General features: G+C 50.7%; 11 protein-coding genes across 12 annotated transcripts; 4 read left to right on the top strand and 7 right to left on the bottom strand.

Annotated features, from left to right (window-relative positions):
* Positions 1-1,389: 1,389 nt before the first annotated feature.
* On the bottom strand, positions 1,390-7,055 carry TEX12 (testis expressed 12). The gene is made up of 7 exons (XM_030964781.1): positions 7,037-7,055; positions 6,801-6,898; positions 6,356-6,555; positions 2,799-2,898; positions 2,200-2,305; positions 2,047-2,098; positions 1,390-1,786 (listed from the first exon to the last, which is right to left on the bottom strand). The coding sequence occupies exons 1-7, from the start codon at positions 7,053-7,055 to the stop codon at positions 1,642-1,644; spliced, it is 720 nt and encodes a 239-aa protein (XP_030820641.1). The 3' UTR covers positions 1,390-1,641.
* IL18 (interleukin 18) lies at positions 6,355-11,034 on the top strand. Its single transcript, XM_030965012.1, has 6 exons — positions 6,355-7,072; positions 7,955-8,028; positions 8,654-8,662; positions 9,172-9,309; positions 10,006-10,151; positions 10,278-11,034. Exons 2-6 carry the CDS (start codon positions 7,962-7,964, stop codon positions 10,521-10,523), a joined length of 606 nt encoding a protein of 201 aa, XP_030820872.1. The 5' UTR covers positions 6,355-7,072; positions 7,955-7,961; the 3' UTR covers positions 10,524-11,034.
* Positions 11,035-11,670: 636 nt separating this feature from the next.
* SDHD (succinate dehydrogenase complex subunit D) lies at positions 11,671-16,101 on the bottom strand. The gene is made up of 4 exons (XM_030965013.1): positions 16,024-16,101; positions 14,729-14,836; positions 13,539-13,683; positions 11,671-12,320 (listed from the first exon to the last, which is right to left on the bottom strand). Exons 1-4 carry the CDS (start codon positions 16,067-16,069, stop codon positions 12,155-12,157), a joined length of 465 nt encoding a protein of 154 aa, XP_030820873.1. The 5' UTR covers positions 16,070-16,101; the 3' UTR covers positions 11,671-12,154.
* Positions 16,102-16,758: 657 nt separating this feature from the next.
* Positions 16,759-20,308, bottom strand: NKAPD1 (NKAP domain containing 1). The gene is made up of 5 exons (XM_030964927.1): positions 20,149-20,308; positions 19,350-19,450; positions 18,902-19,057; positions 18,373-18,426; positions 16,759-17,968 (listed from the first exon to the last, which is right to left on the bottom strand). Exons 1-5 carry the CDS (start codon positions 20,215-20,217, stop codon positions 17,443-17,445), a joined length of 906 nt encoding a protein of 301 aa, XP_030820787.1. The 5' UTR covers positions 20,218-20,308; the 3' UTR covers positions 16,759-17,442.
* A 1,982-nt stretch (positions 20,309-22,290) lies between these two features.
* DLAT (dihydrolipoamide S-acetyltransferase) lies at positions 22,291-31,121 on the bottom strand. The gene is made up of 14 exons (XM_030965047.1): positions 31,041-31,121; positions 29,986-30,087; positions 29,530-29,654; positions 29,259-29,415; positions 28,160-28,286; positions 27,685-27,872; positions 27,115-27,280; positions 26,837-26,904; positions 26,096-26,179; positions 25,905-26,012; positions 25,348-25,463; positions 24,928-25,090; positions 24,319-24,455; positions 22,291-23,876 (listed from the first exon to the last, which is right to left on the bottom strand). Exons 2-14 carry the CDS (start codon positions 30,058-30,060, stop codon positions 23,747-23,749), a joined length of 1,644 nt encoding a protein of 547 aa, XP_030820907.1. The 5' UTR covers positions 30,061-30,087; positions 31,041-31,121; the 3' UTR covers positions 22,291-23,746.
* A 1,526-nt stretch (positions 31,122-32,647) lies between these two features.
* On the bottom strand, positions 32,648-60,640 carry DIXDC1 (DIX domain containing 1). 2 transcript variants are annotated; one of them, XM_030965030.1, is made up of 20 exons: positions 60,436-60,640; positions 50,285-50,414; positions 49,330-49,455; positions 48,088-48,328; positions 46,256-46,363; positions 41,228-41,340; positions 40,756-40,904; positions 39,734-39,823; positions 39,583-39,636; positions 39,115-39,165; positions 38,088-38,192; positions 37,602-37,655; positions 37,002-37,094; positions 36,854-36,925; positions 36,286-36,372; positions 36,001-36,162; positions 35,838-35,904; positions 35,043-35,151; positions 34,760-34,868; positions 32,648-33,959 (listed from the first exon to the last, which is right to left on the bottom strand). In XM_030965030.1, the coding sequence occupies exons 1-20, from the start codon at positions 60,493-60,495 to the stop codon at positions 33,879-33,881; spliced, it is 2,061 nt and encodes a 686-aa protein (XP_030820890.1). In that variant the 5' UTR covers positions 60,496-60,640; the 3' UTR covers positions 32,648-33,878. The 2 variants fall into 2 exon arrangements, with proteins under 2 accessions (XP_030820890.1, XP_030820891.1); XM_030965031.1 differs by lacking the exons at positions 46,256-46,363; positions 48,088-48,328; positions 49,330-49,455; positions 50,285-50,414; positions 60,436-60,640 and adding an exon at positions 43,379-44,718.
* Positions 60,641-66,037: 5,397 nt separating this feature from the next.
* Positions 66,038-71,997, bottom strand: C24H11orf52 (chromosome 24 C11orf52 homolog). The gene is made up of 4 exons (XM_030965018.1): positions 71,912-71,997; positions 68,359-68,399; positions 67,674-67,723; positions 66,038-66,569 (listed from the first exon to the last, which is right to left on the bottom strand). The coding sequence occupies exons 1-4, from the start codon at positions 71,941-71,943 to the stop codon at positions 66,321-66,323; spliced, it is 372 nt and encodes a 123-aa protein (XP_030820878.1). The 5' UTR covers positions 71,944-71,997; the 3' UTR covers positions 66,038-66,320.
* A 2,094-nt stretch (positions 71,998-74,091) lies between these two features.
* On the bottom strand, positions 74,092-77,353 carry HSPB2 (heat shock protein family B (small) member 2). Its single transcript, XM_030964899.1, has 2 exons — positions 77,160-77,353; positions 74,092-76,059 (listed from the first exon to the last, which is right to left on the bottom strand). The coding sequence occupies exons 1-2, from the start codon at positions 77,251-77,253 to the stop codon at positions 75,608-75,610; spliced, it is 546 nt and encodes a 181-aa protein (XP_030820759.1). The 5' UTR covers positions 77,254-77,353; the 3' UTR covers positions 74,092-75,607.
* Positions 77,354-79,542: 2,189 nt separating this feature from the next.
* Positions 79,543-82,611, top strand: CRYAB (crystallin alpha B). The gene is made up of 3 exons (XM_030964900.1): positions 79,543-79,838; positions 80,754-80,876; positions 82,266-82,611. Exons 1-3 carry the CDS (start codon positions 79,641-79,643, stop codon positions 82,467-82,469), a joined length of 525 nt encoding a protein of 174 aa, XP_030820760.1. The 5' UTR covers positions 79,543-79,640; the 3' UTR covers positions 82,470-82,611.
* A 3,496-nt stretch (positions 82,612-86,107) lies between these two features.
* FDXACB1 (ferredoxin-fold anticodon binding domain containing 1) lies at positions 86,108-90,135 on the top strand. The gene is made up of 5 exons (XM_030964928.1): positions 86,108-86,518; positions 87,318-87,474; positions 87,627-87,830; positions 88,306-88,464; positions 88,770-90,135. Exons 1-5 carry the CDS (start codon positions 86,347-86,349, stop codon positions 89,926-89,928), a joined length of 1,851 nt encoding a protein of 616 aa, XP_030820788.1. The 5' UTR covers positions 86,108-86,346; the 3' UTR covers positions 89,929-90,135.
* Positions 90,136-90,788: 653 nt separating this feature from the next.
* On the top strand, positions 90,789-110,661 carry ALG9 (ALG9 alpha-1,2-mannosyltransferase). The gene is made up of 15 exons (XM_030964782.1): positions 90,789-90,970; positions 91,501-91,639; positions 91,892-92,026; positions 92,287-92,357; positions 93,219-93,307; positions 93,675-93,810; positions 94,094-94,181; positions 94,679-94,784; positions 98,359-98,481; positions 99,945-100,099; positions 101,732-101,861; positions 102,684-102,831; positions 103,302-103,431; positions 105,952-106,082; positions 110,015-110,661. Exons 1-15 carry the CDS (start codon positions 90,789-90,791, stop codon positions 110,133-110,135), a joined length of 1,884 nt encoding a protein of 627 aa, XP_030820642.1. The 3' UTR covers positions 110,136-110,661.
* The last annotated feature ends 9,404 nt before the right edge of the window (positions 110,662-120,065 follow it).

The following is a 120,065-nucleotide window of genomic DNA, read 5'->3' on the forward strand; positions in this document are numbered from 1 at the left end:
ATTTTTGTTGGATTTTGTGAAGTTTTTAAATAGAGCAAATTGCTGCAACAGGAGCAGTTGATTCCCCATGGGGAAAATCTTATAAAATTATTGTATCCTAAAATTAAGTTCTGACACTGATAGTTGGATATATTGACCACATAAACTAAATGGAGATAATCCAAACCCAGATGCTCTAAAGAGGTTGCACAATTTCCCCAAGCACAAACAGCTCAAATGCATTAACAGGCAGATGCTCCTCAGTAATTAGATTTGTGTAACTTTTCTTTATAATTCATAAATAACTGTGGGTCAATGTCTGAGTTCAGGCCTTTGGCAGGCATCATTGTGAAACTCTGGGTTGTGTCATCACTGCAGATGAGGCAGGATTTTAGAAACACCCAGCACAATATTTTAAGAAATATCACTTCCTAAATCTTCTCTGTATAAACAGAGAAGCCTGAGAGTATCAGGGAAAAAATAGGAGACTGCTAAATATGATGGCAGAGCAGTGGTGAGACTTTGGAAAGCCTTCAGATGCTAAAGATGCAGATAGGCACCTTATGGGATTTTCCAAAATTCCTAAGCGGGTAAGGCGCTTACACCATGCTTAGGCACTTTGAAAATCCTGCTAAGGACATATCTGCATCTTTAGGGATCTAAATCTCACCCTACATGTCCAGTTCCTTTTCATTCTTTGCTGTAAATCGTGTCACTGTGACACGTAGCACGTTTGGCTGTGAGCTCAGGAAAGGGGGAAAGGAGGGTGGATTAGGTCTGAGAGGATTTAGAGAGGAAATCACTGCACACTACTGGGGGAGAGATGGAAATATATCTTGTTCCAGCACTTCTCTTTATTACAAAAGCCCCACACTTTGTACAAGTGATCCTTTGTACATTCCATGTTTCATCTTTTTTATTTTTTTAACACAGTAAAATGACAAGAAAGAAAAAGAGCTCAGTGTTCTCAGAAAAACTGAATATCAACAAACAACACTCATGAAGCCAAATAAAATAACACTGTAATTCCAGATCATGTTAACATTATCTATTTACTTATTGACATCAACAACAAAGCTTTGATTATGTTTTATAACTACATGGCCTTGAAATATAACACATATTACCAGTATTATAATGCATTTGAAATTAAGACTTTATACTTTCTCAAAGTTCTTTACAGAACTCTCTTATTTCTAAGCTGATCTTTTCAGCCTGTTTACATTCCGGCCAAATGGAAATAACATTGCAAGTATATTCTACTAAGATTTTAGCAAAAAAAAAACCCAATTTTTTAAAGTAGAAAGGAAAAAAAAACAACTCATAACCAGAAAATGGTTAACATGAAATAATCTGAGGTCATTTTCCACTTACATCATAAATTTCTATATTTCATAGAAATAGGTTTTTGCTATGTTTAATGGGTTAACATTGCTTAATGTCTTGACGATCCCTTGAATGACAGTATTTAAAAGAGGTATTCAGAATGGCTTTTATTAACTACCACTACACTATTTAAACACTAAGTAGCTGCTTAACTTGTCGGAAGTTTCCTGAACTGACAGAAACATTTATACAAGAAACAGACATCACAACACTCATCACAGTTTATTTTCATACACAAACACAACTTTGGCTCTGCATTTTTATAACAAACTCCATTTAGCTTTGCAGACTATTGGCAATGACAGTGAATCTCTGTTTCAGCTTCTCCCTTTTCTGCTTTAAGTGCTTTTCTATGGTCCTGGCTTCTTTTAGGATTTCATCAAGTTCCTGGACATAAGAAGAATCTAACGCTATTCTTGCACTGAAGTGAAGAAATCTGTGGTTAAAATCAATGCTAATGCCATTAACTTTCTCACTACTTTTATGTTTTTCTTAAAAATGGGTCATGTATCAATATCCAGTTTCTGACCAAATTAATCCTCTGTTGTAATAAAACCCACCATTTTTCTTTCAAGATCTGCTTGACAGTTTTCAGTGTTAATTTCCCTAAACTGCAGCCACCCATCCATCTTATCTAGAGAATTTTAAAATTGCTGTGCAAATAGCACAAAGTTAACTTGCCTTATAGTGTCAGCGTATTTTGATAGCAAGTTATTAATTTCTTTGCTGATCTCTGTTAAGAGAGAAAAAGATAATTTTATTTAAACATTTGGATGACTCTCAAGATGAAATTAGGTCATTCCATACTTACTTCCAGTATATTTACTACATCACCATTTAAAATCTTTTCCAATGGTTCAGTCTTGAAAAGGGACTGCGAATCCTCAGAAGGAGCCAAATCTGTTTTGTCAGGCAACGGAGGATTTTCTGAAGCTTCATTCTAACAACAGAGCACATTAAGAAAAATACAGTTCTGGGATTTAAAACAAGCTTTGCACGGAGTTTAGCTGAGAGAAAGAAGAGGTTTAAAAAGACCTTGAGGATGTTTTTGGAGAAAATGCAAGTGGGTTCACAGTATCATGAGCATCTTGGGGAGTGGGTGGAAGTACCAGATTGAGATCTCTCTATATACACACATTTACATATATATATATACACACATATTTATATCTATATACTGATATATGTTGTATATATAGCACAGTAAAAGCTGGTGCACTTCAGAATCTCGCTCTCAAGAAGTTCTACATAAATATATCCCAGTGCTTACCCAATTTTGTTGGGCTTGAAGCCCTCATAGAAACTGCAGTTTCCTCACACTGAAAAAGTAATTTCTGCTGCCCTAAACGTCCCTAAAGTGCCGTGGATGTCTGTTCCTTCAGTCCAGAGGAGGACAGGGGATGGGGGGTCCTCCCTCACACAGCACCACTCACCTCCATCTTTTTGCTTTTATTTCTATTTTTATCTGCTTTTTGCGAGTTGCTCGCCATGGCTGCCTCACGAAAAGCACGAGGTGTTTGCTGAGAGGTCACGCTGGGAAGAATGTTTAAATAAAAACCTGTAAAACGTGCAGCTGGTTCTTCTTCAAAGGGCGCTCCTCCCACGGGGGAGGCAGCGCCTCAAAGGCTGGAGACGGCGGGGGAATGGCGGGGAGTCCCGGGCCGGCCTAAATTCGATATCCTAGGGGATTTAATTCGATATCCGAGGTAATTAAATTCGATATCCGAGGGGATTTAAACCTTTCTGATGCCCCCAGAGCCTGAGGGCACCGAGGCGCCCAGGACGCCCCGGCCCCGCCGCTTCCCCTTCAGGCGGGCGGGCAATGGCCGTGAGGGGCCGCGACTGTGGCGACAAGGGAAAGGGGACAAAGGACGAGAAACAAGAGATCCAAGGGGCAAGAAAGGGCACAAGGGACAGGAAAAAAGGGACACAAGGGACACTCGTTCCCCTCAGGGCTGGCAGCACCCCGGTGCCACCCTCGGCAGCGGCAGGAGCGGCCCGAGGCGCGCCCTGAGGGCCCAGGGAGCGGCTCCGGCCCGAGCCGTTCGATTAATTAAAACTTTGAGAGGTTCGTCAAATTTCCCGTCAAATTTCACCTTCTAAACGAAATCCTTGGAATGCGTCTCACGCGCGATGGATCTGCCTCAAAGAAACAAGCCAGAAATGAGCGCAATTGGAGCGACCAGGCACTAAAAATGAGTAAAAACGCTAAAATGAGTAAACAGCACTAAAATGAGTAAAAGCTAAAAACGCATAAAAACACTAAAATGAGTAACACTAAAATGAGTAACACCAAAATGAGCAACACCACCACAACACAGGGCTACCAAGACCATATTTTCTCTCTCTAGCTCCTGAGTGGAGAATAAAATTGTAGATTTCCTGAGGCTGTGTTTCACTGCTGTATGTGAACCTTTGTTCACAGGAGTTAAATAAATCATTGCAAGATGGGAACTTATGTTATGCTATATTATGTGAGTATGATATATTAAAGTTATGGCATGTAAAGTTATGTAAAGTTTGCCTCTGACTTGTTTTTTTTTTTTTTTTTTTTTTCTTTTCTTTCTTTTTCTATTTTCTCTTTTGAAGACAGGAAAGGACCTGAATCTTACATACATCATCCACAGAAGAAATTAAAATATCAGCATGAGAAATCAAACTCCTGAAGGAACAAGAACTAAATACTTCCTCAAAATAGAAACAACTTTTAATAAGCAGCCATAGCCCACTTCATATAATTATCAGATATCTCATATATAATTATGTTATTAGCATTACTATCAAAACATTAATAAACAGATATGACAGAACATGTTAGGAAAATATTCTTAAGATGTTCACTTCATTTGTCATGGTAATAGCTTTTACTACCAGACCACCTGGAGTAAAACAAATTAAACATCTGAATTTTCATTTCCATTTTCTTATGGATATGATAGTCTACAAATAAAACTAGGACTAAAAGTAACATTAAAACATTTAAAAGTAAATTATCTAAGAGGAGAGAGTTCACTCTTACTGGAGTTTCAGTTCCTTTAAAACTTGAGCAAAATGATCGAAACCATTACTCTAAAAGTAGTTGCAGTTCCTCTAAGATTGGAGATATTAAATTCCAGGAGAAATGAAAAGTCTAAACTGTACCACAAAAGCCATTGTGTGAGTTAGATCTGGTCCTGAAAAATGCAAATATGTGCACAAAGGATAAGGAAATACCTTTTATTCAATGTGTTCAGTGAACTAATTTAATTTTAAGGTTCTCAAAGGCTGACATGAAAGACCAAGTCCTTCTTCCTGATAGCTTTGTATGGAATATCAATTGGCCAAAAATATCAGTGCCAACAGCTAATACAAAATAAATAATTATCTGAATGTATATTTAAACTTAAATGATAAATTAGTAGTACAGCATTAATTTTTGAAAAATGTTTTTGGCTAAACCAGCCAAAATCCAGGGTTATTAGTAAGAGAGGCAGTTTTTAACCTCAAAACCACCTCCTCATGTTTATCATACAGATATTAACGCATCCCTGTGATCTTTGTTGTTTTTTGGTTTGTTGTTTTGTTTTGGTTTTTTTTGCCTCCAGGAGCAGTAAAAGGCATGTGAGCAGCTGAGAGAATGTCCTGGGAACTTGGGTTTGGGTTTGATGTGGGCATTTTGTGAGGGTGTTTTTACAACCCTCACAAGTTGGGGCTCTTCAATTTCCCCCCAAGCTGCAGGGATGAGTGCCCTAAATTGTGACCAGCCACAGAAACAGCAAATCCAGGCATGGAGATGTAACAAACTGGGGGGACTTTGTGGTGCTCGTATCCCCAGTTCTCTGTTTAGCCCAGAAATAAGTTTTGCACCTTTAAGGCTGGTTTTGAGAGCAGAGAGGGGAGACAAGAAGCGCAGAGTTTATTTTCAGAAATTGCACTCGTCCACATTCCAGCTCCTGGACTGTGCTGTCTGCAGCATGGACAGACAGCAGGACAGAGCTCTCCTTTGTTTTTAGTTAGTTTTTTAGCCAGCTGAGGAAGAGGATTTCCATGGAATGTGGTTTTTCTTTTTCTTTAGACATATTTAAACCTGCTCTGGATTGAACATCCAGAAGAGCACCTATAGCCCACCAGGCTGGGCCTGGGCCGCAGCATTTCCAGCACCAGGGGGACTGATAAGAGACTGATAAGAGACTGAGTGAGCCAAGCTACAGCCCACGGAGGGGACTTTTATGAGTTTGTCATCTCTTTTGGAGCAGCAAGTTTTATTGTTTAATATTGCTCATTTTATGTGCTAGTGAACGCTTTGCCTGTGAAATAAACAGGTTTTTTCCACTTTTCTTCAAAGAAATCTTTTATTCCAAACCTAGTAGAAGAAAGGCCACTTAAATTTGCTTTATAGAGAAAACCCCTTTAGAGGTTTTGTGCCAAATTTGCCCTAAACCAAGACATTGGGCAATAATTCGTTCCCAAGCTGGCTGCCCGGGTTTTTAGGGCCTGTCCCATCGCTGCAGCTCCAGCGTTCCTCCCCAAAGGCTGCGGGAAATTTGCCGTAAACCAAGACATTGGGCAATAATTCGTTCCCAAGCTGGCTGCCCGGGTTTTTAGGGCCCGTCCCATCGCTGCAGCTCCAGCGTTCCTTCCCATAGGCAGCGGGATGCGAGCGGGGCGTTCTCCCCGTCCATGAACTCCTCCCATGCAGCCGCTCCTGCACTCGGGAGATTTCCGCGCCCAGGCCGGCATTCCTGGGCACTGCTGCCACCAGCAGTGGAGGACCAGCAGCGCCGGGATTCCATCCCAAAGCGGCTTTTCCGACAGACAGGGAGCCGGCGAGGCAAGCCGGGCTGCCGCGGGCACGCAGGACGCTGGAGCAACAGGACGAGCCCGCTGACATCAGCGCGACACCGAGCGAGCCCCACAAAGCCACCCTCGGAACCCCAGATTTGCATAAGGCGCTGGCTCCTGCAGCGAGGAGGGGAAATGTCGTGCGAGAAATGCGGACGTAGGCACAGACCTTGGGAAAACGTCCCGATTTCGGCCGCCCCAGCCGCTATAAAACCCCTCCCGGCAGCGCTCCGGCAGCGCCGGCTTCCCTCCGGCTGGGGCATCCCCGGCGGCGGCGGGCACTGACCCGGGGTGGCCTTGGCACCGCTCCGATCCTGACCCGGCAGCTCCGCAGCTGCGCTTCTCCCGGCTCCCATCGCCCGGCTGCAGCTGCCCAGGAGACAGAAAGGGCCACCGAGAGCCAGAACGGGCCACCGAGAGCCACCTCTGCTCCCTCCCTCCACCCTGCGCTTCTCCTGACTCTCATCGCCCGGCTGCAGCTCCCCGGAGACAGAAAGGACCCCCGAGGAGCCAGAACGGGCGACCCAGCGCCAGAAAGGGCCACCGAGAGCCAGAAAGGGCCACCAAGAACCAGAAAGGATCCCCAGGGGCCACCTCTGCTCCCACCCCCTCACCCTGCGCTCTGCTGCAGGTCCCGAAGAACCAGAAAGAACCGCCGAGAGCCGCCGCCCGTGCACCCTGCCCTCCTCCCGGCTCCCGTCGCTCTGCTGCACTTCCCGAAGAGACAAAAAGGACCCCCGGGAGCCAGAAAGGACCCCCGGGAGCCAGAAAGGACCACCCGGAGCCAGAAAGGACCCCCGAAGAGCCAGAAAGGACCCCCGAAGAGCCAGAAAGGACCACCGAGAGCCACCTCTGCTCCCGCCCCGCATCCCTGCGGCTTCCCGGGGTGAGTCATTCCACGACCGAGTCAGGAACTCCTTCCAGCTCCTGCCGTTCCTTTCAAAGGGTAAAAGGTCTGAAAACAGTCCTCGGCAAAAGGTCTAAGTAATCATCTTTTGTTACTCAGGGTTGGGTTTTATGATCCTGGAGGTCTTTTCCAACGTTTTTGATTCTATGATCAAGGGAAGAAGCACAGTCGTTTTATTTTACCCATTAAACCAAGGGCCACTTTTTCCTTTATTCCTCTGCCTCTGCTTGCCTCTGGGTTTTAGAATAACAGAAGGTTTTGAGGTTAATGTGCTAAGAATGAGACGTGCAAGGTTGGATGTTGTGGTATCTCGTTTCCAAGGTGTGAATGTGCATGTTTGCAAACAAAAAGATTCTGCTGGGAGCCTGCTGTCTTTTCTGCACAGCTACAATTACATAAAACCCATGTGAAATACAAAGAGAAAAAAAATCACTCTCAAATACATTAATTAAAGTGCTTTGCTACAGGAACAAAGAAAACTGCAGTGATTCCCACCCTAATCCCTCTGGGTGTGCGTGTTTACTTATCTTTATATTGCTCACTTTTTGTATAAAAGGTCATTTTCATCTGGTGAAAAAGCTTTGGAGTCAGCTGGGTATTTTGATTGCACAATCAAATCCCCGTGCAAGAGCCAGATCTCCCCATTGTTCACCTGGTTTTAAGACATTTATTATCTTTACTGCAAGAGATGTCCTTTCTAGGGGCAGTCAGAAATGGGTTCTAACTTTGGGGTATTTTGGAAGCTCATGCTTTTCTTGGGGGAACCTGGTGAGATCAGCGTGTGCAGACTGAGCTTTTATCCCTTTATGGGGTAAGAGGCATCAAGCTTAACTCTGATTCCTCTCCCTGTGCTGTGGGCAGGGTGAAGATGAGTGCTGAAGAGATTCTGGTGCATGCAGTAGAACTTGGAAAAAATTTCTGCCTCTATTTTGAAGGTAATTAGAGCATTTAATAACCTTTTCTGTTTGAATACTGATTTAACACAATTCCTTTGTCAGTCTGATTTCACTTAATTTCCCCCATAAGCTTCAGTTTTAAGTGTTGCTAGCCAAGTAGCTGAGTCAGGGGAATACTTGGTGCTTCTACAAAAAGCTCTGGGAAAGGACATTCAGAACTGTTGGAATACTGGGGTGTGGACCTGGAGTGAGTGAGTAATTTCCGATCTTGTGTAAAAGTCAGCTAGAAAACAGTTTCTTCTTTAAAAGCAATTTGGAACGAGTTCTTCTAGTCTTTTTGTTCACTTGAAGGCACTGATAAAACCAAAAATTTGCATGCAATTATTCCTCAGTTTTAGGCTTAGAGTGACCTCCTCACCCTTAAATAACCCTAAAAAAGCATTTTGCATACCTCTGGTTTGGTGGTGACTCAGTTCTCAAATGACTGGGTTTTCATTTGTTTTGCTGACAGATAAATCCTGTCTGTTGTGAGCAGCTCAGCCTTGGTGGCACTGGGCTGTGGGAATGTGTAGGTGGCTGCCTGGGCACAAAGTGACTTCTTTTGTGGGGGCAGAGCTTAATGTTGTTTTTCTTTCCTTTTTTTCACTGCTCACTTGGAACCAAGACGACGATGGTAAGCTGAGAACTCATCTTTTATGACTTTGTTACTCATTTCATACCTACTAATCCAGAGAGGACAAGTTTCACACTGAGAGTGGCTGCAAAAATAAAAAAAACAGAGCTACAGCTCATCACTTGTGATGCTGATGTTGCTTTAATTCCTCTTAAGACAAAGGGTGGTGGCTTCCCTGACAGCACCTTTCAATGCACTTTTAATTGTTGGGCAAAAGAGAACTGATGCTTCTGAATTCTCATTAACAAACACAGCAGCTTTCCTTATAAATAAAATATCTGTAAATAAATAATTCTATATAAATGAATTTCTGTTATAAATAAATCTCTGCTTATATAGCTAAACTTTGGATTCTGGAAATCTGCTTCAAGCAGAGGTGTAAAAGATGATGAGTTTGATGTCATTCCCAGAACTCCTTTCACGTGACATCCATAATGCCAGGATTAACTGTCAAGATGTGAGGAGACAACAGCTGAAATATGCAGAATTTTGCTTGATTATTCCTGCAGAGCTGGAGTGTGATGCCCTGTGCAAGGAAAAGACTTTGCACCGAGTGCTGAGGAACGTGAACAGCCAGCTGCTGGTGGTGCGCCCCGACCTGAACGTGGCAGCCTTTGAGGACGTGACAGACCAGGAGATGCAATCTGGTAATTTCCAAACAAGCAGAAACCATCCCCACTGCCTTGCTGCTTTGTCCTGCAGGTGGTTTTGTTCTTTGTGATCATCCACTCAGTGATGGGACTGAGAGTAATGACTTAAAACTTCATTTGCAAGAAGAAAACTAAGCTGAGAGTGAAATTTTGTGTCTTGGGCATTGGTGATGGATGAGGTTTCTGGGTTAGACCAAAGCCTGCAGGATATCACATGCAGAAAAAGGGCTGTTAAGATTTTTGCTTGGCTCTGATCACAAAATTCTTAATTCCCCCTTTTTCTTATGCTGGATTACAAAAAATCACTTTAAAATTCAGACAATGTATTAGCACTAAAAGGTCTTTCTTCTAATAATACTAGCTATAAACTTACAGTTTTGGCTTTGACTTCTTGGGGTTCTTCAGCAATTTATTTACAACTCTATTTATTGCCCATATTTATTTCTGTATCACGTGTATCCAGCCATGCTCTGATTTACAGATAGCCACTTCCACATGCCAGTCTCAGTTCCTGCCTGGTGACCTTGGTGCACCCTGGTTATTGCCTGATTGCATAAAGCATAACCAGAAGCCATAAAAATTCAAGTTTTTCAGGAAAAGCCAGAGCTGCCAGGGGAATGGTAAAGCACAAGTGGATGCAGTTGTTGCAGCTCCCTTGGAGCAGGTTATCAACAAGAACCCATTTATTTCCAGGCAAAGGGATGCATTTCAGCATTCACTGCTACAAAACCACCACGCCCTTAGCTGGGCTGCCCGTGGCCTTCAGTGTCCAAGTGGAAAACAAGAGTTATTACATGTGCTGTGAGAGGGAATGTGGAAAAGTGATCGTCAGGTTCAAGGTAAGGATCTGCTTCCCTCTCCTCATCTGTACAAATCCAACAGGCAGAATTAATTTTATTCAGAGCTGGAATAAAATTGGTCATGGCTTGTGCTGGGATTAACCTGCTCCATTTTTCCTTCCTCAGGAAGGAGAAGTTCCCAAAGAACTTCCTGGTGAAAGCAACATCATCTTTTTCAAAAAGACATTTACATCTTGCTGCTCCCAAGCATTTAAGTTTGAATACTCCATGGAACGAGGAATGTTCTTGGCCTTTGAGGAAGAAGGGTACTTGAGAAAATTAATCCTTAAGAAACTGTCAGAAGATGAAGTGGATGAAACCATGAAGATGAGTTTATGTAAGTTCAGTCAGAATGAAAATCACAGCCTATGATGGAACACTTCAACAGTTTTAAAATAGTTTGTTTTTTTATAGAAAAAAAACCTTAGTCTTTCTTTATCGTAAACAAGTCAGTTTTATGTTTTAACTACTGTCAGTAGTCGTTAAAAAAAATAAATGCAAGTTTTTGGCAAAAGGCCAGGCATGTTTTCCAGTCAGACAGAAGATAACTACACACTGAAGAAACAATAATGTCAGTGCAGACCTGCAGAATTTGATCCCTAAAATCTTTAATGCCTAAATCCCTAAAATCTTTAATGTCAACCCAACAGCTTTTGCATTAGGTTTGGACTTCTACATTGCCAAACCTCTCAGACAATTAATTCCTCACCCAAGCAGCTTAAACAGCACATCCAGCTGCATCCTGTGTGAGGAAACCTCAGACGCTTCCATGAGAGACCCTCAGCTTGCCCACAGGGACTTCCCCATGACTCACCATCTGCCTGCTCCTCCTCCTGGCACTAAAGTAACACATGCTGGCATTTAAACCAGACCACAGCTCCATTCTGACCACAACACCATCAAAAAATTGGCCAGCTACCTGCTTTTGCTAATAAATAAAATTTCCAACCCACATTAAAAAGAAAAAAAGCCTCAAAGTCTTGTAGAATCCAAACAGTGACGTGGTCGTTCTGTTCATTGCAGAGGCACAGATGGTAACACAAATTCTCTTCCTCTCACTATTAATAGTGCCACAAAAGTACCATAAGTGTGGAAAGAGTCTTCCACTCCTCAGCACTGTGAAAGTCAGACAGGATAAAGCAGAAAGTTCAAACCCTCAGTTCCCCCCTAAAAAATCCCTTAAAGAACAGAACATTCCCTCAGCCTCCTCTTCATTTTCTGTCACACAGGACAATACAGACCGGAGTATTTAGAAAATATACCTCAAAAAAGTGTTGCAGATGAATATAAAAACCTTGAAAGTCAAATGTTCCTAAAATCAATCTGCATAAATATTTTTATTCTTGCTGTGTTTTCTAAGGGACATTAATTATCCTTGTGTTAATTCAAGTCTAAGTCACCTCTAAGTATTAATTCATACAAACATTCTTCATTTTATGAAGTAAGGCAGAGCAGACCTATCAACAGAGAAAACATTTTAGGCAACCCAAAAGCAGTAAAAATGGTTCAGAAGCACACACAAAATTTCTGTAAATTCTTTACTGCATGGATTAAGAAAAAAAGTATTCCCTTTTCTACATCAGCTTCCAGGGTCCAAAGAGTTACAGGGTCTGCCTTACACATTGATGTCAGAAGAAGCAGTTCAGTTTTCCACAAGCCAAGCTTGTTTTACAGAACACAGAAACCAACCAACAGTTAGAAAAACACTCATTAAAGCTGGTATTACAAGGGGACTTCCCTTCAGCTATGCAAATCTGCCACTGACGTAATTCATTCATCCATCCCAATTTACAGCGCAGCTTGAATCCACTCATCTCACTGGACATCTTCCAGATCAATCTGTATTTAAACCTGTTTTTCCTCTATATATTCTAAACTAGCTCTGAGCCCCCTGCAGGCTCACTGGGGACCCTTGGCTGTTCCTTTGTGGTGCAGGATGTTGCTCACAAGCTGATGAAGCAGAGGCAGCAGAGGACAATCGTGTGTGGCGGGGCTGGGGCTCCTCAGAGGCTCCAGAGCATGGCCACAGCCTTGCAGATGCCCACGTCGTGGTAGTTGAAGTGGCAGAGGCCAGCGAAGGTCAGGGCAGACAGGATGTACAGCCCCGTGTTGGCCACTTTAATGGGGACATCTCCGTGCACATAATCAGTAATTACCTGGCCCAGACCCCTAAACAAGAGAAAAAAGCTCAAATCAGCAAAGTTCACTCACTGAAATCCATCCTCTTTGTGTCCCCCGTTCTGCCAACTGGCTTTTTTCCCCTGCCGCCATCAGCCTTTCCTGAAGAATGCTCAGCTCCCACACAGAAAGAGGAAAAATCTATTTCAAAAACAAAACAAAACATTCCAGATTCTATTGAAAATACACAGATTGGCTCAGAGTTTTCTTGAGGAAAACAAGTGCTGACCACAGCTCTCCAAACAGAATCCTTGGAATCTGCCTTCTTATCTGACTTCCAAGGACTGGAAAAGAGGAAAAGCAAGGAAATATCTGGGACCAGTCATTGCCACAAAGACACAGAACACTCCTGGGTACTCATTTAGATTAGAAGAGTGGCAACCAAAGAAATTAGCACATTTTCAGTTTTTTCTACATCTGGAAGTGAACTCCTGTCCAGATTTGAACTATCCAGCAACACGAGACACGGGATGCTTGTTTTGGGAAAAAGCTCCCAGTCAGAGCAAGGAAAGTGCAAGAATCCCTGGCACAAATTCCTAAGGGCAAAACTGATGTTTAAGAAAACCTGGCACGCCCAAAGTACCACAAAAATCTGTTTTATCCTTGTGGTAAGGAACTCCCAAACCAGGATCACATGAGGAAGGTGGGTGCTGCCAGCCTGGCCAAACACGTAGCTCGATCCACTCCTAATTAGCCCTGTCCCTGCTCTCATTAAGGATCACAGCAGAACTACACTGAGCAAACATCCATCCAGGAATAAAGGAAATAATCATCCAGGTCTCCTTAGTGGAATATCTGCTGTGAGCTCTTTATTATGCAGAACCCCTGAGATGGATGAGATGACCACTGAGATGTACAAAGCCAGTGCACAGAGCATTAGAGGCAGAATATTTTTATATTATTTTTATACAAATCTGTCCTCTTTCTGTTCCCTCTGTTCACACAACACTGGTTCTTCCATGGGCTAAAAACATCCAGGATTCTACACTTCCAGGGGCAAGGAAGTGCTCTTAAGGTTGAGATACTACAGAGCTTTTATGGATTCTCTTTCTGACTGAGAGAACAGTGACAGAAAGGAAGACCAAAGTACGACCATTCCTGCCACCGAACGTGGAGACCAAGGACTTTTCCCTTGCTTTACACTAGCCCAGGATGAGGTTTGGAGGCACCAAAGCTGCTGTGCTGGGAGCTGAGCCCTGCTGTGCTTACCAGTGGCCGTGCAGGGTGAGGGCTGCAGCCAGGGAATAGTCCACAGCTGGTCCAGGGCACAGGTAGGCTGCGGGGAGCAGCCCCAGCAGCAGCACACTGACAGCTCGCTCCCCTGTCCAGTGCAGAGATGCAGCCTTGGAACCGCCTGCAAGGAGAGACATCCTCAGGAAAAAGCCCCTCTGCCAAGGGCTCTGCAGCCCTTGGATGGCTGGCTTGGATGGCTTTGACATCTGGAGAGTTTGCAAACCAAAACCCTGCTTGAGCAATGCTTGGGAACACAACGGGAGCACCAGCCCAGGCTGAGACCATCAAGAACTGACTCTGTGAAATTATCAATGCAACAGCCCCAAAGTGCTCAACTAACACACAGATATCCATGCACCTAAACCAAAATGTAAATGGTTTCCTTTGTTTTGGCATGGAGAAAAGAAATTTAGAAAGTGACAAGACAAGGAAAGCAAAGGATCTGAAGTTTGGACTTGGGCAAAGTGCAAACTGAAGTGCTATTAACTGGTAACAGTGCTGCTGAAGGGGAGGGTACCCACACTCCTCACAGCCTGAGGCACCACAACTGCACCATTATTTATCACAAATAACATCTCTGCACAGTTACTGCCCTATCTAACAACGCTCAGCATTTCACAATTTTTCCCTTAAATCAGTGGGCATTTAGGATTATTTTTTCCTTCGCTGGTAACACCCATAATGGTACATCACCCAACAGGACAGCAAGAAAACCACTACACCATGTGTAAATCTCTTCTGTTCTTGGTTACAGCTGCCACTTAAAACCTCCTAGAGTGGCTCAAAAAATTATAGACTCAGCCTGGTTTGGGATGGGAGGGACCTTAAAGTTCATCTTGTTTTTAAGTCCCTGTATGGCCATCAGGTACTACCTCTGTCACCTCTGCTCCCTGCACTGCTGATGGTGCCTTGAAGGACCCAAAGTAGCCAAAATCTGGTCCTTTACAGCCCTTTCTTGACAAAATCACAGAGTATTCAGAAGTTGGAATAGACCTTAAGGATCATCTAACCCCAATGCCTGCCATGGGCAGGATGCCTTGAGCTAGACCCGAGCGCTCAGATTCAGCAGCTCCAGGGATGGGAAAAGGGGTCCTGATCCCGGGAAAACGAGACCCCCGCACACCAGCACGGACAGACAGACAGACAACACACAGACAGGGCCGTACCGTGTCCCTGGCGGGGCGGGCCGTGGCTGTCGCGGGCCGGAGCGCAGCGGGCGGCGGCGGCACCGGAAGCGCCGGGCGGGCGGCGGAGCAGGGCCGAGCCCAGCAGAGCTGCGGGGACAACGGTGGCAAGGCGTGAGAACCCCGCACCCTCCGGGGACCCGCTCCCTCCGGGATCCCGCACCCTCCGCACCCTCCGGCGCCGCCCCCCGGTCCCCACCCTCGCCCGGCCCCCCGCCGCTCGAGCCGCTCCCTCCGACCCCGCTCCCCCGGGGTCCCGCACCCTCCGGAGCCCGCTCCCTCCGGAGCCCCCCCCCGGGGTCCCGCTCCCTCCGGGATCCCGCTCCCCGGGCCCCGCTCCCCCCCCCTCCGGAGCCCCGCTCCCGGGCCCGCCCTCCGGGGTCCCGCTCCCCCTCCGGAGCCCCGCACCCCCGGGTCCGCACCCTCCGGAGCCCCGCTCCCCCGTCCCACCCTCCGGGGCCCCGCTCCCTCCGGAGCCCCGCTCCCTCCGGAGCCCCGCTCCCCCGGGGTCCCGCACCCTCCGGATTCCCGCACCCTCCGGGGTCCCGCACCCTCCGGAGCCCCGCTCCCCGCGGGGTCCCGCACCCTCCGGAGCCCCGCTCCCTCCGGAGCCCCGCTCCCCCCGGGGTCCCGCTCCCTCCGGGATCCCGCACCCTCCGGAGCCCCGCTCCCCCGGGGTCCCGCTCCCTCCGGAGCCCCGCTTTCCCCGGATTCCCGCTCCCTCCGGAGCCCCGCTCCCTCCGGAGTCTCCGCTCCCTCCGGACTCCCGCTCCCTCCGGAGCCCCGCTCCCCCCGGATTCCCGCTCCCTCCGGAGCCCCGCTCCCTCCGGAGCCCCGCTTTCCCCGGATTCCCGCTCCCTCCGGAGCCCCGCTCCCTCCGGAGCCCCGCTTTCCCCGGATTCCCGCTCCCTCCGGAGCCCCGCTCCCTCCGGAGTCTCCGCTCCCTCCGGAGCCCCGCTCCCTCCGGAGCCCCGCTCCCCCCGGAGCCCCGCTCCCTCCGGAGCCCCGCTCCCCCCGGATTCCCGCTCCCTCCGGAGCCCCGCTCCCTCCGGAGCCCCGCTCCCCCCGGACTCCCGCTCCCTCCGGAGCCCCGCTCCCTCCGGGGTCCCGCACCCTCCGGGGCCCCGCTCCCTCCGGGGCCCCGCTCCCTCCGGATTCCCGCTCCCTCCGGGATCCCGCACCCTCCGGAGCCCCGCACCCTCCGGAGCCCCGCTCCCCCCGGACTCCCGCTCCCTCCGGAGCCCCGCTCCCCGCCTCGCTGTCCCGGCCTCACTGACCCAGGGCGGCCCCGCGGGGCCGCGGCCGCAGCAGCGCCAGCGCCATGTCCGCTCCAAGGGCACCGCGCCCGGACACGGAACCGCGCCCGAGCTTCCGCAGCCGCTTCCGCCTCCGGGGCACCCGCACGGCCCGGAGCGGCCGCCGCGGAGCTCCGCGGGCAGGATGCGAACGCCAGAGGCGGCGGTGGTGGGATTTTGGGGAGGAACCCTCCGCTGTGAGGGCGGGCAGGCCCTGGCACAGCTGCCCAGAGGAGCTGTGGCTGCCCCATCCCTGGAAGCGCCCAAGGACAGGCTGGAGCATCCTGGTGGAAGGTGTGGTGCTCAGGGAACTGGAGTATCTCTAAATTCCCTTCCACCATTCTGTAATTCTATAATTCTGTCTTAAACCCCGCAACACCCGCAGCAGACCCAGGTGTGTTCACTACTGCAAAACCTTGGTACACACCAGAAAGACCTCCGTGAATATCCCGTTTTTCTTTCCACTTGAAGGGAAAAAAGGAACAGCAATCGGGGCTTGGAATGAGGATTTAGGGCTGCTGGCACTATTTTGTGCTTGTCCAGGACACAACAATCACCCCACACATCCCCCAAGTGCCCTGATTTCATCTCCTGCAAGTGTGGTGAAGCAGAAACAAACAGCACAGGGAGAACACAGGCACCACCCAGACTCGCAGGCCTGTGCTCTGTCCCCGGGCTTTGCTCCAGAACAATGACTAAAGCATCAAACACATCTGGATTTATTTATTTTATTAAAAGGCTTGGCTGTTCGCTGCAGGGAGAACGGCCTGGTACCAGTTTCTCCAGTAACACACTGGGCAGAGCAGAGACAGGACACAACACCCACCAAGGCCTCTGTGTCAGCACAAATGCTTTCAGCATCCCCACAGAGGAGGAAGGGAGGTGGACACAGTGGCCAGCCCATGGCAGGCTCTGGACAGGAGTCTAAACCAAACAAACTGCTGGCTTTTTTCACCATTAGAGAAGAAGTCACTGCCCTCCAGCTGGAATGGGAATATTCCCTCAGCTCCCCTCCGTGTCCAGCTGACCCTGTGCATGCCCCCACAGCTCTGCTTTTGGTGGAGGATGGGAAGACAAAACTACCATGGGGGTTACAGTGACATTTCCTGTTACCAACTTGATTTACCAGCCTGTCCTCTCTCCTGCTGGCCATTGTTTTGGTGAGCCAAAGAGCAATCTGTTCAAACATAATTTAAGAAACAAAACAACCTGATCACAGCCAAGCTGGCAGGATGAGCCCACCTGTGGGCCAGGTAGGTGCTGTCCTGCAGTGCTGCCTGGCGAGCCCGAGGCTGCTCCCTGTGGGCTGGCAGCGTGTGTGTAAACCAGTGTTGGAGCAGTGCTGAGCGACACAGAGCTGCCTCTGCCCTCCCCTCCTGCTCTGAGCTGCACCCAGACCCCTCAGTCCTCATCAGAGCTGTCCTCAGATTTCTCATCCCCCGCCACCTTCCAGTTCTTCCTCTTGCTCCTCTTCTCGGGCACCTCGCTCGGCCTCTCGGGCACGGAGCTGTGCCGCTTCTTCCTCTTCCGTGGGGGCCGCTTCTCCTTCTTCCCCTCGGATTCAGTGTCCTCAGAGCTGCTGGTGCTGGAGCTGCTTGCATGGCAAAAGTCACTCTCCTGCCCAGAAGAAGAGGTAGGTTCCTTGGCAGGCACTTTCCTGGGCTTTTTCTTGCGCTTGTGTTTTCCTTTCCGGGCACTCGGAGTCTCCTCTGCTGAGCCCTCGCTCTCCCCCCGGGAGGAATCTGTGGAACTTCTCTCCTGCTCCTTTTTCTTTTTCTTCCTCTTTTTGTGTGAGCGTTTTTTTTGCTTCTTCTTGTGGGATTTCTTGGTTTTTTTCCTTTTGTGGGACTCACGGGCTGTTTGTTTCCCCAGGTGGGATCTCTTCTTCCCATTGACAGCATTTTGCTCATCTCCTTCCTGCTGATCACTGGAAAAAGAACAGGAGGAGGTGAACTGGAAGCCACTGAGTGATGAAACTCATTTATATCCAATCTGTAAGCCTGAAAAATATTGATGATTCTGCTAGGTGTAGGTTAAAAAATAATTAATTCTGTCTTAAAATCTTGCTTTTCCACTCTCCAGGATACTACAAGAATTTATTTACCTCCCAGACTCATCGATTTTGGTAACTCCAGCTAAACCTGAATATCTTAATTACTACAAAAGATTCTCTGAAGACTCACACCACGTTAATGGATTTGAGTTTTTTAACAGTAAGGCTTCGCATTCAGGATGATCTCTATTCAAAATTCAAAACTCAGTTTGTAAAATTCCCTGCAGAACTTGTCAGAAGGCAGATTCTGGATCCATCAGTAAGGGTGTCTGCCTTACCTGTCTGTGTCAAATTCTTCAGGGTACAACTCTTTGTATCCACTGTGCCCCCATCTGTAAGAAAGCAGAACCATCCATTAAAAACAGACAACGTGTTTGAGAATAAAAATGCAATTCTGAAAAGGCAGAGCCACAGAATGAATCTAAGTTTGGACAGGAAGGAAACAGGACTGATTTGGTTGGTGCTATTGAAATACACCTTATGTTCTCAAACCACAACTCTGATTTCTTTAAATCCAACCCTGGACTTGTGTTTCTTGAGATTTTTTTAAGCTTCTTGGGTAGAGTAATAAATATTAAGTTTAGGGCTGGGCTTTTGGTGCTTAGTGTGTCTTAGAAACTCCACAGATGAGCTCAAATTGGTTATTCTGTGACATGGCAGAAGTCTGTACACGTTATTCATTCTCAAAATGAGCTGAAGCTCTATTTCATCACAGCACACACCAAACAGAAACGTGTCATTTTTTGGTACAGGGCTCCAAAAACATGTTTTAATTACAACCCCAGAACACAGAATTCCCCCACAGACCTGTCTGGCATGTTGGCTTCACATTCATACAGCTTTTTATTCCAGGATCTGGCCCTGAGGAGATCATCTTCCACCAGGTCAAGGAGCTGTGGGTTCCTGGGTTTCCAGTCTGCCCTGTGCCCCTCCTCGTCGAAGCCATCGCTGCGCATGCGGCTGCTGCGGAGAGGGAACGGCTCCTTCAGGTGGGGAACACCTCCCAGAGCCCCAGAAACCCCTCACTCAGGTGGGGAACACCTCCCAGAGCCCCAGAAACCCCTCACTCAGGTGGGGAACACCTCCCAGAGCCCCAGAAACCCCTCACTCACCCCCTCACTCACCCCCTCATTCACCCAGCACCTCCAACGTGTCACATCTCAACCAACACACTGAGATCAGGCTTAAGCTGAGGCTTGACCTCTTTCCATGGAGTCGTTAAGGAGAAAATCAGTATTTCTGTGGTGTATCTCACCTGGAGGTGTCTGACAGCATTCTGCTCTGCCTTTTCCAGTAAGTCTCTTCTGTCTGCTTCTCCCACTCCCTTATTTTCCACATTTCTGTCTCTTCCTGAAGCTGAAAGTCACAGGAAGAGAAATGAGTTGAACATCAGAGGAAATTCAGTCATGCAGCACCCACCTCAACACTCCTGGTAAGGAAACTCACAGCCTTTCCTACCATCCCCAAACAAAGGATTATTTACACATATCTGTATCCCAAAGAGAAATTCCTGGTGCTGGTTAGACCTGCTGAATTATGATTCATGAAACAGTCTGCTAAACTTAATGGAGTTGCTTAACCTTGCACTAAAATCCTGCCTGTGCACACAAAGCTCAAATTGTTTCATGCAATTAAAAGCACATACAGAGGGCAACAAATAAAACACAACAAAACCCATTAGCGATTTGTTACTTTTAAAGTAAATACAGACATTCGGGTGAAACAGAAACTCGGGGAAAACCGGAACGGCGTTAAACCAAAAGTGACCCTGAGGATGTGGCGGATTTACCAAACTCCTTTGCTTTCTGCCCAACGCTGCCGCTCTGCGGGGCACAAAGGGTTCCCTGCACACCGGGGTGTTCCCGCATCACCGGCTGGCACCGCCGGGCTGTCCCCGCAGCCCGGGATGTCCCGTACACAGCCATGTCCCCGCACACTGGGGCTGTACCCGCACTCCGGCGCTGTCCCTGCAGCCCGGGATGTCCCTCACGGTGTCCCCCGCGCAGCCCGGCGGCCCCGCAGGCCCCGCTGGGCGCGGGCGGCCCGGGCCTCACCTTGTTGTGCGCTCCGGTGTGGCGGATGACGTTGCGCAGCAGCACCTTCCCCACGGGCACGCGGGACATGCTGCGGGCGCTGCCGCGGCCCGGGCTCGGTGCCGGTGCCGGTGCTGGCGCTGTTTGTGGCGGCGGGGCCGGGCCGGGCCGGGCCGGGCCGGGCGGGGGGACGCGGAAACGCGCGGGGCCGCGCGCGCGCCGCTTCCGGCGCCGTCTCCGGGGCAACGGCGCCGCCATGGCCGTGAGGGCCCTGAGGGCCGCGGGCTCCGGGCGGCCCGAACGGACCCGGTACCGCCCCGAACGGACCCGGTACCGCCCCGAACGGACCCGGTACCACCCCGAACGGACCCGGTACCAGCCCCGAACGGACCCGGACCGCCCCGAACGGACCCGGACCGACCCGAACGGACCCGGTACCGCCCCGAACGGACCCGGACCGACCCGAACGGACCCGGTACCGCCCCGAACGGACCCGGTACCACCCCGCTACCACCCCGGCCCGGCACCGGATCCAGCCCCGCGCTGCCCCCCGTGGCTCGGACCGCCTGGGCCCCGGACAGCAGGTGGCTGCTCGAAAGAAATGCTCTTTTTGGATAAAAAATTACCCCAAACTAACGCAGAAATTGCCAGAAAGACTGTGGCTGGGTAATGCTGGAAACGATAGAACTCGTTAGTAGTTTGAATCAATTACTTAACTAATAAAATTTAAGTAATGGTTTAAATTCAATTTTAAGTAATCATTCAAATTCAAGGAATGGCTTAAATTCAATTTTAAGTAATGGTTTAAATTTAAGTAATATTTTTAATAACATTTTAAATAGTTTTAATCAATTTTGAGTATTATTTATAATTTATTTTTTAAATTGCCTTTTAATTAATTGTTTTCCGTAATCCTGGATATTCTTAGGCAGCATTTAGCAAAGCTGTTGTAAGACACTTCTGCACAAACACAGCTTGGGAAAACGACTGAGATTTCTTGAAGTTTTGGCAGATTATACAACAAAATCCCAGAGTGAAAATCTTTGGTAGGAGTGGGGTTAAGGGCATTTTTAATTCACTTTTTACTCATGAGGGGTGAATATCTCAAATGCCTTTAGAGATGCAAGCAGAAAAGGAAGGCTGGAGGAATAGCACAAAAAATGAGTCAAGACTGTAAATTTTCAAAGAATAGCTGAATATTTAGTTACAGAATTCGTGATGTGCTGTAGTAAAGAACCACCAAGGCCCACACGCTTTACTGCAGGGACAGTAGTGATGGTTTTTTGGTAAATAAATAAACGGACAGGATGCCATGGTTAGAGCAGCTCTCTTTAAGTATTTAATGCTGAACAACCTGTCACACACAGCCCCACGGGTGAGCAGAGCAGAGAGGAAGCTGCAGACAGCAAAAAGCGAAAGATCTGTGTGAAAAATGCACGTATTTTATGATTGGCTTTTCGCACATATTAAAATGAATATTATATGTGTTGTGTTAAAAAGTCATGCTGTATTAATTCTTTTAAGTGCTGTGTTAAATACAGTTTTAGGTTATAAGAATTGTTAAAATAGAAACTATGCTATGTAAGATGCTTTGTTTAAAAGAAAGGACTTGCAGCGAGACAGCAGCCACAGGACACCCGAATCTTTCAGAGAAAAAGAATTTATTGCCTTTTTATCAGAAGAAACAAACTTCTTCCCACCTTGAAGGCGCTGTTAAGATTTAGAAGAAGAAGCTGACACTGCCCAGACAGAATCCTGTATTTGAATGGAATTTTATGCCTCAAGTATGAAGTATATGAATATGCAACAGGCTGTTGCTTTTAAGAGTTAATCCTCTGTTAATGTGGGTCCTTTTTCAGGCTTGTGATGCCCAGAAAAAGGTACCCGGCCATCCGTAACTCTTTGTTTTTATTGTCTCATATTGTCCTAATTCAATTTGTCCAAATTGTTATTACTCTAGTCGTGTTGCTATTTTTTTAACCATTTTATTACTATTAAACTTTTAAAAATTTTAAAAACAAGTGATTGGCCTTTTTCACGATCTGTGATTACATCTCAGGTTAATAGGGTGAGTCGCACTGTGAGACTGAAAGGCTGCAGAGCACTGAGCCACAGCAGGAAAGCCACACACAGCTGAAGAGAAAAGCACTGGGACATGGTTTAGTAGTTGTCAATTCCCAACATTTAATGGAACATGGGTTCACTAGAGCCAGTCTGGAATCAGGGTATTTCAGGTCATTCAAGAAAATCCAAAATCTTAATGCACTTTTTTTTTTTTGCGCGCTTAAGCAAGGCATCACAGCAACCACACACTAAATAGTTCCCACAAAAATATTTAATTTCCACAGTATTTTCTTTCAGTATCTTTAGTGAATTATGTAGAATTTTACAGGAGACAGTACTTAATACAATATACAGAATAACAGGATCAGCCTGAACAATTTCTTCCTTTTTTTTTCAACTCTGCCCCCCTATTTAATTCTCCTGGTCACTCTGTCATTACTGCACATTTGTCCTTTTTTTTTACATGAACATTTCCATGTGGAAAGTGGAATTTCAGAATGTTCAGCACTGCAGCCCTTGCAGGCTACAATGCCTGGGGTAACTGGACACGAGTCCAACAGACTAGAGAAGCACCTTACATACAATATGTACATGGAGAGCACATTCTGCAGCTTCACTGGGGTTGGACAACATGGACAATCCAGGGAAGGTCTGCAATTCCAGTGGCTAAAGTCAGAGCTTCCTATGTTAGAATGCCTGAAATGAAAAATCCCAAACATCCCAGTCCTCACATGATTCCCATCCCCTGCTGGGGTTATCAGCATGTGTGATTTGCCTACACTGCCTTCCACCACACATTGAACATTCTGCAAAACAGTGACTTCCATGGCACCAGAGCCCGGGGTTAACTCAGCCACAGGAACAGCAGCTGCACAGGTTCCACAGCAGAAGCAGATGGCAGTGAGAGTCCATGAGAGACAGCACAGCACGTTGTGTGGTGCCCCAGAGCTGGGACCCCACGGCCCGCAGAGCTCCTTCACCTTAAAGTGCTCAGGGAGCTGAGAAGGTCCCGGCCAGAGCCAAATTCCAAACAGGAATTTTGGAACAGCAGCGCTGGCCTTTGGGACTCTGTCCCCAGCCCTGCTGTGCCACCTCCCAGCCCAGAACAGCAATGGGGCACTTCCCCTCCTCTTGTCCCTCCTGTGGCCACCTCACCTGCGCTCCTGGCAAGAGATGTTTGAAATTCCAGGCTCTGACAACACCAAGGTCATGAAACTGTTGGTGTGCAGCCCCTGCGCACCCGAGTTTAGAAGCAGGTGGCACAATGCCAGGATAATTTTGTTTTATTTAAAATCTGGGACGCTCAACTCTGTTTTGGAAGAGTTTGCAAGTTAACTAACTGTATAAAAATACAGTGTAGCTGTAATATTGCTCTGAAAAGCACTTTTGCAAACTTTTTTTTTTCTGTACAGACTGGTAAATAACATTACCAGATAATATAATACATTTTTTAAATAAAAAAAGGAACTCTCTCAAAGTCTGAACACTAAAGTCTAAATAGCTTGTTTAAAACACAACAGTGTGACCCATGAAAATTCTGCTTTGCATGGTTAAATTATAGCAGCATGGTTACTGGCTTTTCAAGGAAGTTCTTGAACTCAGCAAGCCACTGTGCTCCAACTGCTCCATCCACAACACGGTGATCACAGCTCAGGGTGACAGACATCACGCTGGCCACGTCAAAGCTGGGAGAAAAACAACAAAAAAAGGGTTAAAAACACACCTCTCTGCAAGGCAGTGCCACTTACAGAGCAGAAAAGCTACTTGGAGAGCCAGGAATAGCAGCTGGTGCCTGGTGACAGATGTTTCCCCCAGTTGCACTGGGGAGCAGATCATGTTCATTCCTTCTCTAGGAAAACCAAGGATGGAACTTCCCAGAGGCACTAAAAACACCTCTGTGTGCTCCCCTGAGGGCAGGGAGCTCAGCTCTCCTTGCCCCAATCAAATTTTAGCTCCAAGCAAGGGGATATTAATACAGGATCCATCCTTTAAATACAAATTGAAGAAAGTACTGAAAGCACTGTGTCAACAATACATTTTAAGGTTTTTAAAATTATTATCTAATGTAGGTGTTAGGAACTTAGGCATGATTTCAGAGTTTGAGTTCAGGATCAGAAGGAAACTCACCCTTTCTCATTATCAGCTGGTACTAGTATTTCTTTTGAGGAACCCACTGCCAGGATGCAGGCTTGAGGTGGATTGATTATGGCAGAGAAATTCTTAATCCCATACATTCCTAAATTGGAAATTGTGAAAGTACCACCCTAAAAGAAAACAAACACATTCAGGGGCAAACTCACAAAAACTGTTTTATGTGGGAATATGAGGAGAGGGGGGGACCTCATTCCAGTCTGCAGCTTCCTGAGGAGGGGAGGCTCTTTGGTGAGGAGGGACAGGATCCAGGGAGAGCTGGAGCTGTGCCAGGGGAATTTGGGCTGGAGATCAGGAAAGGTTCTTCCCCAGAGGGTGCTGGCACTGCCCAGGCTCCCCAGGGAATGGGCACAGCCCCAAGGCTGCCAGAGCTCCAGGAGGGTTGGACAGTGCTCCAGGGATGCCCAGGGTGGGATTTGGGGTGTCAGTGCAGGGCCAGGGGCTGCATTCAATGACCCCTGTGGGTCCCTTCCCACTCAGCACATTCTGTGATTACTGAACGAGGCTCAAACATCACAAAACAGCCTTTGCTCCTTTCAAACAAGTCAAGAGCAGCAGAGTTTAACAGCACCTCGGGTGTCTGACCTGGAATTCGTGAGGCTGGAGCTTGCCCTCCCGGGCTCGGGCTGCCAGGGAAGCCACGTCCTTGCTGATGGCAGCCAGGCCCTTGATGTGGGCGTTGAACACGATGGGGGTGATGAGCCCTGCCGGGGTGCTCACAGCCACACTCACGTCCACCACATGATTCCTGCAACACACACAGCAGCTGAAACCACTCCAGCAAGGGAGCAAACAGGAAAAACAAAAACAGTCCAGACAACCCAAAATTAACATGAATTTGCGACAATTATTTCACCTTTCCCACCAGCCTTAGACTCAAAGATGTTATCACTTTAACAGAACCTCTCAGCTTCACATCATATTTTTCCCCTCCCTCAAATCCCAGAAGTTCTGTTTTGCCATGAACAAAGGAAGTTTCTGGCTCTGACCATGCCATAAACTTACTGCCTAATAACTGTGTCCATCCATGAAGAATTTGCCTCAGGCACTTTCAAGCATGCCAGTGCAGAAGCTTTAATTATGAAATCATTGACAGAAAGCTTAATGTTCTCTGAGACCTCCTGCAAATGAAGAGATTCCAGGTGTCAGTTTGTCCCCTACACATCACCCCAATTAACAACAGCAGTCACTGCAGTTCACAGGAAACATTAGAAAACAATCACACCACTTGCAAGCATTAAAATTCAAGGATAATTTAGAAGGTGAAAGTATCTCCTTTATAATTTAAGAACACAGGTTTTGTTAATGTTTTGTTTTCCTCAAACTTGGCTTGGAATTTTTTTGCCTAATTTTTTTACCTTTCTTCTTATTAAACATCTTTCTATCCTTTTATTTTCCACCTGAAATAATGAATCACCACCAAGCAGAGCTCAGAACAGCCCCTTAGGGAAGTCAGGAAGGAGTAGATATGAGGAAAATCTCATTCTGACACAATCTAGAACTGACCCACAAAAGGCACTCAAAAGAATGGTTTTTTCCCAAGGCAAGATGCCAGAACTCACCTGATTGAGCTCCTTCCTTAGCACCAGGACTTTCCCCATGTTGACATCGATGGACAGGTAGTAGTGAGGTATTGTTTGTTTGGACTGCATCAGCCTCTGAGCAATGACCTGGGGTGTGCAGAGCATGGACACAAATCAGCCTGGAACCCTCCCAGCCAGAACAGCGGCCTTGGCACAGACTGAGCCCTTACCCTGCGGATGTTGCTGATGGGGATGTCTGTGAAGGTCCCCTCGGGTGCTGCTGCCACCCCAGGAACTGCCTCCGGAGCTGCAGCCTGCAGGGAACACCAGCGTCACCCCAGAAGCACCCAAAGGCAACTGCAGCTCAGTGCTGAGGCTGAGCTGCCCCTGGGAAAGAGCAGCAGTCATTTCCACCTCCCCAGTGCCCACCAAGCTCCTTCTGACCCCTCTGTTTGGTTACTAAATGCAGCATGGAGTGATTTAGCAGCTCAGCACTGAGATGTGCTGCTGTGAAGCTCCCAGCCCAGCCAGTCCTGCTCTGGTTGTTGCACAGACAGCAGAGCTGTGCTGGGGGGCTCTCCCAAACTGCAGCACACAGAAAACACCTCCATCAGCTCAGGGACAACACAAACCACAGCATCAGAGCACTTCTGGGGCAGCAGTGACAGGCTGGGCTTTGCTAGGTCTGGCTTTCCTTCTGACCCCCTCTCTTCAGCAATCTGGACCAGCTGGGACTGGGCGACCTCAGCCCATGAAGATTTAACAGCGCACTATTTTTGTTCTCAGTGGAATATCAAAGGGACAAACAAAGGGAGAAGCCTTCACCAGTGTCTCTGGCAGGTTAAATTTCCCAACCTTACAGTCACCACCACCCACACAATCCAGCAATGCCAGTTCCATGCAGGAACTGCCCTTCCACAGAGCTTTCCATGCCTGTAAAATCCCTTCCCACAGATTTCCAGCCTACTCACTGGAGCAGCCTTTGATGGCACAAATGACTCCACATCTTTTTTGGTGATTCTGCCATCTGGTCCAGTGCCTGAAAGGGACAAAGGAAAACAGGAGAGGATTTTGATTATTTCCAACACGGCTTTGCTTCTAAAGCAAAGTTTCATTCAGTTTTATTCAACAGAGAGAATCACTGGACACAACCCCTGGTTCACAGCTGCAGTCAGGAAGAACAGGACAATATGGATCTACAGGGACAGAAAACTGACAGTGAGAGCAAAGAAGGGGAAAGGAAAGGTACCTTTCACTTGGGTAAGGTCGATTCCTTTCTCTGCTGCCAACTTCTTTGCCAGGGGACTGATCACGACCCTTCCTCCTTTGCGGGGTGGCCCTGCTGAGGGGGCTGCTGGAGCAGGAGCAGCAGCAGGCTGGGCAGGAGGAGGAGCAGCTGCAGGAGTTGCCATCACCTTAACAAAGAATCAAAGCCATCAGTGGAAACCACAGCAAGAGAACTGGCCCATCTAATTATCAATCAAGAGATAATGACTCGTGTGCACAAAGCTTCCCAGAAATTAAATCAGAAACTCACTGGGAAGGAGGTGAGCTGAATAAAAAACCAAATAAAATAAAGAACTTGAGCTCCCCATTTTCAAGGATGAGGAATCAGAACTGGCACAAGCAACAAGCTGGGAAAAAGATCAGAATGAAAGAAACCTGCTGTAGGTCTTGGAGGGCAAATTAGTGATCACTTCTCAGCACATGGATCAGCCTTGCACTCACAAATCAGAACACTCCTGTTGAAGCCTGGGCTTCACACTGTCAACAACAGCTCAGCTCAGGCCTCTCAGTGGTGCCCATGAGTTCTCCTTACCTGTGGAGGAGGAGGAGGAGGAGCTGGTGCCTTCATGTCAGTGACTGCAGCAGCCTGGTAGTCAGCAAAGGCTGGGATGTCAGCCTCCTTCTCCACAATGATGCACAGGGGAGTTCCTAAGGGCACATCTCTTGTTCCTTCAGGCACCAAGATCTTTGCCAGGTAGCCTTCCTCCTGCACTTCAAAGCCTGCAGGGGAGAGAAACAAACAACACTGAGGAGCTCAAGGGCTGCTCCAAGTGCTGCTGCTGCTGGAGACTGGCAGCTGAAGCAGGAGAACCCTTCCCAGCAGGGAACTTAGCACTTGCTAAGAAGGATTGATGAGGAAATAGAAGTGCTTTTAGGAGCTCTCCAGTGGGATGAGATGTTAACAAAACCTGTCCCACAGCACCACCCCTCTGAGCAGCCAGAGGAGCTGGCAGAGGCTGCTCAGGGCCCTTCCAAGGGCACCTCACCCACCTTGGCCGGGGACTCACCGATTGTGGCTTTATCTGTCTCAATCTCAGCCAGCAAGTCTCCCTCATTCAGCTTCTCCCCAACCTTCTTCTCCCACCTCTGCACTGTGCCCATCGTCATGGTGGGTGACAGAGCAGGGAGGGTGATCTGGGAAGGCACAGAACACAGCACAGTCAGAGCCTGCTCATCCCCAGGCCTCAGCAACACAGGCTGGACTCCTGAGAAATGATGCCAACCTAAAGAAGCAGCTTTAATGCACTCCTAGTCTGGCTCCATGACAGCCAAGCAGGGCTGTCCCTCTGTGCTGCTTTGGCTTCTGTTAGCAAGGCCTGAGCAGGAGACCAAGCAAGAGCAGAGGGCAAGAAATGAATAAATCAAAATTATCATCACTGCCATCACCCTGCAAGGCTAAGGAAGGCTGCAGCAAGTCACTTTGTCACTGTGACGCACACATGGGGAGCAAAACTGGGCAGAGGGGGCAAGCAGAGGGAAGAAAGCAACTTTAGTAGCCAAAACACACATTTAGAAGCCATTCATTAATTATTTTATGCCTGACTTTGAGTAACATCTCACATAAATCAGTTCCCACATGTGGGATGGGGTTCAATATTCCAGATTTTCTTTTCAAAGGGGTGTCAAAGCAACCCCCTGCACAAAGTGCTCAAATCCATCCGTGGATACACTTCAAAAGCCAAGCAAAGCAAAAAGGTTATACCCAAACACAATTCATTATTAGTCACCCACAGACACATCTGGTGTGGTCACCAGAGCACCACAGGCTGGAGTTCTGCTCTGAGATATGAGCAGAGCCTACTCACACTAAGCACAAGGTCTTTTTACACCACAACTGTCCAAAAAATGCAGATTTAACTCATTTTTCAAAGCAACAACCCTGGAGGTACAAGCCTCTCCTCCACCAGCAGCCGGGATGCTGAAATTAATTTATTAAAAAAGGTTTCTGAGGTGTCCCCCAACACCTGCTCTAAGCACACCACAACTGAAGTGGCACAGTTAATAAATTATCCAGACAGTTTTTATGACAAAATCCCCCACAGGCAGCAATGCCAGGGGCAGAAAAAGAGTGCAAGAAGCCTTAAAGCAGGAGCAGCGCTCTCTTACCTGCATGTGAGGAGGGTAAGAGCTGCCAGGGGCCTGAGGAGAAGGCTGAGGTGGTGGGGAGGGGGCTGCAGCTGGAGGGGGAGGCACTGAGGCTGCAGGGGCAGCAGCTGCTGCAGAATCCAGGGTGTAGTTTTTGAAGGCATCAATATGTTCAGGCCTAGAAGAACACACAGAGCCCCAAAGCCCATCAGGTGACGGTCTGTCTTTCACTCAAGACACCCCAGAAGCCCCAAGAGGGGGAATTCACATCAAGGGTTAGGAAAATACATACTTTTCTACTGTGATACATATTATGGCCCCAATAGGAACATCCCTTGTTCCTTCAGGCACCAGGATCTTGGCCAGGTAACATTCCTCCAGGCTCTCAAAGCCAACTGTAGCTTTGTCTGTCTCCACCTTTGAGAGAGAACAGCAAATGGTGAGCCCAGAGCCCCCAGGGTCACAGTTCTGGAAAAATCACCCTGAGGCAGCAGCTCTAGGGAAGTTTGCCCTCAAACCAGCTCTGAGAGGCTGACAGTCACTCCTTCCCACCAGCATCCATTGGGATATGGGATCTAAAATCTGCCTTCAGGCAGGGACAGCCCCCAGGCCAGACATGCAGTTCAAGAGAGACAGCCCAGCCTGGTCCCCAGGATATTTCTGCTATGAGATCCCCTCCAGCCCAGCTTCATCCCCAGGATATTTCTACTAAGAGATCCCCTTCAGCCCAGCTTTGTCCCCAGGATACCTCTGCTATGAGATCCCCTTCGTTGATCTTGTCCCCCTCCTTCTTCTCCCAGCGTGCGATGGTGCCCATCTGCATCGTTGGGGACAGCGCTGGCAGTGCCACCTGTGGAGGGACAGGGCAGTGTCACAGCCAGGCAGATCCAGCAGCAGGCAGCACACACGGGACAGAAACAAATCCTCAGCTCATGCGGGGCACAGATCTGCTGCAAATCCCCAGCACTGCCCCGAGCTGCTGGTGAAGGACCCTGGCAAAGCCGCACTGGGTGCTGAGGGCAGAGGCTGTGCTTGCCCCATCCCAAGAAGTGTTCAAGGTCAGCCTGGGTGGGGCTTGGAGCAACCTGGGACACTGGAAGGTGTCCCTGCGCATGGCTTTAGGGTCCATTCCAACCCCATAAGACTCTATGATTCTGCCAAGAAAGGGTTACAGAGAGCCAGGGCTTGGCCTGGGTCTGCCAAGGACCAACAGGGTGCTGGGATAAAGGACAGAGGTGATGGAGGGAGCACCCAACAGCCACCCAGGGACTTTAGACTACGTGGTGCCAAAGACACAAAAAAATATCGATTTTCTCCCAGTTTGGGTGGCCAGGCGTTGGAACAGGATTACCCACGGAGGCGGCAGAGTTCCCATCCCCGGGGGGCGTCTAAGAGCCATGTGCGTGGGGGGCTCCAGCGCAGCGCTGGCTCGCTGATCCTAAAGGACTCTTCCAGCCTTCATGATCCCATAACTCAATCCCCGAGGCAAAGTGAGCCACATGGGGAGGGGACGGAAAACGGAGAGGGGAAAACGAAGGGGCAGAGGGGGAATGCGAGGGGGAAAGAGAAGGGGAAAGCGAAGGGGAAAGCGAGGGAGAAAGCCAAGGAGGAGGGAGGGGGAGAGGGAAGGGGCAGGGACGGGGAAAGAGAAGGGGCAGGGACAGGGAAAGTGAGGGGAAAAGCGAGGGGGAAAGCGAGAGGGAAAACGAGAGGGAAAGCGAGGGGAAAAACGAGGGGGGAAAGCGAGGGGAAAGCGAGGGCACACGAGGGACAGGCGGGGCAGGCTCCGGGGGTGACTCTCACCTTCTGGTGTGCCGGGAGGCTGCAGCAGCGGCGCGGGACGAGCCGGGGCCAGGCGGGCGGCGGCAGCAGCGGGCGAGGCGCGGGGCCGCCCCAGACCGGGCCGCGCCGGGCCGGGCCAGCCCCGGCCCCGACCCCGGCCCCGAGCGCTCGGCGGGGCCGCACCAGGCCGGGCGGCCCGGCCGCGCCCCGGGACACGCGTCGCGCCAACACCCGCCACATGCTCGGGCTGGGCTGCAGCCGGGCTGGGCTGGGCCGGGCGCACCGGGGCCGGCGGCGCTCGGTGACCTCCGTGCGGGCGGCGCGGCGCGACACTGGGGCGGCCGTAAAGCGGCGGCGGGCGGGAACCGGCCCGCCTCAGGCACCGCCTCGGCACCGCCTCAGCAAAGGCTCAGACACCGCCTCAGCAAAGCCTCGGCACCGCCTCGGGACCGCCTCAGACACCGCCTCGGCACTGGCCTGGCCGGAGCTCCGGGTGTACAGGGCTCAGCCTGCCGAAAACGGTGATATCGGGCACCGTGTGGCTCTGCACAGGGCTCAGCCTGCAGAAAACGGGATATGGGGCTCGTTCTGGCTCTGCACAGGGCTCAGCCTGCAGAAAATTTTTTTTTTTTTTTTTTTTTTTTTTTTTTTTTTTTTTTTGAATCGGGATATGGGGCACGTTCTGGCTCTGCACTGCTCCCTGACAGGAGGGGACAGCCGCGGATCGGCTCTGCTCCCCGGGAACGGCCTCAGGCTGTGGATGGGGCAGAACACATTAAATACACCCAGGGTCAGGGGAAAGGCCTGGCTCCGTTCAGTCCTAAACTAAAATATACCAAGTTTCACCTCAAGCTAAGCAAGAAGTTCTTTCCACGGAGGGTGGGTTTGGTCTGGAGTGTGCTCTCGCTGCCATATCCCAGCTTGTCTGTTTCACTGCTTACGATTGTTTTATTTCTGCCAATTTCCTCGAAGTTACTTTCCTGTTCAACTTGTCAACTTGATCTTGTAGCAAAATCTCTTAAAACTCATTTTAAATTGACATCTGTTAAAACTCATTTAAAATTGACACTTTTTGCTTTTATGGGGGAGAAACTTCCCAAAGCAAACTGCTCTTCTGGATAGCAGAGAAGGACACGAGGCTGGACAACAAGAGACATTGAAAAGCTTCGAAATTTGCTCCATGAAACTCCAGCCCAGGTGTGTGGCTGTTGCTGGAATAAAACCGATGAGTAAAACCCAAAGAATGAAACACTTGTGAGAAGTTTGCAATTCAAATACAATTGATCTCAGTAGCACAAGCCCATGCCCTCTTCACTAGAGACCATGCAACAAAGAAATTATGTCCAGGGGAGAAAGAAAATCATTGTTTCTTTTCCAAAGAGATGTATTTCTCCCATTAATTAACCTGCTCATTGATGAACTTTCCTCCCGCTGTCTGTAAGCAGAAAGTCACACAAATTGTGCAGAACAGGAGGCAGCTTGTGTTGTGCCAATGTGGCACAAAACCATGTAGGAGCCTTGATATAAAACCCAGTATCAACCAGTTGGATTTCCATAGTAAGATAAAATTACAAGGCCAGTGTTGTGTCAACAGAAGACGATACAAAACATCTCAGCATCCACCAGGAAAGGAGTAAAACACAGTATAATGCGTGCAGAAATATACAGAGAGCACTTGCACTAGTATAAAAATAATCCACAGTCCTCGGACAAATGTGAATTGGTACAAAATAATTTCAAGAACAGGTTTACAAAAGGACATGTTAATATAAAACAGTAAAACCAGGTTGCCCCCTCTCCCAGCCTCATGCACAGCACACACAGACAGTCCCACAGGAGCTGGGAAGGAGCAGAGCCCATTTGACCTCCCAAGCCCACGGGCGATGTAGAGAAACAAAACCACAAGACCAAAGGGAAAAACCCACCCTTGGGGGATTGTAGGGCTTGTTATTTTTCCCAGCAGTTCTTTCCTGATCCTTCAGGACTCAGCGTAGCAAGGAACTGGAGTGGGTAAGTGCTTGGTGGCCCTGGCAGTGGGGACAGCAGCAGGGGATGCCTGTGCACAGGAGGTGACAGCAGAGAGGGCACAAGCGCAGGGACCGAGGCTCAGCAAGGACAGGGGGTGCAAAGACCTCAGGGAGCAGCTGATTGCAGCTCCCCACCCGTGAAATCCTTCAGCAAACAAACAAGCACCAAGATCCCACAGTCCCCACAGCAGCAGAGCAAACCTCGAGGGCCTCGGAAGTGGGAACAGCTTTGGGAAGTGGGGAAAGCAGGGCTGGGAGGTGGGAGCCTGAGTTTGGGAGAAAGGGAGCTTGGCCAGGCTGGTGAGCTTTGCTTCAACCCTCCAGAGGACTCTTCCCGCACCCAGAACAGGTCCTGTCAGCCTGCAATGTCCACAGAGTCACTCTGCTCCTGCAGCACAACAGCTGGTCCAGCTTCAGCTCCTGCAATCCAGCAACCTCTTCTCCATGAAGGCAAAGCTTTACATTTCACCATCAGTGCAGTTCTGTGACACCAGCACAGGAGATGCCCAGCTGAGCACGCAGCACACGGTGCAGGGATGGAGGAGAAGGGGGCAAAGCATCCTTAAGGCCTCCAGGGTTTTGCTGGCAGGGCTGAGCCGGGTGTTTCTGTCCCACAGAGCCATCCCTGCAGCCTCAGAACAGCAGCTGCCCTCGGGCACGGGCACTCAGGTGCCAGCTGTCCATGCACACAGCCTGCACCACCCGTGGCTGGCACAGAGGCTCTTTTTTGGCAGCTTGAATTGGCCTCCCCCCAGCACTCGGGCTCCTTGGTCACTCTCCGAGCTCTGCAGACAGTCACAGGTTTCCATAGAAACAGGGCTCGAAAGCTCCATTAATTCTCCCCGTGGTCTTCTTCCACCCAGGCCACGATTTTCCCCTCCCAGCCAGGAATGATGTCGTCGTCATGGAACACCTACCAAAAAAAAAATTTTAAAAATTAAGTATTTCAGTCATGTCTGGGGTCTGGAGACAGCGTTCTGCAATGTGAGTGGCATCAGGGGCATGAAGTCAAACCCTAGCTCAGATTTCCCGAAATAATCCAGGGAACACATGGCAGTGATGGCTGAGGTATGAGTCACATTTTCACAATTTAGGTAAATAACAGACCAGGCCTCATTAACCAATGAACACCAGGGTTATTATCGGCTGTTTCTTTTGACATTAAAGGTAAACTAAAGACAGGAATCACGCCTTTTCTGAGCCAGACCACGACCTCCAGCTGCTGCTGCTGCCTGTCCCCAGAGAGGGTGACCCTTTGCCCTTGCCCTAATCAATTTGTGAAGCAAGAACTGTCCCAATAACCTGAGATGAATCCAATCCACACCCACACCAGCCTGAGCACAAACAGGGCTGCACTGCAGCACACAAAGGGAACGATGCCACACACACACAGAGTTCCCTCTGAAAAACCTTCAGAGGAAAGGAAGAGATTGTATGTTTAATACAGGCTCTCCCGTTGCAATAGGGTTTATAAAACCTGCAGCCCAGATTTTGCTGTGTCCCTCCCTGGCTCTGCAACTCCCAGGCAGTCACAACCACATCAATGGAGTTGCTTTTCGCTGAGGATGAAAATATTTTAGCACAACAGGAGCTTCACCCACAGCTGGGAAAGCAGACACTTTTGTTTGGGGGAACATCCACTATTTCAATAGTTTAAAAGTGGTCCCCAGGGCTGTGTGCTGACACTGATCCCAAGGCCAGTCCCACTTTTACCTCCTCCTTCACTGTGCCAAACTCTGGGTCCAGGGCTTTGAAGTGGTACCGATGGGTTCCTTCCCGATCGATGGCTGCCTTGAAATCCTTCAGAGTCACTTCCCCTAACCTGCAAGGGAAATAAGTGCAAATGCAAAACACGAAAACAAAGCTCAGGGACTACTGCAGATCATCTTCCCCAACATGAAATCCAGTTAAAGCACAGCAAACCTGTGCTGGCTGGGAGCATTCCCAGGAAAGCAGAGTTTTATGGGCACAGGAGGCTTAGCTAGGCCGGGCTCACCTCTTTGGTATGCTGACCATGAAGGGGGTGAGGGAGCGGTCGGTGAAGTACAACACTTTGGTGCAGGCACTGGTGCTCATCACGGGCGTGCTCTGAGAGTGAGGCAGCTCTGCAAGGCAGCAACTCGCTGATTATCATCCCTTATCATCATTATCCCTCCTCAGCTTCCCGTTCCTGCTGGCCAGGATGGATGGTGGTGCGTGGATTTTAATTTGCCCATTTGTGTTTCTCTCCCCAGCTCCTGCCTTGTTTCCTGCTCCCCCCCAAGAGCTGAAACAGAGGAACTGAACCGCACAATTTTAAGGCTCCTTTTATGCAGAAAATACTCTGCACACGTAGAAATGAGGTGTTTAAAAAGGAAATGTGGTGTTTCATTCTGAAGATATGAAAGGCAGTAAACACTGAGCAGGGAACACTCCTCTGTCCCCACTAGATGGTGCACAGCAGCAGGAAGCTGGGATGATATCCCTTTTCCCAGCGACTGCCATGCTTATTCCTGCTGCAGCACTGCCCAAGAGGCCCAGACCAGCGCTGTGATGGTGCTTTACAGAAAACCAGCCATAAACGTGTGTCCCTTCCCTTTGCAGGGAGCTCTGCTCCGGGGAGGATCCTGGAGGGGGCAGATTCCCAAGGGCATTCTACACCTGGGAACCTGAGCAGTGAATCTGGGATTCCCAAGGGCATTCTACACCTGGGAACCTGAGCAGTGAATCTGGGATTCCCAAGGGGATTCTACACCTGGGAACCTGAGCAGTGGATTTGGCAGTGGAAGAGCAGGATCCGCCAGGCACTTACTGGATTTGGGAGGCCAGGAGTCTCTGCACTCGTTGGTTGCTCTGCTTGCTGGTGATTTCCCCCTCACCTGGGGCACAAAGCCAAAACAACAGAGAGTCACCTCCCAGGCAGAGCCAGGGTGGGGTGTGAGGGGCAGGAGCTGAGTGCCCTGGGGAGCCCTTACCCTCCTGTCCTGCCTGCTGTGCGTCTCCATGCGGTGCAGGCGCTCCATGAGGCTGGAGATGCCCTGCTCCAGGCTGTCGATGGTGTGGTGCTGCGGGTCATGGCCACTGAAGCTGTTCCTGAGGCTGCGCAGCGCGTCCCGCACCAGCTGCAGGTCGCTGGTCTGCCCAAAACAGCACAGCTGACTCCAGCCCAGGGGCTGCCTCCCCAGCGAGGGGAAACCTCTTGGAATAAAATAAAAATTCCAGGATATCTGGCTGGGAATGCAGCCCTCAGGGGCACTTACCCCTCGGTGGGCTGGGGGAGCAGCTCCTTTTCCTGCTGGCTGCAGAAAGCCATTGCTCTGGGCACTGTGACTGCTGAATGCCATCACCTGGGCAGGGGAAGATGTGTGAGTGTCAGAACCTCCCCAGAAATCCTCATTTATGGACTTCAAAATGAGAGGGAATGAGAGCTTTCCACATCGGTGATAAAGCTCCCATCTTCTCCCAGATAAAGACACTCCCTAAAGTGTGCAGGGAGTTCCTGCTCACAGCACAGACCTGATTCCTCACATAAAGGGGGAAAGACTCAATACCAGGGTCAGCAGGAAAAGGAAGGAGTAAATTGAGCTCTGGTCTAACTACTGCCAGGGTCAGAGGTGAAGCTGGAAGCTGAGAAAGCCTCTGGCTTTCATCTCTGAGGATTCTGAGCCAGGAGGCTGAGCCAGAGTGCTCAGTGCTGGGGGCTTTGCCTGCCTTGGTCAGGGCTCTGACAGTGAGACCTCTCTGGGATGAAGGGGAGGGTTTCTGGAGCCAGGTCCCTGCAGGGTGCTGGGCAAACCCCAATCCAGGTGTGGAGCAAGGCTCCCGTACCTCCTCAGCCTCTCTCTTCATGCAGTGAGCCAGCAGGGCCTCCTTGTGCTCCAGCTCCCGCTCCAAATCCACCTGTGGAGGGGCAGCAGAGGAGTCACCCCCCATGGGCCAGCCAGAGCAGCTCCCAGCCCAGCCCAGCTCTCCCTACCTGCTGGTAGCTGGCCTCAGAAAGCTGCCTGAGCATCTCATCCAGCTTGGTCTGCTGCTGCTGCAGGTGCCGGTCCTTCTGGCACAGCTCCTTCTGCAACACAGGGGTCCAGGGAATCAGCAGGGCAGGAGGGAGGCTCTGTCATCCTCCCATGGCAGGGAAAATCCTGTCCTCTGCCAGGATCAGGCGGCTCACACAGGGTGTGCTTTGCCTGATGTTAGAGCTGAGTGTCAGAGCTTTTTTTGGACAAGATCAATCAGGTTTTTATTGCCCAAAGTCCCCTTGGCCAAAGATCTGCTGCTGAGGTCACACAGCTGTCCCAGAGCACACAGATTCCCCAGGGATCAGAGCACAAACAGGTCACCCACCCTCATCTGCACCAAGTGCTGGGCACTCAGCAGCCACCACCAAAACTCACAACAATAAAAGATCTGCAGGAAGCCGTGGGGGGAATGCAAAGAACTTCTGATCCCCCCACCTCACTGCAAACACCCCTGGCTCCCACAGCTCCTTCCCAGGGCTGTCCAAGTGCCAGGGAAAGAGCAATCCCATCCCCAGAACAGAAGAACCACCCAAACCCCACGGAAGAGGCTCCATTACTTTGTACTCTGCCAGGAGCCGGTTTCTCTCTTCAACCTTCCTCTGGAGGTCAACCTGCAGGAGTAACAGCCAGGTGTGAGGCAGATATTCCCAGAGAGTGAAAACCTCTGCCCCTTGTGCCAAAGGGTGACCAGAAACCTACAGAGGTCACGGGAGATGCTGTTTAGGGTGGCACCTGTGGACAGAGACCTGCACAGGGCAGGTGCCACCTGCTGAGCCAGGGAGTGAGGAGGGACAAATGCAACAGCGCTGAAAACATCAGGGAAAGCCCCTCCCTGTCCCAGCTGAAGGTCCTGGAGGACAGGAAGCGGGAGTGAAGGTCAGGAATGTCCAGCCTCAGAGCTGGCCAGCAGGCTGTGAGCAGCCTGTGCTGTGCAGAGACCTCTGGCTGCTTGTTCCCTATCCCACGACCCCGAAATCTCTGCTGCAGCCACCCCTGGGGCCACCAACCCCCCCAAAACAACCTCAGCAGCAGCAGTGACTCACGTTCTGGTTGTGCAGCTCCTCCTTGTCCATGCTGGCTCTCAGCAGCTCCTGCTTGAGCTGCAGGACTGCAGCATCCTGCTGGAGCAGCCTCTGCTGCAGGGCGTCCTGGGGAGAGGTGACCTCTGCAGGAGGGCAGGGGGGACAGGGACCCCTCCCTGGGGCTCAGGGGCCACAACACCCTGTGGCCACCTGGGGCTGAGCTGCTGCCAGGGGCTCTCAGCCCTCCTGCCTCTCCCTTACCCAAAACTGATTTCCCTGCCAACGTTCTGGCCACCAGCACAGAGGGATTTCTCTGCCTCAGCCTGAATTTCCCTCTCCAGAAGTGATGAGTATTGGCTGTGATGGACAGAACAGCTCTGGAGGGCGCTGAGCCCTGCAGCTCCTGCCCCAGCCACTCATCCCGAGGGCACAGAGAGGCCAAGATCAGCCCAGGACACAAGGAGCCTTAAGCCCTGAGTGTGACCCAGTTGTGCAGTGAAATCCTCTCTGCAGAGGCCAAAGTCAGCACTAATTCTGCACCTTTCACTCACCCAGAGCTGCACCTTGGACAGCTACTGCTGTTTGCTCCCTTCTGACAGGCAGCTCTAAAAATACCCCTGTCAGGAGGAGATCAGCAGTGTTCAGCACTCCAGAGGCACAAACTGAGCTGGTTTTGGGCAGGACAGGGACACCCCAGGCTCTTTTTCCTGTGCTGGCAGGATTGAGTTCACTGGGCCAGTGCTGATGGGTGGGTACTCCAAGAGAGAGGAGGGAATAAAAGAGCCAACCAACCAATTTATGCCTCTGTTTGGTTAGGAGAAACAGGGGGAAATTAAGAAAAAGGGGAATACTTGACCACAATCTTACAGACAAAGCAGAAAACTGGAAACCCATCTCCTTACACCTGCCTAAAAATTCAGCAATAAACCACAGGATCCCCCAATACTCCTCCTTCCACAATCTGAGGTTCCTCAGGTGTGTGGTGTCTGCTGGCCCTACTCACCTAAAGCACTGCTGTTCATTTTTGATGAAATGCACCTTTCCTCACCTTTATTCCCTGGAGGTTCCGAGCTTCTTGTTTGTATTTCAGCAGCTCCTTCTGCAAATGCAACACAATTTAGTTAAACAGCACCTTGTGTTGTTAACCCCTTCAGGACCAGCCAGAGCTGGTGTTTTCTCTGCAGGAGGAAGCACATCCCTCCTCTTCCCACTGATCCAAGAGCCTGAGACATTTTAATGAGTTACAAACATGACAAAGAGCTGATCTCTGTTATTAAAGTCCTGAGGAAAATAACAACTGCCCAGTTCCCCAAATCTGTCCTTCAGACCAACATCAAACACTTCTGCCAGCACCAGAACTGGTCCCAAGCCTCCAGAGCTGGAGCCCTCACAGAATATTCCCAGTTTTACCCATCATGTTGCTCACCCTGCCTCATCCCCACCCCGTTTTCCCCTAAAAAATCAAGTGGTACAATCTGCAAAACCTCTCTTCCCCCTCCATCTGTCACCCTGTCACCTTCAGATCTTGATTTTCCTCCACGCTCTGGTCCAGGCGGCTCCGGATGATGATCTGAATGCAAAACATCAGCGTGGTTATTGTGCAGCAGGGGCAGGCCAGGGCAAAAGGCAGCTGCAGCAGGGGAAGTTGGGTCCAGGGCTGTGCTCACCAGCTGCTCCTGAGGGCAGGCTCCACGCTCAGAAAGTTCAAAGGATCCTTCCTGCTCATCCTCAGGTAAAGACCCATTGAGCAACAGAGCCTGGGGAGATAAAGGGGGGAAAAAATCAAATCTCATTTTCAGAGATTTCAAAGGGAAAGAGGTGAGCTGCAGCTCTGGCCAGCAGTCACTCCTATTAAGTCCCTAACCAGCTTCATTTCTCATTTCTGCTGATTTATTTCCCTCAAAATGAGTTTGGTTTTTTTTTTCCCCCAGGAATGAACAAGAAGATTTATCCCCTGCCAAAGCTCTCCCAAGGGTCTGTCAGCCCATGCTCTTCCCCACAGAAAGAACCAAACAAGGACAACTCAGATTTCCAGGGAGTGAAGTCTCAGCTTTAGCACCTTATAGGGTGTGTGTGCATCAGATCCCCAATATTTCAACCAAACTGTCACAATCTGGAGCTTCTCAATTATTGAGTAAGAGGAGGAAAATCGATGAACCAAATCCAATTTCCTGCCTGGCCACATCAGCTGCCTCTCCCCACTCCCAGGGGACAAGGGGGCAGCAGTGCCAGTCCCTCCTGTCCCTGCTCCCAGTGGGCACAAAATGCAGGGATTTTACCAGTCAACCAAGGAATTTTTTCTTTTTTTTTTGGTGACTCTTTTGTGTCCTGCCCATTGTCCCCTGGGGAAAGTGCCCGCCCAGCTGCCTGTGCTCCTCACACAATCTCTGCTTTGTTTACTGCCACATAAATATTTACAATTCAGAGCCACTGTGGTTCCCAGCACAAACAGAAAGGGATGTTCGGAGAGAGTTCAGGGCCTTCACCATATGGATCAAGGGGCTCTGTTCTCCAGCACAGCCAGACACACACTGCGCTGAGGGGCAGGGAGGGGAAGTGAGGGAAAGACCCCAGAAATTAAGAATTGTGGGGAGAATGTGCCAAATGTGAAGGTTCAGCCAAGCTCATGGACTGACTGGTGCAGGGCTGGGTGACCCTGGAAGGGAGCACTTTCTGAGAAATCTCTCACCTGCAAACCCGAAATCATCTTTTTCGCCTCCTCCATTTCCTTTTCCAGGTGGTCCTGCTGCTCCAGGAGCTGCTCCTCCCATGAGTTCTCCAGGCAGGACCCAGAGCTCCCCGCCTGCCACTCGGGCTGGAAGTGAGCCTCGGCCTCTTCTGCAAGAGACAGAGGCTGGATGTGCTGCTGGCAGCCCAGGAGGGCCCTGCTGCACTCCCGGAGCCCAGGGCTGGCAGCTCACCTGTGCTCAGGATTCCTGCCTCATTCCCGAGGCAATCCAAGCTGTCCCACACACACTTTATTTATAACTGCACTGGGCTCAGGGAGATCTCCAAGCACAGCACCGGGGACAGTGACAGCGACCTGGGGGCTTTGCAGAGCATCCCTCAGTGCCCAAGGACACCCTGGAGGCAGCACTAAACCACTTCGGTCCCTGAGGGCCTTTTCCAGTTGATGACACAGAACAATGCCAAGGTTTTACCTGGTTTAGGCTCTGTTTCTTCAGCCTGGAGGATCACAAGCCTCTCCTTCTCCTCCGAGGGGGCTACGGTGGATTCACTCTTTGCACTGTGCACAGGGCTGGGGGAAGTCAGGCTGCAGAGCAAGGCAGGAACAGCTCTTTTAGATGGTGGAGATTATGTTAATCAACACTAATTTTGAACAAGCATTTCTCCATATTCACTTTTATCTAAGAATTATCTGCATCCCGGAGAAACCTTCAACAACCCAGCCCAGGACGTGTAAATTTATTAATTCAGACTCTCACACAGGGGTAGGACCACACCGAGGAGTCATTTACTGCCAGCCTTATGCTGGACAAAAAGCCACCCTGGCTTCATCTCTTGCTCCAGAGCTTTCAGATTAATCATTCCAACTTTAAATCCCAATATATTCGACAGTCAGATTCCACTCACTCGTGTTCTTCAATTAAAACTTCTTGGAAGTGCCCACATATTTTCACAGGAGCCATCTCAGCTGACCGGGAGCTTCAAGCAATCTTTTTCTCAGAAATTCTTCCTGAGTGCATCTCCCAGACAACATCAAAAGGTGGCTGAAGCTCACTGACCCATTCAATGTACCCCGAAAGTCGCAGGAATTAATCCTTGCAAGTGTGAGCAGGAGTTAATTTTTCATTCTCCCCCAACACAGAAAAAAAGGGCAGGGAACAAAAAGAAAAACAGTGTGGAAATAATATAATAGGTTTAGAAAAATGAGAGGCTTCAGCAGCTCCCTCCCTGCATCTTCCCAGCACTGCTGCTCGTCTCCCACAGCTCCCACAGAATGGGGCAAGCCCTGCAATAGAGATGGAAATGACTTGCTGCTCCTGCCTGCCCCACTCCCACGGCCAGGACAGCCTCTCCTCATTCAAATTACAGACCTGAGCCCAGATTTTTGTGGCCCAGACTTCCCCTGAGTTAAAGTGTAAGAATAATCAATGTCCAATAGAAATGTCCCACAGGGACGGTGCCTGTCCTTTCAGGTGTGTCCGTGATGCTTAAAGGACTCCTGGCCACCTGGCTTTGCTCCAGGATTTACCTCCAGGAATTCCAAATCCATCACAGCAGTCCCTCATTAGACATATTTTTCATATCAAATTTAATATCAATTTAATATCAAACCAGCCCCTGCTCCTGCTCATTGCTGAATGGGGGCATGGCATAAAATGATGGCTTTTTGGGTTTTTTAAAATGCTGTTTATGACTTGATTTGGCAGCTCTGCTGGGATTGCATTATGTAACAAGGGCCAGAGGAAAGGATGGAACTTTCACACAACACAGATGCCAGCAGGAAGCCCAGCTGGTCTGACATGGCCAGAAGCTCCAGGAGGGATTTCACTTCTTTCTAGGAACAGATCTCAGTTCCCTCCCTCCCTCCCGTTCCCAGCTGATGCTCTGAACCTGCCCTCACCCCGAGGCACTGCTGGTTCTCATCCATGCAGAAGCTGTCCCAGAAAAACACCACCAGGCACAGATGGGAGAGAAGGTGGTGAAACAGGGGAAGGGAAAAGGATGGGCAAGATGAAAAACAAGCCTGGAAATAACATTCCACATCCGCTTCTGCCAGCACCGGATCCACAGCCCAAAGCCAAGAAAAGGCACCACAGGTGGGGATAGGTCCCCCCAGCACAGACAGCTTTACATTTCCTGAGGCATCCCCACATCCCCAGACCCTTTCCAGGCAGTTTCCCTATTTCAAAGGCCCCTGGGTTCAGCCAGCATCCACAACCACCTCCCAAACTCTGCAAACAGTGGCAGGGCCAGAGGCAGCTGAAGCAGCAGCACAGGTCGGGTTGCTTTCTGCATCACCCAAGTAATGCTGCAAACACTTGCCCAGGTTCTGTATCAGCCTGAGCCATCAGAGTGTGAAACAGCCTCTGATGCAATGCCTTTAAAAGTGCAGAACCATTCCCTATTAAAGCATGCAGAAACGAGGGCTGGGAAATGAAAGCTTTCCAAGAGAGATTTATGATGCAAACTGCTCCACTTTATTCCTTTCACCACTTGGTTCCTTAACCCACATCCTGCCTCCCCTGAGCCCCAGATCCTCCAGCACAGCCCAGGCTTCAGGGACACGAGCCCCTGAATGCCCCGAATTTTCACAAACACCCATCACAATGCACACGATCGCTCACCATTTGACCTGCTTCCCTCCCATGATCCCACTTGAAGCTGTGACCTCACAGAATCCGCAGGATCCCGGCTCTGCTCATTCCTCCTTCCCTTCTTCACTGCCCGGGGCTCAGCTCCTGCCAAACTCCGGGGGAAATTCTGCGAGCCCGAGTGCCGAGGAGATTCCCAGCAGAAACAGCACAAACGCACGCACAAAACCAGCTCAGGGGCTCCTCCGGCTGAGCGGCAAACCCGCAGCCCCCAGGAACGGGCTGGATTCCGGAGCCGGGGGGGAATTCTGCAGCCTGCCCGTGGCTCCCGCTGCTTCCCCTCGCACGTTATTCGCCTCCCGCTGCTGCATTTTGCTCAGCTGCACAGCCGGTTGTTTTCATCACAAGGCTCCGGGCTTGCCGGGGGTGTTTCTCATCCCATCCCGCCCTCCTTGTGCTGCCGAGCGTCCGAGGAGCCGCCGGGGGAGGGAAGGAGCGTGGGGTCCGTGCGCTGCCGGGGGATGCGGGATGTGCTCAGGATGCTCTCATAGCTTTAGGGGGGATGCAGGCTCTGCTCAGGATGCTCTCCCCGGTTTTAGGGGGATGCAGGCTCTGCTCAGGCTCTCCCAGCTTTAGGGAAATGCAGGCTCTGCCCAAGCTGCTCTCCCAGGTTCCAGAGGGATGCAGGCTCTTCCCACACAGCTCTCCCAGCTTCCGGAGGGATGCGGGCTGTGCTCAGGATGCTCTCCCCAGCTTTAGGGGGATGCAGATTCTTTCCAGGCAGCTCTCCCAGCTTTAGGGGGATGCAGGCTCTGCTCAGGCTCTCCCAGCTTTAGGGAAATGCAGGCTGTGCCCAGGCTCTCCCAGCTTTAGGGGGATGCAGGCTCTGCTCAGGCAGCTCTCCCAGGTTCCAGAGGGATGCAGGCTGTGCCCAGGCTGTCCCCATCCCCAGGCACGGCTCCCTGTCCCTGTCCCTGCTGCTGTCACACGGGCTGTGCAGGCACAGCCTTTCTCCGAGATGCCTGGCTCAGGGGTGGGGGAGGGAAAGCTGCTGGAAGGGGAGGGGAAACGGAGAGGGATGGGTGAGGGGCTCGGCAGCCTGGGAATCATCTGATTTTTGGCAGATTTTTCCATGAATCATTTCGGCAGCCTGCGCTGCCCTCCCTGGGAACTGGGAGGGCTCAGGAGCCGGGGATGCTGCCCTGGGACACCTCAGCCCGCTGGAGGAGGGGTCTCTGCACTCAGTAACGTCTGTCACCGTTAAAAAAAGCATCGCGTTCCTCCCAGCCTGTTCTCCGAACTGAGCTAAGCACATTCCTCCCCGCGAGGAAAAGCATCTCGTTTTCATCGTGCAGAATTGTGCCAGCACAGACACCCCCAGCAGCTGGAGGGGAAGAATTCTCCCAGTTTTTGATCACTTTTGGAAAGATTCTCGCTGTGTTCTGCCCTATCGGCAATAATATCACCAGAGAATCCATGACATTGTGGGGAAAAAATGAAACAGAAACGCAGGACGTGCAGAGATATTTTTTGCTTACCACGAAAATAAGGATAATAATATTTAAAATAATAAAATAAAAATAATAAAAATATTTAAAATAATAAAACAATATTACATTAATAAATTAATAATAAACAATAATGAAATAATAAAACAATAATAAATTAATAAATTAATAATAAATTAATGAAACAATAATAAAATGATAAATTAATAATAGATAAAAATGATAAAAATAATACAATAATAAAAATAATAAAAATAATACAAATAATAAAAATAATACAAATAATACAAATAATAAAAATAATACAAATAATAAAAATAAAAATAAAAATATAAGGAAACAGCAGCCACCTGATGGGGCAGAACACACCAAATATTCCATCTCCCTTAACTGGAGGGATGGGAGCAGGCAGCAGGATGTGGCAGTCCTGAGCTCCCTGTTCAAGAGCCAAGCTCCTGTGGCATTATCCATGAAATGCTGCTGCCAAGAGCAGATTTTTACATCCCCCCTGGCAGGCTGGCCTCAAAAGCACACTGCTGACATCATGTGGAGGCACTGCTCCAGCACTGCCTCCCCGGGAGCCCCACACTCCTCCAAAAATCTATTTATAAACACGCCCGCGATGACACGCAGCAGAACTGGGGGGTAAACACAAACTCTTGTGTTTTTCTCCTCTGTTGGGCAAAGCAACCTTAATTTTCAGGTACACGGAGAATTATTGGGGTTGTGGAGCGTGAAAATTGGCCTGAGAAACGCTGGGGAAACGTCCTGCCTGCTGAGAGGCTGTCAGTGGCAATCTGTCCTTGGCAAATGAGCTCCTCACTCCCTCACAAACGGGAGGGAGGCACTGGGGGAACAGCCCAGGCAGGGGAAGGACACGGAAAATCAGAGTTGGGGCTTTCAGTGGCACTGGGAGGCTCTGAGGCAAAGAGCTGCAGCTCCCCACGTGCAGCCCTGCCCTGGAATCTGCTCCAGATGAGATTAACTGGAGCACGGCAGCATTTCCAGAGGGAGCTGCAGTTGTTCAGTAACTCAGCTCTGGCTCTTCCGAGTCGTTTCTGGTTCTCTGGGGGGAAAGGGAGCGGCTTCCCTTTACTACAGAGCTCTCCATGCTGGATCAGCTCCCTCACTGGAGTAATTTTCCTTCAAAAGCCCTTTTTAAGCTTCATTTTCTCACAGAAAACTGCTTCACGTTGATTCCTGAGCTTTCACCCTCCAGACCAGCCAGGGGTGCCCTTTTCCATCAAAAAATAAAAAAAAAATCAAAACTCAGAGTGGATTTTAGTGAGGAGAACAGGCACTTTAGGCAATGCCAGGCACAGGAGACACCTTGGCAATAAAATTGCTCACCTGGCAGGGTGACATCTTGGACAGGAGACATTTTGGCAATAAAATTGCTCACCTGGCAGGGTGGGGCTCCAGGGGCACGTGCTGCTGCCCCTCGTACTGCTGCACCAGCGCCCGCACGCTCCAGCAGGGATTCTCAATCTCCTCGTCCACGCTGCTGTTCCTGGGGGTGACAGTCACAAAATGAGGGCAGCCTCACCTGAGTGCTGCTGGAGTTCTTCTCTCTCAAAAAGGGGGAGGAGAGCTGAGGAGAAGGAGGTAAGGGAGAGGAGAGAGCTGGAAAAATGCAAATTTTCCTATCAGGGATCCCCATCTTAAGGGAAAACAGGCAAACAGGCCTTGTTGTTTTAAACTCATCCCTAATTCATCAGAGGGTTTTGGAAAAGCTGCAGAAGGCCTCAGAGACAGCAGAAGTGTGATTGGAGCTGAGCAGTAGCCATGAGATTGGTCAGCAGAAAAATTATGTAAGAAGTAGAAAGTAAGGACAAATAGAACAATGGTCTGTGTATTAACACTTGTCTAGAATAACTCCCTAAGCTGCAGAAAAGTTTATCTAGTGAGATGTTAGGGAGTTCTAAGCTTAACAATGGAGCTCTGTGCATTGTGTTTTAAGGCTCTCAAGCAGATATTATATTTGAAATAAGCAAGCATTATTTAACCAAAGGTACGTGTGCTTATAGTGGTTGGATAGAACTACTGTCAATGTGCTTTTGCTTTGTGGGATTGGTCAAAAAAACTTTTAAAGCAAGTTGTAACATTGAGCTCTTTTTCTGCTGCCAGGGATGTGAGCTGCTGGCATCTTCCCATTGTCATAACCATGGGATGAGACTGATGCTGGAAAATAAAACAGCTCAAGGCACGTTCCCAACTGTTGGAACCCAGGAAATTCCTCTGGCTGCCCTGGAAGGCTCAGAGACCCTGGCACAGAGCTCAAGACCCCTGTGCCTTTGATTTAGCCCTTGGAAAAAACAATTACCAACCTTTCCATGAAAAATTACAAGTCAAGAGAGTTTAAGTAGAATAATAGTTAGTTTGTCACGGAGCGAAAAATAGATTTTTGAGGGTTTTAGAATGGGGTCCCAAGATGGAGGAATGGGTGCATCCTGTCCTTCTTCTTCTTGGCCTCCATCTTCTGCTGTGATGGTGGCACTTTTGGATTTCACTGTCTAACATAGGTGATAGGTATTGGGAAGTTATGGTAAATAATGTACAGGTAGTTTTTGGTATAAAAGATAACACCAGTGTGCCTCAACCCGACCTGCCGGACAGACCTTGGTGGGTCGGAGAAAGAATTTTATAGATAAGGAACAATAAACAACCTTGAGAATGAAAATAGGAGAATCCTGACTCCTTCTTCAACTGCTGGGCTGGGAAAAGACTTTCTAACACATCTGGGGGTCACTGTGTTTTGCGGAGATGAACAAAACTCCACAACTTTTGTGGAAGTTGTGAAGCTGGTATGTTTATTACAGCACTGGACACATGTGGGAATCGTTCCCCTAACATGATGTGGGAATTGGGAACTTCAGGTCCCTTTTTATCCCCCTCTCAGATACATATGCATACAATTTCACAATAGGTTCATACACATTCATTTTTACGAATTTCGTGTGACATTTGCCGCTAGTTCTTCTTTACCAGAAAGAATTCCTAGGTCAGGTGTACCTGCTCTCATAGTAGTTTCTGTCTCTGTCTATCACTTTCTGTCTCTCTCTCCTTTATCTCTGTCCTTCACTGAAGCAGTTTCACTGAGCCTGGGCTTTTGCAGCCAGACTACACCGCAAGCTTAAAGATGTACATTCCACCTAAATCAAAATGGATTTCTACCCTGGAAAATATCCACTCTGCCTGAACTGTGAGCAGCAGAGATCCCGAGAGCAGCCTCACCTGTGCCTGTGCCTGAGCAGGTCCCGGCCGGAGTGCTGGACGTCCTGCCGGACATCGGCCAGCGCGGCCACCGCCCCCTGTGCCACCGCAGCGGCCGAGCGCGGCCGGAGCCGGCCTGGGGGGGCTGCCCAGCCCCTGCCCCCCGCGCCAGCACTGCCAGCCCTGCCAGAGCCCGGCTTGAAGTGAGCAGCCAAGGCCAGGATCAGCCTCATGGTGGATTTCAAGTTGCCCTCGACGATATCTGCAAAACGCAAATGGTTGGGTGGTTAACGAGGGGTGCGGCAGAGCTGTGCGTGCCCCAGGAGAAAGGGAGATAATGAAGGCAGCAGGCAGCTGGGGCAGCCCAGGGTGGGACGAGGGAGCAGGACAGGAGGCCTGAGCTGGCACAGCTGCCCCCAGAGCTTTGCATTTCATCTGCACTGGAGCCACACCAGCGCTGTCATCTCCTCACTCTGGGGGCCACAGCTCAGCCCTGGTGGTGCAGGGCACTGCAAAGTGCTGCCACCTCCACAGCTCAGCCCTGAGCCTCCCTTTGTGGCCATTTCCAGCAGTTAATTACTGGACACATAATTACTGAGTGCTCACTCAGGAGCAGAGCAGTTACTGAAGATTGTCACTGACTTTATTGGCAGAAAATTTCCTTTTTTAAAACACTAAAGGCAGAACAGCAAGGCATTTCTCCAGTGGTGGCATCCTGTGCCATCAGCTGTTTGCAGCACCCTGCAAATGTAAATTTATCACATTCAGTGAGATCACACGAGTGTTTTCCAGCACACTGATGTCATGGCAAAGATCAGCCACTCTGCCAGACCAAGATTTCCCAAAACAATTTAGTCAGAGCTGCTCAAAGTCCTGACTAAACCACGCCACAGACATGTGATTGTGCATTGTGTCTCCTCTCTGTTTCCAGCCCATGGCTTCCAGTGAACCACAAATATTTTTTCCATGTCTCCTTTCACTCAAGCAGGTTTATGTGTCCTTCTGGTGAAAGATTCCAAGCCTGTATTTTTCATTACACCACTATCTGGGCTTCTGAGTGCTCAGTAGTAGGAAAAAGTCACTTTTTTTTTCTCTGCATTCCCCATCTTTCAACCCAAAACCTTCACTAAACCAGAGGAGGGAAAAACCCCTCCAACTGCCCCACAAACTGACACATGAATTTACTCATAAATTACCTGTTTGATAGAAAACAAAGCCAGAAACAGAATTCCAGCAGCTGAAATCCCCCCAAGGGCCACACACCTTTAGCTGATGTCTGGTGCATGCGGATCTTCCTGGATGCCACAAACTGCAAGACTTTCTCCACATTTTCCCTCATCTCCTGCTGGCTGCTGGGGTTGGGCTCGATGCCACTCAGCTTCTCACCAGCTGAAGGGAGAGAAAAAGCTTTATCAGAGGAGAGCTGAAGCTCTGGGCATTATCAGAGGAGAGCTGAAGCTCTGGGCACTGCCAGGGGGATCGCTGGCACTGTGCTGGTCTCATGGCTGGGTGCTGCATGGGGCTCGTGGTGCTGCTCAACAGGAACCAGCACCAGCAGTGACTGGTCCAGTTTAACAAGAACCAGCACCAGGATTGACTGGTCCAGGTTAACAAGAACCAGCACCAGGATTGACTGGTCCGGTTTAACAGGAACCAGCACCAACAGTGACTGGGTTTGGGGCTGCGTTGGGATGATGACAAGGTTTTGGGGGCTGGATTCTGGCAGGATTTGTGGCCCCCTGAGGGACCCTCGCTGGAGCTGCCTCTTCCCAAAGGACTGAGCTCCTTGGAAAGGGCTCACCTGGTGCCAAAGTGGGACAGACCCAGCTGGGAGGAGTTTGGAGAGCTGTTCCCCACTGGGGCAGGGGCTGAGTGTGAGCAGGAAGGAGCAGTGAGCACAATGAACTCACTGCAGCCCCATTCCCTGTCCCCCTGCCCAATGCCATCAGAAAACAGGTCACTCTTCCCAAAAACCACCCCTAACTCCCTGTGGGAGCTCCCAGTGCCCCTGCCAGCCTTCCCCATCTGCCCCAACTGCCTCTGAACCATAAGGGCTGTAATAGAATTGCATTTGTGGTCTGATTTATCATTGTTTTCCTTCCCAGCCAGCTCTGCCACCCCCAGCAACATCTGCCTGACAGATGCCGGAGCCAGGGCAGCCCCTGCAGGCCAGAGCCAGAGCTGAGGGGGATAAACAGGGCCAGATGGCAGCACTGACCTACAATCTCGATGAGCAGGGCAAGGGTGACCCCATCCCGCAGGTCCTGCCTCAGGTCCTGCACTGGCCTCACCCCTGGCTTCTTCTTCAGCTGGGAATTCACCCAGGCCACATAGGCCTGCAGCTGTTGCTGAAACAGAAACCAGAACGTTTGCATTGCAGGGATTTCGCTTTTCTCCCCGATTTTCACAGATCTCAGCCCCCTGCCCTGGGGAACACAGAGCAGAGGTGTCGCCCCAGAGCCTGGCTGCCAGCCCTGCCTGCCTGGGGCAGCTCAGCCTGCCAGGAGCGAGCAGGACAGGGGTCCTGGGCTGGCACAGCTGCCCCCAGAGCTTTGTATTGCATCTGTGGCAATGGAGCTGACCCAGAGCTTTGCATTGCATCTAAATTGGGACTGACCCCAGAGTTGTGCATTTCACCTGCATTGGAGCAGACCCCAGAGCTTTGCATTGCATCTGTGGCAATGGAGCTGACCCCAGAGCTGTGCATTTCGACTCTGGGAGTTTGCTCACTCCCAGAGCAGGAACCCAACGTGCAGGAGCAGGGAACCCTGATTATTTAACAATTTAACAACTGTCTGCCCATTTAGCAACCCCAGGACAAGCAGGGGAGGATTCCTGGAGAGACAAGAGCCTCCCTCTGTAACAATCCCAGCGTGGCTTATCTGGAGCTCTTGTACAGCCCCTCCACAGCCTGGGAGCTGCCTCAGCACTTCCAGTGGCCCAGTTTCTATTCCTGCGTGCAGGGAAGCTGCCTTGGGCCCTGGGAGCCAGGAACAGGGGCTGGGCAGCAGCTCAGGAGGGATGCTGTGGGTGGGAGAGAGCAGGGAAACAAACCCAGAGCAAGGAAACTGAAACTCAGAGCAGGGAAACTCAAAATCAGAGCAGGGAAACTCAAAATCAGACCAGGGAAACTGAAACTCAGAGCAGGGAAACTCAAAATCAGAGCAGGGAAACTCAAATTCAGGCTCCTGGGCAGTGTGAGAGACAAAAGAAACTCAAATTCAGACCAGGGAAACTCAAACTTAGGTCCTGGTCAGTCTGAGAGACCAGGGAAACTCAAACTCAGGATCCTGGGCAGGTTGAGAGACCAGAGAAACTCAAACTCAGAGCAGGAAACCTCAAATTTGGGCCAGGAAAACTCAAATTCAGACCAGGAAAACTCAAACTCAGGTTCCTGGTCACCCTGAGGACCTGTCTGGCACAAATGACCCCAAGGCCATGAGCAGATCCCAGTGACCTTTCCCTTTGCAGCCCTCCCTGTAACCCTTGCAGGGTCGCTGCAGCGGCTGCAATCCCTGGGGCAGGCTGCAGTGGGACATGGAGGGTAAACAAACCCATCCACCGATGGGATTAGCTCCCTTTCCACTAAGCTCTCCATGACTGTGCCCATGCAGCAGGTTTTAAGCCCCCATTCCATATGATCTCAGCAGTGCTGATGCTTTTAGAGCCCATCAAAGTCACAATCTGGTCACAGCCTGGCTCTGAATTATCCTGACAGAGGAAATCCAGCTTGGATCGCTCGTGGCTGGCTCAGGAAGGCGCCTGGAGCTGTGGGAGGCAGCTCTGCTCACTCAGCACAGCCCGGGGGGCTCAAAGGGGCTGCCCTGGGGGCTCTGGCACAGAAGGGAGCAGAAATGCAGAAATGTCAGATCTGATCCATCTTTGCTGGAGCAGACCTGGCCTGCCCTGGGGAGGGGCTCTGCAGCTTCTCCTGCTGAGGTGGCAGCAATGCCCAGCCCCACTGCTGGGGGAGATGGAACAGGAAAGCCTTATCAATATGATTGCCTGGCAAAAGGTTTTGAGAATATAGAAACTATAAACGAGATTGAAATGAAAACAAGCTTTGAAATACCTCAGTTACTGAACAACTGGAAAACAATGGTGTGGCTGGCTGAAGGTGATCCCCTTTTGATAGAACAACACCCTCTGCTTGCAGACAGCTCCAAGGGTCAGAGTAGACCCTACAGCTTGGCAGAAGGGGCCTAAAGAGGAGTTTTTAGGGTTTAAAATGTAACACAGTATGGTAATGTAATGATTCTTATAGGCTGTACATAAATGCGATAGGATTTGTATCTTGTACTAGATTGGTTAGTGAGAATTAGAATATTCAGCACAGAAAAAGATTTATGGTATTGTAAAGGGATCCTCGCTCTCTTACCCTTTTACCCTCTTACCCCTTCTACTCTCTCACCCTCTCACCCTCTCTCCCCTCTCTTCTCTCGGGCCTGCTCTGAGCTGTGCCTGGCAGCTCCCAGCAGGGCCCTGCACCCAGGCCCTTTGCAATAAACCCCAAGTTCCACGACCAGAAGAAGATTTATTGTATTATAACGGGAACCTCACCCTCTGATCCTCTCTTTTACTCTCTCATTCTCTCTTTACCACGCTCTTGCCTTCTCTCTCTCTCCCCCTCTCTTCTCTCGGGCCTGCTCCAGCTGTGGCTGGCAGCTCCCAGCAGGGCCCTGCACCCACATCCTCTGCAATGAACACCAAGTTCCACGACCAGAAGAAGATTTATTGTATTATAACGGGAACCTCACTCTCTCATCCTCTTTACCACTCTCTTTCCCTCTCTTTCTCTCTCTCAGGCCTGCTCTGAGCTGTGGCTGGCAGCTCCCAGCAGGGCCCTGCACCCAGGCCCTTTGCAATGAACCCCAAGTTCCAACCCCTGGCTTCAGAGATCTCTCATCTCTGTCCGTCCCCACCGTCCCACCCCCGACGCTCCTACACCCCACAAGTGTTTATTTTGTATTTTTCTAATCATTTTAGGGACTGGCACTGATTCCCCAAGGACACAGCCCCTCCCAGGCTGCAGAAAATCTGCAGTTTTTGGAGGAGTCTCTGTGGCTCTTCCACTTCTGTCTCATTTAGTGGAAAATCCCTTTCACCAAGCAGTTTGTTTTCTGTTCCTCCTCTCAGAACATTCCTCCTGCATTCACAAAAAAAAGAATTTTTGGCAAGATTTTAGTCTCTATCTCTTAAAAGCAGGAGGAGGTTGTCACTGTTATTATTAGTAAAAAATTAAAAAAGCCATCCCTAAATCCCAGAGCAGTTACATTTTAAACAATGAGCATTAAAAGGAGGTTTCTGAGGCAATGGAATTGGTGTGGCACCAGGACAGAGTCGTTTCACTCCCATGGCTGCTGTAATTCTGCAGACTTACACCTCATTTACAGACTCACTTGGTTGGGTTTGGGTTTTTTCCATTAAACATCAGATTTTCCTGCAGACGTTCAGACAGTTGGACTGAAGAGCATTTCCTAACTTTGTACCCAAAATCCTGGCAGACTGAGGCACTTCAGCAAGAGCCTTGGATTGCTGCAGAACTCAAAAATCCAGAGAGGGAGCTGTCAGTGCTGGCAGCTGAGGGGAGCATGTGACTGAACCTCCCAAGGAAATTTATCAGAAATAAAAGTTAAGTGACCTAAAAAAGGCCAAGTGCTGTGAAATGCCTGAAGGATGAAGGGACAAAGGCCCTGAGCTGCTCAGCAGAAACCCCAAGGGCAATTTTTGAAGCTGGAGAGCCCAAAATGCTTCAATTCTCCATCAGCAGGGGAATAACAAAGGGCACTGTGGGCTGCACCTTCAGCCCTTCACCTCCAACACAGCCTCGAGCCCTCAGTGCTCACATTTCCACCTCTAAATCCACAGATTCAGGCCTCCAAAAAAAGTGAAATATTTTTTGTTTCACTTCCCCCCAGGATTCTGTTTGTTTCAAGCCCCAAGGCAGCTTCAACACAGCCCTAAATATCATCCCAGCAGCGTGGTTTGCTGTGACCGTGTTCACAGGGGTCCCAGGATGAGGGAAGAGATGAGAATGTTAACTCCATGTTTCAGAACACTTGATTTATTATTTTATGATATATATTATATTAAAACTATACTAAAAGAATAGAAGAAAGGATTTCATCAGAAGGCTGGCTAAGAATAGAAAATGAAGGAATGATAACAAAAGCTTGTGGCTTGGACTTTCTGTCCGAGCCAGCCGGGCTGTGATTGGCCATTAATTAGAAACAACCACATGAGACCAATCACAGATGCACCTGTTGCATTCCACAGCAGCAGATAACCATTGCTTACATTTTGTTCCTGAAGCTTCTCAGCTTCTCAGGAGAAAACAATCCTAAAGAAAAGATTTTTCAGAAAATATCATGGCTACAGTTTGCTGCTTGGGTGGGCACCATTCCTGCCACCACCCCGGGAAATCCTCCAGGAATCAACTTCCAGCACAGGCAGGACAAAGATTTGCTGGGATGTGTCCTGCCCTGGGAGCAGCAGCTCTTCCCAGCCCACCAAAACCCTCCTGAGCCTGCTCTGCCCCCAGAAATGCCCCAAACCCACCCCAATGGGGCTGCACCCCTTTTGGGGCTGCAGGCATCGCAGCACCCACTCTCACACAGCTCTCAGCTCCTTCCAGCCAACAAAATTCCAAAATTAAAAAAGGTCTGGGAACAAACACGGCACCCCTCAAGTGTCCCTGCTTCCCCTGCACTTTGGTTTGAGCCCAGCCTTGGAATTTTCAGGGCTCAGGCTGCTCAGCTCCTCACCAACACTTCTTCCAAACTCAGAATTTTTCAGAGGAAAAGCAGCCTGGTGTGGGGTGTGCTCTACAGAACACACATTATTTAGGATTATGGTGGAGCTAAGCTTAATCCTGTTTACATTAACACAGCTTTGTGTTCCAAAAAAAGCCCCTTTTACCTGTACTTGCCATGGGGAAGAGCAGCAGCTGTACCTGAAGGGAGCTGGAGCCCAGCTTGCTCCAGGCCGGGCTCTGTGGGGTGTTTTTGTCTTGCTCTGGAACACTTTGCAGGGCAGGAGAAGGTTTTTAAACCAAGGTCTTGGGGGCTACAGGACATCCCAACAGAGTTCCAGGGGTAAATTACAGGTTGGGATATATGAGGTTAATTTTTACCCCTCTGGGATTAAAATATTGCAGTTTTTGGTGTTGAGCAAATGGACAAATCATTTTTCTAGCAAGGAGGGCCTGCCCTGCTCACTGCCATCTTCCAGTAGATCCTGCGACCCTGTTTCCTTCTGGAAACAAATCCCTTCTCTACATTAACTTGATGAGCTGGAATCCATCCTTACCACTGGATTTAGAGAATCATCCTGCTAGGGTGAGATTTTTGGGGCTCTTTACCCCCATTTCCCTTTGTGCACTGCTTTGATCAGCTGGAATCCATCATTCCTGTTTGATTTAGGGAATTATCCTGCTAGGATGAGGTTTGGGGGGCTCAATCATCCTGCTAGGATGAGATTTTTGGGGCTCAATCATCCTCTAGGATGAAGTTTTTGAGGTTCTTTACACCCATTTCCCTCTGTGGCACCGTTGTGGCCACTGCCCAAGCCCCAGGGCTGCTGAGGTCAGCAAGAGGAGCCCAGGATGAAAAGAATTCCCTGTTCCTCCCCTCCCAGAGCACTGAGCCAAAGGTCTGCAGCAGCCTAATTGCATCAGGTTGAGGCCTTGGATGATTTCTAAGCTTTCTGACATTACTTTAATTAGATGGGGACTGTAATTTTCCACCCAGCCTTCCTCCAGTTTGCTGATTAATTTTTTGTTGCTGTTCAAGGAGGTCTTTGTGGAAGCGGAAAGCACAAACTCCCAAGCAAAGAAAATTATTCCCTCTGCTCTCAAAGGCAGCAAAAGATTTTTTTTTTCCCCTCTCAAAATTGATGTTTGAATGTGATTCAGGTTTTTCAATGTACTGAGATGCATCCAACAGTGAAAACCACCCAGTGAGGCCAGAATGACCAACAGCACCCACAGGAGTTCTCCTTCAGAAAACTTGCAATAATTTAAAGGAGGTGTTGATTCCCAGAGTGCCCAGCTCTCCAGCAGGACATGGAATTTCTGACTGCAGAGTTTTCCACCTTTTCCTCACTCCTTTCTCTACCCATTAACAGGAGGAGCTTAAGTGTAAGCAGCAAGAACAAATTCCACCCAAACTCCCTGAATTATTTCTGCCCCTTTGATTTTCACTTCTTGTAAAGCCAGAAGCTGCCATGGCCCATTCCAGAGCGATCCAGCTGCCAGTGCAGGATGAAGTCATTCCCACCTGTGCCTAAATCCTGGCATTTCATTAATTTAGTGCTGTGAAAGGGCTTAATAATGCAAATGTAAGATTCTGAGGGAGCAGCACCTCTCACATGATGCTCAGCAGGTACCTGAGGCCCTTGTCCCACCCAGGCAGAGCTTCTGTGCCAGCTACGGGCAAAAAATAAAGGCAAAAAACTGGCAAGGAGCTGAGCTTTGAGTGCAAAAAGGACTTTGGAGCACATGATTCACCCTGAGCTGTCAGTTCCAAGCAGAGCCCCAGCACTGACACATCCCCTGGTGCTCTGGGGAGGAAAAGGAGCATTGTTCCTCCCTCAGCACCATCCCCATCCCCATCCCCATCCCCATCCCCATCCCCAGGCAGCTCCGAGAGGAGCCTCAGCTCCTCAGGACTCCAAAATCTGCAGGCAGGCACTTTGCAGAGGGGAGGGACACCCCAAGAGACTCCCTGGCCCGGGGTGAAAGCCCTAAAGGCACATTTAGGACACAGAATTTTGGATTCCCTCTGCCGTGACTCCCGTGTGCCATCCCCTTTTTCCTCTTTCCACCCAAAAAGCAGCTGCAATAATCTTCCTGTTCCTGGAAAAGTGGGTTGAAAAGCAGAAATGTGGGGGTGCTCCTGTGCAAATGCTCTGTAAGGACACCCTGCCAAGGGACAGCCTGGCTTAGCCACCAAGGCAGGGATTGATCCCAACTGCTCCACCCTAATCCTACAGAGCAGCAAAATCTTGCTGAGGAGTCCCGCTGCTGGCCAGGCACCAGGGTTTGGGGGAAAACTGGAAACAGAGCAAGGCAAGGTCAGCTAGAGCACATCTGGGGGTGAATCCAGCTGTGGGGAGCCCCAGCTGTGTTTTCTGTCTGTGCTGGAGCCCTGGAGGGGTTTCAGGGCAGCCCAGGCAGCTCAGACACCCTGCAAAGGCTCCAAGGGTGCCTCAGCCCCAGCTGCCTCCCCCAGGCTTTAGCAGGGTGGGGAAGGTGTGAAATGCTGCCAGGCTCAGCCCAAAGCAGAGCTGGGGTGATGAACCAGCACCTCTGGAGCTTGGGGTGTCCTGGGAGGGATTCAGTGCCCCTGAGGGAGCCCTGGGGCTGAGCAGGATGAGGGAGCCAGAAGTCAAACCAGCTCTCCATGGTGAATCCTATTAATCCTATAAATAGCCCTGGGGCAGGAGAGGGTGAGTGCCAGCTCCTTGTGCTGACATCACCCAGCTGAGACCTTTTGGTCACAGATCAGGACTTTTCCCTGAGGGCAGCAGAGCCAGAAAATGACCCCAAACAGAGAAATGAACCAAATCACCCCCAGGGTGAGGAGTCACAGATCAGGACCTTGCCCCGAGGGGAGCAGAGCCAGAAAATGACCCCAAATAGAGAAAAGAACCAAATCCCCCACAGGACATGGCCCAGGGTGAGGAATCACAGCTCACAGGCAGGATGGCACCTCCACCCAGCCAGGGTGAAGGAGAAATGCAGGAATCACCCACTGGGCTGAGAACCAGGGGAAATACCCCATGGAACAGCTGGCGAGGGGCAGAACAGCCCTGCAGCACTTCTGCCGCCCAGAAATGGGGGAGATTTCCCCAACCCTGCATTTCACCCTGCCCTGCTTGCCTAACAACCTCTGCAAGCCTCCCTGTCCCCTCTGGAATGGGTGGTTTGTTCAGCATAATCTCGTAGAGAGGGGGGAAGAAAATAGTTATTTTAAATGACTCACTGCACACGGGCAGCCACATAATGAAGTTTGCCACAGGAAATGATCCTCCAGCTCGAAAAAGACAAGGTGTGGTGTTGTTCAAATGCAGCTTGGAGCTGCCAGGCTCGCTTGTGACACATTTCTCCGTGCCCCGTCTGTTTTCAAGAGCTGGCAGAAGTGTCAGCACATAAATAAACTGCATTTCCCCGAGGAAAGGGAACAGGCTGGGGCCACATGGACGGAGTCAGAGCAGATGAGCCCCCTCTCTGTGGTTCCCTTTCATTATAAACTCCTGCTTTTAGCAGCCACGCATCCCCAGGGCCCCATCCAGCTGTGGGATTGAATTATTTATCTGCCTGGGAGCCGGAGAAATCCCCACAAACAGCAGGGAAACACCTTCAAGGCAGGGCAGGCCATTAATGAGGGGCTTTAATGCCCACGGGGGGGACTTTGCTGCATCTCAACATCAAACAAAACCATCCTGGCCTCAGATGTCTGCAGGTGACAGCGTCCACCAGGGCTCTGGCTCTGAAAGGGGGAAAAAGGGAAATAAACAGGCCTGAAGTGACAATTCAGCAATTTCGGGGTGCCTGGAGCAGGATGGGATTCCTCACACGGTGGAGAAAGCAGCGGTGCAGAAGGACAAGGCTGCTGCCTGCTCCAGCACTAATTAGGGATAATTGGGCTGCTGAGGTGCCCTCGGTCACAGGGGATGGAGGGGAGGGGGGAAAGGAGGCAGGGGGACAAAGGAACCTCCCCGAGGCTCTGGCATGGGGACACAAATCCACGTTAATTTTTGTGTAAATAGCACCAGGCATGGGGACACAAATCCACGTTAATTTTTGTGTAAATAGCACCAGGCATGGGGACACAATTCCACGTTAATTTCTGTGTAAATAAACACCCAAACAGGCAAACAGAGACGGGCAGGACTCAGAGCTGGTGATCACAGCAAGAATGGAGTGAGAGCTCCTCTCTCATTTCCAGAGCCTTGGCAAATCCCAGGTCCTCCCCTTGCTAGACCCATTTTAGTTTTACTTTTGTTGGAGCGTGTGAGGACGCAGAGATCCCGAGAATCTGTTTTTTTCTGGCGGGAGAGGGAAGTTTCTTCCACAGCTGTGGGTAAAACCAGCCAGGGCCAGGCACTCAACATCGCTGGGGTTCGCTCCCACCATTGATTAAATTATTAATAAATAAGTTACGAATTGTGCCTGAGGAGGATGTGCTGCCCCCGAGCACAGGAAGTACGAGCTCGGTCTAAACCCAGACCTTGGCTGGCTAAAAATGAGCCTGACACTGTGAGGAGGAGGAGGAAGAGGAGGAGGGGATGGAGCGATTCCAGCCCGAGCCGGGGCAGGCTCAGGTTTCACCCCCAGTTTGGTTTTCCCGGATTCGGGAAGCCCAGCAGGGATGTTCAGGGTTCATTTTTCATTTTCTGTGCATAACAGGCACAGCACGGCTGAGGGGTCACCCAACACTAAACAGAATTCAGTTCTGTGTTTTAAGAAAGAATAAACCCCCCCCCAAAAGTGAGAGATAAAATAGCAGCAGCTCTGGGGTTCCAGCAAATTCCCCCCCAGTTTTTCTTCCTTTTCAGCCCCAGCATGGGCTGCCCGGGGATTATAAATATCCATAAATACCCAAAAAACTCATTTTCTGTGCCCCCCAAAGAGGGAGGTCCCACTGCTGTCCCCACACAGCCGCGGGATTCCCATCTCTGCAGTTTCTTGTGCATGTCCTTATTTTACAATTCATTACTCTCCTAGCAAAACAGGCGAATAAAAACACTTTAAAAATTACATTTTCCCCGCCAAGTTGCATTTCAGTCCCCTGAGGATTCAATTTACAGAAAAAGACGGGGGGAAGAACCCCAAATCAGCTCTTTGCCAGCCTCTCCCAAGCAATGTGAGTCCATAAATCAGATTTACAGCCCTCAGCACACAGACCTCGCACATCCCTCAGGAGAGGAGTCAGTTTTACACAACGAACGCTGCCACGCAGTTTGTACAATTTCCCAGGACCCCACAGTTTGTGTTATTTCCGGGACCCCACAGTTTGTGTTATTCACCGGGACCCCACAGTTTGTGTTATTCACCGGGACCCCACAGTTTGTGTTATTTACCAGGACCCACAGTTTGTGTTATTTCCTGTGACCCCACAGTTTGTGTTATTTCCCGGGACCCACAGTTTGTACAATTTACCAGGACCCACAGTTTGTGTTATTTCCCGGGACAGCAGCAGAGCAGTGAGAAGAGCACAAACCCCGCCTGTAAAACCGGCCACAAACTCCTCACCAACTCCCGCTCCCCGCTGACGAATCTCGCTGTTTTCTCCCATTTCTACTCCACAATTCTGCACAAACCCACTGTGCCTTCCTCCCGGGGGAGCTGAGGGGACGCGGCTTTACCTCGGTGAATCCCTCCTGCAGGATGTCCAGCACATTGCCCCTGGCCAGGCAGGCGAGCATCGTCCCGGGGGGCTCAGGGGCTGCGGGGCCGCCTCTGCCTCCTCTCCCTCCTCTTCCTCCCGAGCACAAAGGCCGGGAGCTGGCGGGGAAGGGCTCTCATGGTCCCATCTGTGCAGCCCGGGCAGAGCGGAGCCGCTTTGGGCATGCTCGGAGGGAGGAGGGAGCGGAGATGTCACTCGGTTGTCACGGCAACGCCGCGGCTTTACGAGATGCAGGCGCGGGGAAAAAAAACATCTGAAACCCATTTCCAGCCAAAAGGAAAAAAAAAAAAAAAAAAATAAACCGCAAAACTATCCCCGAGCCCGCTGTGGAAATGAGATTTTTTCAAACGCGCCGTACGCAGGGAGATCTGCGTGGAGCGGGGGGAGAGAGGAGGAGGAGGAGGAAGAGGAGGAGGAGGAGGAAGGGAGGGAGGTGATGCCTTGCACGGGGAGCAGAGCACTGAGAGAAGATCGTTCTGCGGCCACAGGAAGCTGCAAGGCAGGCCACGACAGCTGGGAGGTTCGCAAGTTTGAACATGGCATTTTTCAATGAAAAACAAAAAAGAAAAACACAAAAAAAAGCCCCCAAACAACAACAACAACAACAACAGCAAAAACCCCCAAAAAACAACAAACAAAAAACACCCCAAGAAACAAAACCACCTAAAAAAAAAAAAAAAACAAACAAAAAAAACCCAAAAAAATCCCAAACGCGAGAGAAAACGTTCAAACAATCAAACACAACTCCCAGCTCGTTCTGTAGCACCCATGACAGAAATGAGTATCGAGTGTCCCCAGGCCGCCTCTCGAAGTCGGTGTCACCTTTCAGGAAGTGCCCGTGGGGAAGGAAAAAAAGGAAAACGAAAGCGGGAAGGGTGAGAACCCCTCGGGCAGGGGCTCTGCCGGCACTGACCCCGCTGCTCTCCGCTCCCAGAATGTCCTGCCAGGCATTTCTAAGTGTGAAACGCGCTTAAAAACAAACTTTTTTTGTTTTTGTTTTCCCCCTGCCTAAGTGTTGGTGCATCCCGAGGAAAAATCAATGGCACAATTTCACAGTTTTAGCCCGGCACAGCTAAAATACAGAGAGAGAAGCAACAGGTCGCTTCCCTCTGTACCCAACCCAAAAGGAGGCGGTTCCTTCTCCTCCCGTTCTAAATTATTCATGTTTGCTCTCCCTGCTTTTCATAATTCCGTGGGAGTGGAGATTTTGATGTTTTCATCGGTTCTAATGCCACATCTGTTAAGCAAAACAACAGATTACAGGGAGGCTTTGCACAAAGCCTCGTAAGCTGGAGCTGCTGGGGGCTTGGAGCCTTGATCCCGTTCACTTTTGAGCTTCAGAATGCCATTAAATAAATATTTAACCCCATTTTTTAAATGCAATTGAGTAGCTTATGCCTGTGCAATTCCAATAAAATTTTGTGGGAAAACAAAGTGGTTCCCCCATGAGACAAAAAGAGACCTAAATTTGCAGGAAAAAACCAACAAAACACACTCTGAGCTTCCAGTGTGGACTTTAAAATGCTCTCCTTGGCTAATGATTTATTACGAATATTTATATTTATTGCATTATATTTATTTACCACCTGGTTTTTACATGGTAAACACACATTTATTGGGGATTTGTAATATAACAAGGAAGGATTTTGAGATTTTTGGGTTGATCAAGAAGATCTGGGATGCAGGGGCTCCCTTTCATCCTTTCATCCCATCTCCCTCCTGCAGAGCCCCCTGCTGCCCCAGCACCAGCCCAGCAAAGGCAAAAATGTTCCAAATGTTCTCCTTTTCCCTGCCAGGCTCAGGTACAGCCCAGCTCAGAGGTTTTCTCATCAAAGATTTGCTGCTGCAGGAGGTTTCTCGTTGTATTCTTACAGTTTCTTATCTGTGCCTGAATGCAGGGAATACAAACCAGGCTGGACATGCTGAGCCATTCCCCTGCCCATTGTGGGGACACAAATGGGGCTGGGGTGGGTGTGGGGGCTAAAAATAACTCTTAAAAATTAAATTCCACTTCTCCCTGTGTGTTTGACACCAAAGTTCCCAGCTGCTGCTGGCAGGGGTCGTGTTTTGCTGCCGGTTTTACACAAGAGGTGCCTCTCAGTGCTGCTTTTGCAAGGAGCCTCTCACGACCAGGAAATTCAGAATTCTCCCTGAATTTTCCTAAGGGGAATTCTCTGCCCAGTGACTCCAAACCCATCGGGGCAGTGACACCCAAAGGGTGCCCCAGCAGCTGCCCCTGGGGTGAGTGACCTCCCAGCCCAGGCTTGGTGACACTCGGTGGCATTGCCATCTCCTGGCCACTTCCAGCATGACCCCAGCCCCTGTCCTTGCCTCCTTCTGGTCACTAAAATCGGGGTTTGGAGGGAATAAAAACAAAAGAGGAATTCCTGAATCAGGAATATTTACAGTCTCATACATCACTTTTCTCTCTCTGGCAGCAAAAATAATTTCCTGAGACCTGTGGGGCTGACTTGTTCATTACCCAACATAGATGATCCAACATAGATGATCCAACATAGATGATCCAACCCCATTCCTGGGTCAGGAATTCACCCGTGGGGTTTGTGGGGCCGTGACTGCAGCAAGAACCCAAAGAGCTGCCTAAGGGCACGGCTGCACTCGTGTCACTGACCCCAAATCCTCCTGAAGCACCAAAAGGGACAGAAAGGACACCAAAGGGACAGAAATGGCACCAAAGGAGCAGAAAGGGCACCAACGGAACAGAATGGACACCAAAGGGGCAGAAGAACACCAAAAAGGACAGAGAGGGCACCAAAAAGGATAGAAAGGGCACCAAAAGGCTCTGGGAACTCACAGAGGGTGCAGGAGGCTGTGGGGGGTGACAGGGCCCCGTGCCCATCAGAGTCCCCATGCTGGATGTCACCTCAGTGCCAGGGGAGGGTCCCAGCACTCCTGAGCCTGAGGGGAAAAGGAAATCCATCAGGGATTTGGGATGGGGTGGGATGGGATGGGATGGGATGGGATGGGATGGGATGGGATGGGATCGGGGATGGGATGGGATGAGGGTGGGATGGGATGGGATGGGATGGGATGGGATGGGATGGGATGGGATGGGATGGGATGGGATGGGATGGGATGGGATGGGATGAGGTGGGATGGGATGGGATGGGATGGGATGGGATGGGATGGGATGGGATGGGATGGGATGGGATGGGATGGGGTGGGGTGGGGTGGGGCTGAGGTGAGATGAGGTGGGATGGGGTGGGGTGAGGGGGAATGGGGAGAGGTGGAACGGGATGGGATGGGATGCGGTGGGATTGATGGGTACCAGGAGCCGCACTCCCGGCCCTACCGGCTCCCGGCGCGTCTCCGGTTGCCACGGGAACGGGGGCGGGATGGCGCTGGCTCCGCCCCGGGATCGGGATCGGAGCCGGCTCGGGGATGCCCCTGCCCAGCCCCGCACCGCCCCCGGGAGCGGGACCCTGTGTGTCCCCCCAGCCCCGCAAAGCCTCGCCCAAAGAGCGGAATTCTCACTTCAAACCGAATATTGCATCTTTAATGGCACATCAACACCCGTTTGGCATACACGGCAGCCGCGGGCAGTACAGATTTTAATATTCAGTGCAAAACTGAATCCTTCAGGAAAATCTCTGTTGCAGAACACGTGGCTTCCACAATTCCCCATGGAAAACCTGGGAAAAGTGGAATTTTCTGTAGGATGACCATGAAATTGTCTGTAGGATGAGCGTGGAATTGTCTCTAGGATGTGTCACTTTGAATTTTTAAGTTTTTCTATGCCTTCTGATGTTTACATTCTTGCAGCAAACTTTCTCACACACTTTCTGTAAATAACTCATTGTTTTGCATTCCTTTATGGAGGAGGAGAAACTGGATGGGCTGTTGGTTTGTCCAGTGTCATTGGAGAGGTGGCACTGTCACTGTCACTTTTAGAAAACGATAAATGTTGGAGTCAGAAAATAAACTGCCCTTTTCTTCACCTTGACAGCAGCGGTGTGTGTGCTCATGTTGTTTGGTGGCCTGTCGTGACAAGGATGAGTGTGGAATTGTCTCTGATGACCATGGAATTGTCTCTGATGACCATGGAATTGTCTCCAGGATGAGCTGCACTTCCAGGAACAGCCCGAGGGTGATGTGGAAGCTGCAGCTCCTCGGGGAATGGCAGATAAAGAACCATTCCAGGGGCTCGGGCACTCATTAAAACATGTAGGAAAAATGGGGAGATTGGTCCTCAAACACTCCCACCTTGGCAAACACAGCCCGGAGCAGCTTTCTTTATTTTTCACCACGAGCAGGAACTCCTTTGTGCTTTTCCCACCCAGCTGAGGTGTAAAATGCAAAGTTCTGTGTGTTTATAAAAGGAACCATCTCTGCAAAGTTGTGTGTGTTTATAAAATCTCCACCTCTAAACGCTGCCAGTGACTGGGGCTGCCCCAGAATCTGCTCTGCAGGCCCTGACTGAGGAGCAGAATGTGCCAGGCCTTGCTTTAGTGCCTGCAGATGGGGTTTGGGGAGCCCTGGTGCCAGTGCTGCCCAGTTTGGACCATTGCTACGCTGAATTACTGACATGATTTCAAATCCACAGACAGAGGTGGAGCTGACAGCCCCACGAGGTGTGTGCTCGGTGTCACTGGGGTTTACAACCAGGGCTGGCAGCACAAAATGAGGGAAAAGTGGAGGCAAAGTCCAAAGTCTTCTCTGAAGCTGCCCAGGGTTCATTCCCAGTGCCCCAGGCAGCTGCTGGACTCGGAGAACTGCCCTAAAAATAGGCACTGATCTGCAGCTAAACTGCCAATTTTGCCTTGTTTCACTTCCAGTCCGAGCCAGGAGCTCACTCCTCACTTGTCTGCACCGAGGATGCACCTCTGAACAGCCCAGCAGTGACAGAAATCCTTCTGTACCCTCCAAATTCTGCATTTCTGGCTGCCAGGTACCGTGCATGGCTGTACAGCGCTGATTTTGGGGCAAGGGGATGCACCCCGGGCCTGGCTGCACCTCCAGGAGCAGCAGATCCTGCTGAAGGTCTCCTCTCCTCACAGCACCACCCACGAGTCACTCTGCATGCTCAGAGCTTTAACACTGACACAAAACCCTCACCAAAACCTCCCTTTAGTGCTGAATTCCTGAATTCCCAAAGGCAGCACCAGAACCTCCCTTTAGTCCGAATTCCCCAGGGCAGCACCAAAACGTCCCTTTAGCGCTGAATTTCTGAATTCGGGAGGAGAAGGATGAGGCCATGGGGTGAGCTCCTTTTCCTTCTGAAGGAGGAGGACATGCAGGGAGCTCCTTTTCCTGGTGGAGAACAAGGCCATGGGGTGAGCTCCTTTTCCTGCTGAATGAGGAGGATGAGGCCATGGGGTGAGCTCCTTTTCCTGCTGAAGGACGAGGCCATGGGGTGAGCTCCTTTTCCTGCTGAAGGACGAGGATGAGGCCATGGGGTGAGCTCCTTTCTTCTGAAGGAGGAGCAGGCCATGGGGTGAGCTCCTTTCTCTTCTGAAAGGAGAATGAAGGCCATGGGGTGAGCTCCTTTCTCTGCTGAAGGACAAGGCCATGGGGTGAGCTCCTTTCCCTGCTGAAGGACAAGGCCATGGGGTGAGCTCCTTTCCCTGCTGGAGGACAAGGCCATGGGGTGAGCTCCTTTCTCTGCTGGAGAACAAGGCCATGGGGTGAGCTCCTTTCCCTGCTGGAGAACAAGGCCATGGGGTGAGCTCCTTTCCCTGCTGAAGGACAAGGCCATGGGGTGAGCTCCTTTCCCTGCTGAAGGACAAGGCCATGGGGTGAGCTCCTTTCTCTGCTGGAGAACAAGGCCATGGGGTGAGCTCCTTTCCCTGCTGGAGGAGCAGCAGGACGAGGCCATGAGTTCTCTCAGACCAAGGTCCCGTTTTTGCTGTCGTACTTGAGCCTGGCCCTGGGGAAGTTGAGGGTGGCGTACTCGGTGGCCTGGTGCTGCTGCAGGCTCCTCACCTGGGCAGCCGAGCGCTGCTGGGCCCTGCACAGCACCTGGATGTCGGCGTAGTGGATGCTCTCCTCCTGCTGGACACCCCTTCTGCTCACCGTGGCATACACAGGGACTTCTGGGACATCCTCATACGTTGGCACTGCTGATGTGACAGCCTGCTCACAAAAGGATAAAACCAGGTAAGTTTTCCCAGAATTGGTCTGAGAGACTCTTACAAAAAACAATTTCAGCATAATAAATATAAAGAAATTTGGCTTATCCCCTGTCGTGGTTTGATGCTGGTGCAATGTCAGAAAAAAATTCTGTCCAAAAATGTATTTAGTTAAAAAGAATCTTGCTTTCAACTTTCAGCAGTCAATATCTTCTGTTTTAAATTGATATTTAGATATGGTTGATTTATATTTGGTTTCATGTTTGCATGGTATTTTACCTGAGCTACAACCTGTTATGGACTTGAACTTCGGTTTAAGATGAAAGCAAGAGTCCCAGACTGTAGAAAAAAAATTCTGTCCAAAAAACTCACTTCTTTTTTTAAACTAGGACACTTCCTTCATAAGGAAAAGAGATTTCTCCTTTGAAATGAATAGGAGAAATCCATCACACTTGAGATAGCCCAGCTACCCCAAACAGCATCAAATCAGCAGGATGGCTTCTGAGGCAGTGTTGGAAACAGAAAAAGGTTTAATAAAAGGCAAAATAACAAAGCTCTTACAGAGAAAAACAAAGCCAGGGGTGAGAGGTTCTTGCTCCTGCTAAAACACTTCACAAAAGGGATTATTTCCTTTTTTTTCTTCCTTTTCTGGTGAATTATCTAGGCTGGACCTCTTGGTCTGTGTCTAATTGAGCAGCCCCAGGTTGAGGTGAAGTCCCAAAGGTCCTGTGAGGTGTTTCTGTACCAAATTGGGTACAATTGGGTACAATTTGGACCTCTTGGCCTCTGTCCTCAGCCCCAGGTGTGAGGTGAACTCCCAAAGGTCCCATGAGATGTCTTTGTACTTGATTTGGGAGAGAAACTTCTGGGCTTGTTGTCTTTTTAAGCAGGCAAAGAATAATTTGGTCACTCCATCAACAGGGGCACATTCCTACAGACAGGGGGCAAAAAAAAGTGGGAGAAGCCACAAATGGGCAGTGTGCCCACGTTAGAGGCTGCAGAGCAGGAGAGGATTCTTGGCTCTGGATCCTGCCCTGTGTCCCCCCAGCCCAGGGCAGCTCTGTCTCCTCAACCCACACTTAGGAAAACGCTCTGGACAGCTCTTTACCTTGTTGCCAGGCTGCTGCTGCTGCTGAGCCTCCTGCCTCACGTGAGCTCCTGCAAAAGAAACACCAGTTTAGGGGTCAGCTTGAACCTGTTTGTTGTTCCACCTCGGGGTGCCTGCTGGGCACAAATCAGATTTCCACCTCTTCTGACTCCCTCAGCCCTGATGCTGCCCAAGAAGAAAGCCTGGGCTTGTTTTTTTGGGAAAAATGAGGTTTCCCAGGATGGCAGCACGCTGTGGACCACAGAGTTCTTGGCAGAAGCCACAGACCCAGCACAGAGAGCTCCTTGTTGGGCCCTCAGAGGAGTCAGAGCCACTTTTAACTTGGTCATTTCCTCTGCTGCCTGGCAAACATGTTCTGCCCAGCCTGGTCCAAAGGCCACAGGACACAGCCTGAGGAATGCCCTTGCTCGTGGCAGTGCTGTCAGACAGATGTTTGCAGCTCCTGCAGGAGGTGTTGGCAGCCCCTGCCCTGCTGGAGAGCTCCTGGCTGTGTTTTGAGGAGGGACTTGGCTGTTCTAAAGGCATTGCTCAAGTCCCTTCCCTCCCCATCACCCTCCTTGCTTCAAGATTTAAGGAAATTCTGCCTCAAACTCCTCCTGAGGAAGGTTAAGTGCAAAAGGAGTGTGGGAGGGGATGTCCCCTCCCCGGGCGCTCTGTCACTGCAAACACTGTCACACACCCTTACCTTGCTTCTCTTTCTTCCTTTTGAAAGGTGAAGGGCACTTCCTGAAATCAGAGAGGCACATCAGAGACAGAGACACATCAGAGAGACAGAGACACATCAGCCCTGCAAATCCCAAACCTCTGCCCCCCAGACCAGCCCAGACCCCACCTGGGGTACCAGGGAGTGGGACAGCCCCCAGGAGAGCCAGCCAGGAACCCCAGTGACCCTTGCAGGGCAGATGTCCAAAGGGAAGGTGTCCAAAGGGGATGGGAGGTGTTTCCTCCTGCTGGGGCACACCCACACCCCCCCAGCCACCCCAGCTGTCCCTCCTGCCCCAGCAGCATCCCCAGGAATGGGAGCTCCTCTCCCTGGAGCTTTGCATTTCTCCATTTTTCTCCATTCCTGATCTCAGCTCCGAGGCACGGGCTGCAGGGCACCATCCCAGCTGGCACCAACTCCTCCTTTTGAGGGCACCAACCCCTCCTTTTGGGGTCACCAACCTCTCCCTTTGGGGTCCCCAACCCCCCCTTTTGGTGTCACCAACCCCTCCTTTTGGTGTCAGCTGCCCTGCCAGCCCCCGTCCCTGTGCTGGCCCAGGGAGCAGCTGTCTGAGTGCAGCTTTCAGACACTTTTCCTGTTCTCAGAGTTCCACTTTGAACAGAAGCAAAGCAAACAAGCTCTGCCCTCACCACCAGCCAAAAACCAAACCCTCCTCTGAGCTGCACCCGTGTGAGCAGAGAGGGACAGATGTGCCCCAGGAGAGGACAGGAGCCAAACCCATCCCAGCTGTGACAGCAGAGCCTGGAGCTGAGCTCCTGCAGGCCGGGCCTGGCAGAGGGACTGGTGTCCCCCTCCGGGACAGACGGACAAAGGACATGGCAGCTCAGAGGGCAGGGGAGCGGGTGCAGCCCTGGCGTGGCCCCTCGTGCACACACACAGAGCTGTGGCAGCGCCTGGATGGGGCTCCAGGCACGGAATGCAGGCACAGAGCAGTGCCCCAGGCAGGGCTGTGCCTGTGCCAGCTCTGCCAGGCAGCACAGGCTGTGCAGCCGTGCCCTGGCACTGCCGAGGGAAAACAAAACCCCCTGGGAATGCAGGCAGGGAGTCTGGAATGGCCAGGAATGATTAACCAGGACCGGGCAGGCACAGGCAGCTTTGGGCAGGGCAGGGTGGCCGAGGCTCCAGCGCTGCCACACGGGCACCTCCAGCCCTTCACAGGCAAAATCCGGGGGGTTCTCACCAGGAATTTGGGGTTTAACTCACAGCAGCCCCTCTGTGGGGCTCTTCCAGCCTCCTCCTCCTCCTCCCCTGCCTGCAGTGTCTGCTCCTGGACCAGGTTTGTGTGGCAGAGGACTTCCCTTGCTGTCAGCACCCAGACAAGGAGGATTTCACCAAACCAGCACCTTTGGGGCATTTCCCTTCCTGCCAGCACTCAGTTGTGAGGATTTCACCAAACCAGCACCTTTTGGGGCATTTTCCTTGCTGCCAGCACCCAGGCAAGGAGGATTTCAGCAGAGCAGCAGCTCGGGGCAGAAGCAGCAGGGTCGCTGCCCTCTCTGGGCAGGCAGGGCTGGGCTGGCATTCCAGGCTGTTCCCTCGGTGCAGGGAACACTGCAGGCAGTGCGTGGGCTGCAGCTATTCCTGTCTGCGGGATAATCACAGCCAGGCATCTCCCCAGGAATGGGGACACGTGTGGCGGGGGAAATGGGAGCGGGGGAACCTCTGCCCTGCTCTCCAAGGCTGCTGGAGCTCCCAGCCTGAGAGAATTCTCCATGGCAGCGCCCAGGCCCTGCTGCCTGCCCTGTCCCTGTGCCAAGGCCAGGCTGATCCCTGCCCCACACAATCCTGGGGCCTGGATTTGGGCAGCTTGCCCTGTCTGTGCCACTTTAAAGGTCAGAGCCTGGGGCAGAAGAGCCCAGACCCGAGGGCACAATTCCTTCATCAATGACTCCCCAGACAGAATCAATTTGCTGTGATCAATTTTCTTTGCAGACCTCAGACTGTGCCCCAGGCATGCCCTGATCGAGTCCTGATGCCCCGGGTGCCTCATTTGAAATGAAAAATGGGAATTTTGGTGGCTGACCGCCTTTCCACCTCCCACCTTCAACTCCTGTTCTGAAATCCCAAAATCCTCAAGGCTCAGGGCTTGGAAGAACCTCCCAAGCCTTCCTCCACTAGGTGATGCTGTGCCTCTTGGAATTATTAAAACTGGATGAATTTCTTGCACTTTCGTCTGAAATTCATGGCTCTTCCCCTGGAAGAGCTGAAAATATTCCCACTTGGCGGGGAGTGCTGTCCTTTCTCTGCGAGCAGGAGGTGCAGGGCACTGCAGGAGCCAGGGGGGATTAAAGTGCCACCCTCCTTCCCTCCCTCCTTCCCAGCCACAGCATCTCAGAAACGCGCCCAGGATTTCCCGAGCAGAAATACAAAGCACTGGAATGCTCTTCCCAGGGAGGAGGTGGAATCACCATCTCTGGATGTGTTTAACAAAGACTGGACATGGCACTTGGTGCTACAGTCTGGGTGAGGTGTCAGGGCACAGGTTGGACCCGATGATCTTAGAGGTCTCTTCCAACCTCATTATTCTGTGATTGTGTGAAATAAACCCCAGACAGACGCGGGCAGGGAGAGGGGCTGGGATGGCTGAGGGCAGGAGGGGGCGGCTGAACCCCCCTTTGTCCCAGGGACCCCTCAAAGGGACCCCTTATGGCATGGGGACAGCGATTTGAGGAGAACGATTTGGGAACAGCGATTTGGGATTTCCCAGCTCCTTCCCAGCCCCGAGCTGCCGCTCCCGTCCGGGCTGAGATGTGACAAAACCCCCCTTGTCCCCTTGTCCCCGTGCCCCGGGCAGCTGCACAGCCCTGCTGCTGTGCCCACCTGTCCGTGCCGGGCAGGTGCGGGGCTCAGAGCCCCGGGCAGCCCAAAGAGCCCTGGGCACCCAGCACAAGGCTCAGAGCTCTGCCCAGCTCTGCCCAGCCCAGCACAAGGGTGCCAATCTCCCGGATCCTGCCGGTGCCCAGTGCCAGTGCCCGGTTCCCGATGCCCGGTGCCAGTGCCCGTTGCCTGTTCCCAGTGCCCGGTGCCCGCAGTGCCCGGTTCCCTGTTCCCGGTGTCGGTTCCCGGTGCCCGGTTCCCGGTGCTCGGTGCCGGTGCCCGGTGCCCGCAGTGCCCGATTCCCGATGCCCGGTGCCCGTTCCCGGTTCCCTGTGCCCGGTTCTCAATGCCCGATGCCCGATGCCCGGTGCCCGGTGCCCGTTCCCGGCTCCCTGTGCCCGGTTCCCGGTTCCCGGTGTCGGTTCCCGATGCCCGGTGCCCGCAGTGCCCGGTGTCCGGTTCCCGGTGCCCGCAGTGTCCGGTTCCCGGTTCCCGGTGTCGGTTCCCGATGCCCGGTGCCCGGTGCCCGGTGCCCGTTCCCGGCTCCCTGGGCCCGGTTCCCGGTTCCCGGTGTCGGTTCCCGATGCCCGGTGCCCGACGCCCGGTGCCCGGTGCCCGTTCCCGGCTCCCTGTGCCCGGTTCCCGGTGCCCGGTGTCGGTGCCCGGTGTTGGTGCCCCGTGCCCGCCCCGCACTCACCAGCGCCGGCCGCAGCCGCACAGGTTGCCCATGGCGCTCCCTGGTTCCCCGCCGCGCCGAGCGCTCCCCGGGCAGGCTGAGCTCGTATTTCCTGGTTCCTGCTCGGGCCCGGCTCGCAGGGAGTGTCCCCAGTGTCGGGTTTCGGAGCTGGCCCCGTGTGCCATCTACCGGAGTCCCGGCGGGACGGGGAGCGCTGCCCGCGTCCCCGGGCTGGGCCAGCCCTGCGGCTCCAACTCGGCTTTGTCCCTGCCCAGGATGAGCCACCGGACTCAGCCAAGCCCTCAACTGCCCGTTTATTCCAGTTTATTCCAGTTTATTAATTTTATTCCAGTTTATTAAGTTTATTCCAGTTTATTGTTTATTACACAGCAGTGTGTGTGCTCGTGTTGTTTCGTGTCCTACAACACACAGCAAAGCCTGCGCCTGCCCAGGAATGGCAGAAGCAGAAGGATTCTGCTTTGGAAGGGTCACAGCTGGCTCTGGGTGAGCAGCCTTGCTCTGACACTGCTTGGGGCTGGAGAAGCAGCACAGAATTCAGGATTGGATGTGTGCAGACAGCTGGGATTCAGTGTCCTGCGGAGCCCAGGTGCTCCCAGGAGTCTGTCCCTGCCTGGGAAGTGCAGACTCTGTGTCTCTGGCCTTGCCACAGACGCTGTTGTTTTAATGAGCCAGCGTCTGTTGTGATTCCCGGGATAACTCGGCCTTTGTTGCTTTGTGGGGAAGGAGCAAAAACAACCGGCTGGGAGCCTGTTCCCATCAGCCTCTCCCACAAACACTGGGGCTGCCGCTTTGAGCTCCACCAGAGAAACAGAAAAGCATCACAAACACTGGCGGGGCCGGCAGCTCTTGGCTGCCACCCCACATTCCCTGTCTGCGGGGACAGCCCCGGGCACTGCCCGCCCTGTCCTGCACGGTGACACCGGGCACTGCCCGCCCTGTCCTGCACGGTGACACTGCTGTGACACCGGGCACTGCCAGCCCTGTCCTGCACGGTGACACTGCTGTGACACCGGGCACTGCCCGCCCTGTCCTGCACGGTGACACCGGGCACTGCCAGCCCTGTCCTGCACGGTGACACTGCTGTGACACCGGGCACTGCCCGCCCTGTCCTGCACGGTGACACCGGGCACTGCCAGCCCTGTCCTGCACAGTGACAGGGCTGTGACACTGGGCACTGCCAGCCCTGTCCTGCACAGTGACACTGCTGTGACACCGGGCACTGCCCGCCCTGTCCTGCACAGTGACACCAGGCACTGCCAGCCCTGTCCTGCACGGTGACACCGCTGTGACACTGGGCACTGCCAGCCCTGTCCTGCATGGTGACACTGCTGTGACACCGGGCACTGCCCGCCCTGTCCTGCACGGTGACACCGGGCACTGCCAGCCCTGTCCTGCACGGTGACACCGGGCACTGCCAGCCCTGTCCTGCACGGTGACACTGCTGTGACACCGGGCACTGCCTGCCCTGTCCTGCACGGTGACACTGCTGTGACACCGGCACAAGCGCCCCGAGGGGGAGAATGGACAGGGGACAGCAAAAGCAGGGCTGGGAGGAGCTGGAATTGGGTGGGCACTGCCAATTCTGGGCATTTTTAAAAAATTAATTAATTTATTTATTTTATTTATTTATTTTATTTATTCTGGGCACAAGCATCCAGGTCCCGCAGGCACCGGGACAGGGTGGTGCAGCTCACAGAGCTGGCGCTGTCAGAAATGCAGGAGGGAGCGCTCTGGGCTGGTTTGGGCACTGCTTTTGTGGCAGAATCCTCTCCCAGGGCAGCCCCTGGAGCGGCTGGTCCGGGCTGTGCCAGGTGTGCCAGGCTGTGTGCGTGCCCTCCTTGGCCATGCCCCATCCCCAGGCAGGGAAGGAGCTCATCCCCATCTCAGCAGACCTGCAGGGAGCACAGGGACCAGCAGCACTTCTTGCCAGGGCAGGGACAAGGAGAAGCATTTCAGAGCTGCTGCCAGAGCGTGGCTGTGGCTCTGAGGAAGCCTTTGGCGAGGGGAGTGAGGAAATGATGGCCATGCCTGAGCCCACACAGCCCCGGGGCTCTGCCCCCAGCACAAGGCTCAGGAGCTCAGCCCTCCTGAGATCTGGGGCCTGGCTGGGTGTGAATTCGAAGCCCCTAGCCCAAAATTATGTCTGCAATTATTATTAATGACTTACACAACGCCTGTTGGAAAGGTGATTTTTTATTTTGGCACTTTATCTGGTTCTACTGCAGGGGTCAGGGCAGGAGGTCGGGCACTGGGGGCACCTGCCCTGCACTCAGTGCCCTCACTGTGCCCCCTGAGCCTGGCAGGGCTGCTCCTCATCTGACTGATCCCGGGGCTGGCAGTGCCCTGGGAAGCAGAAGGGAGCTGAAAATAGCTGGGCAGTGCCCTGCTCTTGGACTGGCAGGGGACAAAAATCAGCCTCATATCTGTGCTCCAGTCCCAAGGGATGTGCTGGGGGCCTGAGGGGGCATTGCTGTCCTGGGCATTGCTACCCTGGGCATTGCTGCCCTGGCATTGCTGCCCTGGCATTGCTACCCTGGGCATTGCTGGCCCCACAGTGGGGTGGGCACAGCCACAGGGAGAGGGGGAATTCACATCCCTGAGGATTTTGGAGCCTCCCCTCCTCTCTGTTGGGAGAGCTGCACTCAGGCATGCCAGCCCCCCCCCAAATTTAGGCACTGACACAGCATTCTGTGTGCCTGGCTCGGCCCTGATGACACAAGGGTGGCAACTGTCACCTGCTGAGCCCCGGGGCAGCAGCTGCCAGCAGCAGCACACACGATCCCTGTCCCCATCACGGGGACATTGCTCACAGTGTCTGCAAAAGGGGCCCAGTGCAGCCCCTCCCTGCTGGGGCACCAGCCAGGCACTGGGGGTCTGAGCAGAGCCTCTCCCTTTGGGATTTTGGGTTCAGTCCTCGCCCAGAATCTGGGTGTGAAGGATGTCCCGTAGTTAAAGGGCTGAGCAGGCACAGGCTGTGCTGGGCATTAATTTGTGCCCCATTAATTGGGCTCATTCCAGCTGCAGCGCTGGAGGTGCTCAGGGACCTGCCAAGGGCTCATCACTCCTCCTCACCTTTTTGTCCCTGAGGTCACCTCACTCTGGGCTCCCCAAAGCAGCAGCTGGGCCAGGGGGGTGAGGCACAGAGGTGGCCACGGCCCCTCCATGTCCCCACTGGTGCCACTTCCAGAGGTGGGTGCCTCTGCCCGCCCTTCCTGCTGCACAGCAGCCACACCAATCCAAGGCAAACAAGAGAAGAGCAGAGGCAGATTTATTCCTCTCTCCTCCTGATTGCTGCAGGCACTTTGACAGACCAACACCCACCTTGCACAGCCAGGAATCTCAGCCCCCAGCTCAGAATCCAGGCTCTGGGATCCCCTTTGCTCTCTTCCCAGTGCCCTTCTGGGCTAGAGCTCAGTCCATGGAGTCACAGCCTCACAGCTAAGGGTAGGAGTGACCCTGGGGGGAGAGCAGAGCTCCCTGCACGCTCACCTGACCTAGGAGAAAACTTGCATTACAGTCACACTCACACTCACACTTCAGCCCCACTCTTTTTTCCAGTTCCAAGTCCCTTTTGTTCCCAGCCATCAGCCTCGAGAAGCAGAAGTGAGGCTGCTAAACACTGATGGTGACAAACAGGGCTCTGGCACTGCAGATTCCCCATCCCTGTCCCCCCACACCTTCCCAGATCTGCAGCCTTTAGGACTTTTCCTTCTCTTTTCCTTCCTCAGCCCGTTCCTCCTTCCCCAGGGGCTGCTCCTGCTGGGTGATCTGCACCTCGTTCACTCTGGCCTTCACCTCCCTGCCCGTGCGGGGAGCCACGATGCTCAGGATGCCATCGTGGGACAGGGTGGCCCTGACCAGCAGCGGGTCCACGTCCAGGGGCAGGATGTAGGTCCTGGTGAACTCCCTGGAGACGAAGCCGTGGCGGTCGGCCCTCTGCGGGTGCTGCCCCGCCACCTCCAGCAGGTTGTCCACGGTGCGGACGCTCAGCTCGTCGGGCAGGAACTGGCAAACATCCAGGAACACCTGGAACTTGTGCTGGTTCAGGCAGACCTCCGAGGTGCCCCTCTCCAGCTGCTTGTTGATGCGGGGGCGGATGTAGTAGCCGTGGTACAGGGCAGGGGCTAAAATCTCCGATGGGGAAACACCTGCAGAGGAGAGCCCGTGAGGAGCGTGGGGCTGGAGCTGCGGGCAGGAGCAGTGTGGGACCTGGGGAACACCTTGGCTTTGCCCCATCCCCACAGCAGGGGTGGAGTCTGCTGCAGTTCCCACCTTTGTGCCCCTAAAACCCACCCAGAGCCGCATCCCTGCCAGCCGCTGCGTGCCGTGGGCCGCCCGGGGCTGCCAGCTGGGGCTGGCATCCAGCTTCACATGTTGGGTGCGCTGCGAGGGCCTGGTGGGTGCTCTGGGAGCTCGGCAGAGCCCACAGCCAGGGATGGGCATGGAAAGTGCTGATGGCGAAGGACTTTTGTGTGCCATTGTCCACAGGGCTTTCCTTGGAGCTTTTTGCCTTTTCACGCTGTTGTGCCGGTGCTGAATGGTTCTGCTGCTGCCCACATTCCTTCCCCCTGGCCAGCCACTGCCCAGCTTTGTGCTGAACGCCCCAGCTCAGCTTTTCTCCACATGCCCCCCGGCTGGAAAAGCTTCCCCCCCCTCCCCTGAGCGCTTCAGCTCCATGTTTTCACAGCATGTGCACGAATGCCAGAGCATGGCTGGCATCAGCGAGGGAGGGACGGGCAGCACTGGGCATGGATGGGGAAGTGGACATGAAGAGACAGACCCTGGCTATTCCCTGGTCATTCCCTGGCTGTTCCCTGGCTATTTTTCCCTGGATATTCTCCGGTTATTCCCTGTTTTTTTTTCGATTTTCCCTGTGTTTTCCCTGGCTATTCCCTGTTTTTCCCTGGTTATTCCCTGGCTATTTCCTGGCTATCCCCTGGTCATTCCCTGCATATTCCCTAGTTATTCCCTGTTCATCCCCTGGCTATTCCCTGCTATTCCCTGGCTATTCCCTGGCTATTCCCTGGTTATTCCCCGGTTATTCCCCAGTTATTCCCTTTTTTTTTCCCCTGGCTATTCCCTGGTTATTCCCCCCTGATCTGATCCAGATTCCTCCACTCAAAATTCCTCAGCTCCAGCTTCCCCCTCTGGAGCTCAAGCCACCCAGAGGGAACTCCCCCAGCCCTGCAGCAGCAGAGGGGAGAAATGTGCAAAGAGGGGAGGGGGGGGATCCCACCTCCTTCCTTACCTTCTCCAAAGTTCTGGTCGTAGATCTTGCTGGGGTTGGCAAATTCATACTCAGAGCTCATGGGGTAGGCGTGGGGCACGGTGCGGGCGGCCATGGCGTGTCCAGGACAGACACCTTCCTTTTTCCTTCCTTCTTCCCTTCCTTCTTTCCTTCTTCCCTTCCTTCTTTCCTTTTTTTCTTCTTGCCTCCCCAGCCCTCGCTGCCTCTCCAAGTGAGGGCTGCAGGCTGCAAGGCTCCAGCTGGGTGGATTCCAAAGGGAGGAGTGAGTGAGTGAGTGATAAAAAAGATGGACCAAAATAGCCCCACACAGGCCCCAGGACGCCGGGCCAGGGCAGCCATTCTCACTGCATTCCAGCAGGGAGGGCAGGGGACACCTCGGGGACCCTCTGAGGGTCCCTCCTGGAGCAGGGGGTGGGTGGGCAGCCCAGCACAGCCCGGATTCAGGGGCAGGACAGACCTCAGGCTCTGCTGCTCCAAAGCAAGGGCTCCTTGGGGTCCCTGGCACTGTAATTAGTGGCCCTGAGCCCCCGTGGGTGGCTGAGACACGTGGAGTGGTTTGTAAGGTCAGGGAGCTGCCAGCCCTGTGCTGCTCTCCAAAAGCCTCCATCAGACCCAGAAGGAATCTGCTTATCTCTGGTTGCCACAGGGCTGGACAGCACTCCTTAGGAGAATGATGGGCTTTGTTAGTACCAGCCACAGCTGCAGAGCAGGAGGAATGAGTTCTTCATCTTCTGGGGATCCTCCCTGCTCCTCAGGGATGAGGCTTTGAGGGAGTGGGGAGCCACAAAGTGTGGAAGCAAACGTGGGCTAAAGGCAGCGATTCTTTCCAACAGCTGGATGAGATTGTTCAGCTCATGCAGCGAAGCCACTGCCCACACCCAGTGCCCACCGTGAGCTCGGGGCTCAAACCCCTCCTGTTCCCTACATGAGGAGCCTGATTTTCCCTGGAGCTGAGCTCAAATCTCCTGTTCCTTTAGTGGGGAAGGGCTGCAGGAGTGCAGCAGGGATCCGGGTCCCTCTGCTGCCACCTCCCCATCCTGAGCCCTGCTGGCTGCCCAGGCTCTTCCCTTGGCCAGGGATTGGCACAAGGCCATGGAGAAATGCTGGTGCCAGCCCTCACCAGTGAACCCAGGCTCTGAGCCTGGCCCAAGTCCCGCTTTACTGGGCAGGGCTGGTGGGCTGCTGGTGCTGCAGCCGGGGAGGAGTGCCCAGCTGAGCTCTGCACACCCTGAAACCAGAGATTTCCTTGAGCCCGGCAGTGTGGGAGAGCAGGTGCAGCGCTGCTGATGTAATGGGGACTTGGAGAGGGTATTTATGGCCTGGGCTGCAGCACAGAGCAAATCCTGCTCCCTATTCTTGCAGGCAAGCCGAGAGGAAGAGGCTCAGAGCCTTTGGCAAAGGGCTGGCAGAGCTGGCAGGCCCTCTGAGCAGAAATTGTGCTTAAATTGCGAACTCCCACAGGCAGAGAAGCTCTTGCCCTTCAACAGTTGCTGGGCTGAACCCATTCCTGTGATTTGGGTTCACGGATGAGGCAGGAATTAAAGTAAATGCAGGGATTGTTGGGGGGAGAGCTGCAGGAAAGCAGGTGAGTGCAGGGGCAGGGGTGTTCTGCACCCCTGGAGGCCCTGACCATGCCCAGGCTCTCTCTGGGGTCACAGCGTGGGGCTCTTCCCTCCAGAACAAAGTGGGGAAAAGACCAAGCAGAAGACCAGAGGTGCTGGTGGAGAGATCCATCCTTTATTCACACCACGCCCTGCAACAGCCGCTACAACCAACCCCAGCGCCCCATAACAAGGGGAGGGGTGAGATGCCAACCCCCCTAAAACAAAACAAAACCCTAAAAACAAAACAAATTCTATCACAAATTCCTGCTCGGCCTCTCTCCGAGATCTACGCCCTGAAAAGCCATTGTTCCAAAATTGAACGACAGGAGTGCCCAACTCTGCAGCTGCAGGGCCAGGAGCCCAGCAGAGCCCTCCTGGCACCTTCCCTCACCCTCACTTTGGGGCTCCCCTTGCTGCCGGGACAGGCTCAGCCCTGCTGGGGGATGCTGAGCTCCTGGGAGCAAACAAGGGCCCCTTGTGCTGCTCCTCCCATCCAAAGATAGGAGCTGCATTGATCCCGCTGGCATCCAGGGCAGCTGGACCACGGGCCAAGCCTGCCCAGCACTGCGGATAAACAGCACGTGGGCAGCGGGGCGGGCACCAGCCACTCCAGCTTCTTGCTGCCCCATTGGGCTCCTCTTCCTCCTGTCCCCTTCCCCCTCCTCCTCCTCCTCCTCAGCAGCGCGCTCAAATCCCTCAGACAGCGACTGGGCACCGCCGAAGGGCCCAGCCCAGGAGTGGGACAATAAAATCCCTGACACCACTGTTCAAGAGGCCTCGGGGGGGTGGAAGGCCAGGCCAGCTGCACGCCTATAAAGCTGTCCCCGCTCCCAGCACTGCAGCACAGTTGTTTGCCAGGCTCCTCCAGCGCTCTCCAATGGATATCACCATCCACAACCCCCTGATCCGCAGACCTTTCTTCTCCTGGTTGGCACCCAGCCGGATCTTTGACCAGATTTTCGGGGAGCACCTGCCCGAGTCGGAGCTGCTCCCCGTTTCCCCCAGCTTCAGCCCCTTCCTGATGAGATCCCACATCCTTCGGATGCCCAGTTGGCTAGAGACAGGACTCTCTGAGGTAATCTTTGCTTCTTGGGGCTCTTTTTGGGCCCTGCTGGGGGCCCAGGAGAGCTGGGAGCGTGGAAGATGCTCCTAGGTGGGTTTTATTAGGAAAAGCGCTGGGGACAAAGGTGCTGTGTCTGCATTGATTGGGATGGAGCAAGTGCGGCCATAGTGATGGGGACAGAGCTCAGTGTGCATGGCAGGTCACCCTAGGAGCAGGCAGAGGAAAGGAGGAAGCCTAATTGCCCTAATTTCTCTAATTTCCCTAATTTCTCTAATTTCCCTGATTTCCCAGTCTGCTGCACCAAACTTTCAATCCCATCCCCATGAGAGAAGCAAAGAGCACAGGGGCAGTGGGGTCCTCATGCCAAGCAGTGCAGGAGCCCAAGGCTGCTGAGGTAAAAGTGGCCTATTTCAAACCATCACTGCCCTGAAAAACAGCATTTTAATAAAGTCCAGGACCCAGAGGATCGTGGAGCAGACGCCTCCTCCCTCCAGGGGCTGAGCCAAGAGGCTTTTGCCTGTCCTGCAAGTCAACTCTCTCATTTACAAGGAGCTTGAGGAGCTATTCCAAGCAGAAGGAGTGAAAGTATTATTTTAATCCTTGCATAATGCCCCTCTTGATTCAATGCCCTGGCTCTGGCTGCCCAGTGGAGCAGCCATAATAAAGAGCTCAGCTTGAAATCAAGAGTCAGTTTTAACCAATTCAGGTGGGGAATCTCAGATCCTGCAGTGATGGGCATTAGCACAAGGCCAGCAAGGGACAGAGCCACTCAGATCAGATCCCAAAATAAAGATCTGTGTGTGTGTAGAGACCAGCCTGAGTCTTGGCCTGCTGCATTGTTTTTTAAGCTGAAACCCTCACCTGCTCTTTTCTGAAGTCACCTCCTGCTATTGCTCTTTTCTGAAGTCACCTCCTGCTTTTTTGCAGATGCGACTGGATAAGGACAAATTCTATGTGAACCTGGATGTGAAGCATTTCTCCCCTGAGGAGCTGAAGGTGAAGGTGCTCGGGGACATGATCGAGATCCACGGCAAGCACGAGGAGCGCCAGGTACCCCCTGCTTTAACCCACCCCTGAGGGAACCCCCTCACCCCCGGGGACTGCAAACCAACCCCCTGCTCATCTCAAATATTTGTCATTATTTTTAATCAAGATGCTCCATGCAATCCCCCCCAAGCTGATCCCAGACAGGGCAGCAAGAGGGTGGAGGTTTATTGCTGCTGTTGCACGAACTGTGAACTGAACTGGAAAATCATCTGTGAAATGGGCATTTTTGGGCTTCCCCTCTTTCTGGGGAGAGGCCAGGAATGCAGGGAGGTGTCCAAAGGGCTAAAAAGTAACTAACAATCTAAAATTGTTAACTATCTAAAATTAACTAACAATCTAAAATTAACTGACAATCTAAAAATTAACTAACAAGCTAAAAATTAAGTAACAATTAAGCCACATAAAAAATGAGAGCGTTGCCCTGCGTGTTACCTTTCCTAGGCCCAGCTATGATTTCCTAACCCTTAAAAGTTGTGTTCTGCTGTCATTCACCCCTCTCCCTGCTGGCTCTGGAGACCTGTGTGAACACCGGGCAGGCAGAAACGCAAAGCCATGCCCAGAGCTGGATGTGACAGCATTTTCCAGTCCCCAGAGTAGCTGTGTCCCTGGAATTGTCACCACTAGGAGCACAGAGTGTCACCAGCAGATGCAGCACTGGGGGCCTGTAATCCTGACACCATTTCTGGAACCTTTTTTTGGCTAAGAAGGCAACCAAGCAGTAAACTCTGTGTGCCTGTATAGCGACGAGGGAGGGGAAAATGATGAGGACTCCATCTTATCCGAAGGCGGATAAATTACATTATTACACTACATTATATTACACTATATTTCTCTAATATAATAGTAAATATATAATAATTGCTATTATATTATAGTAATTATATATAATTACTATATATAATATATAATATATAATATATAATATATAATATATAATATATAATATATAATATATAATATATAATATATAATATATATCATATATCATATATCATATATCATATACCATATATTATAGATAATATAATATAATATAATATAATATAATATAATATAATATAATATAATATAATATAATATAATATAATATAATATAATATATAATATAATAATATATCATATATCATATATAATGTAGTACATTCTATTACACTATATTACATTACACTACATTACTACATTACATTACACTATATTAATGGCTCAGCAATTCTTTTCTTCTATATCAAAACTTGCTTTCATTTCTATCTCAAGACTTGCTTTCATTTCTTTATCAAAACTTGCTTCCATCTCTATCCCTCCTTCAGATCCTCCATCCAAAACTCATTCCGCCGAGCACGCACACACATCTGTGAGAGTTTCTTGTCAAAACTTTCATCCTTCCCCGCACAGGACGAGCACGGTTTCATCGCCCGCGAGTTCAGCAGGAAGTACCGGATCCCGGACGATGTGGACCCTCTGACCATCACCTCCTCGCTGTCCCTGGACGGGGTTCTGACCGTCAGCGCTCCCCGCCGGCAGAGCGACGTCCCCGAGCGCAGCATCCCCATCACCCGCGAGGACAAACCCGCCATCGCAGGCGCCCAGAGGAAGTGAGGGGCTGCTCTGCTGTCCCCAAAGCCACCCCTGGAGGGACATTCCAGAGCTCTTCCCTCCGCCAGGTGCCGGCTGTGCTGAACGGCTGCTGGTGTTATTTATGCTGAGTAAGTTTACTAACGAATAAAACCACGGAGAAGCAGTTTGGATTGGTTTGTTTCGGGGTTGGGTGGAGAAAGGTGGATAAAAGGTGCAGGGTAACATCATTTCTCGGGTGGCAGGCTGTGGTGGCATTCGCAGGGGTCACAGGACGAGGAAGAGATGAGAATCTTGACTCCATGTTTCAGAAGGCTGATTTATTATTTTATGATATATATTATATTAAAAGAATATATATATATATAAACTAAAATATATATATACTAAATAAATATATATGTATATACTAAATATACGAAATATATATATATACTAAATATACTATATAAATATATATGTATATACTAAATATACTATATAAATATATAGTATATCTAGCATATATATTTATTATATATACTATATTAATATATATTATTATATGTATTTATATATTATATATTTATATATTATATATTTATATCTTATATATTTAGTATTTATATATTTATTTATATAGTATACTAAATATACAATATAAATATATATATATACTAAATATATATATATACACTATATAGATATACTAAAACTATACTAAAAGAATAGAAGAAAAGATTTCATCAGAAGGCTAGCAAGGAATAGAAAGGAAAGAAATTATAATAAAATCTTGTGACTGACCGGAGAGTCTGAGACAGCCGGACTGTGATTGGCCATTAATTAAAAACAACCACATGAGACCAATCAAAGATGCTCCTGTTGCATTCCACAGCAGCAGATAACCATTGTTTGCATTTCATTTCTGAGGCCTCTCAGCTTCTCAGGAGAAAAAATCCTAGCAAAAGGATTTTATGAAAATATGTCCATGCCCAGGACAGTTTCTGTGGGTGCTCAGAAGCACTTTGCTCATCACATCTCGTGCTCTCTCTCCCTCCAACGCTGCCAGAGGATTTCAGAGCATTTCACAAGCAACAGGAGAGTTTCTCCCTTGGAGATTAAACTGGTGAAACAGCTCCATGCCAAGTGAAACCCATCTGAAGTGCGGGGGTTTGATAACAGCTGGCTGCCAGACAGCTGTATCTCAAATCTCTCCAATGATTCATGCAATGGAGAAACATCCAGGGGCTGCAGCCAGCTCAGAGCAGCTTCAGGTGAAAACTGCAGGGCTGCAGTAAACACACATCTACCCAAAGAGAAGGAAAACATCTTGCTCTGATGATGCGAATCACATCCCTTTGAAACTCTGCTGTCAGTGCCCTTCAAACACTGAGCAGGATCTGATGTCTACAGCAATAATCTGATTTGTGCCAGCATTGCTGAGTGATACAAACCACTACTAAAGTCCTTTTCAGGCATCTTCATCTGCCTAGCACCTCTCTTCAAAGGGGTAGAAAGGGATGTCTGGATGACTGGAAATGAATTTTTAAAATCCCTCTTCAAAAAGGACAGATCTGTCACACAGATCATCAGACTCAGTCATGACCTGGCCTATTTTCTGTGTTCCTTCCACCTGCTGAGACAAAAGTTCTGTTAGCAGGGATCACAGCACCCCTCAGCTGAGCAGGGGGGACACCCTCCCATGGCTGTAGGTGAGAAAAAGAAAATGAGCACTCTGTGATGCAGGGTCACTGTCAAACACCCCAAATCCCCCCTCATTTCCAAGGTCTGCTGTTTCCCATTAGCTGGTTTTAATTAGCTCTCAGCTAAGGTGTTAATTTGGCTTGTCTGGCCAGGCACAACCTCTGCACACAAGAACAAACCCCAGACACACACGCAGAGGTTACAAACAGCTCAGATTAAAAAGCAGGAAGAACATTTCCCACATGGCTTTCATGTGTGGCAGCTCTTGGGGCTGGAAGGAAATCACAGCACCTCTGGTTCCTGGGGGCTTCTGCTGCTTTTTCTGCTTCCTTCTTGCTCCTTCTCCACCTGCAGGCCCAGAGTGCAGCAGCACTGGGCAGTGGGCAGCACAAAAGAGGCTCCAGCTCAGGGTGGTGGCCTGGAAATCAAGGAGGTTTTTGCTCAAATCCTAAAAGAATCAACATTGAAAGGAAGCAAATGTAAAATAGTAATAATTTAGCCAGAAAGTGCAACTGAGGGAAATGGGTTTTACAGCCCAGGGGTTTTGTCAGGCTCAAACCAGCAGCCAGAAATGGGAATTTTGAGTGAAAGCTGTCTGGGGATAAACGGGATGAGGTCAGCCAGACAAGAATACTTGAAATGCAGAACCACTCCCTGAGTGACCTGAAATACCTGTTCTGGGGTGGCACAGGAGCACAGCCCAGCATGGGGAGAGTGACAGAAAACACCTCTGTCATCTCCAGGCACAAACACCATTGAGGAGCTCCTCACATCCCGCAGATTGTCCCAGTTCTGCACAAGTGCAATTCCCTCTCTGATGTTTCCCTGTAATCTGAAACAGGTTGTTTCCAAAGCAGTGAGTGTGCTGAAAAGGAAAACTCACATTTCGCATGGCTAAATACAAGTTTGGAGGGGTTTTTCATAATTATTGGCATGGGAAGGTTGTGTGGTAACTATTTTCTCAGTACCCAACACCTCTCCAGGCCACTGCACATCATTTAAAATATTTAAAATTATTCTCTCGAGGCCACAGGGAGCCAGTGCCTGTCACAGAGCTCACAAATTGTGGCAGTGGGTCTGTGCAGGAGCTCAGCTGGGCCCATTTCAAACCTCCCTCTGTCATTATCCGTGTGAAACACTGTCCCTGCCCTGTGGGGCAGCTGTGGGTGCACAAATGGAGCAGGTGACACCCAGGCCTGGCTGTTGTAGATATTCTAGACCATAATTTCCTTCCTTCTCAAAGGCACCATGCACATATGTGAGGCAGGGTAATTAATTTACCTTGTGTCACCCTGTTGAGGAATTAGGGACCTTCTTATTACACCTTGATTATGTCTGCAATTATCTGACACCTAATGATGCTTCCAGCACCTTTGCACTGCTCCTCTTCTCTTTTTCTTCTCTTTCTGTCTCTGCTTCTCCCCTTTGGGAATTTGAGCAGCACAAAGATTGTCAGAGAATAAAAATTACAGGTACAGGTAAAGGCCAGTTCAGAGGAGGCTTTGAACTGACCTGTACCTGTAATTTTTGGTACAAAATTTGATTATAGGGCTGGAATTCCTCTGCTATGAGGAAAGGCTGAGAGGATTGAGATTGTTGAGCCTGGAAAGGAGATTTCAGGGTGAATTAATTGTGGCCTTGCAGTACCTGATGGGAGCCCCCAGGAAAGGTGGAGAGAGGCTCTTCCCGAAGGCCTGGAGTGACAGAGCAAGGGGGAATGCTCCAACCCGACAGAGAGCAGCATCAGATTGGACGTTAACAAGAAATTTTACCCTGTGAGGGTGGTGAGGCTCGGGCACAGGCTGCCCAGAGAAGCTGGGAAAGGCTGGAAGTGTTTGAGGAGCAACCTGCAAGAAGTGTCCCAGCACAAGCTCAGCTTTAAGGCCCCTTCGAACCCGAACCATTCTGTGACTCTGCGAGTCTACGATCCATCCGGTTTATTTTTTTTTGAACAACACCCATTTCCTGTAGCTCGGCGGGCGGGGAGCGCTCCCCGAACAATCCCCGGTACCGCTCCCGGTGCGGCCGCCGCGCATCCTTCATCCTTTACGGGGACACCGCCGCCTCTGCGCGCTCGGGGGAGGAGCAGCGGCTGCCGAGGAGCCCCGGGGGATGCCCGCGGGGCCGGAACAGCACCGGCAGCGGCCGCTGACCGGCCGCACGTCATGAGCGAGCGCCGGTGGCTGCGGGGCTGCGAGCGCCGCTCCCGGCCGGGGCCATGGGGCCGCAGCCCCGCCGCGTCCTGCTGCTCGGGGAGGGGAATTTCTCCTTCGCCGCGGCGCTGAGCGGGGCCCGGGCCACGCACGTGGTGGCCACTTGCTACGAGAGCGAGGAGGAGGCGGCCGGGCGCGGGGGAGCGGCGCGGAGCATCCGCCGGCTGCGGGACAGCGGTGGGTGCGCGCCGGGGATGGGCCGGGATGGGCATGGGAATGCTGCTGGGAGCTCTGCTGGCACCCTGCTGGCATCGCTGGCACCCTGGTGCCACCCCCCGGCATCCTTGTCACCCTCCTGGCATCGCTGCCACCCTGGTGCCACCCCCCGGCATCCCTGTCACCCAGGTGGCATCGCTGCCACCCTGGTGTCACCCTCCTGGCATCGCTGTCACCCTCCTGGCATCGCTGTCACCCCCCTGGGATCGCTGTCACCCTGGTGTCTCCCAGAATGGCATCACTCTCACTCTGGTGTCACCCTCCTGGCGTCCCTGTCACCCTGGTACCGCCCAGAGTGGCATCCCTGTCACCCTGGTGTCACCTTCCTGGCATCGCTGCCACCCTGGTGTGGTGTCACCCTCCTGGCATCGTTGCCACCCTCCTGGCATCGCTGCCACCCTGGTGTCACCCCCCTGGCATCCCTGTCACCCTCCTGGCATCGCTGCCCCCTGCGTCCCCTGCAGCTCTGTGCCTTGGGAGCCCCCCGCCCCTCCAGGCGTCTCAGCAGAAGGACTGGAATAACCCAGAAATGTTTTAAAATCTGATCAGGATGGAATAATACTGAAACTATTGTTTACGACTGTTTTCAGAAGTTTCTGCTGCCTTGAAAGAGAGCAAAGGGCAAAGAGAGCCCCACAGGGCTTCCCAGTGCTCCAGGCAGCTCTCACCTACTTCAAAACGCCCTGGAGGATTTGCATTCCCACCTTTCTTTACAATTTTCCTCCCTGATAGCCAGCAGAGCCTTGTTTTGCTGTGGCAGGAGCCGAGGTTGTGTTTTCCGTGGACTGCACCAAGCTGAAGGAGCACTTTGTACCGGGAAAACGGGAATTTGATCGTATTTATTTCAACTTCCCCCACTGTGGGCGGAAGGCTGGGGTGGTGAAGAACAGGCAGCTCCTTGCCGGCTTTTTCCATAGGTGAGTAATTAATTCCGTGCTAATTACCGGCCATGGCACAGCTTTCCAACTGCGTTCCAGGTGTTTTTGGGGCGCTGGGGGATTTGGGGCTGTGCTAAGAGGATTTTTTGGGGCTGTGCTAACAGGATTTTCTGCTCTGGCTTCCCTTCCAGCTGTGCAGAGGTGCTGGCACAGGAGGGAGAGATCCACGTGGCCCTTTGCAATGGCCAGGGAGGGACTCCTGCGGATCAGCCCAGGAGGGAGTGGCACAACAGCTGGCAAATCGTGGCTGTGGCTGCAGGAGCTGGCTTTATCCTGAGCCACGTTCATCCTTTCAAAGCAGAGACTATCGAGGGATACAAATGCACAGGTTACAGGTACCCATCACAAACTGAAATTCTGATGTTTGTGCTCTTAAAATGCCCCAGTGCTAGAATATTCTTTTGGTATCTTGTTGGCTGGAGAGGAACTCCTTTTAATTTTCCTTTTAAATTTCCTTTTAATTTTCCTTTTAATTTTCATTTTCCTTTTAATTTTCCTTGAAATTTTCCTTAAAATTTTCCTCGAAATTTTCCTCAAAATAGCTGCAGTTCTTGTTCATCTCTAAGCAGAATAACCAAGATTAAAATGCAAGCTTCCTGCCAAAGCACCCTCTAAAAATAAGACTGTCTGAGGATTTTAAAGGTCAAAAGCATCCGTTTCAGAACAAATATCAATCTCAGCCTAAAGACAGGAGGGCTGGGGGTTGGTGCTGGCAGAGACCTCTGCTCCTGCCTACTTAAATATTAAATATTATACACATTAAATATCAGAAATTAGCAGTGACTTTGCTCTGGTTTTGTGTATTTTCAGGAGTCAGGATAAATCCTTCTGTGTAGAGGGTGCTTTGAACCACATTTTCACACAGAGCACAGCACCCCTGTGCTTCACACCCATGAGCTGCCAGACACAACTGGGGAGCCAAAAAGTTTCTTTTCGAGTGCCACAAGTCCTTGTGGATAAAATTAACAGGTGAGTTTTATAATTGGTTTCTCTTTGGCAGTAGGAATGTGGGAATGCCCAGCAGTGGGCTCAGATAAATGGGTATGGTGACTGGGAAATCCTTTTTTTAACCAGCAAATTGCAGTGAATTCTTGATTGTAACCTGCAGACAAAACACCAGTGCCCTGAAAATGTGCAACACCTTTGGTGAAAGACTTGGCTTGGTCAGGTGTTGCTGAATTAAGAATGTTTTGGGTGAATTGCTGCACTCAAATTATGGCCACAGGAAGGAAATCACAGATGGTGTCTGCAATTTGCGCTTTTATTTTTCACAGGGGTTTCCTCGAAGTGAATTCAAGTCATCCAGTAAGGACGATAAAGGAGAAGCTCAGTGCAGGGCTCAGCCAAGCTTTTCCTCTGCAGAACATCAGCTCCTGCCTTCCCCTGCTCCACCAAGGACACCCCGGTGGTGTTTGCCACTCCAACATCTTCTGGATCACCCTGAGCCCAGGGGAGGCTCCAGGCACTGAGAAAATGTCTCAGGGACTGGCAGATGCAGTTCTCTGTTCCCATTTTGGCCAGGACACAGATGAGAATGGACAGGAGGGATGCCCAGCTCCAGAGCAGTTTTACCTTAGGCCTTCCCTCCTGCCTCATGCTCAGGCAATAATAAAAAAAGGAGCCTTTTCCCCAGGGACACTTCAGGTTCTTTCTGGGCCAGTTTTTAGGAAATGTCGGATCGCTCCCCACTCCATGCCAGCTTTCCATGAAATGCTGGTTGTGCTTGCAGTGAGCAGGGGCACAGAGAACAGCTGTGTGCAGATGTTGGTGGAGAACATTAAAACCACCATGAATTCACTTCACCAGGGCACTTCTGGTGTCAAACCCAGCATCAGCCTGCAGGAACCAACAAGTTTTGGTACGGACCTAAGTGATTTTGCTGCTTTTGAAAGGCAGCTTGGTGAAATTCAGCATTTCCTCTGTGTGGGGACAGAGCCAGAGCCCCCAGGCTCCTGTGTGGGGGTTATCAGGGCAGCTCCTGGTGAATTAAAAAGCCATGAGCTGGTTGTTGTCTCAGCCTCGCTGAACCTAGACCTCCTGGCCATGCTGCTGTGTGGAATATCCGACTGGAGAATGCTCTGGACGTGGGACAGGCGCTTCCTCAGGCAGTTCCCTGAGGGAGAGTTGAGGCTTTTCAAGAGCTTTTCCCTCTATCCACCTTCCTACGTGCACGATGTCAGCTTCTGGCTTCCTGACGGGCAGGACTTTGATGAAGTGGCTTTTCACACCCTTGCCAGGAGGGTGTCAGGTGAAATGGTCGTTTCCATCCAGCTGAGGGACAACTTCCAGCAGCCAGGGACGGGACGGAGGAGCCTCTGCTACAGGGTGACTTTCCAGTCCTGTGACAGAGCCTTGGGCTGCCGGGAGGCAGCGGAGATGCAGCGGCACCTTCGGGAGGAAATCCAGCAGCACCTGGGTGTGACCCTGAGGTAGAACACATCCCTGGTTTGCAGGGGCTCTTGTGGCCCTTTCTGAGCTGGAAAATGTCACCAGCACGTCGTTGGACCTGAGGCTGTGTTACTGCAGTGCCTGTCACGAGGGCGGGGTGGACTTTGAGCACCTGCCCACGTTTCCATGTGGGACCTCCTGTTAATGGAGCTCCTGTTCTCTGTGTGTGTGTAATGAAACCTCATTTTATAAACCCCGTTTTATAAAGTGGAGCTTTTCTTTCCTGGGGTCCTGTGAGAGTGGATTCGATCTCTTTACTAATGCAAATTCCTGCTGGTGTCCACCCTGAGGCTGCCCTGGCCCAGCCTGAGGCTGTTCCCTCTGCTCCTGTCCCTGTTCCCTGGGAGCAGATCACAAATCCCTCTGGCTGTCCCCTCCTGGCAGGAGCTGTGCAGAGCCACAAGGGCCCCTGAGCCTCCTTTGCTCCAGGCTGAGCCCCTTCCCAGCTCCCTCAGCCTCTCCTGGGGCTCCAGACCCTTCCCAGCTCCATTCCCTGCCCTGGACACGCTCCAACCCCTCCATATCCCTCCCGTGCTGTCCTTCCACCATCTCCTGATCACAGCAGGTACCAAATAAAGAACATTCTCCGTCGGTGCGTTCCCCATTCCCTCCTTTCCTGCCCAAAAAGGCAGGCAGGGGCAGGGTGGGGATGGAGCCTGGCTTGGACCTGGGACCCGGGTGGGTGATGGACACGGGTGAGTGATGGACTCGGGTGTGCGGGCAGCGCTCTCCCTGTCCGTCTGTCGGTCCCTGTCCGTCTGTCGGTCCCTGTGGCGCTCCCGGTGTCGCTCCCGGTCCCTGTGGCGCTGCCGCCGCCCGCAGGGATCGCGCTGCCCACACCCGTGATGGCGGCGGCGGCTTCGGCCGCGCTGCCGCGGCTGCTCGGGCCGGGCCGCGGCGGGCGGCGGGCGCTGCCTGCCCGTACCCGGCATGGCCGCCAAGGGGCCCGGCAGCGGCCGCGGGCGGGCGGCGGGGACGCGGCGGCGCGGCGGCCCGAGCCCGCGGTCAGCGAGGAGGCGCGGAACGAGTGCGTGCTGCCGGGGACGGAGCGCGGGGCTACCGGGGCTGCTGAAGCTGCCGGGGCCGCTGAGGCCACCAGGGATGCTCAGGCTGCGGGGCTGCCGGGGATGCTGAGGCTGCGGGGCCACCGGGGCTGCTGAGACCACCGTGGTTGCTGGGGCTACTAAGCTGCAGGCTGCTGAGGCCACGGGGCTGCCGGGGCTACCGAGGCTGCCGATGCCGGGGTTTACACGGGCGGTCCGTGCTGTGGGGACGGTGCCGGAGCATCCCCGGCCCGGCTGCCTTGGCGGTGCTGAGGGGCTGCTGCTGCTTCCTTGTGAGGGGACCGGCATCCCCATCCCTCCTGCCCTAGTGCACCCTCAGCCCTTTGCTCGGTGTCACCTTGTGAGGGGACCGGCATCCCCATCCTGCCCTAATGCCACCCTCAACCCTTGCTCGCTGTCACCTTGTGAGCCGTGATCTCGTCGCTGCATATCTGAGTTTTCCTGCTGCATATTTGTAATTTTTTATTTCCCTCCTCCCCCGCTTTTGGATTAGATCATCCGGGAGCAAAGCAGGGCACGTCTGGGCCCCTGAAGGATCAACAGCTTTCAAGTGTCTGATCTCGGCCAGGTTCTGTGCAGCTCTGCTGAGCAACATCTCGGATTGTGACGAGACCTTTAACTACTGGGAGCCGGTGAGTCCCTTCCTGCCCTTGGGACTGGCAATTTGCAAATACCCCTTTATTTAGGAGCTTGTGCTCTCTGTTTCAGTTTCCAGTTGGCTTGTGCAAATGCAGATTTATTCAGAGCCTTGTGCTGATCCCTCTGTTTCAATGAGAAGTATTTTGCTCCGGAAACTCCCTGCTTTGTGGCAAACTCTCTGCTTTGTGGAAAACTCTCTGCTTTGTGTGCTGCATGTTAATTTATCTATTTGATCTCTGTTGTAGACACACTACCTCATTTATGGGAAGGGGTTTCAGACCTGGGAGTACTCTCCTGCCTACGCCATCCGCTCCTACGCTTACCTGTGGCTCCATGCCTTGCCAGCCTGGTTCCATGCCAGGGTTCTGCAAACCAACAAGGTAAATTTGATGTGTGGAAGCTGCTTTTGAGAGGAAGAAATGTACATTTAGTGTGTGGGAAACAGCCGTCCTGTTTGGTGTTGAAATTGACTTCATTTTTATAAAACATGGTTGAAATGGACTTCATGTTTATAAAACTGGTTTGTTGACAAACATTGACCTCCCTGGAAGGATTTCCAAGGGTTTGTGGGTTTCCCCTGATGTTTTACAAGCCCATTTTGTGTCCTGTGCCTCATTCAGACCCTGTCTGTGTCTGCTAGGTTCTCATCTTCTATTTCCTGCGATGCTTCCTGGCCTTCCTGAGCTGCATTTGTGAACTCTACTTCTACAAGTGAGTGTCAGAGTGTCTGCAGGGCATGTGTGGGAGCAGTGCGAGTGCCAGGGACAGCTCCTGCCACAGGAAATAGGCTTTGAGGCTCGTCTGTGGATGAGAAAATACAAGTTTTCATAAGAACTCACTGAGATGTTGGTCAGAATGTCACAATTAGGACAAAGTTGCACTCCCAGATCTCCCACCCACACCTCTACTCCAGCATTTTGTTGACTCCACTCGTTTCCTCACTGCTGGCAGCAAGCGGGGTGGGAGTGTTGCAGGCTGAGGAGAGTCTGGTGCCGTGTTTGCTTATCACAGTGAATTTGACAGGAACACACTGATTGCTGCTGTCTGTAATCTCTCTGCCAGTGCTGTTTAAGCTACTAAAATCAGTAGCCCTAACATGCAATTATTACCTTGTCTAAACTGTATTTTTATTTTTACCTGCTGCCTCTTGATTCCTGATTTTTAATCCGCTGCCTTGCATGATTTTTTTGTTTGTCAGAAGCCACAGTGCATCTCCTTGAACCAGAGTGCTGACACGTGTTTTCTCATCCACATTCTGGTTTAAGGAGATGAGCTGTGGCTTTTTTTGCATGGTGGGGTTTTGTGAGGGGTGAGGGGATGGATGGAAGTGTGCAGCCACAACTCCTGAGATTTGCGCAAGCACAGCTGGGAGAATCCAGGCCCCACCCAGAGTTTTGTACTGGGGTAGCTCAGGGTCTGAAATCCCAGGAGAGGCAGCCCTGAGTGTTGGGAATCCCCCAGCTCAGAGCTCTGGGGCTGCTCCGTGGGTTGTTTGTGGTTCTGCATGCCTTGGTGCTGCTGATTTGGCCCTGGGGCTGTTTTGTGGTACCTGTTTCTCTGCTGCTTCCCCAGGGCTGTGTGCAAGAAGTTTGGGCTGCACGTGAGCAGGCTGATGTTGGCCTTCCTGGTGCTCAGCACGGGCATGTTCTGTGCTTCTGCAGGTGAGTTGGCTCGGCACTGGCACTAACAAAGGTTCAGAGAGAAGAAAATCACATCTCTGGGTGCTCTTTGTTCTATTCCCATGACAGAATAAGCGTTGATTCAAATTTTGTTCTCTGTGTTACAATTTCCAGGCCTGTTTCTGTTGCTCCCTCCTGTTTTTTAATATTTGCAGTGCCTTTTAAACAGGCTCCTGGCCTGCCTTCCTTGGACAGCCTTTGTTCTAAGGAAGGAGCTGACACTTTGGCACTTTGTGTGCTGTCCCCTCTGGCTGGCTGTACCTGTTTTCCCAGCCAGTGCAAGACTTGCAGCAGCTGTTGTGTGAAGTGTGGGGAGGCTGTGCTGACCTTTCATCCCCTCGTGTTGCAGCTTTCCTGCCCAGCAGTTTCTGCATGTACACCACGGTGGTGGCCATGACGGGCTGGTACATGGACAGGACCTCGGTGGCAGTGCTGGGGGTGGCTGCTGGGGCCCTGCTGGGCTGGCCCTTCAGCGCAGCTCTGGGGTAAGGAGCACTTTCTGCCCTGTCTCAGCTGCTTTTCACCTCCCTGGGGAGAACCAGCTGGCACTGAGCTGCCAGCTTAGCCCAGGATCATTGCTACAGCCTTCCTGGCTTTTGGAAAACTCAGGTTGGGCAGATTTTCTGGCATTAATATGGGTGAAACCTGAGCTGGATGATGAATCTGGAGTAGGAGCAGCATGGTGGTTCTGCCTCTTGCTTTGAAGGGGCAGCAGAAGCTGCAGTGGGGTTCTCAAAGCCTCCAGCTGACAGCTGGTCTGTCTTCCAGGCTTCCTATTGCCTTTGACTTGTTGATCCTGAAGAAGAGGTGGAAAAGTTTCCTGAACTGGTGTGTGGTGTCCTTGATCCTGTTTTTGGTGAGTGCCTGCCACTGTGGCAGTGTTCACAGGGGTCTTAGGATGAGGGAAGAGACGAGGATCTGACTCCATGTTTCAGAAGGCTGATTTATTATTTTATGATATATATTATATTAAAACTATACTAAAAGAATAGAAGAAAGGATTTCATCAGAAGGCTGGCTAAGAAGAGAAAAGGAATGATAACAAAAGCTTGTGACTGACCGAGACAGTCCGGACAGCCGGACTGTGACTGGCCATTAATTAGAAACAGCCACATGAGACCAATCACAGATCCACCTGTTGCATTCCACAGCAGCAGATAATCATTGCTTACATTTTGTTCCTGAGGCCTCTCAGCTTCTCAGGAGGAAAAGTCCTAAGGAAAGTATTTTCATGAAATGTGTCTGTGACATGCCACAACACAAAGAGAGAACGGATGGCAACACAAGGAATGAGTTTCTTTAGGAAAATCTGCTGGAGCTGCTGCACTTTAACCAAAATCTGCTTTCTCCCAGGTGCCCTTGGTGGTGGTGGACAGCTATTACTATGGCAAGCTGGTGGTGGCACCTCTCAACATCGTTTTGTACAATGTCTTCACCCCCCACGGGCCTGATCTCTACGGTGAGTTTGGGGTAACAAGCCAGGGAGGCAGCTCGAGCTTTTCTGGCTGCCCTGGCCCTTGACTGGCAGTGCTTTTTGTGCCGTGCCCCAAAGCAAAAGCAGCTGCCAGCTTCTGCTCCTGCAGCTCCGAGGGCTGCAGCTGCAGCTTCTGGACACGGGATGTCTCTGTCGAGCTGGCAATGCACTCCCGGTTCCTCCAGGCTGGGAGTTGTGCTGCTTTTGTTCACTTTTCACTCCTGTGAAACTGCCAGGAGGTGTCTCACTGGCTGGGCACAAGCGGCCTGTGTGTGTTTGTCAGCTTGGATCAGTTCCTGGCTGCTGCTCCTCGCAGTCAGGCTGCAGAACTTTGGGAAACTGAGGAATGGTGCAGAATCCATACTTCTTTCTGTCCATATCCTGCACTTCTAGAGCTGGAAATTGATTTCTAGCAGGGCTTCAGAAGGGCTGGCAGAGACCAGAGGATGCCTGCAGCATCTCTGTGCTCTGTGTGAGGCCAGAGGAGCTGTTCAGGAGGGCTCAGCAGTGAGGCCAGAGGAGCTGTTCAGGAGGGCTCAGCCGTGGGCAGCAGCAGCAGCAGGGCTTTCTCTGGCAGCTGGCACTGCTGCTTGGGTTGAGGGGCTGTTCTGGGTGCTGCTGAGTGCTGATTTGTCACTTGTGCCTGGCACAGCAGGACAGCAGCTGCTCTGCCAGGGCTCTTGGCCTCTGCAGGGAGGCTCTGAAGTGTGGGGCTGGGAGTTTTGTGTAAGTAAACTCCAGGCTCTGTCTCTGATAGGTTTTGGCAGGGCCTTGTGCCTGACCTTTTCCACACTGGTGCATGAGTTGTTTCCAGAAGCCTCCAGGGACCCATCTGTCCTGAAGAGTTTTATTCACAGTGACATTCACACAACATCCTCGGGCTAGTAAAGGAGCCTGCCTGGAATTGCTCTTTAATGCAGTGTGGCCAGGACAACGCTGTGTGTTTAGAGAGCTTCAAAACACTGGGGAAAAATAACACTGCCAGGGGAGATGAAAGGCTGGCCAATCCCTCTTGGCTCTGGAAGCTGGGATTTCCCAACGTTCACATGATGGGGGCAGAGTCACCAGCCCAGACCATCTCCAGTGTAAGCACTGCAGTGTTTTTGAGACAAGGTTCAATTAATTTTTTCCCCTCTGTCTTTAGCAATATGCTCCCTCTACATAAATATTGTCTGTGCAATTAATATTTCCCTGGAGTGGTTAGGTTTCTACAGCCAAGGGAAAACAGCTGCCAAGAGTATATCCCTGTTTCTGAGGCTTTGGGGTGGTTTTGTGTACTTAATTTGTGACCAGAGTTTTGTCCCACTTTGGGAGGCTTTATTCAGCTTGGGTGGAAGGTTCTGGAGCTGCTCATGTGCCACTTTCTCTGTGGAGCCCTGCTTCTTGAGCAGAATGAGAATACATGAATATATTGCAGTGAGCAGACTGTTCATTGTAGCAGCACTGAATCAGAACAGGGCTGTGACTCACGACCACATTATTGCAGCTTAGTTTCTGCTTGCCAGCTGCAGTTCCTGCACTCAGGCTTCAGCCCAGGGTGGGGCTCCTTGTCCCAAACCTCTTTTACAGCTCCCCTGCTCTGGCCTGAGCTGCCCTCACCATTCCTGTGGTCAAGGTGCAGCGTGGCTAAATTTGATTCACTGCTGAGTTCTGGAATTGCTCATGGGGCCATTCCCAGACCTCAGAGTTCAAAGCATTTTCTCACTGGGGTCTAACAGAGCTTCCAGCTGCTTTCCCCCATGGAACCACCGTGCCAGGAGCTGCCTGGGTGTTCCTTTCCCACTGCTTTCACCAGTCTGTGTCCTGGATCCCACACCTGCCCAGCTCTGGGATGTGCATCCTTGCAGGAAGATTCTCCAGCTCCTCTCTGCAAGCATATTCCCATTGCTGGAGAGTTCTCAGTGCCCCTCTCTGCTTCAAAGATGATGTTCTGGGCCAGGGCTTCTTGCCTGCAGTGGGGTTGTTCCTTTTTGAGGCTGCAGTTCACCTTGAGCCATGTGGAGAAGAGGAATAAAAACCCTTTTGCCCTGGGAGGCTTTGAGCCTGAGTGCCTCTGAATGGCTGCGTCACCGGTGAGCCAGCCTGGTGCTCTTTGCCTGCTGTGCACTGTTCTCTTCTCTTTTTTCCCCCCTTTTTATTTTTTTTAGCCTCTCACAGAGAAGAAAATCCCTCATTGGAGAAGGAGGAGAGGCTCCAGTGCTTGTTTTTTTCTGGGCAATTCAGTCACACTGCAAAAAAATGTGAGCGAGCAGCTATTTTTTGGGGAAAGCTGTGCTTCAGAGCAGCTGCTCTGTTTATTAGCAGCGTTATCTGGGCTGTGTTTGGATTGTGGAGGAGTTGTGTTTCATGAGGTGTCCTTCACTCCTGACCCCCAGGCTGCCAAATCTGAAACCAGAGCAGGGAGAGGTGAATTCAGGGTGAATTCCCTTTGCTTTCCAGCTCAGCCACAAAGGTGACAGGATGGTCCCTGCACTTACCCTTCAAAGACTTAGAACTTATTTCTATAATTGCTGTTTGCTTTCAGAGCTGATAACTCAGGGTTTCCTCTATAAACCCAAGCTGCTTGGCCAGGCAGTGACTCCAGTGCCATGTTTGTCACATCCCCAGTGCAGCTTCTCCCCTTTTTTTAGCTGCAGGAGCTGCAGAGCTCTCGGGTTTTCCTTGCTGCTATTCAGTTGTCTGATGAATTTCAACACGGACCCAATGTAAGTGGCTCTGATTGCAGGAAATTGCTGTGGCATGTGACACATGTCACAACAGTGCAGTGATTAAAGCCCCCGCGTGTCATTTACTGGCTGATTGAGCTAATCACACTGAGAGAGTGGGAAATGTGTGGAGAGGAACTGGCATTCCTCATTGTTAAGGGCTTTAAGCATCCTGAATTAAGAGTCTAAATAAATGACAGTTGGACTGGAGTTTCTTTCAGTTTACATCCTCCAGAGCTTGCAGCCAGCTCCCAAGTGTGGAGGCAGAGCTGCCTGGCTCCTGTTTGTGTCAGAACAGGCTGAATTTGGGACATTTAAATAATGCTGAGTGAAAGGAGGGACCAAACCCAGCATTTAGTGGCAGAGTCTTTGTTGGGGTGAAGTGGGAATACAAACTCCTTTCCTTCTTAATCCTTTTTGGTACCTTTTCTGTTCCTGCCAACCCAGAATGAGCATCCTCACTCCAGAATTACATGGCATTGTGTGGTTTTGTGTGACTCCTCTGCAGTTAGAAAGAAAGAATGAGTTTGGGGTCAAATTTCCCAGTTTTGGAAGTTTCCACTTCTGCTTTCTTGCTGAATGGAGGGGTGAGCTCTGTGTCACAGAGTTCTGCTGGCTGTTGGAGTGCTGTGGGGTTCGTGAGCAGCAGGTGTAATACTGGCTATTTTTCACCCCCAGTGAAAAAATAAGGAGAAAAATCATTTCTGAGCAGGAAGACAGTGAAGTTTCTTGTGCAGGTGTGAGTGTGAGGTTCTCTGCTGGGCTGTGTCAGTCAAAGAAGGGCCAAAGCTGCTGCTCCATCCATTCACACTTGAGTTTCAAACCTCTTTTTTTCCTTCTTTCTCACCCTTTAGGTACAGAACCCTGGTACTTCTATTTCATCAATGGCTTTCTGAATTTCAACGTGGTTTTTGTGCTGGCCCTGCTCGTGCTGCCTCTGACCTGTCTGATGGAGTGTCTGCTGCAGAAATTCCGTGGTGAGTGCAGGGTTTGCCTGCCAAAGAGCAGCTTTTCCTTACTGGAAGTGAAACTGGGAGCAGTGAGAGCCTTTGGAGCACCAGGAAAGTACCTGGAGCTCATTAGGGTTCAGGATTGTTCCTTGCCTCCACCTCAAGAGGAAAAATGTGTTAAAAAAAGTGAGCCTGACAAGGTTCCTGAGCTTCATTGTGACGTTTAATCCATCAGGAATGGCCCAGTCAATAATCCTGAAGGGGGAAGAAGCTGAACCTGGTGTTGTTCCCATCTTGTCTGCAGCTGGAAAGGGGTAGAAACCTTTTGGGGTTGAAGCTGGACTGCTCTGGGCACTGTGGGTTTTTCAGCTGCCAGGAGTGAGCCCTGCTCTGGGCAGTGTCCCCGTGGGTGTGGATATACTGAGAGTTAAAAAAAAAAAAAAAGAGGAACCAGAATACTCCTTACTTCACTCTGGGCCTTCTCTTGAATAAAATGACATCAGTTTGAGCACATGACGCTTGTGAGTGACTCCAGAGGGGAAGTGTAAATTCCTTTCTGCTGTTTTCCTAAGGAAAATTCATCAAAGTTCAGCAGCAGCCTCCAGATTCATCAGTCCAGTCACTGCTTTGCTCTCTCTGTTTTTTTTTACTGACTACAACAAACAGTAACACAATCCTCGATGAAAATGTATGTTCAGGGGTGTTTGCTTATGTCTGTTCCTTGGCTGTGAGTGACAAACTCTCAGAAAGCAGTAAAAGCTCAGTAGGAGCTCCTGTAAATGCAAGATTTCCTGCTGTTCACTTGGTGTTCTTGCACTTAACAGCACGAGCGACTCTGCCAAGTGCTTTGTTCTTATTGTCTGTGAAATGCCGTTGGCTTCATTGCTTAACTCTGCTGTTGGGAGTAGCAAGGGGTAGGAAAGGGACTGAAAATTGTCAGGCAGTGTAGAGCCCTCCTCAATGTGACTGAAATTCAGGGTAATTGTTGTTATTTTTGAATCAGTTATTTCCTCCGTTAAGCAGAAGGCGCCTGGGAGACCTCTCCCGGTGTTATTTTTGTAATGAGGCAATGAAGGTTGGGCAAATTCAGGCTCTAAACAACCATTTGGGAGGGGAGGGGCAGCTCCTGAGGAGGCCCTTTCTGATCTTTGTGTGTGCAGTGCCCAGCAGGAAACCCAGCACTCCTGTCTGCCTCTTCAGACCTGGCAGTTCCTGATGGCTTTTGTGTCTTTTGGATCCACAAACTCTTTATCTTCTGCTTCTGCTCTTCCTAAGGCTGTTGGAATTGTCAGTGTTGTAGGAATCTGCAAAAATCCTCTGAGGAAAACGCCCTGCTGGCTGTTTGGGGTGTGTTACCTGGGTTTTTAGCAACAGTGGTGCTCAGGACAGGGCGTGTTTGGGTCTCCAGAGTGGGATTTGGGTGTGAGAGGGGATTGTGCAAGAGAAGGAATTCTTGCCTTACTCCTTTGCTGAGGTTTTGTTTCTTCCAGTTCAGAATCTGGGCCGTCCCTACTGGCTGACCCTGGCTCCCATGTACATCTGGATCCTGATTTTCTTCAGCCAGCCCCACAAAGAGGAGAGATTCCTCTTCCCCATCTATCCCCTCATCTGTCTCTCTGGTGCTGTGGCTCTCTCTGCTCTTCAGGTAAATTCCAGTGGTTTTTAATAAACAGCTGAGAATATTTCCCAGCTGTTATTTCCTGCTGACTTTGAGCTGTTCTCCAGTCCCAAGTGGGAATTCCTGGAGCTGTGATGCTGTAGTGCCAGCAGCACCCAAAATCCAAGGGATTCCTAAGGGTTCAGTGACCTGCTGATGGAATTGTGGCTCCTTGGCTGCTCAGCTCTAAGGGCAGGAATGTGGGTGTGTAGGAAATGCATTTTGATGTGCCTCAGAAGGAATCCCTCCCTCACTGGGCTGAAAAAAGGCAAAAGGATCTCATTTAAATGTTGGGAATTGCATTGAGCATTTGGAAGAGCCAAAGACTGGATGTTTAGTAAACATCACTTGAAACACTTCACAGAGCAAAGCACTAATAGAGACTGATATAAACCTTCCCAAAGCTCAGAATTATTCATCTCCTGCTGTTAAAAAGGCTCAGGAATGCAGCCAGGAGTCCCTGCTGGAGCCTGTTCCAGCCGTTTGGCCTCACCCTGCTGTTCCTGCTCTGTCCTGCTGTGCCCACCCTCCGTCCCTCATCCTTCCCCTGCTCAGGTGCTGTTCCCACTCTGGATCTCCATCACTCCCAGATGAGTTCCAGTCCTTGCCTCCACACAGGACCCAGCTTGGAATGTCACCAATTTTCTGGCTCTGACTGAGAATTCCTCTGTGCTTGCAGAGCATCACAGAGCAATGTTCATTTATTTTTATTGTAACTATGGCTTCAGGAAAGTTTCCTGTACGTTTCTTGCATATTTTGCCACTGTTTGATGAGATTTTGCCCAGTATGGAGCGTCCAGCTGAGAATGTGGAACTGATTGTCCACCAGCAGGACAAGCTTGTCACTCTCCCCCTCCAAACTGTGTGGATGTTATGAAAAAAATGCAAACAGGACAAGAGAAACAGAAATCAGCAGAGGGTAGGGAGTGAATAACCGATCCTGCAGAACAGCAGGGAGGGACCACGGCAGGGACTGGATGTATTTCCTCCTGGCTATTCCAGAAAAGCTTTTTAATTGAAAAAAAAACAAACCTAAAGGGCTTTTCTTTTTATCAGTTTTTCTTTTTATCAATTTTTCTTTTTATCAATTTTTCTTTTTATCAATTTTTCTTTCATCAGTTTTTCTTTCCTCGGTTTCAGAGGGACTTGTGTTCAAAGCTGGATGCAGAATGTGCTCTGTGGTGTTTTATTCACTTCAAAGCTGTGGTTTGTGCAGGCAGGGTAAACAACCAGAGGTCACTCTGGAAATCTGGGTCATGGAGCTTGTGTTAGGCAGGAATTCAGTCCAGCGTGGAAAATCAGGTGAGTGTGCAGGGAACTTCTGAAAGGGACTCTTGCCCCTGGTTCACCTGGGAGCAACCAAGCTGCAGCAAGGAGAGAGCACTTTAGGTCCAGAGGCCTTCCTAGGAAGCATAAAAAGAGCTGAAATACCCCAAATTATCACTTAAATATGACCAAACCCTATGAGTTTCTGTGCATTTTGATGACTCTGAATTTAAAAATCTGGTGGGGGAACACACTGTTGTAAGAGCTTTATGAAAAAAATGAGAATTTTGCTGAATGGATCAGAGTTGGAGTAACTTCATATTGTCTCTCTCTTTTTTTAATCTCTTCCCTGAGAAATGTTACCACTTCATCTTCCAGCGCTACCGCCTGGAACACTACACAGTGTCCTCCAACTGGCTGGCCCTGGGGACTGTCCTCCTCTTTGGCCTTTTGTCACTGTCACGCTCTGTTGCCTTATTCAAAGGTTGGTATTTCACATTTGCCCTCTGCCCTCCTGGCTCTTGGGCTCAGGGCTGCGGAGTTTGCGCTGCAGAAAAGGGATCTCAAGCATGGCCAAGGAATTTGGCAGTAAAATTTCGTGGGGCAGTGAGCTGAAATCCCTCAAGGAAGAGTTTGAAGGCAGGGCAAGACACAGGATTCCCAGCAGGAAAGAGGAGGTTTCATAATGTGGTCTCCTGCTGGATTCCCCACAAAGGTTTTGCTTGAAAACCTTCAAATTATGTTACCTGTGTCCTGCAGATAACATAATTTGTTGAGAAGTTTGTTCTTCGGAAGTTTGGCTGTTGTTGCTGCAAGGGAAGGAGTAAGTTCTGCTGGTCACCATTAATTAATTATTAATTATCCATATATATACATATGAATGGGTCACCAGAATTACATCACTTAAAAATCCTCTTCACCTTCCACCAGTAAACTCCACTGATCTAAAACCTGACTGGTTTTAAAGCACATACTTCAGCTTTCAGATAGATAATCCCACTTGGAAAAGCATTTTCTTGTGTAAAACTTGAATTAGGTGCATGAGATGGAGATGGAATCAAAGCCTTCCCACCTCATCAGTATTTTTGGGGGGTTTTGATGGCCATTGACAGCCAGGACAGGGAAATGTGAATAAAATTGGTAGGGACACCAAGGGTGAGAGGGGGAGCTTTGAATCCAGCCACTTCTTAGCAGAGACCAGTTCATGAGTTACCAGTTAAAAAATTATACATGAAACAATTTTTGTAGGCTTTCATTAAATACCCCTCTTCCTTTAACCTTAATTATGGTTTTCTGCCTCCCACAGGCTACCACGGGCCCCTGGACCTGTACCCTGAGTTCCACAGGATTGCCACTGACCCCAGCATCCACACGGTGCCCGAGGGGAGGCCAGTCCATGTCTGTGTGGGAAAGGAGTGGCACAGGTTCCCCAGCAGCTTCCTCCTGCCTGACAAGTGAGTGCTGCCCTGGGAAAGGGGCAATTAGGGCAGTGGATAACGAGGGGCACAATAATGGGTGTGGGGAACCCTCAGGAACTTGGATCTCTGGTGTCACCAGCAGTGTCATAAACAATGTTAAAGTACCCAGATGAAGGATTCTGAAGGTTTTTCGTCAGAAAAACTGGCTGCAAGTTCCTAGGGGTCTCTGGTGTGCCAGGGGATGGTGTCCTTGGTTTTGGTGCTCAAAAGTACCCAGATAAAGGATTCTGAAGGTTTTTCATCAGCACATTGGCCACAAGTTCCTGGGAGTCACCTGGGGATGGTGTCCTTGGTTCTGGTGCTCAAAAGTACCCAGCTAAAGGATTCTGAAGGTTTTTGGTCAGCACACTGGCCACAAGTTCCTGGGAATCCCTGGTGTTCCTGGGGATGGAGTCCTTGGTTCTGGTTTTGGTGCTCTCACACAATGTTCTCCCTGCTCTCTGCAGCTGGCAGCTCCAGTTCATCCTGTCAGAATTCCGGGGCCAGCTGCCCAAACCCTTTGCCAAGGGGCCCTTGGCCACCAGGATCATTCCTGCAGACATGAACGACCAGAACAAGGAGGAGCCATCTCGATACGTAAGGATTTGTTCCTGCTTCCCTTCCCTCACCTCGCTGGATAATTTAAATTATTGCAATGCCTCACAGCGGATCTCCCCATTTCTGCTGGATAATTTAAATTATTGCAATGCCTCACAGCAGATCTCCCCATTTCTGCTGGATAATTTGAATTAATGCAATACCTCTCCCCATTTCTGCTTCCTGGGGAGTTCCAAAGCAAAACTGGTCCCTCTGCAGCACTTGGAAATCTCCCCATTCTTGTGAGTGGCTTCTGTTTGCCTTTCATCTGCCAGTTTGAAGACATAATGATAATAAAAGAAGCAGCAGAAGTAAGAACTCCTAATGATTGCAGTTTTGGGTTTAGTGTAGTGTGTTAATGTGATCACAGGAATGAGTAATTTGAAGTCCCCCACAGAAAATATTTGTCACTGAGCAGGAATTGAAATTTTCCTCTTTTATTTCTTTTTAAATATAAAACTATTCATCATATTTTCAACTGAGGAGGAGGAACTTAATTTGGAACTTAATTGCATTAGTGGGAATTTGCTAAGATAATGTATATTGGTATTATTGATTTATTTCCTGGTTGAACTAAACAAAACACAGATAGGAATGTCTTAAAATTATTGCTAGCTAGCATGTTTAAAATTACTGACAGGTTCAATCTTGGCAGTCTTGTGGGTTAAAACTCTTATTTTGAGGCTGATTATGCAGTTACTGGAAATGGGAAGGAGGCGTGTTCCCACCTGAGAGGAGCTGTCTGCTGCAGTGCATTTAATTTATGAAATCTTTAACTGGGGCTTATTTTTAGCACAGACAGCTGGCTGCTCCAGCCTGTGACTAATAGAGCAAAACACACTTTTGTTTCATGCTTGTTCCTTAATGTCACCCTACAACTTTGTTCTTTCCTATGCGAGCTCAAGGGCCTAGGACTTGAGAAATCAGAAATTAAACAGGGGCTTAAAACTCTTACTTTTGACCTGCTAATTACACCAAGAGATCAAGATCTTTTCCCCAGGTTTAGTGAGTACCAGCATATTCAGATTTTTTAAGAAGTAGAAGAATAATTGGCAAGAACTGGACAGGACTGTGAGAGGGGATAAATCTCAATAGCACGAGGCTGTTGGTCATCTAAAGGGGAGAAAACAAGTGGTTCAGGAGGATTATCTGAGCCATGGATAAAGCCATTAATGGCTGTGATCTCACTGTTTCAGGTGTGAGTATCTATTACTGCTCTGCTTGGAAATGGAAGAGGGAACCTCAGTGTTCCTGTTGCTATGAGACACTGGGGGAAGAGTGATTTGATCTTGTTTTGCAATCTCTCTTTCCTTAATCACGTCGAGCTGCACTTACCTTGCACTTGCCCAGCTGGGGAGGTGCATTTGTCTCTGAAAGTGCTAAGAAACAGATAAGGAATATTATTTCTTCCCAAGATACATCCAAGCAGGACCAGCAGATTAGGCTGAAGGCTGCTGACAGCAGCTGCCTTCAATGAAAAGGGTTTTTAAGCATTTTCTCTTCACTTCTAGCACCCTCCAGAGCCCGCAGATGTGCCCTTAGCTCCAGCTCTGGGCTGTTCCCACTCCTGTCAGCCAGGATGGGATCCAACTCAGCTCTCCTGCACTTGGCAGAGCAGTGGTATCAAATAAAGAAAGAGTGGGAGGAGGAAAAGGGGAACAGAAGAGGAGAGGATGTAATTTAGAAATCCCTCACAGCTTCGTTCAGTAGAACTCATTCCTTTCTTTCATTTCAAGGTCTGGGCATCACCCAAGTCTTGTGTAAATCCCCAAATCAATGCAGAGGTGCTGTGTTGGCCCTCAGAGCAGGAGGAATATCATCTTTGGCTTCACTGTAATGTGAAGGAATGTGAAAATACAAGGGAAACGTGGCTTGCACCTGGAATTTGGAGTCCCAGCCCTTTTAGGGCAGCATTTAGGATGAGACAAGTGAGGCCCTTGAGGCAGCAACTTGTCTTTCTCTGAATGATTCCACATCACTTCCAGAAAAACTTGGTTAGTGGTCTGGGAGTCGTTCTGCTAATGAGCCAGAGCCTCTCCCAGGGCCTGGAATGTTCCTCTCACACAGAGCACAAAGTGGATTCAGCATCCTCAGCTGCGTTTCCTGTGGTGTAATTTCATTTGCCACTCAGTTGTGATGCCACAGAGCCATCTGCTATCCACCTAATTAAATTGTTTCCAGCCTAAATTGTTACATTAAACCCCAAAGGTGCTTCAGAAAAGGGATCTCAAGCATGGCCGAGGAAGTTGGCAGTAAAATTTTGTGGGAGAGTGAGCCGAAATCACTCAAAGAAGAGTTGGAGGGAGTAAGGCAGCATGAGACACAGGATTCCCAGCAGGAAGGAGGAGGTTTCATAATGTGGTCTCCTGCTGGATTCCCCCACAAAATGAATTGTGTTACCTGTGTCCTGCACAAAGCATTTCACCTGCTGCTGGGAGTGCAGCCCCCTTCTGCTTGCTGTGAATGAGCACAGAACCAAACCCACAGGGAATAAAGCCAGCACTGTCTGTGTCCCTGCAGATGGACATCTCCAAATGCCACTACCTGGTGGACTTGGACACAGCAGCAGAGACCCCCAGGGAGCCCAGGTACTCCTCCCACAGAGAGGAGTGGGTGACCATTGCCTACAAGCCATTCCTTGATGCTTCCAGGTAGGATTTGCACTTTGGAGAGGGAGGGACAGGGGCACTCTGGGATTTCTATTTGCACAAGTGGGCAGGGAGGAGAGATCCGTGGGCAGATGCCAGCTTGAAATGCAATTCCCAGCAAAATGGAGCCTTTGTCCAACTCCTGCTTGCAAAATTTGTGACCCAAGTTGCTTTAGAAGGGTGAAACTCTGTGAGGAGGGGTGGTGAGGAGTATTTTTATAAAGAAATAAACAATTTCTTTATAGAGCTTCCTGCTGAAGCAATGTTTTTTGGGGTTGCTTTCCAAAGAAATGAGGCGGATGTCACCTCCTCCCAGGAGACTTTTCACTCTGTTCTGTCCCAGCCAGGTTTAAGACAGGTATAAATCATCAGAGGGGATGAGCTCTGGAAAAATTTCATGAGAGCTGGCAGGGAGAGGAGGCAGTCAGCAGGGCCACACCTCGATTAGGCAGCAGAAGATCCATGGGAGGGATCCCTGCTGGAGTGTGTTCTGCAGAGCTGTGCTGCTCGCTGAGCACCTTGCTGCGGTGTCTGTGAGAAGCAGAGGCTGGGATTGCTCTCCAGGCTGACAGGGAGTGGGATCAGGGCTGTCCAGCTGGGAGTGATGTCCCTACATTCCTGCAAACACAGGAATGTATCTGTATCAACTGTACAAGGATGTCATTTAGCCCTTCAGAGCTCCTGAAGGTGTCACCCCAGGACAGAGGCTGGAAAAACCTCTGTAAAAAACCAACCCAGAGTTCAGTGCCCTCCTGTTTTCTGTGAGAGACCCGATTGCTTCCTGCCTGGGCCCTGCAGGGAGCGGGGCTGGGAGGAGCAGGGGAGGGATGGGGGTGTTTGAGCAGCTCCCAGGAGGGCTCTGGTGTTCCCAGCTCCCTGACACAAACAGCTTTCCTTGGCAAGGTCTTCCATGAGCTGCATTTTCCAGGAGAACCTGCTGCTGCATTGGGGCAAGAAGGAGGTGGCCAATGGCTTTTATTAATGAGGCAATTGAGGCATCAAAGGCACTCCTTGTGCAGAGGATTTGCCCTTAAATGTGCATTTCTGCTTTAAAGCCACATTTTTGTGTTCTTACAGCTGCCTTATCTTGCTTGCTTGATCTCTGGAGCTGGGTTGAGGTTTCAGGTTTGCAGCTCTGCGGTTGCAGAGCAAGGGGCAAAAATAAAAAACAAACCCCAAACCCATCGAGCGCCTCCCCAGCTCAGCCCAAAGTGCAGCTCTTGTGTGAAAATCAATGAAATCAGTGAAATCAATGACCCCAGCAGCTCAGTTCAGTCCTGCTGCACTGGAGGCTTTGGGGCTCGCTGCGAGTCTCCCATTGACGTCAGCGAGTGCAAATGTAAATCTCAGCTGGCTCTGATAAATGGTGCTGCTAATTGAATTAGAGAGCACTCCAAGCCACCAGCTAATTATGCTCCTCAGGAAGCTGCTTTGCCAAGGTCCATTTAATTCTATATTGGCTGAATGCTCCGAATCTGGCACAGAAAAGGGGAAATATATCACAGCTCCCCTCTGAGGAGCACATATTCTCCAGCTCTTTAGGGCTGAGCTGTCTGCTTGCTCCAAACACTTGGGTTTTCCATCAAAAAAAAATAATTCTCAGTGCAAAATTAATGATTGGGTCACCTTGCTGGAGCATAGCATTCCCCTGCTTTGATAAGAGGCTGTCTTGTTCCCTTTAATGGTGTTTTCCTCGAGTTGTTTTCCATATTTTTGTTTTTGAATTACTTCTGAAATGTGCGTGTTGGTGCAGAAGTTAACCTCCAGAGGAAGTGCAAACATTAAAGGGCTTTCAGAGAGCTTTGATTATGAGCTTCTTGTGGCTGGGAGGCTCTGAGACCTGCCCAGGTGGCATTGGGACCTGCCCAGGTGGCATTGGGACCTGTCCCTGTGCCTCTGAGACCTTCCCAGGTGGCACTGGGACCTGCCCAGGTGGCATTGGGACCTTCCCAGGTGGCATTGGGACCTGTCCTTGTGGCACTGAGACCCGCCCAGGTGGCACTGGGACCTTCCCAGGTGGCACTGGGACGTGCCCAGGTGGCTCTGGGACCTGCCCAGGTGGCTCTGTGCCGAGTTCAGCCTCCTCCTGCCGTTCCCTGCTCTGCTCCTGCCTCTCTCTGAGCTCGGCTGTCACCAAGCTCAGGTCACAAAATGCAGTTTTAGGGGGGATCTCTCACCACTGCAGGTGTCCAAGTGCTGCCAGTCCATGTTAGTCTGGGAATTTGGGAACATCTGGAACATCTTCGCTTGGGATTTTCTTCCATCCCACAGCAGCTTCCTCTGGCACTGCTGGAGCAGCTTTTTGAGCTGTTTCTCCTGAAATTCAGGCAGACGCAGGCTTAGCTCCAAGGCTCACTGTGCTTCCAGCGCTGGGAGCTGCTCTGTCCTGCAGCAGTGCCTCCTCCAGAGCCCAAAATCCCCGGAAAAGCAGCCCCTGCTCGGCCAGCCTGGAGCAGCCCTGCTGCTGGGAGCCGAGCGCTGATCCAGGCTCCACACTCTCCATCTCTGGGGGACAAATTTAGCAGCAAATGCAAATAGAACGTTAAATATATTCCCTGTCATCTGTCAGCCAGCCCCTTCCATGTGCCATCTGCTGTCTGAGGTGGCTGAGCTGACATGGGGAGGTGACAGCAGGTGAAGGTCCCCTCTGTCTCTGAGCTGGGAGGGTGCAGGAGCTGCTGGTCCCAGCTGAGCCCAGCCAGGCTGTGCCACAGCCTCGGCAGCCCCTGGGGACACGCAGCTCCAGTGGCAGTTCCTGCCTTTGTTTTTCTGCTGCGTTTTTGAAAGATCTCCAGTGCAGGCAAACAAAACACAATTCGTCTTTCTGCTGGGGAGAAAAAAAAAAAGGCTAGAATTGGGTGTGCAGAGCAGCAGAGCTGGGGGCTGCAGTGAGCAGCAAGGCTGTGCCATCCCTGGGCGCTCAGCAATCCCGATCTGAGAGCTGCTGCTGCTGCTTCTCCAGGATTTCTGTGACCGGGGTGACACTTGTGGCTGGCAAGGGTTGATGTTTTCCCATCCAGGTGATCTTAAAGACACAAATGAGAAGCTGCAGTGCTGAGGAAGCAAAGCTCTGCCTCAGCCCCTATTTCAGTGAGTTGCTCAGGTTTTTGAAGCCTCGCAAAGCTCAGAGGTTTTATTTGTCCACTTCACACTGAGACCCGGACTGTACCATTAATGAGAGAATACATTCATTCAGAATGCCCTCAGCCAGCGCAGCTCCAGCAATTAGCAGCCCAATCAAAGGTGCTAATTTCACCCAGACATCATTAAGCCCTCCGTGCTCCACTGGTCCAGTTTTTGAAAGGCTGTGAAATGCCAGCTCCCAGCCCTGGCAGGGCATGGGGTGAGTGTGGGTTTTAGAGCTGCCCGGCCCTCTGTAATTCAATATTCCACAGAAGATCGGCTCAAGGGGATACTTAGAGAATGCTAAAAACATAATAATAAAAATTCGTGACTTTTTCTAGAGTCCTGACACAGCGTAGCCCTGATTGGCCAATGAGTGAAAACAACTCGGAGCAGAATCCAATGAAACAACCACCTGTGGGTGAACGATCTCCAAACACATTCCACTCGTGAGCACAACATAGGAGAAGCAAATGAGATGAAATTGTTAAATAAAAAAAATTAGATAAAAAATAAAATGGATAAAATAAATAGATTTTAAACGAAGGATAAAAATAAGTAGATAGAAAATAGATGAAAAAATAAATAGATAAAATGGTTTTCCTTTTTCTCTGAGGATTATCAGCTTCCCAAGAGAAAAATCCTGGGCGAAGGGATTTTTGAAGAGATTTTTGGAAGGGATTTTTCCAGAGAACGCGAATGCCACAAGCTTGGGCTCTTAAACCCGTGCCAACCAGCTCTGGTGGCACCAAGAGCAGAGAGCTGGGCGCCGAGGGATGATTTATTTTTCCTTTCCCTTCCTGCTCCCCCAGGTCCTCGCGGCTGCTGCGCGCGTTCTACGTGCCGCTGCTGTCGGAGCAGCACACGCGCTACGCCAACTACAGCATCCTGAAAGCCCGCAGGAGGCAGCCCCGGAGGAAACTGGGGGGCTAGGACACACCTGGGCCGGCCCAAAACCCACCCAGAGCATCCTCTGGCGCTCCTGGACAGCCCCCTGAGCCCCTGCAGCTGCCTGCGGGAAGGATGGGGCTGGGAGGATTCCCCGAGCAGCTCTGGCAGCCTCTGCTCCTCTGCCTCAAGCCACTGGGAAATCCAGCAGCCACCTGTGGATGGGGTATCCCTGCTGCTCCCCGTGTTCACTCTTACACCAGAGAAGAGAAAAATGGAAAATAAAATGGAAATGAGTTATCCCTGCTGCTCCCTGTGTCCCGCCTTACACCAGAGAAGAGAAAAATAAAATGGAAAATGAGATGGGTTATCCCTGCTGCTCCCCAAACTCCCCTTACATGAGAGAAGAGAAAAATGGAAAATAAGATGGGGTATCCCTGATGTTCCCTGTGTTCCTTCTTACACCAGAGAAGAGAAAATGGAAAATAAAATGTCCCTCTTACACCAGAGAAGAGAAAAATGGAAAATGAGATGGGGTATCCCTGCTGCTCCCTGTGTCCCCCCCTTACACCAGAGAAGAGAAAAATGGAAAATAAAGTGTCCCTCTTACACCAGAGAAAAATGGGAAATAAAATGGAAATAAGATGAGTTATTCCTGCTGCTCCCTGTGTCCCCCCTTACACCAGAGAAGAGAAAAATGGAAAATGAGATGGGGTATCCCTGCTGCTCCCCAGACTCCTCTTACATGAGAGAAGAGAAAAATGGAAAATAAAATGGAAGATAAGATGGGGTATCCCTGCTGTTCCCTGTGATCCTTCTTACACCAGAGAAGAGAAAAATGGAAAATAAGATGGGGTATCCCTGCTGCTCCCCATGTCCCCCCTTACACCAGAGAAGAGAAAAATAAAATGGAAAATGAGATGGGGTATCCCCTCTGCTCCCCAAACTCCCCTTACATGAGAGAAGAGAAAAATGGAAAATAAAATGGAAAATAAGATGGGATATCCCTGCTGCTCCCCAAACTCATCCTTATGCGAGAGAAGAGAAAAATGGGAAATGAGATGGGTTATCCCTGCTGCTCCCTGGGTTCCCTCTTACACCAGAGAAGAGAAAAATGGAAAATAAAATGGAAAATAAATTGGGGTATCCCTGCTGCTCCCTGGGTTCCCTCTTACACCAGAGAAGAGAAAAATGGAAAATAAAACAGGGGGTGGCACCTTGAGGTTCTGCTCCAGGCTGCAAATGTGGGAAAATCCAGCTCAAATTCTCTCTGTGTCTCCCCCACCCTCTGCTCTCCTCACCTGCTGTCTTTCACCCAGGGAATTTTTTTTTTCAGGTAACAAAATTTAGGAATTTTCCTTTTCCAAGGGGAAACGAGGAAGAACACCTGACTGACAGTGAACTGGAATGCGCCGAATCTCCAGGAGTGAACCACACAGGAACAGCCAGAGCTGCTCTGTCCAGGAGACATTTCCAGGGATAAACCTCTGCTTTTGGGAAGAAAAAACCAAACTGGGACAATTATGTGTTTAATGGGATCAATGTTTGTGTTATCTGTGAAGCCAAGTGTGTGTTTGCTATTTATAATGATTTTTTCAAGATCCTTTGACTTCTAGACTTCAGCATCTTAAAAATTCTGGAATCATCCAGAGAGGAGAAGGATGAATCCTTTTTTTTTTTTTTTTAATTTTTTTTTGCAGTTCTGTTTCCCAGAATAGCCAGGATGTGTTACGTGGGTCCAACATGCCTCAGAGCAGTGCTGTGCTTGTTATATTTCCATTTTTAAATGTGCAGCATCACCAGCTGGATGGAGGGAGCTGTTTTCACTCACATCCCTGGAATTCTGTGGGGATGGGATTGGATTTGGGATGGGATGGGATTGTTGGGATGGGATGGGGTGGATGGGATGGGATGGGATGGGTGGGATGGGATGGGATTGATGGGGATGGGATTGGGATGGGATTGGATTTGGGATGGGATGGGATGGGATGGGATTGGATGGGATGGGATTGGATGGGATGGGATGGGATTGGATTGATGGGTGGGATGGGATGGGATGGGATGGGATTGGGATGGGATGGGATTGTTGGGATGGGATTGGATGGGGTGGGATTGGATTGATGGGATGGGATGGGATGGGATGGGATGGGATGGGATGGGATGGGATGGGATGGGATGGGATGGGATGGGATTGGATTGATGGGTGGGATGGGATGGGATTGGATGGGATGGGATGGGATTGGGATGGGATGGGATTGGATTGATGGGTGGGATGGGATTGGATGGGATGGGATGGGATTGGGATGGGATGGGATTGTTGGGATGGGATGGGATTGGGATGGGATGGGATTGTTGGGATGGGATGGGATTGGGATGGGATGGGATTGTTGGGATGGGATTGGATTGATGGGATGGGATTGGGATGGGATGGGATTGTTGGGATGGGATGGGATTGTTGGGATGGGATCTGTTCTTTTTTGCTGGTGAGTTCACAGCTGTGCTCCTGTGGACTCTGCACTCCCAGAGGGGGGATGAGAACTGTTGATGGGTTTTTGTGCTCTGTTCTTCACGCCCTGAATAGCCCTGGCCAGCTCTGCTCAGCTGACTGAGGTGCTGCTGCTGCTGGGACAGCAAATCCTGCCCAGGGAAACTCCTGCAGGCAAAAGCTGAATTCCTGCAGCCTCTGCAGAGCAGTCCTTGATGGAACAGGGCAGGGAGGGTCCAGCATCTCCCCGGGAGGAGCTGGGCTTGGTTTCCTGCTCTGCTGGAGCTCCCTGTGCTCCACTCTGGCTCCAGGGCTGTGGAGAACCCATTTCCCTGCCATGGGAATCCCCTGGATGTTTTTAGCTCCTCTCTGGGGGCTGCTGCAGCCTCTGGGATTCCTCTGCCCTGATTGTGCAGATCAATGATCCAGCAGCACCTTCCAGAAATGTTTGCCGAGGGATTTCCTTGTGTTCTTGTGGCTGGGGAGGGCTCCTCCTCTGTGCCACCAAAAAGGAGGATGAGCTGGCTTTTCCCCCTCAGCCAGTCAATATTTACTGTGCCAGGCAAGCTGTTGAAATGCTGCTGCTCTCTTGGTTTTGGTGTTTGCTCCTCCTGCCTCGCTGGAATCCTGCCCCAGAGTCTCCCACACCGGCAGCTCCCGTTTGTGCAGCAGTGGCACGTGGGAGTTCCTAAAGACAGGGCTGGGGGAGCCTTCCAGGACCTGCCAGGTCCTGTTTGCATCCTCTCCTCTGACAGGGGGGCAGTGAGGGGCTGGGCTCTGGGGCCCTTCTTGTGGGGTTCAGAGCAGGACGTGCCCCTCCCAGGGGCTGCTTTGTAACTCAGGCTTTGGGCAGTTCCTGCTGGGCCAGAGCTGCTGGATTTTCAGGATTTTCTGTGTGGTTCTGGGGTGTTTTTGGGGTGTTTTTGGGGTGTTTTTGTGGTGTTTTTTTTTGACCTTGCTGCATCCAGAGCTGGTGGATCCCTTGGCAGGGGAAATCAGGCACAATTTTCCTTTTCCAGCAGCACCTGTGAGAGTTCTGTGAGCAAAAGGAGAAGGGTTAAAACCGTTCAGAAGCTGAATTACCTGGAACTTGGGATGGCCCAGACAGATGTGTTGGCGTGGCAGCACATCTGCTCCAGCCCATCTGCCTCAAAAAGAGCTGGAGTTTGGGCAAGGGAAGCCACGGGATCACTTATTCAACCCCGAGGTGAAATCTTGAGAGGAAGCCACAGGATCATCTATTCAACCCCAAGGTGAAATCCTGCTCCCACAAAAATCCAGGAGGGAAGGGAACAAGGATGGTTTTCTGCAGTTTTTTAGGAGTCCTGATAAACTTTGCCAGAGCCCTGTCCAGAAGGATTTTTGGTTTGTGCACCATTTTTATGCCACATTACCTGGAGCTTTGTCACTGCAAGTCCTTGGTCTCTTTATTTTCAATTACTGAAACACTTAATTTCCCCATTTCTGCAATTCCTGTGATCCCAAAGAATGTTTTTTCCAGAGAGGAATTGACATTTGCTGCCTTTCAGCTCAGCGCTGCCTTTCTGCTTCTCTAACCAGAGCCCTGAAGATCCTCCCTGGCAGAGATCTTCCCTGGCAAACTGTTGGATTTGTTAAAGCTGTTTGGCTGCAGCGGGAAACTTTTCTCCTGCTCTGGAAGGGGAAGGCAGCCTGCTCCTTAATTGCTTTCTGCAGCTTGGCCAAGTGAAATCCATCTCTGTGCCCTCGGAGCTGAAGCCAAAAAAAAAAAAATCCCCAATGGGAAGAGCATTGCCCTGATAACCCTTAAATGTCCCCTGGCACAGCTCCAGCTGTGGATTTCTCCCCAGTATCCAACCTAAACTTCTCCTCTCTCAGTTAGAAAGGTCCTCATCATGTTGTTCTAATTCAGTCCAATCTGGGCTTTAACCTGAGAGGTTTAGGGAAATTAAACTTATTCCTTGTGCTGGGGAACTCCTCACTGGGTGAGCCTGGCTCCAAGCCTGTCTCCCCTGGATTTATAACGCCTGCAGGAGGAAGATTTAAAGTTCTGGTGTGCAGGAGGGCTCCACACTGCTTTTGGAGGTGATTTGCACCAGTTTATCTTCGTTTAGTTCTGCCTCAGAAAGGAGAAATCATTGGTAAAAAAAGGTGTTTGTTTTACCTGTTGGCACCAGCTGGATTCATCTCTCCTGGTGGGAATTATTTGGTCAATTCATCAGTTTTGGTCTGGTTAATTTCTGCTCTGCCCTTTGCACGTTGGGCTTATTTGAGGGGTTTATTCTAAACCTCAGTTCCATAATTTCTCATCCCTGTCTGGTGCAGTCAAAAGTGAGAGGCACACAGGGTGAGGAGAATAAATCCTGGGAAACCTTGACAAGAACCCTGGAATCTGTGGGGGAAACCATGGAACCTTTTCAGTCATTATTTAAACCCTTGCAGGGGAGGAAGGGGAATAAAGCCCCCAAGCCAGGTTGTTGTTTTGCCTTTCCAGTGGGAATAGGAATGGGTTTAATTTCCCTAAACCTCTCAGGTTAAAGCCCAGATTGGTCTGAATTAGAACAACATGATGATGAGGACCTTTCTAAGTGAAAGAGGAGAAGTTTAGTTTGGATATTGGGGAGAAATCTTTCCCTGTGAGAGTGGTTTTTAAACCTTGATTTCAGAGGGTTGCTCCTAATCACAGCTCCTTTTGGTTATCAGCTCAAAGGTGTGGCTGTTCCTCATTTTTTTCTTTATTTCTTTGTTTTTATTTTATTTTTTATTCTTTATTTCTCTTTTTGAGCCTCTCTGGCTCTGGAAAGGTTTCCCCCATCCCTCAGTGAACAGTGCAGGAGCTGAGGTTGCCTTTCCCTCTGAGTCTTATTTTTAGGCGGTTTACAATTAATTCTTTTGGAGAAAAAAAAATAATTAGAAGTGCCATTGTGGCTTCTAAGAACGGTTGATAGAAAAGAAACCAGCCCTTTTAAAGGCTGGTGTTCTGGGACAAATCCCCCGGGGAAAGGGAAAAATGTCTCTGTGTCGTGCCAGGGTTCCAGGCAACGCGTTCAAAATAAACCAGAAATGGAGGGTGCTGCTTCCACTTTGCTCCTCTTACCCAGCCCCCAGTTGTGAGTCAGGGGTGACACTGGCATGAGCTGCTCCTGAACCCTTCTTTTCCTGCTGCTGCTCTGCGTTTATCTTGATTAAATGCTGCAGGTCAGGATGGAATTGTTGGGGCTCCTCGGAGCTCAGGGAGCAGAGTGACTTTTCCTGAGCCTTCCCCCAAAATCCCTGGTGTTTTCACTGCTGGAATGAAGTGAATGACGCTCCAAGTATTTGCTTTTCAAGCCCACCTTGCCCTGTGGAACATGAGAAGCACCGCTTGTTGTCATTATTGTCAATATTTGGGATAAATTTCATCAAAGAACTGAGAAAGAGCTGATCTTCATAAAGCTCTGGCCTCTCTTCAAAAATGTGGTTATTTCAATAAACATTAAGGAAAGGTGAAGGGTTTGGGGGCAGGAGTGTGTTTGGAGGCAGAGGTTGAGGGTTGAGCTGGGAAGGGGAAGGGTTGAAGGCACGTGGTCCCAAAGGAGGTCAAGGTTTTGCTGATTTTTAACAGGAACTTGGCCCAGCTGGGATCTGTGTCTGTTGGCCAAGGGTGATTTGGGGCTGGAAATGGGGAATTGTGGTGGGGGCCAGTGAGGGGCTGAGCTCTGGGACCCTTTTTGTGGGGTTCAGAGCAGGAAATGCCCCTCTCAGGGGCTGCTTTGAACTCAGGCTTTGGGCAATTCCTGCTGGGCCAGAGCTGCTGGATTTTCAGGGGGTTTTGTGTGTTTTTGGGGTGTTTTTGTGGTGTTTTTTGGTGATGTTTTTTGTGGTGTTTTTGTGGTGTTTTGGGGGTGTTTTTGTGGTGTTTTTTGTTGTGCTTTTTGTGGTGTTTTTTGTGGTGTTTTTTGTGGTGTTTTTTGTGCTGTTTTTTAGGTGTTTTTGTGGTGTTTTTGTGCTGTTTTTTGTGGTGTTTTGGTGATGTTTTTTGTGGTGTTTTTGTGGTGTTTTGGGGGTGTTTTTGTGGTGTTTTTTGTTGTGTTTTTTTGTGGTGTTTTTTGTGGTGTTTTTTGTGGTGTTTTTGTGGTGCTTTGGTGGTTTTTTGTGGTGTTTTTTGTGGTGTTTTTGGGGTGTTTTTGTGATGTTTTTGTGGTGTTTTTTGTGGTGTTTTTTGTGGTGTTTTTTTGGTGTTTTTTGTGGTGTTTTTGTGGTGTTTTTGTGCTGTTTTTGTGGTGTTTTTGTGCTGTTTTTGTGATGTTTTTTTGACCTCGCTGCATCCAGAGCCGGTGGATCCCTTGGCAGGGGAAATCGGGCACCACTTTCCTTTTGCAGCAGCACCTGTGAGATCTCTGTGACCAAACCCGAGGGGAAGGGGAAGGGTTAAAACCCTTCAGAACCTGAATTACCTGGAACTTGGGATGGCCCAGACAGATGTGTTGCCATGGCAACGGCTCCAAGGAAACGCTGCAGGGATGGGGACCCGCAGCCCTGCCCTGCCCCTGCCCCAGCTCCTGCTGGCAGCCCCTGATTAGTGGCAATAATTAATTATCCCTCCACCAGCCCCTCCGGTGACGCCAGCAGGGCTAACGAGGCTGGGCTGTTAATTTGCTGCCTTAATGATGATGTTCTCCCGATTTGGCTGGCAGGGAAGGGGTGGGGGGGTTTAAAGCCACTTTTTCTGTGGGTTTGTGCTTCTATTTCACCCCATCCAGGGCTGGGAGTCCGGGGGAAAGGGAATTCCTGAGCTCTGGGTTCAGCCTCTGGGAGCAGCACGCCCAGTTTGGTGGGGAAGCTGGGAGCTGGTGCCTGGGGGATGCTGGGCTCATCTTCCAGCTCCAGGAATTTTCTGAGAGGGGGATTGTGCCTTTATAGATGTTCAGAGTTCCTCACCTGCTTTTTCTGGGTGTTCTGGTTTGCTGAACGACAGAACTCAGCTCCTGCAGGCTCCTTTGACGTGAAAAAGGAGATTTTTGGTGAATTTGAAGCTCCTGATTCCCCAAACCAGGAGCCCAGTTTGATGAGGAAGCTGGGAACTGGTGCCTGGGGGATGCTGGGCTCTCCTTTTCCAGCTCCAGGAGTTTTCTGAGTGGATAACTGTGCCTTTATAGGTGTTCAGAGTTCCTCACCTGCCTTTTCTGGGTGTTCTGCTTTGCTGAAGGACAGGACTCGTCTCCTTTGCCATGAAAAAGGAGATTTTTGGTGAATTTGAAGCTCCTGATTCCCCAAACCAGGAGCTTCTCCAAGTCACCAAGATGTGAATTGTTCATTTACAGAACAGCCTGCCCTGGAATAGGGGAAGGAACAGGAAAATGATGGTTTTCCCCCTTCTGAGAGGTTTTGCTCTATGCAATGTGTGTGACAGCACCTGAGCCGAGCTTTCAGAAAGCTGAAGGTATTTTTTTGTAGCAATAGACATTCTGTACGATTTTGCTGGGGGCTGGTGGTCCTGGGGAACACTGCCTGGCTCTGCTGAAAGGTTTTCCATGGAAACAGCCCCCTGTACTGCCAGCCCCGTGCTCAGGGGAGGCAGACCCAGGTGATTCAGCCCCTGCTTTCATTTCCCCTCCTGACTCAGCCCTGCTGTCTCCCAGCTCTGCTCTCCACAGGGAATTCTGAGCTCCCAGAATGTGCCTGGCCTTGGCAGGGCCCTCTCAGCTCCCTGCGTGTCCATCTGGGGGTATTTTGGGAACAAACCTTCCATTAGCTCCCTGTGTGTGAGAGGTTTTGCTGCTGCTCTGCAAGGCAGCCCCACACGGATCCTTATCAAATGCCCCTCGCCTTTATTTGCTGATAAGTCACCCCAGCAGGGGCTGTTCCATAAAACCACGTTGTGGCATTTCCCTGGCAGGAAATCACCACCTTTAGGGAGCTTTCTGAGCAGAGATCTCTCTCCTGAAAGCCCCACATTGAAACTCAGCAAACACTGAGTGACAGCTCAGGGGAAAGTGGAGCTTTCCTGGGAGGGATGCTGGGTTGGAAACCCTGGGAAAATGGGCAGAGAGAACTTCTAAAATGAGATAAAAGGAGGATAAAACCTGCTGTAGCCTTGTGCCCACATTCCTGAGCGTGCTGCCGTGGGGGTGTGTGCGCTCCTTTTGGGATTTCCTGTGCTTAGGGCATCCCTGCTGGTGTCCCCATGGTCACCCTGGGCTCAGTGTGGGCTTTGGATGTTCCTTTTGGAGCTGTCAGGCTCCAGGCTCTGAGTCTTTCCCCCCCACTCACTGTTTATTTCACCCCCAGGGTTAACTCTTGTCCTCTGTAAGATTTGTGGGGTTTCTAACAGCAGGCACAGGTTTTCTGGGGTTATTCAATTATCACCACTGGATAGAATTCTCTGCTGCAGGTACGATTTTTCATCAGGGGCCATTTTTATTAAATTAGAGGATGCTCCTTCCTTGGTTTCAGTTTCCACTCAATCTTGTGGTTTTACACTCAAATTAACCTAATTTCTTGGTTTGCCTGCATCTCTGGGCTCTTCCATAATTCACTTTTTGTTCTGCTAATTTTTAACCACTAAGAATCAGGATAACCTGTCCAAAATCAGATGAATATCAGGTTTAGCCCACACAGAGCCCATTCCTTTAGCCTTGCAAACCCCAGGCAGTGGCACTGAGTTATTCTCTGCAGGAGCAAGCAACAGAATCCTCAAAGCACTGAGGGGCAGAAACATTTCCCTTATTTCTCCACTCATTTCCCAATTCTTACCCCTTTGAGGGTTTGCCTCAAATTCCCAGCTGATGCCCTATGGGAATCACCCAATTAAAAGTTTCTTTTTGTCACATTTCAAATGAGCTCTCTGCCATCTGACCTCCCCTCCAATGCAATATTCCCATCAGAAAATCACCTGAATCAGCAAAACCCTCTGCTGGCTGAGCTTGCAGCTCTTTGCCCACAGTGACCTGCTTGGCCACCTTCCCATCAGGGGCAGGGTTGCAGGATTTATGCCTCATTTTCCACTCTTGCACTTTGTCCAGCAGTGGAGGGAGAAAGGGAGGAGAGGAGAATTAATTCCTGCTGTAATCTTAGAGTCAGCCTGAGATGTTCCTCACTTTCAGGATTTTCCAAACAGTTCAGCAACAGAGCTGAGTGCACTGAATTCAGACACTATTCTAAGGCTCTTTTTGGATTTTCCAAGCCTGTGTGCACTGAGCTTGTGTGCACTGAATTCAGACACAATTTTAAGGCTCTTTGGATTTTCCAAACCAGCTCAGCAGCAGAGCTCTGTGCACTGAATTCAGACAGAATTTTAAGGCTTTCCTTGGATTTTCCAAACCAATTCAGCAGCAGGGCCATGTACACTGAATTCAGACACAATTTTAAGGATCTTTTTGGATTTCCCAAGCCTGCTCAGCAGCAGAGCTGTGTACATTGAATTCACACATGATTTTAAGGCTTTCCTTGGATTTTCCAGACCAGCTCAGGAGCAGGGCTGTGTGCACTGAGCTCAGTCCCAGGGTCACAGCAATGTCACTAGCGATGTT

Source organism: Camarhynchus parvulus, chromosome 24 (genome assembly GCF_901933205.1).
Source record: "Camarhynchus parvulus chromosome 24, STF_HiC, whole genome shotgun sequence".
NCBI classification, from domain to species: Eukaryota; Metazoa; Chordata; class Aves; order Passeriformes; family Thraupidae; genus Camarhynchus; species Camarhynchus parvulus.

Coding starts and splice junctions, on each gene's coding strand:
- HSPB2 (XM_030964899.1), bottom strand. CDS start 77,253: ATGGCCGCCCGCACCGTGCCCCACGCCTACCCCATGAGCTCTGAGTAT. Junction 76,060..77,159: donor CGACCAGAACTTTGGAGAAG/GTAAGGAAGGAG, acceptor TCTCCTCTGCAG/GTGTTTCCCCATCGGAGATT.
- DIXDC1 (XM_030965030.1), bottom strand. CDS start 60,495: ATGCTCGCCTGCCTGGCCAGGGGCAATGTGCTGGACATCCTGCAGGAG. Junction 39,637..39,733: donor CCTGCCCTCAGGAGCAGCTG/GTGAGCACAGCC, acceptor TTTTGCATTCAG/ATCATCATCCGGAGCCGCCT. Junction 35,152..35,837: donor CTCCTGGCCTCCCAAATCCA/GTAAGTGCCTGG, acceptor GCTGCCTTGCAG/AGCTGCCTCACTCTCAGAGC.
- CRYAB (XM_030964900.1), top strand. CDS start 79,641: ATGGATATCACCATCCACAACCCCCTGATCCGCAGACCTTTCTTCTCC. Junction 79,839..80,753: donor TAGAGACAGGACTCTCTGAG/GTAATCTTTGCT, acceptor GCTTTTTTGCAG/ATGCGACTGGATAAGGACAA. Junction 80,877..82,265: donor GCAAGCACGAGGAGCGCCAG/GTACCCCCTGCT, acceptor TTCCCCGCACAG/GACGAGCACGGTTTCATCGC.
- FDXACB1 (XM_030964928.1), top strand. CDS start 86,347: ATGGGGCCGCAGCCCCGCCGCGTCCTGCTGCTCGGGGAGGGGAATTTC. Junction 86,519..87,317: donor CCGCCGGCTGCGGGACAGCG/GTGGGTGCGCGC, acceptor TTGCTGTGGCAG/GAGCCGAGGTTGTGTTTTCC. Junction 88,465..88,769: donor CTTGTGGATAAAATTAACAG/GTGAGTTTTATA, acceptor TATTTTTCACAG/GGGTTTCCTCGAAGTGAATT.
- IL18 (XM_030965012.1), top strand. CDS start 7,962: ATGAGTGCTGAAGAGATTCTGGTGCATGCAGTAGAACTTGGAAAAAAT. Junction 9,310..10,005: donor AGACCAGGAGATGCAATCTG/GTAATTTCCAAA, acceptor ATTTATTTCCAG/GCAAAGGGATGCATTTCAGC. Junction 10,152..10,277: donor AAGTGATCGTCAGGTTCAAG/GTAAGGATCTGC, acceptor TTCCTTCCTCAG/GAAGGAGAAGTTCCCAAAGA.
- DLAT (XM_030965047.1), bottom strand. CDS start 30,060: ATGCAGATGGGCACCATCGCACGCTGGGAGAAGAAGGAGGGGGACAAG. Junction 29,655..29,985: donor AAGGGGATCTCATAGCAGAG/GTATCCTGGGGA, acceptor TCTCTCTCAAAG/GTGGAGACAGACAAAGCTAC. Junction 25,464..25,904: donor TAAGGAAGGAGCTCAATCAG/GTGAGTTCTGGC, acceptor CTTCATTTGCAG/GAGGTCTCAGAGAACATTAA.
- TEX12 (XM_030964781.1), bottom strand. Junction 6,556..6,800: donor GACCTGCAGCAGAGCGCAGG/GTGAGGGGGTGG, acceptor TCTCCTGGGCAG/CTGCAGCCGGGCGATGGGAG. Junction 2,899..6,355: donor AATCGGGACGTTTTCCCAAG/GTCTGTGCCTAC, acceptor CATTCTTCCCAG/CGTGACCTCTCAGCAAACAC.
- NKAPD1 (XM_030964927.1), bottom strand. CDS start 20,217: ATGTCCCGCGTGCCCGTGGGGAAGGTGCTGCTGCGCAACGTCATCCGC. Junction 18,427..18,901: donor GAAGCCAACATGCCAGACAG/GTCTGTGGGGGA, acceptor GCTTTCTTACAG/ATGGGGGCACAGTGGATACA. Junction 17,969..18,372: donor GAAGAATTTGACACAGACAG/GTAAGGCAGACA, acceptor TTCTTTTTCCAG/TGATCAGCAGGAAGGAGATG.
- SDHD (XM_030965013.1), bottom strand. CDS start 16,069: ATGGCGCTGGCGCTGCTGCGGCCGCGGCCCCGCGGGGCCGCCCTGG. Junction 14,837..16,023: donor GCCCCGCGGGGCCGCCCTGG/GTCAGTGAGGCC, acceptor TTGTCCCCGCAG/CTCTGCTGGGCTCGGCCCTG. Junction 13,684..14,728: donor CCCGCCCCGCCAGGGACACG/GTACGGCCCTGT, acceptor CTCTCCTTGCAG/GCGGTTCCAAGGCTGCATCT.
- C24H11orf52 (XM_030965018.1), bottom strand. CDS start 71,943: ATGGGCAACCTGTGCGGCTGCGGCCGGCGCTG. Junction 68,400..71,911: donor TGCGGCTGCGGCCGGCGCTG/GTGAGTGCGGGG, acceptor CTCTGATTTCAG/GAAGTGCCCTTCACCTTTCA. Junction 67,724..68,358: donor AAGGAAGAAAGAGAAGCAAG/GTAAGGGTGTGT, acceptor TTTCTTTTGCAG/GAGCTCACGTGAGGCAGGAG.
- ALG9 (XM_030964782.1), top strand. CDS start 90,789: ATGGCGGCGGCGGCTTCGGCCGCGCTGCCGCGGCTGCTCGGGCCGGGC. Junction 100,100..101,731: donor TGGCTCTCTCTGCTCTTCAG/GTAAATTCCAGT, acceptor CTCTTCCCTGAG/AAATGTTACCACTTCATCTT. Junction 103,432..105,951: donor AGGAGGAGCCATCTCGATAC/GTAAGGATTTGT, acceptor GTGTCCCTGCAG/ATGGACATCTCCAAATGCCA.